Source organism: Nelumbo nucifera, chromosome 1 (genome assembly GCF_055504915.1).
Source record: "Nelumbo nucifera cultivar China Antique chromosome 1, China Antique-T2T, whole genome shotgun sequence".
Lineage (NCBI taxonomy): Eukaryota > Viridiplantae > Streptophyta > Magnoliopsida > Proteales > Nelumbonaceae > Nelumbo > Nelumbo nucifera.
In genome coordinates, this window is record NC_142649.1 from 182,029,221 (window position 1) to 182,133,398 (window position 104,178).

General features: G+C 39.3%; 1 protein-coding gene across 2 annotated transcripts; it reads right to left on the reverse strand.

Annotated features, from left to right (window-relative positions):
• Window positions 1–11,901: 11,901 nt before the first annotated feature.
• Window positions 11,902–92,273, reverse strand: LOC104600227 (exocyst complex component SEC10b-like). 2 transcript variants are annotated; one of them, XM_010263079.3, is made up of 26 exons: window positions 92,075–92,273; window positions 91,119–91,214; window positions 90,512–90,769; window positions 90,351–90,425; window positions 57,812–57,913; window positions 57,555–57,605; window positions 57,336–57,441; window positions 56,559–56,678; window positions 56,376–56,467; window positions 48,640–48,808; window positions 48,484–48,560; window positions 48,250–48,348; window positions 48,051–48,141; window positions 45,913–45,998; window positions 45,631–45,804; window positions 38,424–38,477; window positions 38,207–38,335; window positions 37,975–38,067; window positions 37,728–37,874; window positions 33,905–34,002; window positions 31,516–31,600; window positions 29,685–29,743; window positions 12,792–12,890; window positions 12,559–12,642; window positions 12,317–12,450; window positions 11,902–12,203 (listed from the first exon to the last, which is right to left on the reverse strand). In XM_010263079.3, exons 2-25 carry the CDS (start codon window positions 91,212–91,214, stop codon window positions 12,372–12,374), a joined length of 2,523 nt encoding a protein of 840 aa, XP_010261381.1. In that variant the 5' UTR covers window positions 92,075–92,273; the 3' UTR covers window positions 11,902–12,203; window positions 12,317–12,371. The 2 variants fall into 2 exon arrangements, with proteins under 2 accessions (XP_010261381.1, XP_010261379.1); XM_010263077.3 differs by having other exon boundaries at window positions 11,902–12,209.
• Window positions 92,274–104,178: the final 11,905 nt, after the last annotated feature.

Here is a 104,178-nt window from a genome sequence, read left to right on the forward strand (position 1 = left end):
TATATTCCTCCTCACACGAGCACGTTAAGTCGCACATTAGAAACATCTCCTAATGTTTTCTTTTATGGAGAAATAAATTAAAAATATAGAAGTATGAAACATTTGAATATAAAGATATTCTACTTCTACCATAAAAAGACATTTAGGCCCGCCTAAGTTTGTATCGTTGTATGAGGCCTAACTCAGCCCCAATTATAATTTGTACTAGGTTTAGATTAGCTATAAGTTAGGCTTAGGTTGACAAGTTCGGAACTTTGACCTCAGGTCGTACCAAGCCGAATCTGAAGTCTATGTTTAGGCTTTTTTTTCAGGGTCAAAATTTGTAAGTCCAAAGTACTGTTGATTAGGTGCGAGCTCGGAATTAATGCCAATTTATGGGTGAGTGTTGGTGCATAGAGTGAATTATTGACATTTTGAATGTTCATAGCTCTGTAGTGAAAATCAGAAATTTGCATTGAATATATCCGTACTTTTTCATTTTTTTTTATTTGATGCCATGCACCACTAATAAGTAATATTAATAACCACCCCCCCCCCCCCCCTCCCTCTTTTTCGTTTCAAATGTTGGAGGGAACTAACTAATATATCAACAGTCACTTCTCGATTGGTTTGATGAATTTGGGGGTTTACATCTGCGCCCCACAATGCCCTACATCACATCACGACCTTGTATTGGGAACATCTTCCAATGATAAGTATGAGAGATGATAAAACATCATTGGCAGATGTTCCAAATATAAGGTCGGGGTGTACTATGGGGCATTATGGGGCGCAGATGTGAACTTGAATTTGGGTTCAGGCCCAATTGACCTCAAACCTCACCCAACTCAGCCTATACAAGCATAATCACATTCTTCACACCTTGCCTGATTTCAATTTAGTAATGCTGAAAACGGCTTGAATATATAAGTAGTTTAAATTTGATCGGTTTATATTCTAATTTGAATCAAATCTTAATTGGATTCATATGAGATTTTAATTGAAATTCGGATTACAAAAATTACAATGGATATTGAATGGTATAAATAAATTAAACTAAAAATAATCAAATTAATAAAATGAACTAAAAATAACTTTGATTTTATATTATACTATAAACCTATTCATGGGCCAGGCCCATGAAAATTTTTGCAAAATCTAAGCCTGAGCCTGGCCCAATTTAAAGTAAGGATAGAGATAATAAACATTATATAATCAATTTTAATTTCTCCAACCTGCACTGAAATTAAAGCAAGTATCCGTTTTATAATAGTAAAAACAATCAAAATTAACAAAAAAAAAATTAAAAAGACAACACTCATATCAACTTTACTAATAGATAAATGAAATAAAATTATATGAGATTGGATAAAGGTGGATCCATAATATATGCATGTGAAATCAAATACACAATACTATAGGCCTGAGCCCTTTACCTTAGCATACTGACCCCACACAGGACCCAAAAAGCGTATCATAATTGGAGCGCCAAATTTTCCAATTTCCGTTTTGATACCGCGGAACCGCTTTCAATTCATAGGGCAAGCTCCTATCAATAAACCATTGCCACCTTGTCACGATTGATTTCTTCACCACGCCATCTAACTGTCATTGTGTGTCTTGGGTACGTGGGATTATGTATACATTTTGTATGTGGGGATTAATATCAATATTGTAATTTTTAGCATGGTTTTTAAAATTGGACCAGACCGGATGGTCAGACCGGAAAAATTGGGAATCGGTCAAGTGACAGGTTTCGGTTTTCCCCAAAACTGAATTATTTTTAAACCGTTGATTTTGGTCAGCAAACCGTTGACTCGGGCAATTAATCGTTCAAACGGTTTTGACCATTCTTTATTTTTTTTATTAGAATGAGCCAACCGCTCGGTTCGAATGATCGAACCATTTGACCCGGTAACCAGACCCCTGATCGGTTCGGTCTCTGGGTCGGTTTTGAAAACCATGATTATTAGTATGACTTTTCACCATTTTAATTTATTCTTTTGTCAAACCTTCAAAAATTTATTAGTAGGCGGGAAGTAGGTAGTTAGAAGAGAACTGAGGTTAAAGGTTAAGCATGGGGACCCCTTGACACATAAACTATATACTTGTACTTACCTTGCTATGCGATATAAAGTGTCCTTTTAGTACTCTGCGTATCTTCTTTATTGCTTTTTGTATGTTGTTGCGTGCTAGTAGGCTTACTTAACCCCTTTTGAGTACCGCATGAGACCTCAACAATTATCCTCAGGTTAAGCATGGGGACCCCTTAACACATAAATTGTGTACTTGTGCTTACCTTGTTATACGATATAAAGTGTCTTTTTACTATTCTGTGTATCTTCTTTATTGCCTTTTGTATGTTGTTGCTTGCTTCTGTAGGCTTACTTAACCCCTTTTGAGTATCGCATGAGGCCTCGACAATTATCCTCATGACAATTGGTATGAGAGTAGGTTCATTGACACATTACGTCCCTCAAGTAGCGACACTAGTGGTGGTACACACAATCAATACGTTGTATATGAGATATTGCATGGGATTTTCCAAGCCCATGAGACCAATGAGGCATCAAACGATGAAACCATCAAAGATAAAGGCCTGAAGGGTCACACATCCAAATTGAGCAAGAACAAAAAGTTAATTGACAAGCTTGCCACCTTTGATACACACATCCTCCGATGTTGGGGAGATACATGATCGAGTGGAAGAGATCCACCTCAATGTTGAAGCCATTGAGAGTTCTGAAGTGGAAATGGAAGCCCGCTTAAATGACATCCTGAATGAGGTTCGAGACATCTTGAATGGCACCCTTAAAGAATCTCTTGGCACCTCCCAATCCATCATACAAGACTAGGTTGACGAGATAAGAGCCGAATAATGTGGAAGAGAGCCATGCCCACCCCCACTTCTATTCGAGGGTAACTAGAAGAAATCAGGAGAGAATGGATGGCCATGAAAGCTACCATGGCCGCTCCCACCAACATCCAAGTATTAATTCGACAAGATGAAAAGGAAAATGTCAATCCTAAAGAAAGCAATGGTTAGCACTCCTAGCCCCTCGACAATGCTAGCCCTTACCTACATAAAGATTTGGGAATCTACACCTTATATCGACAATCAAGATGCTCAAGAGCTTGACAACTTCCTATGGCAAATGGAACAATACTACACTATTGTTGGCATTGACAATGATAGAACTCAAGTTCGCACTACAACTACATATTTAACCAACATTGCTATGTTATTGTGGCGTAGGCGATGCCAAGACATTTATTAAGGCACTTATAACATCAACACAAAGGTTAATTGCAAGTGAGAGCTAAAGCGGCAATTCTATCCAAAGAACATGGAGTATTGAGCTAGAACTTTAATGCCACAACGTACAAGACCTTGCCACAACAATGACAGTGAGAAAAAACAACTTACTAAGACAAGACTATCAAATGATGAAACCCATAAGCCACTCAACCCACATGCCTCGAACTTGAGTGGGGGTGAGAACCAATCATGCTCATCTCAAGACAACTCTAACTTCAACAAGCCAATAAAACATTATGTTGGGAAGAAACCACCAAGAGAACAAGGCTCTTAGTACAAGTGCAAGCTGAAATCCACTAGTCCTCCACATTCTTACTTTATATTATGGTGACAGGCATTTGGTTCATGATTTCCCAATGAAGAAGAATTAATGCCCTTGTTACCAAGCCTAATGATGACAAGCAAAGTAACGAGGTGAAGTAGTGTAGGCACCAAGAGCAATGTTTTGAAAACCGACCCAGAGGCTGAACCTTTTTTGCCTCTGGGTCACAGGTCAGACCATGCCATGTTAGTAATACCTAAATTCATATATATATATATATATATATATATATATATATATATATATATATATATATATATATATATATATATATATATACACTAAGTTGCCCATCATAGGACCAGGTCGACCATCACAGGACCAAGTTGCCCATCGTAGGACCAAGTTGCTTATCGGAGGACCAGGTCGGCCATCACAAGACCAAATTGCCCATCGTAGGACCAGGTTGCCTATCGCAGGACCAAGCCAGCCATCACAAGACTAGGTCGCTCATTGTGGGACTAGGTCAACCATTTCAGGACCAGGTCGTCCATTTTAGCATCGAGCTAGGGACCTCAGCATGAGGGGCAACCTCTCTCCATCAACTTGGCCGGAGCATAGTTGGTGACCTGTAGGACGTGGTGGCTGACTCCCATCATGAGTGGGCTATTGTCTCCGAATCCTTCAGAATCACGCCTTGTCGATACATGCCCCGTCGATAAAGCTAACTACCGCCCTGCCCACTTTGGGTAGGACCGGATAAGCACTTCCCACTTAGGCGGAGTCCATCTATGGACGTGAAACTGCCTCCAAATTAGACAAGTTGTAGATATCGGATGCACTTCGTGGAGCTCACGGCAGTTGACCTATATAAAGTCACCCCCTTCCTTAGAAAAGGTACACACAATTTAACCCTCTAAGCACTCTATCTCTCTCACTTTTAAACTTACAAACTCTACTTGCTAACTTAAGCATCTGAGTGCCCACCTTGAGTAAAGCAACCCAAACACTCTGATCACTTCTCTCTTGCAATTAGGTCATGCGACCTACCCAGCCCGATGTCTGAGTTGTCTGATAGCAAGGAGTGTCAGATCCTGCTACATCTAAAAGTAAGTATCAACGTTGCAACTCTCCAATGAGTAAGCCTACTAAGCCATGTTCAAAGCCATCGGTGAGTATATAATAGAGAAGATCTTTGTTCGCATTGTCACAGTTGACAACTTCAAGCTAGATCAAAACACCAACATGAAGTAGCTATCCAACAAGCAGTTGAGACCTAAAACCATCTCCAACAATAACCACATCTATTGCCACACTTATCAGGGAAAATGAGTGTAGCCTAGACCAAGTAGGGATCACTTCCACACATTGCCTCGAACCAACCAACTTAGTAGCCTTGTGAGGAGCCATTCTTGGGAAAATTCTCATGAGAACTAATACCCAAATAATTCAAAATACCCTTTTGATCCAAACCTGGCCTTAATTTACTTACCTACAAAATAAAAGTTCCAATGTCATACCTTGATAACCAAAAAAAGGACTTAAACTAAGACCTAGGCTTTCTCTCTCTCTCTCTCTCTCTCTCTCTCTCTCTCTCTCTCTCTCTTATAGTTAGACCATGTTTGGGAGTGCTTAAAAATAAATGCTTATTGGTTGAGACCACACCATTTAAGCATTGGTGTTTGAGAAATAAGCCCGAAATAAGTGCTTATTTTTTAAGCCCAAATTTTCAGCTTTTTTAAGTGCTCATTCAATTTTTTCTCACAGAATTGTCCTTGATAAATTTTTAGAATACCAATTATACCCTTTCAATATTGTTACTCTTAGCAACATTGTTACTTTTGCGAAAACAAAATACTTTTACAAAAGCACTTTTATAAAAGTAAAAGCAATTTTATGAAAGTACTTTTACATGAAACCACTTATACGAAAGTACTTTTTGTAAAGCACTTTTATAAATTACTTTTATGAAAGCACTTCTACAAAAGTATCTTTATGAAAGCACTTTTATGACAGTACTTCTATAAAATTACTTTTCGTTAAAGTACTTTTATGAAATCACTTTTACAAAGGTACTTCTATAAAAATACTTTCACTTTTCTGAAAGTATTTTTATAAAGCACTTCTATGAAAGTACTTTTACAAAAATACTTTTACGAAAGTACTTTTACAAAAACACTTTTACGAAAGTACTTTTATGAAAACACTTTTACGAAAGCACTTTAACGAAAGCAACTCTATCTAAGTGTTTTTATTCATTCACTTTGGATTGGATATTTTAAAAATGTGAAAGAAAATCAATGTCAAAAGAATCACAAGTGCTTATTGGAGAAAAAGACCACAAAACGTCCACTATAATATAAGTGCTTATTTTTTACAATAAACAATTAAAAAAACTGGATGCCAAATGTAAATAAGTGGTTATTCAAATAAGCACTTGTTTTTAAGCTCTTATTCAATAAACACTTATTTTTAACATAAACACTCCCAAACATGGCCTTAATCAATATTTGTAATTGCAAGTTTTACGCAAAACGGAGCTACAAGGGAAAGGGTTTTTGCGAGGTGACGATGGTTTATTGAGTAGTTGTGGGCACCACATCTGGACCAACAGGTGTTGCTAGGTTGTTAAATGATCCGGACCAACAAACTTTTGTACGTTATTTCTTGTTTTCATAGGCTTACTCGATCCTTTTTCAAGCGTTGCGCGTGGCCTTGATGATTTTTTTTTATTGGAAACATCGACTTTCATTAAGGATATCAAATTACATCTTGTACTGTCAACCACTCAAAACAAAGAGTGTTGACCCTAAACATGACATAAAAAATTACAGTACAACCCAAAAAAAGTTTTCCCTAAAGGTCCCCTATTTTGCCCAGCTATCTGCCACAGAATTTGCTGATCTCCTTGCCCATTTGAAAGTCACTCCAACTTCTCTTGACAAGAAGATTATTTCCCTTATTTGTTGTCTGAACTTCCATACACCCAAACTCTTTGTTTGCAGCCACCCTATTATCAATTTAGAGTCCCCTTCCACCTCCAAGTTCTGGAATTCCCATTGTTTTGCAAATCTCAGACCTTGTAGTAGAGCCAAAGTTTCAGCTCTCATAGTCCCCCACTCCTATGGGACCAGAATATAGTGCCACCATTCTGCCCTCCCCATCCCTAAAGACTCCCCCAACTCCTGAAGGTCCAGGGTTACCCATGGAGCTTCCATCAAAATTTAATTTAACCCTTTGTTGTGATGCAGGTGTCCAAGAAGGCTGAGGGACAGGCTGTTTGGTTGAAGAGTTTGCCACTCCTTACCATCCCCTTTGTAAAACATCCACTAAAAAGTCTTTAAATAAGTCACTTACTTTCAGCCAGTGTATGACTTTAATGGCTATGCAGTCAATAATTTGTTTTGTTGATCTTTGTGCCCCTTGGAATATTATATTATTCCTTTCTTCCCACAAAGAACAGAGAATGGATACTCTTGTTGCCCTCCACATCACTCTCCCCCTTTTCTTTGATAGGAGGAAGAAGCTTGGGTTGAAAAGACTTGTCACATCTAGAGGAGAGGTCCACTTGCAACTAAATAAGGAAGAGAACCAATTTCACACACAAGAAGCAAAAGGATAAGAAAGTAACAGATGTGTAACTGTCTCACCATTCCCAAACAAAGGCAACCAACATGAGGGGTGAAGCAATGATTTGGCCTTCTTTATTGTAAATTATCTAGAGTATTGATTTTCTGGAGTACCACCTGTTAGACAGTATGTCCTTAGCTCCAATCAACATGATGTACATTATGACATTATTATAAATGAACAAAATACATATTTGATTCATGTTATTGTGGTGTGTTTTTGCGTAATACCCTTAAATTGGACACATATGAGACTCGTGTTAGTTTAGAATCTTCACAGTCGTTGGATAGATCTGGGGAGATTTATCCTGCCAAGGCCAACACTGATGTGCCACCAAGTTGGTTGGGGTGGCTTGTCTCAGTTAACAGGGTGAGACCTGAGGCACATGTAGTGTGGGTTTTTCTTGAAACCCTGAATCAGACCAAATTCCAGTATTGCCCTGGACCTTGGAGACAGATGGGCAAAACTGGAATGTTACACCTGACCCCTAGACTCGACTATGATACTGCACTAAGTGTCGGATTGGGCTGTCTTTGATGTGCCAATCAATGAGATCCTCAAATGGGGGTCAAAACCTGGGTATGTTGGGACAGTCCGAGAATTCACCTAGTGGGTGATCATAGTGATAGGATCAGCCCCTTTGTCAGACAAAGTGAATGACTGGGGAAGTGCATTCTCTCTTATCGAAACCTAAACTATCGGTAGTGGATTTCAAATGTGTTTGAAATTTGGTTTTGCAAAATATATTTATATAGAGATATACTTATATATTATGGTTTCAAATTGTTTGCAAAAGGTTTTAATTCCCGGGATCCATGTGAGTAGAGAGTGCAGCACTGTACCTTGCAGCCGAGAGAGAGGTCCTCTCTTGTCGGGCAGTGTTTGATCATTAAGGGCTGAGAGGTTAAGTGTAAGACCATTGAGGATTATACCTAATGGGCTAATCTTGCATCTGCCCACAGTCCTTGGGCCTTCGTAAGACGGATGGACCCAATGACCATTTAGTGTAAATGTTGGGCCCATTAAGAGCCCATAGTGATGGACTCAAGGGTTCACTGTATTCAATAGTGAATTCGGCTAGGCCTTATAACAGAGGCTAGGCTGAACCCATGTGGCTGATGTGTAGATCAATGATAGGGTCCCACGCCATACAAAGAGAGCCAAGCTAGCCAGCATTAGAAGGAAGTGAGCCTGAAAGCTTAGTGGGCCTAAAGCCCATTTCGAACTGGGTTAATTGAATTAATTAAAAAAGGGAAAATCTAGGTTTGGATCAACAGATAAGGATAAGAAGATAATTCTTATCCACTTGAAGAGTCCAGATCCAAATAGAGATTTGGATTAGGGAATTCCTAATTTGATTAGGAAAAGTTGATCTTGATCTACAGATAGGATAAAGGATTATCCATATCACTTAAAGAGTCCAGATCCAAATAAAGATTTGGATCAGGAGACTCGTAATCAAATTAGGAGGTTGTCACTTTAAGGCTATTTCTGCCTTCAGTTCTTTTTCTCCCTGCTCTTGCTGCCCTACCCTATTCGATCTCCAATTTTTGGAACTGATCAAGATTTGATCTTGATATTGTTTCTTACTAGAAGAAACAATTCTAAAGTTGTGCTCACTACCCCATTCAAATCTTGCTAAAGAATCAGAGGTTCTTGGTGAAGAACTACCTGTTGATCCTGCCTCATCCTAAGTTGTGTCATCTTCAGTGGAGGGAGGATTTGGTACACTCTTTGAGCGTGAACACCTGCGTTGGGAGGAACTTTTTGCGTGGATTCGTTATCAGGTATATCCCTTCCTAATCTTGATTTTAGATTTGGTCCGGTTTGGTTACAAGAATGAACATTGAAAATACAGTTTTCTAAATTGGGAATACGATTCCCGGATGGGAGTAAAGAAATTTTTGAAAATTTGCCCAGCCTTCCTACAGGGTTCGGCCATCCATATGATGGATCTCCCATCCCTTCAGCTCCAAACAAAAGGCTCTTATTTTTGGGGGTACAGGACTACACTAGACTTCCTTTGTAGGAAAGGAGCCTCCCGGGTGCAAGGAATGAAGAAGGGCAGAGAAAAAAGAGGCACAGGTATAGGATCCAGAAGGGGACTCTGACCAAATTCTACTGTCCTAGCAAGAGGGGTCCAGGAATGCAATGTTGAGAAGGGAAATCAGTTCATCTACTAAGCCCATTTCATGTTCCCTTAAGCCTCTCCTTAATCCTAGATCCCAAGAGTTTTCATTAACAAGCAATGAAGAAATCACTTTCCCTTTATTGAGAGACAAAGAAAAAGCAGGTGGAAATCTGTCTTTGAGAGGAATGTCCCCAAGCCAGATATCCTCCCAGAACCGAACTTTGTTACCATAACCTAACCAGCTGAAGCAAAGACGGTAGCAAATTGTGAATTCCTTTCCAAGGAGAAGCCCTTGTTGCCCTAGGATCAAGGCCAACATCCCATCCGTTGTCTGCCATGCCATGGATGCTTACAATGACCTTATGCCATAAGTTGTCTTGTTCCAAGGGAAACCTCTACAACCATTTACCCAGCAGTGCCAAATTCCTTAGTTTAATGTTTCCTATCCCTAGGTTTCCATTATCCCTACTCCTTGAAACCACCTCCCATTTTACCAAATGATCCTTTTTTGTATCCCCTGGCTCCCACAAGAAGTCTCTCATCAGTTTCTCCAGTTTATTGGCCACTTTTAAGGGGATCCTAAAGTTTGAGAGGTAATGGACTGGCAAATTAGTCAATGTTGACTTTATTAGGGTTATTCTACCTCCTAGAGAAATGTAGTTTCTCTTCCAACCAGCAAACCTTTTTGTGAATCTTTCCACTACCGGATCCCAAAAGCTAACAGAAGTCGGGTTCCCTCCCAAAGGTAGACCAAGGTACTGTAGAGGCCATTCACCTACTTCACAACACAACAAGCTAGTTAATCTTTCAACCTCTCCTCTCTCCTGACTTAACCCTACTACACAACTTTTGCTCCAGTTTACTTTGAGGTTAGAGACCTTTTCAAATAGGGATACCACCCTTTGTAAATTTGTCAATTCCTCCCTTTCTCCTTTGCAAAAACTTAGGATATCATCTGCAAATTGTAAATGGGTAATCACCACATTATTTCTTCCAACTCTCCAACCTCGTATCAAATTGTTGGTATCAACCCTTGAGATCAAATCACTAAATAAATCTGCTATTAGGGTGAAGAGGAAGGGGGACAAGGGATCAACTTGTCGAAGGCCCCTTTTGGCTGGAAAGAAATCTCTGGCAACTCCATTAACCAAAATGGAATAATAACAGGAGGAAATACAACCCCTTATCCATTTGCACCATCTCTCTCCAAAACCTCTCAACCTTAACACTTCTAGAAAGAATTTTCAATCCACCAAATCATAGGCTTTCTCCAAGTCCAATTTGCAAATTAGCCATTTTTCCTTTCTCCGTTTTTTAAACTCCACATTCATTTAAAATAAGGATTTGTCTATGATTTGTCTTCAAAACACAAAAGCCCCTTAATTTGGAGAGATTAAAGATGGAAGCACTTTTTTAATCCTCTCAACTAACACCTTGGAAATAATTTTATACATGCTACCCACAAGGTTTATGGGTCTAAAATCTTTTGGGTGGGAGGCATCTAGGGTTTTAGGGATCAAAGTGATAAAAGTGACATTTGCCCCTGAGTTAAATTTTTCCCTCTCATAGAATTCCAAAAAAACTTCCACTAAGTCAACACCCACAATTTCCCAACAATCTTGAAAAAAAACCATTGTAAAACCATCCGAGCTTGGGGCTTTGGATCTTTCCATAAAGAATATAACTTCTTTTATTTATTGGACTTCAAAAGCCTTATCTAGGGATTCCATCAATACCTTAAGACCTCTTCTTCAATCAAAATTTTCTAGGGGCTCCCCGAAGCCTCCCTGACTATTGAAAATACCTTTGAAGTGATCCACAAAAGCCTGCACTATATCCTCCTCCCTAGTTAGGGTTTGCCCATTCCACACTAGCTGAACAATAGAATTTCTTCTATTTCTCCCATTTGGTACTAAGTGGAAAAAACTTATATTTCCATCACCTTCCTTTAGCCACCTACATCTAGACTTCTGCCTCCAATTAATCTCCTCTTTCCTCAAAATCTCTTCCAATTCATGCTTTAGTCTCCACCTCTCAGATTTCTCTTCCTCTCTTATTGTCCTTTCCCCTTCCAACTCATCTAATTCCTATATTCTATGTGAGATGAGTGTCTTTCTTTCCTCCAAAGATCCAAAAACTTCCTTGTTCCACTCTTTGATCCTACCCTTCAACCTTTGTAGTTTTTTATAAAATCTAAAACCCTTCCATCTAAATTCCACGTGGCCTTGATGATTTAACAACCTAGCAACACTTATTAGAAGATGTGCTGCCCATAACTACCCAATAAACCATTGCCACCTGGTTAAAACCTTTCCCTTGCAACTCCGTTTTGCGTAAAACATGCAATTTCAAACATTGATTAACTATAAGAAAAAAAAGAGAAAGGGCATTGCTCGTGAACAGAAGCATCTGATCAAAGATAAATATCGCTTGTATGTTGAACGGTCTGAAATAGTTATTACGATTCCCCTGAGGCTGAAAAATCGAGGAGAAATCCAAGAAACAAATCTCTCTCTCTCTTATCTAGAAGCAAAGATCTCATATAGTCATATACACGTTGTGTGATACAGCTCAGCTCTGTTATATACACACACACGAAGCCTCCAACTTTCACATTAAATAAAGATATAGAACTGCTAGATGTTTGTCCAGTAACAGTTTATTACAGAATAGATACATGATCATTCATCCTTTGATCTGTCAGTCTGTGGTATAAGCAATAAAATCGCACCAAACGGCATACACGTCAGACCCAATAAGGTACACATCTTTTGGTCTTTCCATCAAAACTAATCAAGATACAAACATCGATAAACAACCAGAAAATGTATAAGATCATCCACGCGAGATGGCCCATTTGCAAGCGACTCCTCAGCACGGTCCTGCCACTACCAGAATCCGTTTATTGCTTGAAAGCAACCAATGAATCTCTACAATTGCTTAAGTACTGTAATACTTTTGAAGACACCTCAAAAAATTTATTGGTCTCATGTACCTGATTCAGCTTGCATTTGCTCTTGTTCTAACTAATCGCCCAAACGAATTGCAAATTAACTAGAACTTGGCCACAATGAACTAAGTCTAGATGCAAGTTTTGCAGTCTTATAATCCTCCCTAAGCTGAATGAATCTGGAATAACAGCAAAGCCATTAACAGTTAATTATTGCACATAAAAACCTGCCCAGCAGAGGATGAAAAAAAAAGGCAATAAATAGCTATTGAAAGAGTAATTTATACCTTTGCGCATCTTTCCGGATGCTTGGGGTTCCCTCGAACAATGTGGAAAGGCTCTCAGGTGCAACAATAAAGACATTCGCCATGCTGAAAACATTAAAAGAAATGTTTCCAAGTTGAGATTCCACAAACTAGATATTTGATTTTGCTTTCTCTTTGGGATTGAAGTGGAGGGATAAGATCAGAGATTAAGATTAGAAACAGAAACAAGTTCTGACAGGAATTCTTCTACTTACATGCCCAACAATTCAAATTTCTCATCGACTGTGGGAGCATTAAAGCTGCGCACAAACTCCCCATACTCTGTTATATCACGCTTCAGACGCAGACCACCACTGTAAGGATAATGTAGGCAAGTAAATCATATAGAACATGAGAGATGTTGCACCTATGGTTGTTACCATATATACAAGGAAGAAAGTTTTTAAAAAAAACACCTGCACTTAAAAAATATGAGAAACAAAGAATTACTCCTGATTGCTAGTATCATAATAGGAAAAGGATGACAGTGGGAACCAAAAAAAAGTGGTCAGATTGTTTGGTTTAGTCCTTTTTTTAAAGTATAGGAAAACACTACTCAATATACCAATGCCGTCAGACCTGGATCAGTTTGAATGGTTGGACCATGCTATTAATCCAGACAGTTCATAGAAAATTGGACTATATTCCTAACAAATTGTGCAATTTTCAGCAAATCACCCAAGTCAACTGCTAATCTTTATTATCAAAATGACAATAGGAAGTTTCAAACTCATGCAAAGATTTTAGAAGGCAAGATACAAACCACCAAGTCATAAACCTGTTTCAAAAATATCTTACATATCATACCACTACAGTTGGATTCTCCGTAATTGCAATCAATCTGATGCTGTAGTAGATAAGAAAGAGAAGAGAGAAAGAAGTGTTTGCCCATGGACATAGTGATGATGGTCTGATCCCCAAAGATATGAGAGATGGCAGTGAAGATGTTAGGCCCAGTGGAGGAGAAGAGCCACACGGTGCAGACCAGGCCCATCAGGCCCAGGGGCCTGTCCATAACAGTCCAAGGATCATGCAAGCGACACCGCCCATCACCCTTGTGTATAACCAACGACCACGTTTGTTAAATTGATTATATACTGAGAGCATGCACTGAGAGTGTCAAAGTCGGTTAGAGGGCAGCTGGCCATTTGCTATATAGGCCATTTTCTGAAATACATGAAGCGAAGAATCATTGAGATATTCCTTACTTTCTTCCTCTCTCTTTTCTCTCTCTCTCTCTCTCTCGTCTCCTACCTCTCATCCATTTCAGGAGGGCGAGCTCCCTCGAAACAGCTCACTAACCTTCACACAGCAGCAGGGTTTATCAGAAGAGAAGGGGGGAATCAATGGAGGAGGTAGAGGATGACCAGATCCCTGGAGGGGCTGCGCTACATACCCTTGAGAGAGGTATCAAGCCACCATAGTTCCCTTGGCAAAGGATCAGTTTTCAGAGAGAGAAGAGAGAGAGAGGATTCGAGTCAGAGAGGGGAAGAAAATCGAGAGAGAATATTCAGATCCCCCCTTAAATTTGGATCCTCTTTTCTCAAGTGAAAAAAGGTTTTTGGAATCTTCTATGCCATGTCAGCCAAGGTGACTTATCTGTCAGACTAGTTTATTCTTACATTACTCCTATAATTAGTTCTGAATTACTGCTTCGGTAACCCAGGTTGGTCGTTGGACTAGGCTGACATGGTTCGATTTAATTCAGGTCTGTCAGTTCACATGTCTATGCTCTTACAAGAAGATTCTGAGAGACAGAGAATAGATTAGAAGTTGGTCTGTCCATGATCCTTATTAATTTGAGAAGAGTACAATGACCACAATACCTTTATTAATAATGTATGCCAGAAGCAAATTATTACTATACTTCTAATACATATAGATCAAATTGGTATATAGATATCATGCATACCAAGCTTGGCAAGAATATGAAAAGTCATGACTTCTTAACCGCCTTGGTCAGCACACTGGCTAATTAATCATCTGCTATGATTCCTAGATAGGGACAGATATGGGAAATGGGGATACGACTCTATTTCCTAAAATCATGGACACAGTAAGGGTACAAGTACCCCACGTGATATCCATATGTCATGCAATATCTGGTTCTTTAATCGGGTAGTAAGGTGCATTTGAATTGGGTAAAAGCTTCAAACCGTTGGAAAGGTATTTCTTCAACTTTCTCCTCTTTCATTTCTTTCACCAGATATAAAGTGGGTAATGGGCTTAAAATCAAAATTTGGACTGACCTTTGGTGGGGGTCAGACACCTTGGCCAACACTTCTCCTCGCCTTTTCAAGCCATCTCTTTCCAAAGATGCTACTGTTGCTTCCTGTATCCAATTCTTGCCTCTGGAATTAACTGGAATCTAAATTTCAGAAGACCTTTAAGAAGTATAGAGATTGATGAGATTGCAAATCCCTTAAGTTCTCTAAGTGAGGTTTACATTTCCTTAGCAACCTCAGACCAACGCATTTGGAAGCTTCAACCTGATGGCAATTTCTCAACCAAGTCTTTCGGAGCCTTGGTTTTTTGGAATCTCCAACTCTAGTTTTCCTCACAAGAGGGTCTGGTGCTCCAATATTCCCCCTAGAGTCTCTTTCTTTGTGTGGGAGGCGTGCCTCAACAAAATCAACACATGCGACTTGGTTCAGAAGAAGAACAAGGGCAGATTGTTTATCTACCCCCATGCTTGCCCATTATGTCTGAAGGAAAGCGAATCCACTGATCACCTCCTTCACTGCCCAGAAACAAGGAAGATATGATTCTACTTCTTTAGGGACTGTTCGTTTCCTCTTAACTCTTATCTCTTAAAAGGAATCTTACAATTTTAAGAGGAAAATGGGTGTTTGTTTCCTCTCATCTCTTATCTCTTAAGGAGGAATCTTACAAGTTTTTGTTTTCCAATGATAACCCCCAAAACGCAAACAAAAATTCTCATATATGGGGTTAAAATAGATATTTAACGATTTTCAAAATTCAGAATTCAGAACAACATTCTCTACATTCAGAGTTTAGAGGAAAGAAAAGTTCACCAATACCAATATACCTCTTAATGTAATTATTGCACTTTCAGACCTCAGACGCCAGAGCAAACGAACAGGCCCTTAATCTTGTAGGGTACAGCTGGGTTTTTCCTGAAAACATAATTGACTTCATCCAGCAGTGGAGGGGTAATGATCTTGGAAGTAAGGGGGAAATTTATTGGTGCACAATTATCCAAGTAGTGATATGGTGTGTTTGGGAAGAAAGAAACAATCGTCTCTTTGAAAAGAGAACTAGATCCTTTGAAGATTTGCTTTCCCACATTATTTTCTTGGGCAATCTGTGGGCTTCTGTTTCCGCAGAGTTCAAAGGCTTACCTCTGAATGAATTGAAAAGAAATTTGGGGAAATCCTTCTCTTAACCTAGACATTCTTGCATGTCAATTGCTGTTCCTGTCAATTTGGTATCAGAGCTGACTCTAAATTCCGATGGCAGTGCTTTGGGCAACCCCGGAGTTACGGGGATTGGTGGAGTTTTTAGAGGAAGGGGCGAAAGCATTAAGTGGGCTTTTAGTGGCCCAATTGGGGCTGCTGATTCTTCAAAAGTAGAAGCCATGGCTGCACTTAAAGGTCTTCAAATTGCTAAAGAAAAGAGCTGGTCTGTTCTATAAAAAGAGACTGAGACTCTGCAAACACAATAAGATGGTTAGGGGAGGAGGGAGGCCCTTGGAGACTATCTCATTAACTGTCCGAGGCTAGATACATTTTCAACACCTTGGATGTAAATCTAATCTGGATTCCCAGCTAACTAAATACTACAGCTGATGGTTTGTACATCCTCTCATGTACCTTTCCTTTTATTAATACAATCAGTTAACTCTCCTAAAAAAAATCAGTTTTTTAAGCTAAATGTCATTTCTCAAGACATGTTTCGTTCCAATTTTAATTAAATTTCTAGTGTATGCATATTTTTTATAGAATAATTTCTCCAAATATAATATTTTACATATTTTAGAGGTGTTTATGCTATTATGCTATATAGTCGATGCAGAAACTTGACACAAGGAAAGAATTCATGGGGAAACAAACTGATTTTTCAATTCCTAGACCAATTTCAGAATTTTTGGATTATAGGGTCTCGTACTGTTTCTGTTTTTTATTTTCTAGTTGTGGGTATCTTAAGAATAGGGTTCTATTTTTTAAAATTTTTATTGCTGTTTTGAAATTACTATTTCCGGTAACTCTCGGACTTACTATTGATAGTAATTCCCGTAATTACTATTTTTAGTAAACTCACAGTTTGCTATTTTTAGTAATTACTATTTAGTTGGATTAGGAAAGTATTATTAGAGTTGTTTAGGAGCTGAAGTCCTTGTTTAAGGTGGTGTTTGATAAATCTGAAATCTGAAAAGAAAGTTGATTTTCAAGTCTAGTTGTCAAGGCAACGCCTAGGCGGGCGCCTATATGTCACCTAGGCGACTAGGCAGTTTTTCATGGTCGCCTCGCCCAAACGCCCCAGGTTTTGCATACTAGGCGTCTGCCCAGAGACTTAAGCGGGCGTTTACATACAAGGCGGGGGCACCTACATACATATATAAAACTATTTTTTTTTTTAATTTACTGTTTTGATATTTTATTGATTGTTGTATTCTTTTAAAATAAATCTGCTACATGGAATCATTTTAATATTAAGACAAGTAGAACTGAGCACTTCTTCTTCTTCTTCTTCTTCTTCTTCTTCTTCTTCTTCTTCTTCAGATTTCAGACATTTTTTCCATTTTTTTTCAAAAATACAGTCGCCAGTCCTCTCTTTCTGTAGTCTCTTGTTCTTCTTTCTCTTTTCCAAATTTCACTCGAAAAAACAGGGGCTCTGCCCCTATACTCCTCAGTCCTCCCTTTCTCCACTCATCATCATCATCTCCTTAGTTTTCCAAATTTCCATCGCCTAGGCACCCCATGGTCGCCTAGCCTCGCCTAGTCGCCTTGACAACTATGTTTTCAACTTTTTAGAGGCTTTGAATAAAGAAGGTTGTTTGTGCTGGATCAAACCTTGAGCATCTGAAAATCATTGATTGTACTATTTTACCCATAAAATAGACTATTTGGTAATTTTGAGTTCAGTTTGCACTATTTCATAAAAATAATTTATTAAATTCAAAATAATATTGAAAAATATGAGTAAATTATAAAAAAATAAAAAATAATTTATTAAAGTAAGAATAAAATTGAAAAATACATATCAATTTATAAATTACAAAATAAATTATTAAGAGTTAAAATAATAATGGAAATAGTAATAAAGACCATGAAGCAATAAAAAAATTAATAATTATCAAATTGATATATTAAAACTATTAAAATATTTAATAATTAATTGTTGTGAGGATTATTTAATTGTTATATTATAGTTGCTATTAGTGGGTTGTCAGCTTAAGATGCTGTCAGTTAGTTATTTTCTTTCTTCCTTATTAGTTTGTTTCTAGGAAGTGCCGCCAGGGGCATACTTGTAATCTCCATTCTTTTTATATTAAGTTAATATAAATAATGAACTGGTGGCAGCCAGAAGTAGTTTTCTTTTTCTCTCAATCATATCTTCCTCTTCTTCTCTTTCTCTTTCTCTTTCTCTCTCTCGTCTCTCTCTCTCTCCATGAATGATTACATGGTATCAGAGCAAGGTTCTGGGCTATAAAAGAATTTCGGTCTCTCCTATTTGAACCTACTTCATCCTCTTTTCCTTCTTTGATTTCTTGGACGTGGAAGACAGAGAAACCCTAGCAGACTACTTGCGGCTCTTCCTTGGTCGTAATATCAAGGTAACCCTAATCAAAGAAGGGCGATGCAGAAAGAGACTCCCTTTCTTCTTTGTTCGATGCTGTGAAGTCAGTTTCTGGTTGGCACCTTCGTACAGGTGCTGGACAGGGTATGTGTTCTTTTTTTTTGTTTTTGGCCAATGGTGTGAAGGCCTTATTCCTTGGTTCTATACATTCGTTTGGATGCTGGATTGTTAGACTGTATGGGCTGTAGTCGGATTGATAGTATACTATTCTACCGTCTGCCTTGGCTGGTGTTGGACTGATTACTGGGCTGCTTTAATGACTGAACCATCACTGAGTTGATTTCAGCAGTTTTTTGTTTTCTTTTCCACATCCCAGAAGTAAATTTCTTGAGGTATTCTGTTTGTGGCTATTGTGTAGTTGTGTGGGATTTGGTCTGAGTTCAGCAGTACTCTATGGCAAACTATGATTCAACTTCATCGGGGGTTACACTGACCCGCAGCACAGCTGGTATGGGAGGTGAAAACATGATATTTCCCATGCCCATTACCCCTTTAAATGGTCTAAACTACCTGGAGTGGGCTAAAAGTGTAAAACTTTATGTAACGACAAGGGGAAAAACTGGTTACATAAATGGAAGGGTGAAAGAACCCAAGAGTGAGACAACTGAACATGATAGGTGGGACCAAGAAAACAGTATGGTGATGTCTTGGCTCCTTGCAGCCATGGAACCTGATGTGAAGAACTTTATGTGGGCAGACACCGCTAGTGAGATCTAGGAACAAGCCAAAACTACCTATTCTGAGCAAAGGCATTATGCCAAGGTTTACCAGTTGCAAGCTGAATCCTCAACCTGTAAACAGGGTAATCGTAGTTTGTCTTCCTATTATTCAGCCCTTACTTCCATATGGAAAGAATTGGATCATTATCAGGCTATAGAGTGGAAACATGATGACGATGCTAAGGCCTACAGGAAGCTGGTTTCTCAGCAGCGTGTGTTTGCCTTCTTGTTGGGACTGAACCCTGCCTATGAACCCTTGAGAGTTCAGATCTTAGGAAGCAAAGAGTTGTCGTCGGTTCACGAGGTATACTCCCTTGTTCAATCGGAAGAAAGTAGGTAGAATATGATGGTTACAACCGAGGGGGAGCAACAAGTTGCTTTGGCTGCAATGAGTAATAACAACATGGGGAAGAAAAGTGACACCAAGAAGGCTGATGATAAAGACAAGTTGTTTTGTACCCATTGTCGGTGCTCATGGCATACACGTGACACATGTTGGGACATTCACAGGAAACCCAAGTGGGCAGTGAAGAACCAAGAACAAGGTAAAGGGCAAGGTCAAAAGAAGATGAACACGGCACATAATGCAGCACATGTGGCAACCCAAGATACTCAGGTTGCCAGTATTACCCGGGACCACCTTAATAATTCTGACCCCAAGGAAGATATAAGGAATTCCTTTAGAGACCACTTGGAGTCATATGGTAGGGCTTTGCGACAGATGGATAACTCAGTCACTGGTACTCCTACTTCATTTGCATCTACATCAGGTAATACGGCTTCTGCATTCCATGTCACTCCCACTGGTTCCCCTTGGATCATTGACTCAAGGGCCTCTAACCACATGACCGGTAAGCCGAACTTATTTCAGACTTATAGCCTTTTGTTAGGAAGGGATAAAGTGAGGCTTGCAAATGGCTCATTCTCCTCCATTGCAGGCCAAGGATCAATATCTCTTCCCCATGGCCTTAACCTGAATTGTGTATTGCATGTCCCTCAACTTCCTATAAATTTGCTTTCAATTAGTAGTATCACAAGCTCTTTAAACTATAGTGTAACCTTTTTTCCTGGTTCATGTGTTTTTTAGGACCTAACTTCTGGGAGGACGATTGATAGAGGGAGCCTAGTGGATGGTCTCTACATTCTCGACAACAAAGCTGGTCTCTCGGTGTCATCCTCAAAGTCACATAGTCAGTCAAATAAGAGTCATTTTTTTTTTGTGGCATAGTCGGTTAGGTCATGTTTCTTTTGAAATTGTTAAAATGCTCGAATCAGGGGTATTTTGGTCATTCTGGTGTATCTTATTGAAAGTGAAATTGTCTTTCTTGTAACTCAAGTTTTCATGAATAAAAATCAAGTGGGTCGGCTAGGAGAGGTACTTTTGTACATCCTCTCTTCTAGTCTGGCTGAATACTTTTCTCCTCTCCTTTTTCTTTCTCTTTTCTTTCTTCTTTCTTCTTCTCTACTTTGACCTAGAAACAACTAGGGTTTATTCACATGGTATCAGAGCATTAAGGTCTGGTGTTTGTTTTTTTTCTTGCTGCTGTCTTCTTCCTGGGTTCGCCTCCAGCTTCACAGTAGGTTTCTTCATCCTACAGCTGATCTGATTGAAGACTCGATAAAGGGCTGAAAAGGAGTTGTCGTTTTGAGGGCCTGGAGGTGAGAATGCCTCTGGCCGGTGCTGTGGTGGTCGTTGAAGTGGTATACTAGACCCTCTATTCAGTGTACGAAGAGGGCTAGTTGTATACAGGTATGGACACAGCTGTCGTGTGTTCAGAAATGGACTGTGAATGCTGATTTTTTTTTGTGTGCATCGAAAGTTAGTTGTTGTGGTGCTGGGTGAAACTGATACACATATCAGTCATGTTTTTTTTGTGTTTTCTTGCTCACATGTGTGCTGAAAGAAGAGTGGTAGACTGCTGATGTCCACGACAGCAATGGTGTGGTGTTGATTGTGTTGTGGTGGCTGGCATATCTATGTTTTTTTTATGCTTAAAAGTGAACCCCTAGACCTTGTGTGTAATCAGTTCTGCAGTTTGCAGAACAAGTGTTCGATGAAATGACTGAGTAATTTCAGTAGTGGTGTGTTGGTGGTAAATGGTCCTGCAGTGTGCAGTCCAAGTGTTTGATGTGTTGACTGAATGATTTCAGCTTTAGAGTGTAGTGTGTAATGTGCAGTTGAAGAAAGTGGGTTAGTGGTATTGTAAGTGAGATAAGTCTTGTGACAAGTGTGAGATTGTGGTGTATATTCAGAGGAGACATAATTGAGATGGCTTCAAATGTAGTTGGGAATGACAACAAAACAGGCATCATGCTCTCTTCAGATTATCTAAATGTTCAAATGACATCCATCAAGTTGAATGGTGAGAACTATATACCATGGGCAAAATCTGTGGAGGTGTTCTTGAAGGCCAAGAGGAAAGTAAAATATGTGAGGGAAGAGAAACCTTACTCTAATTCTCCTGGGTTCAGTGATTGGGAACAAGATGATGCACAGATAATGACATGGCTTTGGAACAGCATGGAACCAAAGATTAGTGTGAACTTCATGTTCCTAGATACAGCCAAAGAGATCTGGGATCATGCTAAAAAGTTGTACTCTGGACAAGACAACACAACTAGGGTATATCAGTTATACCAAGAGTACTTCAATTTGAAGCAAGAAAGTCAAAGCTTAGAAGAGTATTATGCAAGTTTGAGAAACATCCGCAATGAGCTAAATGTGTATCACCCTCTCACATCAGATGTCCAGATCCAACAGCAGCAACGTGAACAACTTGATGTGACTAGGTTTCTTGTGGGCTTGAAGGTTGAGTATGAGCCTGTCAGAGCACAGATATTGGGGGGATCAGCTCTCCCCTCACTTGAAGAAGTTTTTGCTCGTCTTAAGAGGACATCCATTGAGCCAGTGGAACATTCTTCCTTCTCTGATAGATCTGGTTTGGTAGTGACTAAAGGGAGTAGTCGTGGAAGTAGAAATGGTGGTGGCAGCAGTGGCCCTCCAAGCAACCGTGGTGGACACATGTTTAACCGGGCCAGTGGCCAGGCTGGAGGCCGTGAGTCAGGGGGAGGTCATGGAAAAGGAAGGGGTAATGCTCAGAGAAAATGTACACATTGTGGCTTAGAGGGGCACACAGTTAATTTCTGCTATGATTTGCATGGTCCACCTAACACTTGGGCTAACCATGTTACATCTAAAAGTAGTAGCACAATTACTGAAAGCCAGCAAACTGCACCAACCCCCTCCACACCGACTTGTGCTTCCGGGCAGGAAATGGTGAGTGTACCACGGGCAATATATGAGCAGTTCCTTCAAACATCTCAGCAGAACACAGCTACACTTGCCCATTCAGGTATGACTTGTTTAGCTTCCAAAGCCTCACCCTGGATCATTGATTCTGGCGCCTCGGACCATATGTCTAGGACTCCTGATGTATTTTCTTCCCTTTCTCGCACCTCCACATCTCAGACAGTTACACTTGCTAATGGTTCTACATCTCCTATTTGTGGTGTTGGTGATGTTGATCTCTCCTCATTGTCTTTAGCATCTGTTTTATATGTTCCTAAGTTCCCTTTTAACCTTATGTCTGTTAGTAGATTAACCAAGTCCCTTAATTGTTCTGTAACCTTCTATCCTTCTTCTTGTGTGTTTCAGGATCTCAAGACGGGGACGAAGATTGGTGGAGGGCATGAAGCCGGTGGTTTGTATTATCTTGATGGTGGTGGCCCTCCAGTGGCTTTTCAATCGTCTCTTACTCCTCTCCAATGGCACTGCAGACTTGGTCATCCCTCTCTCAAGGCTTTGAAGCTGCTAGTTCCTTCCTTGAGTCATCTTTCATCATTAGATTGTGAGTCATGTCAGTTGGGAAAACATCATCGAATCTATGGACTGAAACAATCTCCAAGTGCATGGTTCGGCAGGTTCAGTGAAGTGGTGAAGGCCTTTGGGATGAAACAGTGTCAGGTTGATCATTCCGTGTTTAGCTATAACTCGAAAGATGGAAAAATCTTGCTAGTCGTGTATGTGGATGATATTGTCATAACTGGAAGTGACAGCAATGGAATTGACAGGCTGAAAAAATTCTTACAGGACCACTTCAATACGAAAGATCTGGGGAAGCTAAAGTATTTCTTAGGAATAGAAGTTGCGAGGTCAAAACAGGGGATCAACCTATGCCAGAGAAAATATGTTCTTGATCTAATTGAAGAAACAGGGTTGTTAGGTGCTAAACCAGCAGAGACTCCTATGGAACTCAATGCCAAGTTAAGTGTGAATGCAGGTGATGAGTTTGATGATCCTGGAAGATACAGAAGGTTGGTGGGAAAGTTGAACTACCTGACCATTACCCGACCAGATATATCATTTGCTGTGAGTGTGGTGAGTCAGTTTATGCAACATCCCCGGGTTCCTCACTGGGAAGCTGTTCTGAGAATTGTTAGGTACCTAAAGGGTGCTCCAGGTCGTGGTCTGTTATACCAAAAAGAAGGACCTCTTGAGATAGTAGGGTACACAGATGCTGATTGGGCTGGCTCTATATCAGACAGGAGGTCAACCACAGGGTATTGTACCTTCCTGGGTGGCAATCTTGTAACTTGGAAGAGCAAGAAGCAAACAGTGGTGGCAAGAAGTAGTGCGGAAGCAGAGTACAGGGCCATGGCCCATACCACATGTGAACTAGTATGGCTGAAGAACCTACTACAGGAGATGGGTTTCTCAATTGACAAACCCATGAAACTATATTGTGATAACCAAGCTGCTGTTCACATCTCATCCAATCCGGTCTTCCATGAAATAACTAAACATATTGAGGTGGATTGTCACTTTGTGAGAGAGAAAGTGATAAGTGGGGTAATAACTACATCTCATGTGAGCTTAGGAAATCAGTGGGCAGATATCTTCACAAAAGGATTGTCTCGGGGAAGAATAGATTACATTTGTAACAAGCTGGGACTATATGATATATACTCTCCAGCTTGAGGGGGAGTGTTAGAATGCTCGAGTCAGGGGTATTTTGGTCATTCTGGTGTATCTTATTGAAAGTGAAATGTCTATTGTATCTGAGTTGAAGTTATGTGTCCCATCTTCTATGAGGGACAAAATTGTCTTTCTTGTAACTCAAGTTTTCATGAATAAAAGTCAAGTGGGTCAGCTAGGAGAGGTACTTTTGTACATCCTCTCTTCTAGTTTGGCTGAATACTTTTCTCCTCTCCTTTTTCTTTCTCTTTTCTTTCTTCTTTCTTCTTCTCTACTTTGACCTAGAAACAACTAGGGTTTATTCACAGAAATAGAAAAGTCTTTGTTTCCGTTTTTATTTAAGTCATGTTCAGTGTCAAACGTGTCAGTTGAGCAAACAATGTAGAACAACTTTTCACTCAAATAATAAAAGATCAAGTGTTCCTTTTCATGTTGTGTATTCTGATGTATGGGGGCCTACCACTGTAATCTCTGAGGGCGGATATAAGTACTTTATCACATTGATCGATGACTACTCTCGCTATACATGGGTATTCCCTATGCGTAATAGAGATGAAGTTCCAAAGATTGTGAAAGACTTCCAGAGGATGGTATTTACGCAATTCCACGTTGAAATACAAATCTTCCAATCCGACAATGCAAAAGAATACTTTCATGGTGAGCGCAAAGAGTTCTTTGCCTCCCACGGATCTATTCATAGAAGCTCATACGCCAGAACACCACAACAAAATGGTGTTGCAGAAAGAAAAAACAGACACCTCCTTGAGGTAGCTCGTGGGATGATGTTACACATGAATATTCCAAAAAGGTTTTGGATGGATGCTATACTTGCAGCTGCTTATGTTATCAATCGCATGCCCTCCAAAGTGCTGAACTACATGGCCCCTCATCAGTTGTTGTTCCCTCAGTCCCTTTTATTTTTCATTCCCATGAGAGTTTTTTGTTGTCGTGCCTTTGTCCATGATTTGTCTCCGTCTCGAGGTAAGTTAGACCCCTGGTCCATTCCTTGTATCTTTCTGGGGTATCCCTCCTCCCAAAAAGGGTATCGGTGCTTTGATCCCATTAGTCATAAGTTTTTTGTGTCTATGGATGTGTCCTTTTGAGTCTGAGCCATTCTTCCCTGCTTCTCCTCAGGGGGGAGAGTAGTAGTGTGGAAGAGGAGAAGCAGGTTCAGGTGCGCCAAGTCTCTCTTCCTTCTATTCCGGACCTTGCTCCCTTTCGTGTCTTCCAACATACACGTCGTAGAGATCAGCAATGTGATAGAGATGTGGAGCAACCAAACATTGAGCAACCGACACCGTTAGACTCCTATGAGGTAAGTCCAATCCCTGTTGCATCTACTAATACCCCTACTCCTACTGTGAATGACCTTGACATTCCTATTGCTCAAAGAAAGGGAGTCAGGTCATGCACTACCAAACACCCCATTACCCAGTTTGTCTCCTATGATCACATTTCCCCCTCATACCGAGCCTTTCTATCCGTAGTTGATTGCATCCTTGTTCCCAGAAATGTTGCAGAAGCCTTAAAATACCCCGAACGAACAGATGCCATGAAGGAGGAGAATAATGCTCTTCATAAAAATCAAACTTGGGAATTGGTGGATCTTCCAAAGGGGAAAGACCCAATGGGGTGTAAGTGGGTGTTTACAGTTAAACACAAGGCAGACGAAACAGTTGAAAGGTACAAAGCAAGATTAGTAGCCAAAGGGTACACTCAAGTGTACGGGGTTGACTATGATGAGACTTTTGCTCCATTAGCTAAGATGAACTCAATTAGGGTTCTCCTGTCATTAGCTGCTAACTTTGACTGGGAATTGCATCAACTGGATATAAAGAATGCTTTTTTGAATGGTGACTTAGAGGAGGAAGTATACATGGTTCAACCCCGTGGATTCTGTGCCAAGGGAAGTGAAAATAAGGTATGCAAGTTGAGAAAGTCTCTTTATGGTTTAAAACAATCTCCCAGAGCTTGGTTCAGTAAGTTTCACATGGCAGTTCAGCAGGTGGGCTTCAAACAATGTCAGTCTGATCATACACTCTTTGTAAAGAGATGTTAGGAATAGGTTGTTGTATTAGTAGTGTATGTGGATGATATCAACATTATAGGAAATTGGAGTTCAGAAATATAAAAATTGAAACAATTCCTTGCATCTAAATTTGATGTGAAAGATTTAGATCCCCTGAAGTATTTCCTTGGAATTGAAGTCGCCCGCTCAGAAAAGGGTATCTTCATTTCTCAAAGGAAATACACCCTTGATCTATTACAGGAAACAGGAAAATTAGGTGCAAGGCCAGCAGATACTCCCATGGATGTTGACCACAAGTTGGGTGACTATGATGGTGAACCTCTGAAAGATGTGAAACAGTTCCAAAGGTTAGTGGGAAAGCTGATTTATTTGTCCCTACTCAGTTAGGGTTCTAAGCCAATTCATGCACTCTCCTAAGAAACCACACATGGAGGCAGCAAAGAGAGTTCTTAGATACTTGAAAAAGTATCCCGGAACAGGTCTACTATTCAGTAAACATAATCACCTAAAGGTGGAAGTTTTTACAGATGTTGATCGGGCAGGTGCTGTGGATGACAGAAAGTCCACGAGTGGGTATTGCACATTTGTGGGAGGAAACCTAGTGACCTGGAAAAGCAAGAAACAAAGTGTGGTAGCAAGGTCAAGTGCTGAAGCTGAATATAGAGCTATGGCACATGGAGTGGCTGAAGTCCTTTGGCTAAAAAATCTTCTAGGGGAGCTTGGAGTTGTTGTTCATAATCCTGTCTCTTTACTGTGACAACAAGGCAGCCATAAACATCGCCAGCAACCCTATCCTACATCAGAGGACCAAACACATTGAGGTGGACAAACACTTCATAAGGGAAAAAATGGAAAAAAGGGAAACTTGCATCCCTTATGTCAACTCCAAGGAACAACTCGCTGATGTCCTCACAAAAGGGCTTCCATACTCGCGGCACAATGAGTTATGTGACAAGCTGGGCATGATAGACATATTCAGCCCAACTTGAGGGGGAGTGTTGTGAGGATTATTTAATTGTTATTTTATAGTTGTTGTTAGTGGGTTGTCAGCTTAAGATGTTGTCAGTTAGTTATTTTCTTTCTTTCTTATTAGTTTGTTTTTAGGAAGTACTGCCAGGGGCATACTTGTAATCTCCATTCTTTTTATATTAAGTTAATATAAATAATGAACTGGCGGCAGCCAGAAGTAGTTTTCTTTTTCTCTCAATCATATCTTCCTCTTCTTCTCTTTCTCTCTCTCGTCTCTCTCTCTCCATGAATGATTACATTAATAATTAATACAAATATAATTTATCAAAATAAGAGTAAAATTGGAAAGAACTGTCGCTGCTACTGAGAGTTGCAACGGCAGTGGCTAGAAGACAGGGAGGGAGGGAGAGAGAGAGAGAGGAATCGAAGACACACTGCTGCTGGTGGGAAAGAAGAAGAAGAATCAGATCTGAAATGTAGAAGCTTGCGCCACACCGTCGAATGGAGAAGAACTTCCCAGCGGAAAATCTGCTTTCTCAAATTAGGGGAGGAGTCAAATGACCTAAATTTTTGGCTTATATGAAGGGCATTAGGGGTCTTTCAAATTTCAATGGGAACTATTTTGTCTTTCGCCCACGTTTGTAGACTCAACTTACTAACTCGTATGTTCCCCCCCTTTAGACTCCAATTTGGAATAGGAAATTGACCCAATTAGCAGATGCACTTAATTTATTAGCATATAAACAATTACTATTTTATTATTATTTTTATTAAGGTCATATTATCAAAAATGAAGTTTTAAGTTGTTATTAGCATATATAATTATAGATCTCAGTATAATCAGGTCAGACCCGATTATCCCGATTAATAATCGGGACAGTTCTGGGTCTATGATTTTGTCCCAATTAATAATCGGTTTAGGACTGATACGCCCTGTCCCAAACCAAACCTGGCCATATGTCAACCACCTCCCAAATGCCATTCTAAAGAGCACTCATCTCTCCAACCATTTATTCTTTCCACTCTTAAAGCGTCTAGTACATCAGAAGGGACAATAACACTAGAAAGGGCAGAAGAGAAGGCACAAAAATCTGGGGAAAAGGTGTAATATGAAATGAAATTGGAAAGAGAATAATTTAGTATAACTATGTTTGGTTTTATAAATAACAAAAGGAAGATGTAAGTTTACTAGGCTTGAGTGTCTGACAACAATGGAATATATCATGAACTGTTCATGAGAGCAAATATGATGAGATTATGGCAGGGTAATAGAATAAGTAATTTCTACTGGCCTTTGATCATTACTAAGATTCACCAAGTTTTTATTCGAGTTATCTTGGTAGAAATGTATGCCCTCAGTTCTTCTTAGCAAATCATTTAGATCATGCCTGCAGATCTGTACATTAGCTCCTACCTGTGATGGAAAATTTCATGGAATGTAGGTAATTGCTACGCTTTACTTTCATATAGGAAAGAGAGTCAAGTGTATATACTAGGTATCATTCACATTTCCACACTATTATTTGATTCATCATTCACCTACCAGTATTTATATGTGCATTTGATCTCAGGAACCACAAGGTCAGGTTCTTACTCTATCTGTTCCTGCATACAGGTCCTAGGATACAAGGACAGATACTTTTTTCCATTTGGAAACAATGCTATTAGTATTTTATGTCAGTTATGTAGTTCTTTCCCTTGAAATCCTGTCCCTTGCTTCTTCAAGTTTCGATGATCTATATAGAAAAGCTCAGTCTTGGAATCAAGGGCTGGAATAAGCAAAGACATAAAGCAAGAGGGAAGAAGAGCAAAAGTTCAACATAACCGGCACAGGAGAAGAAAAATGAGGTAAAAGATTGATACAAGCACAACCAAGCATCCTTACACCTTGGCACTTCATGCAAAATAAAATACCAACAAGCAACCATGAAGAAGACTTTTTTCTATCCATTGTTTCAGTAGTTAATTTCTCCTGTACTTTTTTCTTGAAATCCTTTTAACTTTATAAATTTAACTTACAAGCAAAATTTACTGCATAATGTAATACGAAGGCTGCCTATTTGGGGTCATCTGCTTGGTAACTTGCACCTGAGTTAGTTGTTTCCTAATACTGTTCTTGACTTTCTCAATAGCTGGTATGTGGAGCAGTTATCTAGTAAAGACAAATTGGTGGTACATGCTTCATGTTACTGTCTTTTGGACTATTTGGATGGAGAGGAATAGCAGAATTTTTTAAGATATATCCTCTCAAACTGATGAAATGATTCATAATATGAATATGTCAGCAAAATCCATTCGTGGGCACAAGGAACTAACATTTCAACAGAAGCCCTCTATTTGTTATTATTTCCAATTCTGAAATACTGTGTATTCTCTCTCTGTACAGTCTCTAACCGTACTTACTGTAATAGGCTTTACTCTTTACACATATAATACAACTATACTTTACTTTTCCTCCAAAGAAAAATGTAATATAAAGGCTACTCTTACAAACAGAATTTGGTACTTTTTTTTTTGGGTGAATTTGGTATTATCATACTAATGTTGCTTGTGTAACTTTAGACAAAAATGAACAAGTCAGAGAAAGGAGTACCACCTGGGGTTGAAAGTATACTTCTGCCAATGATTAAGCAGCCCTTTATGTAAGCGGTTTCCCTAAAATGATAAAATTCAAATCATTATAATTTCAAAAATAAACAACAGAGTTCCTACAGCAGAAACAGAAAGAGAGAATAAACATAATATTTCAATATAGCACGGGTTAGGAGCATAACCAGGTCATAAGGATCAGATGCAAATGAATGAAGGGTGTTACTTTAAGTGGATATGATCCATGGTGAATATTATCCATAGTTTATCTCATGAAAGAGGTATTTTGAAAATGAATAAAAGGATCAGAGCACAGTAGTGTTATCAAGGTTCTAGACTTCAGTTTCAATATGAACATCTGTCAAATGGGATGGATTTAAAAAGAAAGGATGAGGAACTTAAAAATAATGGAGTAATAAGTTAAGTTTCTGTAACTGATGAAAATCTATGAATAAACTTGGAAAATCATTAAATCAGGATTAATACATACTTGGGACTGACCATATGATCTGAAACTAGCATTTAGATAGTAAATGTGAGGTCCATAACAAATGAGGTATATTATGCTTCTAAAAATTAAGGTGTCAAATTTTCACACAAACTAGTGGTTGGTATAATCATTAGTAGCAGAACTCCAATTGTTGCCATATAAGTAAGATATATCTAGAAAATTAATATGTATACAAGAAAGTTGGCAGAAACATTAACGATCAAAAAAATAAGATATATATGCATAAACATTTATTTTTAGATGAAATTCCTAATTTATTATTTATTTTTCTTATATTTTAACATATCAATAAGATTAGTACTTAATATTTAAATTAAACCTTGATATTAAAAAAATATGGTATTTTTATGAGATAAAAGAAAGAGTTGTTCTATCGGCCAAAGTACAGCAAGTGCAATATGTCAGAAGACATAATGGGATGCATAAGAGCTATTCTAGCTGGCAATATGGACTACTTTTCTGGAAAGAATAATGAACTTTTGACAAGAAATCTTCTTAATACCCAAAAAAAAAAAAAAAACAAGAAGGAATCTCCTTAAGACTAATTTCTTAATAGAGCAACAGGTGCTCATAGATCTTGGCTCTAAGTGTGGCAGCATTTCAGGGATGTCCCTCACTCTTCCAACTTTGATTTTGAATATCTATTTAGACCGCACTAAACTCCATATTCATTCTTTAGTATAACAAAAAGCATAACCTCCTGATATAGTGTATTATAAATAAATAAAAAAAAAGTAGGTCATGAGTTACTGACTTAAATCCAGGAATATTATTGGTATATGATAATTCTTTACAGGTGAATAATCACCTCAATGTTCAAGCTTCATCATTTGGCAAATAAGTAGGTCATGAGTTACTGAAATTATGAATAGGGCATTTTCAAATTTGAAAACCTTAGTGCACATGGGCTCTGGTGTACAAAGATTTTGGCATATAGAGTACAATTATACCTTAATTTTCTTCAGAAGGAAAAAACTGTTCACATCAAAAACAAATTGTTGATAAATGTTCCATTTCATTGGTTATATTAATAAGTCAATCAAAATTATGGCTGAATTACCAAAACAGTTAATTAAATCTTGTGAAGTCAAACATGAAAACAGTTTTGATTAGGTAAAATTTAAAATTATCCATCCAGTGAACAACATATTCACACATGCATCCTTGTTCTACTATATTCATAGTATACACACCTATATCGATTATGCATGTGCTCATTTGCATACATGAATGTGGTAAAGCAACAACCAAGAGAGAGTTCAATAAACAGCAGTCGCACAAACACTAAAGGTCAAGAAAGACTACAATGGGAAATAAATTGCTATACCAGTTCTGTGAGGAAAGCTTGTTTGTTTAGACCTTCTAATGCAGTGAATGCAGCCTCAAGTACGCGAGATAGGTATGCAACAACTCTGTTCATAAGATATCATTGAGAAGAATGATATCAATACAAAATGTACCATTTGCAATCAAAAAAATAATGATACCAATATAAAATGCAAGTTCTCTTATGATACAACTGGATGTAGTGCTGTAATGGATTGAACTTTGATTTGATCCAATCCAATCCAATTCATTTCAATATTTGGGTATCCATTAAGTGTTGAATCCAATTCAATCTAAGATAGTGGGAATCAGTTTATTACCAAGCTGATGCCAACATGTCAGGTAATCATTAGTGGAATAGAGTGAACAAAACAAGTTTAATTCATTTTCAATTATAATCATAATACAAGAGCAATAGTGAGTAATGTCATCTCTGTACATGTAGGTCCAACATGTCAGGCTGATGTGACACATCATGATTAGCTTAGGCCATGTTTGGGAGTGCTTAAACGAAATAAGTGCCTATTTGGGCCAGGACCACACCATTAAGCACTTATTGGTGTTTGGGATATAAGCCCAAAATAAGTGCTTATTTTAAAAATAAGGGCTTACTTTTTAAGCCCAAATATTCAGCTTTTTTTAAGTGCTTAAACAATAAGCGCTTATTCAATTTTTTTCTACCAAAATTGTCCCCATTTAATTTTTACAATTCCATTCATGCCCTTCAAATGTAAAAACACAGGGTTTCTTCTCCATCGAGTATTTCTTCTCCATTGCTCTCTGCAACCAGTGGTGGAACGCTTCTCAACTGCGCCCAGTGGCGGGAACCTATACACTCAACCGGCATCCCTGCGTCCGGTGGCAGTGGAAACTTTCCGATGCCCAGATCTCTCTCCATCGAGTATTGATCTGGATCTGTCACATTCTGCTCTCGCTCGTTCAGTGGTGGAAACTTTCCAACGCCCAGATCTCAGTTTTTCGGTTTTTGGTTCTTTGTTCCGGCACTACCTCCACAGCTTCCCTACATGCCTACTTTGTTTTCTTTCAAGATTTTCTTTCTCTGGTTCAGTTCTCTTATTGCCAGTAAAATTAGCGCATTGAAGCCATTAAAGCAGCTCTCAACACAGGACTGGGAGATTCTGATCAACGACTTCCAATCTGGAGCCTCTCGTCAAGATTGCTGGTGCTTACAATGCTGATTGCTGGTGCCACGAGGTATCGCTTACTACCACTATGTCTCGATCTGTTCGAAGAAATGCTTCAAAATGACATCATTCCTGATGTATGGAGTTACAATGTTTTGATGAACTGTTTCTTTAAATCTGGACAGCCGGTGGAAGCTAACAGAATCTTCTGCGATATGATCCCATGTTTCTCCATCTCCAACTACATATAACACCATGATTGATGGCCTATGTAAAGCAGGTTATACTGTTAATATCCTTCGGTTATTTAGGAACTTACAACAGCATGGATTTCTTCCCCAGTTAGTAACATCCAATATACTTATTAATGGACTTCGCAAATCGGGTAAGTTAGGGGAAACGAGAATGATCCTGAAGGACATTGGTGAATCAGGTCATATCCCAAATGCTACAACTTACACTATTGTTATGAGCCGTTGCTATAGACATGGGAAATTCGAACAGGGGTTTGAGATTTTCTCAGAGATGAAGAGTGAAGGTTATTCTTTGATTCTTTTGCATATTGTACAGTAATCAGTGCTTTGGCTAATGATTACATAGAAGAAATGGTGAGGATTGGCATTGGGCTTGATAATACTCTGATTAATTTGTACTGTAAAGAGAAACTGTGCTCTGCTGGGACTACAGAGTATGTTAGTATATTTTGAAAATTTGAAAGAAAATGAAGGACAAAAGAGACACAAGTGCTTATTGGAGAAAAAGACCACCAAACGCCAATATGAAATAAGTGCTTATTTTTTAAAATAAGCACTTGAAAAAGCTGGGTGTCAAAAGCAAATAAGTGCTTATTCAAATAAGCACTTATTTTTACCATAAGCACTCCCAAACATGGCTTTAGTATTGTCACATTAATGTAGAGAATTTAGATGGAAAATAACTTCTTAGCATCTTTCATGTTAAAATTAAATTTATCTTATTATTTTTTATTATTTTATTTTAACAACAAAGAAAAGCCATCACTCAGCTACCAAAACATTCTCTTGTGCTTTCTCAAATATTGCACATGTGGGTAATATATTGTTGCATTTGAATTATCGGATTGTTATTGGATTATCCAATTCAATCTACGCTTCTAAAATTCAGTCAAATCTGATGAATCTTAATGGATGTCTAAATCTGACTTAATTGGATTGGACTAAAACAAAATCCAATCAACTAACAGTCTTAACCGGATATTTCATCTACCTTATACAGGCATTTGTTGGCCGATGATCTGGTGCATTTCCATCATCTGGGGACCTATAATCTGTTGCTTTTTGTTCAGCAGACAGCAACCGTTCAACCTGCATAAACATTTCACAAGAAAAGTTTTTATATCAGGAAGAGATCTAACCAAATGGTTCCCACAAAAATACAAAAGAAATAACACTATTACAAACCATTTTGCAATGCCACAGTCCTACCCATAAGCAACAATAAACTTAAAGGAACAAAGTATACTATGGTACTGGAAACCATGACTTATGGAAGTGTGATGCAGACAAGGAAACAAAGAATGAGGGAGAGAATGTTCTGGGCAGCTTTGTAAGAAAGATAACTGGGGCCTCAACACCTGTTTAGGGGTTGACAGTTGTACTTAACTCTAGGAAGTTATACTTAAGTTTGTATTAATGAAGTTACCGTTTCCAATCAAAAAAACAAGGAAACAAGGAATCCACGGAGAAAAACTTTAGTTCTCTTCCAACTCCTGCACTAATGGCAATTTCATGACTTTCAGTTGATCAAAAATTGAGGTTCCTCGTTAAATTTATTTTCTAGTTCATTAGGGAGTTTTTAGAATTTTGAAACGTTAAAGTTAGAATCACGTCACTTTTCTTCCAGCCTAATTTCCAAGGACCAAAACTTGTTTGTTTTGCATGATTTTGGTGTCACTAGATAGGTTATTGAATTATAAATTCAATTGGACCAATATTTTATAAGCCTTATCTGTTTTGAGTGTGTTATGGCTAATTGACTGATAGGATGTTAGTCTTTGACAGGATTTGAACGTCTAGTTTTTAGGTCCATCTTGGAGTTGTTTATGGTTACTTTAGTTGTAGCAGAACTAGTAATGGGTTATTGCTGTTGTCTTAGGAGATTAAATAGTTAGGGAAAAAACTCAGAAAACAAAAATGATGATGCTGGTACTAGTTAGTACATCTCTGCGACTGATTCCCATTGCCTCCCCTACTGGTACTGGTATTAGGATATGCTGCAAGTCCACTACCATTTACATATAGATTCTATGGTAATATGGCCAAAGTTAAGGTACCTTAGCAAGTCTAAGTCATCCCAGTGTTTTAAAAGCAAAGGGCACAAAAAAAGCACAAGGGCCATTTTGCACCCGAGGTGCAAGGCGAGGCACGTGCCTTTTGAAGCAAGGCGCAAAAATGCAAAAATAAAAATAAAAATAAAAATAAACTAAAAATTCAAAAATATGCCAAAATGCAAATGATTAAAAAATTAAACACATTATAAAACATATTTAAAATAAAATCAATCATAACATATAAAACATATTCAAGCATGTAAACTCAATCTCTTTATTTTTTTTCCCAATTGCATTACTTCAAATAGCTAATGTGATATTAAGTATTATGCATTCTTGATTCTACAAACCACCCTTGAATCAAGCCCCTCAAGGCAAGCCCAAGTAAGTCCATATTAAGGTCTAAAATTCTTAATCCCTATAAAAAAGAAAGGTTTCATAACTTTAAGTGTCTTTTAAAAATATCTTTTATTAGGATGAACAAATGAGCAACATTAGAAAATATGGGATTCTCTCCACTCCGTCCGCCCCCAGCCCAACTGCTAAACACAAAAAATAATGCACAGATTTTCAAAACACACACACCTAGGCTGAAGCACAAGGCACACCAGGCATGTGCCTTTTGAAAATACTCTGCTGGAACCTAGGCGAGGCGCATACCCTAAAATGTGCCTCACCTATGTGCCTAGGCGCACCTGAAATCACTGAGTCATCCTGCTTTAGTCCAAAACATGTTCAAGGAAATTATACTTGGGAGTAAAATTATGCAGGAAATGCCTGAACTTTATGTGGTAATGCCCCATGAGATCTAGTTTTTGATGTTGTAATTTGTACTTTTAGCGATGCAAGGATACTATGGTCTTTTTACCTTGCACTATGTTCAGTCTAATAAAATAAGGAGTAGGCACTGCTGCTCTACACTTTTAGCTCATCATTCTTTTGTCTTCTTTTCTCTATTTTCTCCTATTCCAAGCCTGTCATCACTTAACATTACTAGTCATAAATGACATGTTAAGCATAAAAGATTGATGAACTTCTCTCATATGCACGACCATCTTATTCTACCTTCACTCATTTTGCCATCCTATTACAGCTACTCCTAGATTCCAATGAATGCACTCATTTCTAATTCTACCCTTTCTCATCTTGCTTTTTTTTATCAGCAAAAAATGTTTTATTGGTTTAGATATATGAAATCAGTGCACTTTTATGACAAAAATGTCATCCCAATTAACAGTAGCTTGATTACAAAGAAGCCCAGTACAGTTGCTGCCTTGCAGCCCCTTGCTTAGCTAGAGAGTCAGCTAACCCAGTTGCACTCCTTATCCATTTAAATTCCGCATTTAAATCCAATGCAATCCTTTCAATTTCTTTAAAGGCATGCTTAAGAGTCCAAGGTATGTCTGTTACACTTCATCCATGATATAATAACTTTGGAATCCCCTTCCACCTCCACCTGTCTATAGCCCAGCTGCTTTGCCAGCCAAAGACCCTGCAGCAATGCCAACATTTCAGCCTTCAAAGAGTTTGCAACCCCAATTGGCCCTGAATATAATGCCAAAATCCTGCTCTTAATCTCTGATTGCTCCACCTATTCTTGCCATGCCCAGGTTACCCAAGGATCTTCCATCAAAGTTCAGTTTCACTTCATTACCTTCTAGGGGTTTCCATTCCACTCTTATTTTTTTTTTCTTTTTCTCTAGTAGACTGTGCTACCTCCTTCCATGCTATTAGAATGTCAGTAATTGAGTAATTCTGAAAGCAGTCAATGTCTTAACCCATAATGCAACCTTCACTTTTATACTGTCTATTACCTCCTCACAAGTCCTATTATTTCCAATGAATATTCCGTTATTCCTCTCTTCCCACACCACCCAATGCCACCTCATTAGCTCTCCACATTATTCTCCCTCTTTTCTTTTGTTGCCTCAAGAAGTTTGGGTTGAAGATGTCCACCACCTCTTGAGAGGGGACCCACCTGCAGCCAAAAAGACAACAAAAAAAAAGCCCAAATACGTTGTACAAAGGAACAAGATATTAGTAAATGGGAGAGGACCTCTCCATTACCCCTACATAAGGAACACACATGAGGAGAAACGCAAGAAGGTTTGAATTTTTGGTGGGATTGGCTAATCAGCTAGTCCAAATTTCTTTCACCAGGAAATCAACCCCTTGAGAACCAGGTGAGGCTAGATGCTTGAAAGAAGAACAAGTGATAAGTCCATCTGGAGAGGAAACCCAAATTCTATAGTCTTCCAAGTTTGGGTCTAGGAATGCTGTCTCCAAAATGGTAAGTAGGTCAATTAAAGATGAACACTCGCTTTCCCTTAGGCCTCTTCTGAAAACAAGGTTCCAATTGAAGTCTGAAGGAGAGGGTGTTCCCAAACTAGACAAAGGTCTTTAGGTTAGATAGGGCAAAGAGTTCAGGAAACTGGTCTTTAGGTGGTGTTTCCCCTATCCAAAGGTCTTCCCAGAACTAGATCTCATCTTGCTATTCATCCACCTCAAAATAAATGGCAATGGTAAATATTTAATAAAAGATAAAAACAATACAGGGATCCTTTACAGATTATGAGCTCAGAATAATAGGTGGCAGTGACAAAATTGCTTCATAGTTTTTTAAAGGAAAATTGATTTGTAATTTCCCACTACATGATCTTTTATGATGCAGATAGAAGGGCTATTTGACAAAGTGTACATGCTCTGATTTCTGTGATATTAAATATAATCATAAGATGAAAACTTTGCATTTTTACAGACCTCTGCCATCACAGTTTCAATACATTGTTGAAGCCCTTTATAAGCAGCACCCTCAGCACTAGACATAGCTGTTGCCATTTCTTCACAAGAAGCAGCATGTGCACCATCCACAGGTAGTAAGAGCCGAGAAATAGAGTTTGCAAAATACTGCAGAAGACAAGACCCTTGTTCACTACTAAGGTTTCAATGTAAATACCAGCCACTCTGGCCAAAATAACAATACAAGTAATGCCCAAAGGAAACATACTTGCTGGATTATAGCCACACTGCTTGTACAACGCTGTACAGCCACCATAAAAGATCTGAAACTGCTTTCACCAGCAGCAGCAGCAGCTTCTGCCTAAACATCATCATCAATCAATTTGTCTTATGCTTGACTCAATAATAGAAGTGTAAAGAACTGTGTTGACCATTGCTGAATGCAATCTTTATGTATAAAGAAATTAGGATTTATTAAAGGGATATGGTTAAGTAATTACAGCAGAAGCAGCTGCAGCAGCCACCCTTCTACTAACAATTGTACCCAGCACAAACCTTTCCCTCAAAGCCGCAGCTTCATTTAGGCTCTCTCTGGCCCGTTCTAGCCCATCTGTGATATATTGGCTAACCTGCAAAACATAAATTGAGTATGGCATAGATGGGTAGACTTGAGTTCAATTGAAAGCCAGTTGTAGAAGTAAAATTAAGCATACTTACTTGATCTAGTAAGCAAGTAAATACTGCTTTTACATTGGTTGCAAGAGGTGCAGGCTGTACAATGAAACCTTGAGAATCAATTCTAATGAAATCACCAAAAGAATAATTAAAGATTTCAATTCTTAATATGTTTATTGCAAGAATAAGCATGTGAGAATCCAAATACATCAAATGTAGAAGCATATTGTAAGGAAAGGATATAAAGATCTAAGAGATAACTATAGTGCAAGAGGCATGACTTTGGAATTTGGAATTGATGGCAACCAAAAATAAAGAAAAATATTGTAGAACCAACAAACACAAACATAATGTGGTTTGGCTATTGGCGATATGCGTACACCCATTCATAAAAAAGATCAGAAAAGACTTCAATAGAATAAGCACGACTATGGCAATCACAAATCAAAGGAAGCAATATAAGTGACTCTTCTTCCCAGAAAAAAATTCCCAGGTCCAAATAAGTATGTAGATCTTAAAGCCACCAAAAGAAGTACCCTAGAGAATAAAGGGTACTTCCACAGTTGCACCATATAGACCATTTATAGTCTTCTAAGCTCATAAAACTTCCCTCTCAAGAAAACCTGAAATTAGTGATTACCCATTATTTATCTTTCTTTTGCATAACAAACACTCCAGAGTCCATATATATGAGAAAGATGCATGTTTTCAATTAGGAAACTGTCAAACAAGACACAACCACCCAACATGTGGCCTTTTATGTTTTATTAAAGAAAACAAATGGCTAATTCACGACATGTAAGCACAGATCTTTGCCATGTATGCAGCCAATTGTGTGAATATTGAACATTGTCTCATGCATTAGACCCTTGATGCATGTTATATTGTGTATTTGTGTAGTTAAGAAGGCATAAAGAAAATGGAAAATGGGAAATGCTATATTGTGTATTTGTGTATTTGCAGTTCCAGCTGTTGAAACGTCACCGGTGGCAGATAATGACCCATGTGCAATAGAAAAAGGAGGGGGTAGAGGAAAAGACAATGATGAGAAATTGTTTAATGTGATGGTTTTGGAAAAGGATGAGGGGGGAAATGAAGTTATTGCAAGTACCCAAGAGAAAGAAAAGGAAGACTGTCGTTTGGATGAGGGAGAAGAAGGCTGTAGAGAGATACCCAAAGTAAAAGGAGAGGAACAAAAAGAAGCCAAAAGGAAGTTCGCCAAAGGAAAGGTCTATCTTAGAAAGGGGGTAGAAGATGATAAAAAAAAGAATGAGAAGAATGAAGGAGGTGGAAAGGCTAGCCTATGGTGTGTCCTATGAGAAGATTGTAAATAGGAAAAGGGAGAAGACAAGAGGAGAATAGGATTTGGGATTGAATTAGGGTCGAGGAAAAAAGAGTGAAATGAAAGTGCTTTGCTGAAATGTAAGAGGTTTAGGAAGTGCAAAGAAAAGGAAAATCATCAGGAAGGTGATAAGAAAGGAGAGACCGGTTATAGTCATGTTACAAGAGACAAAGCTTTCGGACTTGGACAAAAGGTGGATAAGAAGTATCTGGAGTTGCAGGGGTCTAAGTTGGTCTTTTGCCCTGTCGAGGGGTGCCTCGAGTGGAATCCTTACAATGTGGAAGAATGAGGAAGTTGACTGTCAGGAGGAACTAATAGGTCAGTACTCAGTATCAATAAAAGCTAAGAGGATGAATGATGGAAGGGAGTGGGTATTGACTAATGTGTATGGGCCGAATTCATATAGAGAGAGGAACTCATTCTGGGAAGCGCTAGCTGCAATCAAAGGCACATGGGAGGGTCCGTGGTGTTTGGGTGGGGATTTCAATGTAATAAGATATACAAATGAGACAAACAATCCCAACCAACCCTTAACATCTAGCATGAAACACTTCAATTCCCTGATTGAGTCCCTAGAACTAAAAGAGCCTACCTTGTTACAAGCCTCTTTCACCTAGTAAAATCTCCAAGAAAATCAAGTGTGCTCAAAACTGGATAGATTCTTGTTCTCCATTGATTGGGAAGAGTTGTGGGGCACTTTGACACTAAAAGCCCTACCTAGAGTGACTTCTGATCATTACCCTTTAAGCCTTTACCAAGAAAATCTTATTGGTGGCCCCACACCTTTTAGATTTAAAAACATGTGGCTAGAAGTTCCAAACTTTTTGCAAAGGGTAAAAGAATGGTGGTCAGAAGATGGGATTAGGGCTAGAAATAAAGTGGTGAGATTCTCTAAGAAACTGAAAAGATTGAAGGAAATGGTCAAGGAGTGGAACAAAGAGGAATTTGGAAAACTTGAGGTCATAAAGGAGGAATTAGCCAGGAAAATAGAGGAAGTGGACCAAAAGAAGGCCAGGAAAGAGTGTGGGGCGGAGGATAGAATAGAAAGATGGAACTTAAAAGTGCAACTGGAAGAGATTCTGAGAAAAGAAGAGATTTCTTGGAGGCAAAAATCTAGATGTAAATGGATTCTAGAAGGGGATGGAAATACCAGTTTTTTCCACTCTCTAGCAAATGGGAGAAGACGGAAAAACCAAATTTCCAATGTAGAGGTGGATGGAAGAGTGATAACTGCAAAAGAGGAAATTGAAAGATGCTTTGTGGATCACTTTAAGTCAATCCGAGCATCCTCTGATGAAAACATGGCAGAATTGGGAGATTTACAGTGGGACAAAGTGCCAGAATCCAAAGTTAACCTCCTAGAAAGAGCTTTCACTATTGAGGAGATACATGAAGCAATATTCTCGATGGATAGATCTAAAGCACTAGGGCCGGATGGATCTTCAATGGCTTTCTATCAAGATTGTTGGGAAATTTTGAAAGATGAATTAATGGATGCATTTGTGGAGTTCTATCAAGAAGGAAAATTATCGCCTGGAGCAAATGCAACTTTTGTTGCTTTAGTGCCAAAAAAAAGGAGGCCAAAACCCCTAAGGATTATAGACCGATAAGTCTTGTGGGTAGCTTGTCTAAAATCATTGCTAAAGTCCTGGTTGGTAGATTGAAGACTATACTGCCCTATATTATCTCTCAGAACCAAGGAGCTTTTGTAGAGGGGAGACAAATTGTGGATCAAATTTTAGTGGCAAATGAGTGTGTGGCAGCTAAGAGAAAACAAGGTGATAAAGGTTTGATTTGTAAATTGGACCTTGAAAAAGCTTATGATATGGTGGATTGGTCCTTCCTGTTGAATTTAATGGAAAAGATGGGGCTAGGTGAAAGATGGAGGATATGGATTAAAGAATGTATTAGCTCAACACATTTTTCTATTCTGATGAATGGGGTAGCAAAAGATTTCTTCCAGGCTAAAAGATGACTAAGACAGGGTGACCCCTTATCTCCATTCTTATTCACCTTTGTGGCTGAGGTTTTGAGTAGACAACTCACCAAAGTTGATCAAAAAAACCAGTTTAAAGGTTGGAGGATGGGTAGATCAGAAGTGGTGGTGTCTCAATTGCAATTTGTTGATGACATAATTATTTTCTGTGAAAGCTGTGATGAAGCTAGTTTAAGGAATCTGAAAAGATTGGTGAATGAATTTCAGCAGGCATCCAAATTGAAAGTCAATTGGGGAAAAAGTTGTGTAGCCGGAATCAACATTGAAGGGGGGGGGGGTATCCAAGCCATGGCAAATCTGCTAGGTTGTGAAGTGAAAAATTGGCCTCTGGAATACCTAGGAATGCCCTTGGGTGGGAATCCGAAATCTGAAAGCTTCTGGAAACCGGCGGTACAGAGGTTCATGTCTTCATGAAGAAGTTGGCAATGTGGAAGAGAAATTATATTTCCTTAGGGGAAGAATCACCTTGATAAAATCAACCCTTGCAAACCTTCCCACTTACTTCCTTTCCACCTTTAAGATCTCGGTGAAAATAGCTAGGAAATTAGAGAAGATTATGAGGGACTTTTTGTGGGAGCCAGGTGAAGAAAAGAAAGATCAATTAGTGAAATGGGAGCAAGTTTGTTACCCTAAGGACCAGGGTGGATTAGGTATAGGGAACCTAATAAAGAGAAACAAAGCCCTCCTAGGGAAATGGCTATGGAGATTCCCTTGTGAGGAAGAAAGGTTGTGGCACAGGGTCATTAAAAGCTTACATAGTGATGCAGATAACGGCTGGAATGCAAAATTAGCCCCCAATGCAGCTCCATCGTCTCCTTGGAAGGCAATCTTTGAGGTATATCCAACTTTTCTTCAATTTATCAAGTTTGATGTTGGTTGTGGCAACAAAATTTTATTCCGGGAAGACCTTTGGGTTGGGGATGTGCCTCTTATGTTCAATTTCCCAGACCTTTACTCTTTATCAAACTATAAAAACAAACCTGTTGCTAGGTTTGGTGTGCTTTCAGTCAGAATCAGGGATCTCTTGGGATTTTGGCTTTAGAAGAGGGTTAAGGAAAAATGAGTGTGAGTCTCTAGTGCTGTTGATTTCAACACTTGAGAGGGTCTACTTGGACCAATCTATAGCTGATTGTAGAGTGTGGTCCCCAACTTCTGATGGTTTATTTTCCTGTGCATCTTTCTTTGGTTTGCTCACTCATATTAACCCTATGGGGGTGATCTTCCCAGTGAGAGAAATTTGGACTAAACTGATCCCTCCAAAAGTACAAGCTTTCTATTGGGAAGTGTTCCTAGGGAAGGTAAACACTTGTGATGTGCTACAGAAAAGGAGGCCAAACAATTGTCTCTCTCCTCGTGTGTGTCCTTTGTTTGGGATGTGGTGAAACTCTAACCCACTTACTATTATCCTACTCTTTTGCTTCTGGTATTTGGAATGTTGTTTGTTCTCTCTTTGGATGCAGATGGGCTCCTCCACAGGATGTGGTAAGTCTATTCAACCCCTCTTTCCTGTGTCAACGGAAGAAAAGGGGAAAATGTATATGGAAGGCAGTGAGAACAGCTACAATATGGACTATTTGGGAGGAAAGAAACCTAAGAATCTTTTCAGGAAAAAGCAATGGAGGAAGTTATTGAAGCCATAAAAATCAGAACTGCACATTGGGTGAAGACCATGGAGATATTTAGAAACTACTCCACGAATGAGATACTAAGGAATTGGGCTGAAATAGCACAAATAGATTTACCCAAAGTTCTTGTAAGCATGGAATGGAAGCCACCAGCACAGAACAAACTAAAACTGAATTTTGATGGGAGCTCTCTTGGCAACCCTGGAAGGGCAGGCATAGGGGGTGTGTTTAGAAATTATCTGGGTGTGGTGGTGGCACTCTACTCTGGACCAATAGGTTATGGTGACTCAATACGGGCTGAGTCTCTAGCCCTACTTCAAGGTCTAAAGATGGCTGAGCAGATAGGAACAACAGACTTAGAAATTGAAGGAGACTCTCTATTGGTCATCTCTTGGGCCAAAAACATCACATCAGCACCTTGGAAGCTCAAGTTTATTTTCAGAGAAATTAACACACTTGCGAGGAAGTTCAACTCTCAGTTTCGTTGGGTTAAAAGGGATGCAAATGGAATCGCGGATACCCAAGCAAAACAAGGGGCAAATAGATCTTCATTGTATTGGGCAGAATTGTAACTGATTGCTGGAGATTGCAATTTCCTATGCAATCTTTAGCTATTGTATCTTAACCTCTCTGTTATTAATGAAAGATTTTTACTGATCAAAAAAAAAAAAATGGGACTGCAGATCTTCTGGCAAAACAAGGGATGGATGGGCAGATCTGTAATAGGGACTGTAAAATTGAAAGGTTCTTTTAATTTTCTTTTGTATCAGAAACATATTGTAATGCTTCCCTCTTTAAGTTAATGAATTGATTTACACTTGTGGATCAAAAAAAAAAGAAGGCATAAAGCACTGTTAACCCAAAAAAGAAGGGACAAAGCATTCCTTTACTTAGCAAATACAGAAAGAATGAATTCAGTCGAATTAATGATGAACTTGTACACGAAAAATGCTTTGGCAACTAGGAAGAACAGATTTTTTATTATTCAAGAAAAAAAATATTATTCCCTTTAATAGAAAAATATTCAAGAAATAGCATTAAGCTATCAGAACACAAAACTAAACCAAAAACAAAAATATCAATATACTTTTTGAGTAAGGACAACAAAATTTCATTCAAAAAGGGAAGGATGTACATGAAAGATGTACAAAAGGCCTTGATAAACAAAAAGCAAAGCCCACTTCAGTATAAGGCACTGTACTTGCACTGTACAAGAAAATCCCTTCCTAACCCAGATTTAGCGGAAACATCTGCCACCTGATTCATTTCTCTGGGGATTCATCTGAAGCAATAATTCATACTAGATGATATCTCTTGGATTTCTAGAAAAAAGTGGAAGAGTTTCCAGGGGCTAGAATCATAGGTTGTGGCCCACTTAATGGCACTCTTAGAGTCCCCTTCAACTTCTAGGAATCTTATCGGCAGAGATTTGGCACTCTTAGAGATTTCACATCAGCTGCTGAAATAGGACCACAATAAGCCCATAAGACGTCACCATCAGATCTGCACCAAAAGGCCCCTAAGAGCCCGTTTGGTATGGCTTCTGCGTTAGAGGTGAGTTGTGATGCCAGAGCCATGGTTGTTGAGCACTTGCGTTCTGGAGAAGCTACTTAGAGTAGCTTCGCAATACAGTCACATTTCTTGTGTCCGGAAGGCAGTGGCACACTTTCCAGATATTCACCAAACGTATCTGGCATTCCCATGTGGGGCCCAACTCAGAATGCCAGAAGGTGCATCCCGAAAGCCCTCCCAAACGGGCACTAATTCCATCTGCAGAAGGAGCCTCTTGGGCTTTTCTAAAGCCACTATAATCAGTTTAAAATATCAATATATTCACTAGAGACAACTCAGCCTAAAACTGAAGACATTTTCAACCAGTGATTTAAAAGTTATCTAGTATCAAATTTTAGCTTTAAGGAAACAATATTTTGTCCTTACAATTAGAAAGAACATTCTTGTTGGGGTATCTTCATCTTGGATTTCAAGAAGAATCTGATGTATAGAAACAAATATGAAGACCAGAACAACTGAAGCACAACATAAGTGAAGATTTCACATATACAGACTGCTCTTTCTTGATCCATGACATGATATTGTATACATTGGCAAATCATATTGGAGATTACTTTGTAATGTACAAGTTAAAGACTATGTAGGATCATACATCCTCTTTTGTAATGTACAAATGGTCACGCAACCCATTTTTCCCATTAGTTAAATAAATTATAACTTATAATACCCAAAGTTCTACCAGGACTGCAATCAGAAACAAAGGACCAAATTTACCTGAGAAGAAAACAAAGAACATCTAGAAATTGCCTCTTCATTCCACCGCACAAACTCTGTTACTACAGCAACCGATATCTGCTGATGTGAAGATAACATTGAAGCTCCTTTTGAGCGTCCAATTGTCCCAGTTGACTCTGATTGCTGCTGACTTTCAGCACGTAGTTCTTCCATCTGCCAAGACAAATGTTGATTCAGGCTGAAGCGAGAAAAAAATTTAGATCCAAATCTTTTAAGCCAAACTGAAGTTGAAGCTCAACAAAATAAAAATTGGCTCAAAACCTTCGCCTGGTAGAGCTGCCTAAGGGAAGCCTGCTCGTATTCAGGATACTCATCTTTGTGTGCAGGAAATAGAGACTCTGTTAGTGCTGAAAGAACAAAGCCAGCTATTGTTAGCACATAAAATGAGAAACCCATGAGAGTTCCATAAACTGATAACAACAATCAAAGCTTTGATCAACATTAATCATTTAAAAGATAGCATCTGCAATAAATTCCATCCAATGGTGAATCAAGTCTGTCGGTGCCCAAGTAACAGATACTTTGCTGTTCAATAGTATAAACTTGAAAATTTAGCAGTAGAGTTTTTGTTATTAAATGAACTACAACAATTCACTTAAAAATTATGCATTAAACAATTCATTGGATTTTTTTCATCAGCAACAAAGAAAGTGATTTCATTCATTAATCAAAACAAATACAACAAGAGGTTGTAATTACAATCAATGAGAAAGATGTTTGCAGCCCTTTCTATCTCAGCCTACAATAAACATTTTACATAATAGCCCAAAATAAATGTTGCTTATTAACCCTCTGTTTAACCAAACTAGTGGGTGTTGGCTGATCTCTGTTCCCATTGAACTTCAATTTGCATATCTCTTGAAAACCATTTAAAATGTCTGATTTCATTTCTGAAGCTCCAAAGTCCAAACAGCCTTCCTGTCCTTCATTAGCCAGCCCAGCTGATAATCACTTTGAGGTCACCTTCAATGATCAACCTTTTAGATCCCAATTCCTCAGCTTTCTGCACCCAAAAAACTGCTGCCATAATTTCTACCCTTACTGAATCTCCTCTTGTTGAACCTGAATACATCGCAAGTATGCTCCCATTCTCATCCCTTGTTTCACCCCCAATCCTAGATGCCCCAGGATTACCCACACTACTTCCATCAAAATCCAACTTCAACCACCCTCTACATAGAGATGTCCAATCCCTTTTTACTTTTGGTTTTTAGAGGATGAAACCACAACTGCAACCAATTACTAAGTAAACCACGAAACCATCCATTGTAAAGTATGAAAACACTTCCATTGTCTTCACCCAATCTGCTACTCTTAGAGAAATGGTTTCAGTTATTGCCTCCCTGCTTCTTTCTTTCTCCTCAAACATTCTGACATTCCTTTCTTCCCACAATGTCTACACAACTGCAGCTCTTGTACATTTCCACCTAATTTTTTTTAACGGCATTGTACATTTCCACCTAATTCTACCTCTTTTCTTTGGGCATCTAACCAAAGATGCATCAAACAACTTATCCAAGTTAACAGGGGAATTCCACCTACACCTAAAAAGAGCAAGAAACCATTCCCAAATAGCAAACAAATGAACAGGACATTAGTAGGTGGTATGCAGTCTCACCATTCAATTTACATATGATACACAAATTAGGAGATAAAAGCCAATTGGGTCTCTTTTTTTGCAACAAGTCACAGGTATTAAATTATTAATGCTTCCATGGAAGACTTCCCAACAAAAGGCACCAACTTTAGGAGGATATATAGACTTTTAGGACACATTAATCTAGATCTATTTAAAAAAAAAAAAAAACTCTAGTAAAAAAAGCTCATAGATGCTTGGCACAACATTGTTGTGTTTCTATTTCATTCTTTCAAACAATTAAAAAAATCACCATTACAGATAAATAGATGCCAAGATACAATTAACATACACGGTTGAAGCACTTTAATTACTGAACTCACTCGTTGAGTAGAAGTAGAGCACCATTTTTTGGGTATTTATTAGAAATTCCAACTTTTAAGCTAATGAGGGAAGATTATATAGAGATGTAAAGTTAACCAGGGGTATTACACTGATCTGGAACAATATTACTACATGAGATCTGACATATCATCCTAGGGCATGCTTGTGTTGTAGTTATTTACACGAATCCCGATATCAAAGTCCTAACCACTTTTATGTATACTACAAGAAATGACTTGGTGTTTCTCAAATCTCAATAACATCCTTCATTGGCAATATGTAGAATTGTAGATTACTTCTAGGCTCAACAGACATAGTGCTTAATTGTTTATCTTGTACTTGTTTCATCCGTGGTTTAAAAATAGGAAACCTTTTTTGTTTAATAAGTTCAACTCTCAAAATATAAAAGGGATCAAGTAACACATGTTTATAACATTACCCTCAACATCCAGGTCACCACATCCTACAGCTCGCAAATCTCTAGCAAGTTCCTGTGTCTTCTCATATGCAACAGCTAGCATTCTAAGATACTGCAACCTCACCAAAATTCATAACAATAATAATGGTCAATGTCTGATGGGAACTTCAAAATGACATCAGATTTAGGAGACAAACATGGCAAGATTAACTCAACTTACTAATAAAAGACCACCCTGTTCAACAGGAGGCAAGTTCACAAGGGATGGTTTCACCAGAAGCTTGTCCAAAACAGCTGTTACTCGCTGCTCCAAAACTCTCTGTATGCAACCATAGGATGTTCGATACAATAGAGAAAATAACTAATATAGTTATATGTGCATAAAAATATATTCTAACTGGATGCATTGGTAATGAAAGTCATGGACAAAGCATAGAATGGTTTCCCTGTATACCTGCACCAGGATTGACATGACCTCATTAGGAGATGGGAATACAGCCATTATCGTGGCAGCTTCTTTTCTTACAGTATCTGCAAAGCACATAACCATGATATATCAAATCCATCAAAGGAAACTCCCTGCTTGAAGATAATGAAAGATCATATAAACCTGTGATTTCTTTGTACAATGAAGAAAGCCCACGAGCAACATTACTAGGACTAACTTGTGAGCCCTGGTCACCAAGAACCAACCTAGTGTCCTCATTCATTATCTCTACATCAATAAACATCGGTCTGGTTGCCACATAGTGTTGCATAGCACTTGTACCCCTATTGAACTGCAACACAAAACAGCAAAAGAGAAATTGTGAGAAACTACAACATTGGTCACATCAATTAAATTCCTTTCTCAATTTAAAATTTATTCATGAAATTCCCTTCTCCTGATTATCTATAAGCATAATACTTTTACATTTAGGGAGTGTACTGTAAAAAATCCATCCAATACAGGGATGTTTCCAAGTCAAACAACATGTTACAGATATTAAGACAGCAGTCATATTACATGTTTCATCTCCTTTTAGGTAGATGGAGTTTTTCTATCATCAAAAAAGAAAGAAGGCAAAGCCCCGAAAGTTGAGAACTACATAACAGAAAGGTATTAGCATAACATTTTCATTCTTTTACTTTATTTTGCCATTCTTTCTAGCACTTGTAAATGGAGAATGATCTATCCACCATACGGATGGCAACCAAGTCAAATGACAAGCAATGTAGTTAAGACATCCACATGTCACCTAGGTGTTTTGGCCTGTTAAGGCAAGGTGATAACCAAGCAAAATTTTTAGAAAAGGTTCTGTCAAGTATACACAACTATACATAAACATCAGTAGTTTCGTAATATTTCCACAATGTCTCTAATTTTTACAATATTTCCCCTCGACATTTCCGACATATGTCCTATATTTTGGTAAGCGACATTTCCATCGACATTGACATTTTAAACCTTGCTTTCATTTCCCCTGTTTCTAACTATTTTTACTGTTTTACAGAGCTCCTTTTTTTTACATTCTTTAATTTCTTTCTGTTAAAACCGCTGCAAGTGGACGGCCAGTTAGCTGAGCTGTTGTGCTGGCATGGCCTTCTCTTGTAAAACTGACTAACAGTCCTATGTTGTTCTGTTTCAGCAGTCTTAACAATCCCTCCTTCCTTTAGAGAGACCTTGCCCTCAAGGTCTAATGTGGGAATTGCAGATCCAAGTAAGATTCCCAGGTTGCATCCTCTTCTAGAAGTTTAGACCAAACAACTAGTGCTTCTGGAATGACTCTTCCGCCACGTCGCACCCATCTGAAATCAATGATGCGGGCTGGCTCAGTCTGCACTTCATCTGAAAATGTGGGAAGAGTAGCACTTGTAATGACTCCTGGCTTCTGCCCTTTCTTCAGTAAAGAGATATGAAATACAGGGTGTAACCTTGATGTTGCAGGGAGGTCCAGTTTGTATGCCACAAACCCTATCCTCTCAAGGATTTTAAATGGTCCAAAATAGCATGGACTGAGTTTGTTCCACTGTTGGCTTGCTACTGAAATCTGTCTGAAGGGATGTAATTTGAGAAACACCCAATCACCGACTTCATATTGGACATTCCTATGATGTTTATCATAAGTGCGCTTCATCCATTGTTGTGCTTGCAAGAGATGATTCCTCAGCTCCTTCAACACCTCATCTCACTGTATCAATTGTTCTTCTAAGGCTGCTACTGTAGTGGTCCCTTTTTCATAAGGAAGTAGAGAGGGAGGGTCCCGATCATATAGAACTTTGAAGGGCGTCATCCCAGCAGCGCTATGGAAAGTGGTGTTGTACCACCACTCAGCCCAGTGGATCCACTTCACCCATTGTCTTGGTCGATCTCCCGCGAAGCATCTCAGATATGTTTCAAGACTCTTGTTAACCCGCCTCTGTCTGTCCATCAGATTGGGGGTGGTAGCTGGTTGATTTGAAGAGTTTAACCCCATGCAGACGAAAAAATTCAGCCCAGAAATGGCTCATAAAAATAGGGTCCCTGTCGGATACAATTGAGTTGGGGAGCCCATGAAGGCACACAATTTCCCAGAAGAACAATTCAGCAACTGTGACTGCTGTAAATGGGTGTGATAGAGGTAGAAAGTGACTGTATTTTGTCAATCTATCAACCACCACAAGAATAACCGTTTTACCGGCAGAGACGGGCAATCCCGTGATGAAATCCATTGATATATCATCCCAAACTTGGGTTGGGATTGGGAGTCGTTGACAGAGGCCTGCTGGTGTTGTAGTAGCTGTCTTATTTTGTTGACATACTGTACACTTGGCTATGAAGTTTTGAATGGAGATATGCATGCCTTTCCAATGGAATTGTGTGGCGATGCGTTTTTGCGTCCGTAGAATGCCAGAGTGACCACCTGTGGGTGAGGCATGGAATAACTCAAGGAGCTTCCTGAGATGTGCAGAATCTGCTGGGATTTCCAGGCGTCCCTTGAAGAAGAGTAGATCATCCTTGACGGTACACCCGGGGTGCTGTGATGGATTTGCCACTACTTAGGCCTTTAATTGCTGTAGCTCTATATGGGAGTGGGCTTCCTTTCAAAGCTGATCCATGAGTGGAGATGTTGGGGATGATACGAGTAGCTGAAATGATTGTGGGTGCCGTGAGAGGGTGTCAGCCACCCAGTTAGCAGCCCCCGCTTTGTACTCAATTGTGTAGTCATACCCCAATAATTTGGACATCCACCGTTGTTGTTCCAGTGATAGGACTGCTTGTTCTAACAAGAATTTCAAAGTTTGATGATCGGTCCGAATTATGAATCGTCCACCGAGCAAGTAGGATCGCCAATGCTGCACTGCTATTAATTCTTATTCATAAACTGATTTGGTCCACTTTTGTGATGTCAAGGCCTTGCTGAAAAAGGCTAGTGGTCGGCCTTCTTGATGAGGAGAGCTCCAACACCTTGACCGGAGGCATCACATTCAATGGTGAAGTCTTTTGTGAAATTGGGCAGTGCTAATGTTGGAGGTGTCAAAACAGTATGTCTCAACTTCTCAAAAGCTTGTTGGGCCTAGGCTGACCAGTGAAAGGCATCTCGTTTCAGTAATTGGGTCAAAGGGGCAGCTATTAGGCCGTAGCCTTTGGTGAAGCAGCAATAATAACCTGTCAGTCCCAAGAAGGTCCTCAATTCTTTCACATTTTTGGGTTGTGGCCAGCCCAATATACTAGAGATTTTATCCAGGTCTGCTGCTACAGTTCCATTTTCTACAACATGTCCCAGGTAATATACTTGGGTTTGTCCAAAGGAGCACTTGGACCCTTTAGTGAACAACTAATGGGCCTTAAGTGTTGTGAGGGTGACCTGTAGATGGTTCAAAGTTCCTCCCAGTTCGGGCTATAAACCAATATGTCGTCAAAGAAAACAATAATGAACTTACGTAAATAAGGCTAGAATATGTCGTTCATTAGGGCTTGAAATGTTGTTGGAGTGTTGGTCAACCCAAATGGCATGACCAAGAACTCGTAGTGGCCATCATGTGTCCTGAAAGTTGTTTTGTGAGCATCCTCCCTATGTATCCTTATCTAGTGATACTCAGCTTGTAAATCTAATTTTGAGAATATGGTGGCCCGACTAAGTTCATCAAGCAATTCATCAATGACCGGTATTGGGAATCAGTCCTTAATGGTGATATTGTTAAGGACCCTATAATCAATACAGAATCGCCAAGTCCCATCCTTCTTTTTGACTAATAATACCGGCAAGGAGAATGGGCTATGGGTGGGCTGTATTATTCCCTTCTCAAGCATATCTTGAACTTGCTTCTCGATTTCAAATTTTTGAAAATAAGGGTATCGGTAAGGTCTTACATTGGTTGGGGCGGCTCCTGGCATTAGAGGAATGCAATGGTTATGCTCTCGGGGTGGTGGAAGCTCTTGGGGTTCTTTGAACATGCTGCCATATTGCTGGAGGAGTTGTTGTAGGCGGTTGTGGTAGTCTCCAAGCCCATTTGAGCTGTTGTTAGCTAAGGATGGGCTGGTCGAATTTGAGTCCATGTGCAGGAATATGGGTTGATCTGGATCTCCCATTTGCTTTGTTAATGTTGCAAGACTGGTGGGCCTTGGACCCTTGCATGTTTGCCCTTGTAGATGGACTGTAGAGTTCCACGACGTGAAGTCCATGGTGAGACGAGCCCAGTCACAGATCACGGGAGCTAATTGTCTTAACCACTAAATGCCTAGCACCATGGCCGCTCCACTAAGATGAAGGGGATATAGGTCCACCGAAAACTGGTGACCCTAAACCTTTAGTGGTAAGCCCACACATATACTATTGCAAGATAGGCTATTACCGTTGGCCACATGTACGTAAAAGCCGTTGTTGGTTGAACCGGAAATCCCATTTTATCCACCAAAACTTGAGTTATGAAGTTAAGGGAACTACCACTGTCTATGAGGATTGACATGTGGCGCCCTTAGATTAACCCAGCTACTCTCATTGTTTGCGGGGCCACAAGTCCCGTAAGGGCTTGTAGAGATATGCTTGTTGTTTCTTGCACCAATGGCCCGGCCCAAATTTTTCTTCATAGTTGTAGCAGAGGCCTTTGTCTCTGTGGGCTTGCATTTCGGCCCAGGTCAGTCGTTTGAAGGGACCAAATGGGCCTGAACCCAGTATTCCTTCCTCCTTGTCCAGTGTTGCCGATCTGGTTACAGAACCCCATGGCCGATGTACCCTTCTTACTCGAGCGAACTTGTCTTCATACAGCCTTGCTAGTGTTGTCACGTTTATGACCGAAGGAGGTCGCGTCACCTTTACTTCTAGCCGTAGTTCTTCCTTCAAGCTACCAACGAAGCTTCCCACTAGCACCTTTGTCGTCCACCCTTAGACTCACACGGCTAGTTTTTCAAACTCCATATGGTAATCCTTAACCGATCCCACCTGCCGCAATTTTGCAAGATTCTCATTGTGATCTTGCAATGGACCACCAAACCAATCTGTCTCTTCTTTCAAATGAAGATCGTCTCTTGGAATATCAAAGGTCTGAACTCAGGCAAGAGAACGGTGGTGGCAGGGGCACATATAAGCAAGTGGAAAGCGGACATCCTTTGTCTCCAAGAAACCAAAATGGAGACTTTGGATGCCCAGAAAATAAGAAGTGTTTGGGGGGAACGTGATTGTGATTGGGAAGCTTTGCCAGCAGTGGGGACTGCATGTGGGATAGTAGTTATCTAGGATTCAAATGTGGTAGAAGTGAAGGGTAGGAAGGTGGGTCTTTTTCTATTTCGATTTGGTTCCAGTTGCTCGAAGATGGTTGGGATTTTGTTTTAACTACAGTATATGATCCAAATGTGAACTCCCTGAGGGATTTTTTTCTGGCAGGAACTTGATGAAGTAAGAGAAGAGTGGAATATGCCTTGGGTGGTAGGAGGGGATTTTAACACTACTCGTTTTGAGCATGAGAAAAAAGGGGAAGTGAGGTCCAGGAGAGGCATGAGGGGTTTTGCCAGATTCATGGAGAGATGGGAGTTAGTGGATCTTCCTTTGATTGGAGCCAAATTCACTTGGACAAACAATCAGGAGGATGCAACCCTTGTGAAGTTAGACCGCTTTGTGGTGTCTACTGAATGGGAGGAGAAGTTCCCTAATCTGTCCCAAGAGGCCCTTCCTAGACCGTTATCGGATCATATTCCCATTTGACTGGATTGCGGTGGCATTCAATTCAAGCCAGTGCTTTTCAGATTTGAAAACTTGTGGCTTAAATAGGAAGGTTTTGTGGAGCAGCTGAGAAGTTGGTGGGAAGGTGTTTCTGTGGAATGAACAGCTAGTCATGTGTTTGGCAAGAAGTTGAAGGCCTTAAAGGAGCAAATTAAAATCTGGAAGAAGGACTCTTTCAAAGGGGTGGAACAGAAACTGAAAATTTGTCTAGATACAATAGTTGAAATCAACAGAGCTGAAGAGGAGAGGCAGTTAACTCAGGAAGAAAAAAGGAAGAGACAAGGAGCCAAGCTGGATTTCGACAGAACAGTCTATCAAGAGGAAACAAAATGGAGGCAGCATTCGAAATGTTTCTGGTTAAAAAAGGGTGATAACAACACAAGTTTTTTCACAAATTAGCTAGTGCTAGGAGAAGAGAAAGTATGCTGAAAAAGTTGGTTGTGAATGGTGTGTTGGTGGAGGAGGTAGACAGAATGAAAAGCCATATTGTGGAGTTTTATGAGAACCTTTACAAGGAAGAATGGGTTAACAGGACAAAACTTGATGGCCTGGAGTTTGATGGCCTCTCAGAGGAGCAAGCTGCAGATCTGGATAGAGAGTTTGGAAGTGGAGTCTCTAGTGGAATTGCTGCATTTGTTGTATAGCATCCAGTGGAATTAGCGAGAGAGGATAGAAGAGTTTGGAAGTGAGAGAAGTCAGGGAATTCTCAGTTAGGTCCTTTTACAACTATTTTTCCAGATCAGAGGATGAGCCAATCCCAGTTAAGTCTGTATGGTGTAAGGGTGTGCCCACAAAGGTGGCATTTTTTGTATGGACAGCCTACTTGAACAGGATTTTAACTAGGGACAATCTGGAGAAGAAGGGTATGCTGTTAAACACAACTGTCTGTGTGCTTTGTCAGAATCAGACCGAGTCAGTAAACCACCTGCTACTCCACTGTGTTTTCTCCTGTGAGGTCTGGAACAAAGTCAAGAATTTATATGAGGTGAACAGTTGCTGACCTGAATCAGTGGCAGATTTTGTGAAGAGTTGGAGAGTCAAAGATCTAACTAAATAGGGCAAATTGGCTTGGAATCTGACTCCTGCTGCGGTGTTCTGGTGTATATGGCAGGAGAGGAACACAAGGATTTTCAAGAACCAACACAGCTCCTCAGATACAGTATTTCAGAAAGTTAGAAAAAATGTTTTCCTGGTTAGCAGTAAACAATGTTTTCAAGGACAGAAATTTTAATTCCTTTTTTGCAGTTGGGAATCTTTTTGTAAATCAGGGTTTGGGGGTCTAGCTCTGCTGGTGCAGTTTTTGTAAATCCCTGCGTACAGCTCCTTGTTGTACATGTTTTGTCTTAATGAAATTCTTACTTTACCTGTTTCAAAAAAAACAATGAGTTACAGATTTCATAGCCCTATTCCTATCACATGTTTCATACATGGATCTCCTTTTTAACCAGATGCAACATCTTTTACCCTCAAAATATTTATAATATGCAGCTTGCCTAGATGATCACCTAGGCAATGGGAACCCATAACATCTAGCCAGTCACCTTGGTAACACTCAAGTGCACTAACAAGTTATAGATATTAATTCATTAGTCCTATATGTGATTCATACAGGGATATCTTTGGAAACTCTATGAGATCAGAGTTTGTAGTAATCCCACAAGGAATTAAATTGTAAAGGCAATTAAATATGACAACATTGATAGTGGAGGGAGACTTGGAAGTGGCAGTCAGGTGGATGAAATTGACAGTATGGGAACTTGGCAGTTGGCACTATAGAAGCGCAGGGAGATAAAAGCTAATTCAAGGGAACCAAGTATAACACATTCTTGGACTTAAAGATCAGCAGTAAGCTTTGCTGATACCTTGGCAAAGGATGGGGTTAACAGAAACCAGCTATTCAAGAGGGGAGGGGCACCGGGTGGTTCTTATCCGATGTTTGTAGATACAGGGCGGAGGGGATTTATGCATTCTTAACTGAGTAATAAGTATTTGGGATTAGGATCTGGTTACTGTCAGACACATTTTGGGGTTGTTGGCAGTTCATATACCTATACTCTTTCTAATCCAATCAAAAAAAAAAGGCAATGATTCAAAAGTTGAAGGTTGACCTAAATATATATAAAAAAAGAAGATAAAATCATCATTTAACCTTCAACCTCTGAATTACCTGAGATAAAATTTTAGCACATTCTGCCATTGTTGATAATTCTCTCCTATGTGAAGCTGCATCAAATCGAGCCAACAATCTATTCTCCAGCTCTGAAGGAACCAAGACATAAAGACAACTCATTTATGTCACTAATTAAAGAACAATAACACAAAAGAAATACCAGATAAGTAACAAGCCCACCATTGCAGTAGTCTTGAAGATTTGCAACCGCAACTTCTAAACCTCTGCTTGCAGTTGCATTTCCCATCACTGATGGTACAGCAATGCCATGTCTTCCAATATCTTCCTCAGCAAATGCCCCTAAAATGGTATAACACAACAGGATAATTCATCATTACTCCTCATTCTTTGACAAACAAGGGGAAAATGGCACCTACCAAGGAAATCCATAGAAACAAATTTACTTTTTTGGATCAATAAAACATATAAAGTATTTAGAAACCATCGTAGCCTGCTCTATTTTGTTGAATAACTCGAAATGTTTCTTTTTACTGAAAACCACATCAATTTTATTAAATGAAGCAAAACAAGGGGACCTAAACTTCAATGACATCACAAAATCAATTCATTCATTATAGCATAAAAAATTACTACAAGTCTACAATCTTAGCATTGCTAGCATGATTCACTACTTTAAGTAAAATTAATACTATTGCAATCTAAAGGAAATAGAAAACGATATTCTATGGCTCTTCTTTTATTTTTCTCTCGTAATAAACTGTCAATATTATCTGCCAATCTGAGAAAACAAGGTAAACTTATCCATAACTTTCAAATGCTATGTAATTTATCAAAAAAAAGAAAACTTTCAAATACTATGTGCATTATCCATTGCTTCAAAGGAGGGGTGGACACACACACACACAACAAGTCTACATCATAGAAGCATCAACCATCAGGTTTTGCAAAACAACCGAAAGACAAAAGTTGGCATTTTGAAAATCAACAATGACTTACTCAATTTTTGTGCAACTGAAGCAGCTTCAGCAACACGACTATCATCAGAAAAAAGAGCTGAAAGTTCCATCAGATCTCCTGGGCTGCTATTGAACTCCATCATGTACTGCAAGAATTTAAATAGCAGCTTGGTGTTAATAAATTAATTATGCAATGGACAAAAAAAAGTCAAAAATTACTGCAATAGGGAAAATTTTGGCAATGCTTATGAAGGTTTACCTTTATGAGCTCTATTGTTTGACTAGCAGTTTCTCTCTGAGAATCCGCACTCTGACAAACAAGAATTGCATTTATCAAAAAAAACAGATGTCATACAAATCCTATTTCAATCATATAACTAGATTTTTTTATCAATAACATGTAACTAGAAATATTATTTTTTGCAAGTAAAACATTGACCCTTAAATGTAAGCAAAGAAATGGAACAAGAAGAGATTGGTAATAAAGCATATTAAAGAAACGGGCAGATACTCTACCTGAAGATGATCTCCGATTTTTGCAGCAGTCTGTCCAACACTTGAGATGCGAGAATCCAGCCTTGCAAAGCTATCAAATAGGCCATCCACACCTTTCTCCAGCTAAATGAAAAACAAATGAAAATAAAACTTTTAAATCCAAATAGACATTGTATCCAAAAACCACTTTGAAGGACATATTTTATAGTAACTGTCAAACTTTATTTATTAATGAAAATGAGGTGATACATGCATCAGGGATCTTACACTCACTAATAAACACCTTTGAGAATGCCTCCAATTTGAAAATCAATTTTGAAAAAAGTTGTCTGGTTGGAATCAACTTGGAGGCTCGGGAGATAGAGGCTATTGCAGTTTGTTTAGATTGTTCCACTTCCTCTTGACCCTTGACTTATTTGGGTCTTCCCTTGGGTGCTAACCCTAAGGAGAGCCGCTTCTAATATCTAGTTGTGGAAAATTTTGAAAAGAGATTGGGGGCTTGGAAAAAGAATTACATCTCCTTAGAGGTAAGTGACTTTGATTAGGGCTACACTTGCCAACCTTCCAATATTTCCTTTCAGTCTTCAGGATTCCCCCTAGGGAGGCTAAGAAGTTAGAAAAGGTGATGAGGGACTTTCTGTGGGAAATGAGGGAAGCAAAAAAGGATCATTTGATTAGGTGGGAGGTAGTCAGCAAAAGTAAGGAAGATGTCAAGATGGGGGCTTGGGGTTAGGGAACCTAGCTCATAAGAATGAAGTTGTACTAGGGAAGTGGTTGTGGAAATAACCTTTGGAGAGAGAGAGAGAGAGGTTGTGGCACGAGGTGGTGGCTAGCATTCGTGGCTGTTCGGAGAATGGTTGGGATGTTGGGGTATCTCAACAAGCGATTCTTACAACACCTTGGAAGGCTGTACTTTTTTTTGAGAAAAGGTAAAGTATAAGTTCACTAACAAGAACAAAAAACATCTACAACAAGCCATTGTGCATATACATAGACGATGCCCAAACAATCCTATAACCCCACATTCTGCTTTACAAACAGATTTTAATATACAAAAAAGGAAATGAAATTTTTATCCCTAAATAGTTTGTTCATAGCCAGCCAAGAAATCAATTTCCCCAAGATTTTCTAGCAAACTGTGTCTGCCGAGCTGCTTTTGTTTTTGAAAATCCTTGTGTTTCTCCCCTGCCACACACACCAAAAAACTGCTGCAAGAGCAATATTCCTCACCACCTTCTCCCTCTTAGTTAGGTCTTCAACTCTCCAACTTTGTATAAAATCCACCACCAATTCTGGAATGCAATTATTCACCTCGAATAATTCCCATATCCTTTTTTGATACCTTTTGGAGAGCTACACAACGGGGGGGTAGCCAATCCCCCAACCCAGGCACAGGCGGGAGAGGGATTTGATCCCATGTCTCCGCTAAGACCAGCAGAAGACCTTACCAACCAGCTGGTTGGCACCTTGCAAATAATTTCCATATCCTTGACCAAACCTCATGGGAAAATTTACAATGTAACATCAGATGGTTGACTGATTCAACACATCCATTACATAAGACACAATTACTGGACTCCAGATGCATGACCCTCCTGGTCAAGTTATCCCTGGTTAAAATTCTGTTTAAATAGGTGGTCCACACAAAGAAAGCTACTCTTTTTTTATCAATAAAGGAATATTTTATTAGAGCCAATTAAGAAGATTACAACAGCGTGGGAAGGTTCTTCCCCCCGATCACAACTTTACAGCTTTGCCCAAAACATTTGATGTCTCACAGCCCCTTGTTTAGCTAGACTATTTTCCATCCCATTTGCTGCTCTTCTCATCCATTTAAAGGTAACATTCAACTCTCTTGCAATGCTCTCAATCTACCTAATTGTATGCCTATAGATCCAAGGGATTTGGGTGCTACATCTTGTCCAAGAGATGACCACCCGAGAGTCCCCTTCCACTTCCAAATTAAGGAACCCAAAACGCTTGGCAAATTTTAGTCCATATAGAAGTCCAAATAATTCGGCTGTCAGTACATCACCATTTTATGGAGGCCCTGAATACAAAGCTAGCACCTTTCCTTCTGAATCTCTAAAGACACCTCCTAACCCAGCCACATCCTGGTTACCAAGCAAACTTCCATCCAAATTAAGCTTCACAAAGTTAGTTGCTGGGGGTCTCCAATCCATAAATATTCTTTTCTTTCCTTGGGCTGATAATGATAAGGCCACTTCCTTCCAAGATCTCAGAATCTCATTCAGTGAGAATACTTGGAAGTGTTCCAAAGTTTTCACCCAGTAGTAGCTTTTAACTTTACTGCTTCTATGATTTCCACCTCTGTTCCACTTTTTTCATTGAAGATCCTTCCATTTCTTTCTTCCCAAATAGTCCATAACATGGCTACCGTTGAAGGGACATTCTTACACCAAATAATGTTTACTGGAATGGCCTGATCCTCTGATCTGGAAAAGTAATTATACAAAGACATGACAGTAAAAATTCCAAAATTATCCCACTCCAACATCCTTTTGTCATTGCTCCCTATCTCCATCCACCTGAGTGCTATATAAGAAGCATTTCCACCCTTAATTTAGATTTCTTCTGAATTAAGGGTATTCCAAACCACATTCCCATTCTGTACCTGTAGGTAGTCCCCATCAAAGCTTCTTTGTCCAGCACCAACTCAAAGTCTCAAACAGGATAGGGGAAGATTGTTTCAAAGGTTGGCCGTCACACCAAGAGTCCCTCCAGAATTTTACCCGGTGGCCATCTCCATCTTGAACCTTACTCCCTTAAAGAAAGGATCAAAGGCTTTCCTTATGCCCCTCCAAACAGAGCACCTGTAAGACTGATTAGATACCCATGGCTACCATCCCGCAAGGCTCTGTCCATATTTAGCAATTACCACTCTTTTCCATAAGCCACCTTGGCTCTCACCAAACCTCCAAAACCACTTTCCCAAAAGGGCTGTGTTAACATCCTTCACTCTCTGTACACCCAATCCCCCTTGAAATTTAGAATTTCATACTTTTTTTCCAACTTACCAAGTTGTATTTCTTCTCATCCTTCCGACCTCCCCATAAAAAAAAAAAAAATGATTTTCTTTTATAATACCTTTGCGACTCCCGCTAGAATTGGGTATAGCAGTAGCAAATAAATAGGTAGAGAAGACAGTACACTCTGCAATAAAGTAACTTTTCCTCCAAAAGAAAGATGGCTTTCCAGGAGGTCATACATAGTATCCTCCCCGATTCCTCAGATTGGTACGATATGATGTCAGCTCTGGAAATAATGCTCTCTTTTGGGAAGATATTTAGGCGGGCAACCAACCTCTTAAAGGTCTCTTTCCCTCTCTTTACTCAATTTCCTGTTATAAAAAGAGCTGATCTCTAAGTTTCTTTCTTCTCCGGTTCTTCCATTGTCGTTAAATTAGGATTTTGGTTTTCGTAGAGGGTTACAGGATGATGAGTTTGCTTGTGTTTCTGATTTTTTACTATCATTTGAGTCTGTTTTCTTAGATCCCCTCAAACCTGACATAAGAATTTGGACCCCCTGTCCCGACAGGTACCTTTACTAGTGCATCTTTCTTCAAATCCCTCTCTTCTATCTCTATTCCCCGGGTGTTCCTAGTTTAAAAAGTCTGGACTAGACCTATTCCCCCTCCCCCCACAAAATTGCTGTTTTTTGCTGGGAAGCTTACTATTTTTTTTTCTTGAAAGGTAAAGTAATAAATTTATTGAATCAGAAAGAACTCAGTACAATAGAAGAGCAAGCCACAAGCAGCTGCTCAGATTACAAGACATGCTACAAATCCCAAATGGATATAGACCTAAATAATTCAGGAATATTCAGCTCTTTAAAATCAGGTGTACCAGACACCCACGAAATCAGCTTGCTGACCGCCTGCTGCACTATCTCCTCAGTGCTCTTAGCTTTGTTGCTGAAGATTCTTCTATTCCTTGGAGATTCCAGCAAAGCGGCAGGTCTTTCACTGAATTTGGCATGACCAAATTAGGACCAGCCGCACCTATGAAATGGTACCAGACTCTCGAAGAAATAGGACAATGTAAGCACAGATAGTCTGTGGACTCAGGCAATAAGCCACACAACCCACACATCAGAGAAGGGAGCTGAATACCCCTTCTGTCCAGGTTGAGTCTTGAGAGATATTTGTTCAGCACCATAGTCCATACAAGGAATATAGACTTCGAGGGAGCACAAGACTTCCATACTTGCTGGTAGGGGAACTCAGTAACCCCCGTATTACTAAGCTTCAAAGTAAGGGATTTGACTGAGAAACAGCCATCCTTACTCCAGGACCAGCTCCACTCATCTTCACCTGCAATGTCTATCGTCTGCTCCTGTAAAATCTGCAGAAGTTGCATCACACCTTCTATTTCCCAATCAAATAACTCTCTTCTGAACTGAGGATTCCAGATCACTGAGTTGTTAGAAATCACATAAGACTCTGCCACTGATATTTCTTGATTAACTGTACATTGAAACAGAAGGGGAAATGCCTCAGCTAAAGATCTGTCCATGCACCAAGGATCTTTCCAGAAATTCAGCCTATTCCCACTTCCCAACTTAAACCCCACTCCCTCATACATCACAGGAAGAGATTTTAGAATCCCTTTCCAAACCGAACAACCCCATGTTGGGTATGGATCCTGAGACTTCCAATTACCCCCATCCACACCAAATTTTGTTGCAATTAGGGACCTCCACCAAGAAGATCTTTCTGCAGCAAATCTCCAACACCATTTACTCAATAAAGCCGAATTAACCACCTTTAATCTTCTAAGACCTAAACCACCCTCTGCCTTAGAAAGACAAACTTGATCCCAATTCACAAGGTGCATCTTCTTCTCTTCTTCCCACCCTCTCCAGAGAAAATCTCTCTGCATCTTCTCAAGTTTCTTTGCAATTTTAGATGGCATAGGAAACATAGACATGAAGTAGGTAGGGAGGTTGGCAAGGGTACTCTTGATAAGGGTCACTCTCCCTCCTATAGACAGATATTTTACCTTCGAGGAGGCCAATTTTTTCCCAACTCTTTCAATTACTGGATCCCATAAAGCAGAAGAATAACATTTGGCACCTAGTGGGAGACCAAGGTACTTACCCGGAAGATAATCCACCTGGCAGGCCATTAACCTAGCAAAAGAATCCAGATTAGGAACGGGGCCTACTGGGACTATCTTACTTTTATGAAGATTAACTTTAAGGCCTAATACAACTACGAACCAGCAAAGTATACCAAGTAGAACATCCACCTGGTCAAAAGAGGCATCAAGGAAACAGAGAGTATCGTCAACAAACTGCAATAGATTGACTTTTTCCGCTTCCGGAGTAATTGCAAAACCATCCCACAAACCATTAGCTGCTGCCTTTAAGGAGAATTGAGTCAGGAGTTCTGATATACAGATAAAGAGCAGAGGAGAGAGTGGGTCCCCCTGTCTAAGACCCCTCGAACTATCAAAAAACCCCACTGATTGGCCATTGATCAGCACAGAGAACTTGGGAGAAGAAACACATACTTTTATCCAATTTCTCCATTTCTGTCCAAAGTCCATTTTCTCCAGCACCTAATACAGACACCTCCAGTTTACATGGTCATATGTTTTTTCTATATCCAGCTTTACAACCAGTCCCAGAGAACCCTCCCTTAATCTTGAGTCTATAAGCTCATTTGCAATCAAGACAGAATCAAGCATTTGTTTCCCCGGAACAAAGGCAAACTGATTTTTAGAAATAACACTACTTAGCACTTGTTTCATTCTCACTGCTAACACCTTTCCAAGAATCTTGCCGAAGCTATTTAAAAGGCTGATGGGCCTAAAGTCCCTAATATTTGTGGTCCCTTCCACTTTAGGGATCAAGGAGATGAAGGTAGCGTTAAGACTTCTATGTAAAGATGCATTTCTGTGAAAGTCCTGGAACACCTTTAACAGATCTGACTTAATGAAATCCCAACATTTAATATAAAACAAGTTAGACAAACCATCCGGTCCAGGAGATCTGTACCCTTCTAAACTCCAGATTGCCGATTTGATTTCTTCTTCTGAAAAAGGTCTCTCAAGGAACATCTTCTGATCTGAACTCAGCTTCTTGAAGGGTAATTCTAGAGGGAAAGGTCTCTTGTCCCATTTTTCTTTATATAAATTTTTGTAGAAAGAGGTAGCAACTGACTTGATTTCAGCTACTGATTCCCCTACTTTATCCTCCCATTCCAGCTTTCTGATGGAAGAAACTCTCATACGGGCATTTGCCATTTTGTGAAAGAAATGAGAGTTTCTATCACCTAGCCTTAACCAGGTTACCTTGGATCTTTGTCTCCATTTAATCTCTTCTTTCAGTCACCTTATCAAATTTGGTTTTGGCCTGAATTCTCCTCATTCTCAACTCTTCTGATATTGGACCTCCCTCTTCTTCCTTATCAATTTCTGAAATTGTTTTTGTAGTGATACAGTGGACCAGACATGATATTTCTTGTTTATGTGGTCCCATATGCTCAGTCTTATTTCTTCTTTCTTGTTCTTTTGTTTACTTATGTTAAAGTGAGCCGAATAGGGGTAGTTTAGTCATCTTATGTTTGTTAAGTGGTTTGCTTATGTGGCAGTTTTATTAGAGACACTCTGCCCCACACTTAAATAAGGGCAGTTTAGACTTTGTAAAGGTCATTAGAATCTAATAACTATTAAGGGGGTCGACTGAATGGTATGACCATCAGATTTTGACAGACCCTTCTTTTCCTTCTTCTTCTTCTCTTCTTCTTCCTCTTCTTCTTCCTTCTCTTCCTGGTTCGGGTTACTGTAGCAGCATTCGAAACATGGTATCAGAGCCATGTTCCTAACATACTTCAGTTCGTAAAGCATCTCAGCAGTGTTCGTGACCCTTCTTCCGTTGTTTCTGGTCAGTCAATGGAGAGAACTGGTTCGCCCTAGGTCTGAAACATCACAGCTCGTCTCTCTCTGCTGCGCATAATCTTCTTCATCAAGAAAAGTGACTTCAGCAGCGAATGGTTGGTTGAGACTCTCAAAGGAAGGTCGGTTATCTCTTCTTCTTGTGTTGCTGGTATTTCTGGGTAGAAACCCTTCAAGAATCTGTTAGTACTGATCAAAACCTAGAGAACTAGGTTCATTGTTGCCCTAGAAAGGGCTGTGTACAGTAGCCGAATGGTGTAGGGGCTGCTGTAAGTTGTTGAGTGGTGTTAGGGTTGCTGTAAGTGGCCGAGTAGTGTAAGGTGTAATGCAGTGACCTAGCCGAGCTCTTTGTGGTTGTGTAATGCCCTCTTAAAAGGGTTAAACTAGTCTGAACTGGGTGTAACAGGTTTGACTATGTTGTGGTGCTTGTGGTGCACAATCTTTATTGAGTGGTTGTAAGAGGGCTTACATGTGATTAGTGAGTGTTAAATTGATGCTTATGTGGTTCGTGGTGTTGTGAAATCAGCAGTAGTGTGAATAAGAACAAGGCGTGTGTACCCACTGTTGTGTTTAGAGGCTGCTATAGGTGCTGGAACATCAAACTTTGAATAACAGCAGTCAGCTTGTAGCTGAGAATTCAAGTTAGAGGCAACTGTGAAAGAGTACAATGGCAGCAATAGGAGATGGGTATAATGATCAGAAACCTAATCTGGTGGTTTCCCCTAACTACCTAAGTGTACAAATGACCTCAATTAAACTGAATGGGGAGAACTATGTTCCATGGGGTAAATCAGTGGAAGTTTTTCTTAAGGCAAAGAGGAAAGCGAAGCACGTAAAAGATGATAAACCATCGGCTGACTCTCTAGGGTTTGATGATTGGGAACAAAAAGATGCTCAAATCATGACTTGGCTATGGAACAGTATGGAACCCAAAATTAGTGCTAACTTCATGTTTCTTGATACGGCTAAGGATATATGGGAACATGCTAAGAAGTTGTATTCTGGACAAGATAATACAACAAGAGTATATCAACTTTATCAAGAGTATTTTGATTTGCAACAAGGAAACAAAACACTAGAAGAGTACTATGCCTGCATGAAGAATATAAGGAATGAACTCAATGTCTATCATCCCCTCACTCCAGATATTAAAGTTCAGCAACAACAAAGGGAACAACTAGATGTTACAAGATTCTTGGTGGGGATGAAATCGAAGTATGAACCAGTTAAAGCCCAAATATTAGAGAGCTCTACCCTTCCTACACTTGAGGAAGTATTCTCACGGCTTCATAGAATTTCTTTGGGACAAACGGAGAATCCCACACAGTCTGATAGATCAGCACTTGTGACAACTAGAGGAGGTGGACACAGTACAAGAAGGGGAGGGCATGCCTCCCGAGGAGGTCGGGGTAGTTGTGACTCAGGGGGAGGCCGTGGCAGAGGGAAGAATAACTCTGCAAGGAAGTGTACTCATTGTGGCAGGGAATGACACAGTGTGAATTTCTGTTATGACCTACATGGCCCTCCCTCTAAATGGGCTAATCATGCTGTAGCAGGTGAGGTTGATATCAGTGACAGTAAACAGGCAGACCGAACTCCTCCCACATCTACATCTACTTCTGGGAGGGAGATGGTGAGTGTACCGCGTGATGAGTATGAACGGTTCCTTCAAACCACTTCACAGCATACCACTGCCACACTTGCCCACTCAGGTATTGCTTGCATGTCATCTAAAACCTCTCCCTGGATTATTGACTCTGGAGCCTCTGATCACAAGACTGAGACTCTAGGTGTGTTATCTTCTCTTTCTGAAACCTCCACATCACAAACTGTTACACTCGCCAATGGGTCCTCATCTCCCATCTGTGGTGTTGGTAATGTTGACATGGCTTCTCTGTCCTTATCATTTGTTTTATATGTACCTAAGTTTCCATTCAATCTTATGTCTGTTAGTAAAATAACCAAAGCTCTTAACTGTTTTGTTACCTTTTTTCCTTTCACTTGTGTTTTTCAGGATCTCACGACAGGGAAGAAGATTGGTGGGGGGCATGAAGTAGGTGGATTGTATTATCTTGACGACAGTGGATCTTCAATTGCTCTTCAGACTTCACTTACTCCTCTACAATGGCATTGTCGAATGGGACATCCATCTCTCAAGGCTCTCATGATATTGGTTCCGTCTTTGAGTCATTTGTCAGTTTTGCAATGTGAGTCATGTCAGTTTGGGAAACATCGTCGTGTGTCCTTCAGTCCAAGAATTGAGTGTCATATGTTGAGTCCTTTTTCTTTGGTTCATTCAGATGTTTGGGGTCTAATCAAAATAGAGTCTTATAATGGGTACAAGTATTTTGTCTCCTTTATTGATGATTGTTCAAGAATGACATGGATTTACTTAATGAAAGAAAGAAGTGAATTATTTTCCATTTTTCAAAAATTCCATGCTGAAATACGCACACAATTTGGTGTTCCAATCAAAGTTCTCCGTTCAGATAATGGTCGTGAATACTTTCTTACTTCATTTCAACAATATTTAGAACAGCATGGCATTATTCATCAGACCTCATGTGCATTCACTCCTCAACAAAATGGGGTAGCTGAACGAAAGAACCGTCAACTTCTTGAAACGGTTTTGGAGTGATGTTGTACTCACTGCATGTTTTCTCATTAATCGAATGCCCTTTCATTCTTCATGGTCGGTCCCCCTTCTCTATCTTGTTTCCCACTTTATCTCCATTTCCATTAACTCCTCGTGTCTTTGGTTGTGTGTGCTTTGTCCACAATCTGAGTCCTGGAATAGACAAGCTAGATGCACGCTCAATTAAATGTGTCTTCCTTGGCTACTCTCGGACTCAAAAAGGGTACAAGTGTTATAATCCCATTACCCGAAAGTGCTATGTCTGCCCTGATGTCACCTTTTTTGAGTCTGCCCCCTTCTTCTCAAGACCTGAAGCACCTTCGTATCCACCCTTACTTCCTCTTCCTCTTCCTGTCAGTGATCCAGTTCCAGATGTTGTTGTTGGAGTAGACTCATTACCTCATCCAGTGCAGATCACCACCGAACGACCACCGATCCGGCAAGTGTATACACGTCGACACCGGCCCCTCCTCCAGCTTCTACCTCATCTGCGGATCCTCTCATGGCTCCTATTGCTGAACCTTCAGACCTTGACCTACCCATTGCCTTACAGAAAGGTAAACGTAGTTCTACCCTCCATCCCATTTCCAATTTTGTTTCATTATCTCGTCTTTCTACCTCATATCGCCAGTTTGTTTCACTTTTGTCCTCTATTTCCATACCTAAATGTCCAAGAAGCTCTTAGTTCACCTGGATGGCGGCAGGCAATGGAGGAGGAACTTTCTGCTCTTCAACGTACTCAAACGTGGGAACTTACTACTCTCCCACCTGGTAAGCATGTTGTGGGCTGTAAATGGGTGTATACTGTGAAATACTTGCCAGATGGTATGTGGAGCGTCTGAAGGCCAGACTTGTTGCTAAAGGTTATTCGCAGTTGTATGGAGTGGACTACATGGAGACATTCTCTCCGGTGGCTAAGATTGGTTCTGTTCGTGTACTAATTTCCCTGGCAGTTATGTATGATTGGCCTCTGTTTCAGCTTGATATAAAGAATGCCTTTCTCCATTGTGATCTTGTGGAGGAGGTATATATGGAGCAACCACCTGGGTTTGTTGCTCAGGGGGAGGATGGTAAGGTGTGCAAACTGAAGAAGGCAATTTATGGGTTGAAACAATTGCCACGTGCTTGGTTCAGGAAGTTCAGCGAAGTGGTGAAGAGTATTGGAATGAAGCAATGTCAGGTTGATGACTCAGTGTTCAGCTATGACTCAGAAGCTGGAAGATCTTATTAGTGGTCTATGTGGATGATATTGTCATTACTGGCAGTGATAAATTGGGGATTGGCAAACTAAAGGTATTTCTGCAAAATCGTTTTCAAACAAAAGACCTTGGAACATTAAAGTATTTCTTGGGAATAGAAGTTGCCAGGTCGAAACAAGGTGTAAATCTGTGCCAAAGAAAATATGTTCTTGATCTATTGGAGGAAACAGGACTGTTAGGTGCAAAACTAGCTGAGACCCCTATGGAACCAAATGTTAAGTTGAGCAGTGATACAGGAGAAGTATTTGAAGATCCCAGAAGGTATAGACGACTAGTGGAGAAGCTGAACTATCTGACTATCACGAGACCCGACATCTCCTTTACAGTCAGTGTGGTGAGCCAATTCATGCAAAACCCTCGTATACCTCACTGGGATGGAGTTCTTAGAATTGTAAGATATCTGAAAGGAGCTCCAGGTCGTGGACTATTGTATAAACCAGGAGGAAAACTTGAAGTAGTTGGGTATACAGATGCAGACTGGGCAGGCTGAGTGAACGACAGAAGATCTACTACAGGCTATTGCACATTTCTTGGAGGAAATCTTGTGACGTGGAAGAGTAAAAAGCAGACGGTTGTAGCCAGAAGCAGTGCTAAAGCCGAGTATAGGGCCATGGCACACACTACCTGTGAATTAGTGTGGTTGAGGAATCTCCTACAAGAAATTGGGTTTCACATGGATAAACCCATGAGATTGTACTGTGACAATCGAGCTGCACTTCATATCTCATCCAACCCTGTCTTTCATGAGAGAACAAAGCACATAGAGGTTGATTGCCACTTTGTGAGGGAGAAGGCTCTTGCTGGAGAGATAAACACAGAACATGTGGGCTCAAATGATCAGTGGGCAGATTTGTTTACAAAAGCTCTAAGCTCAGGGAAAGTGAACTATCTATGTAACAAGCTGGGATTATATGACATATATTCTCCAGCTTGAGGGGGAGTGTTAAAGTGAGCCGAATAGGGGTAGTTTAGTCATCTTATGTTTGTTAAGTGGTTTGCTTATGTGGCAGTTTTATTAGAGACACTCTGCCCCACACTTAAATAAGGGCAGTTTAGTCTTTGTAAAGGTCATTAGAATCTAATAACTATTAAGAGGGTCGACTGAATGGTATGACCATCAGATTTTGACAGACCCTTCTTTTCCTTCTTCTTCTCCTCTTCTTCTTCCTCTTCTTCTTCCTTCTCTTCCTGGTTCGGGTTACTGTAGCAGCATTCAAAACAACTTACTTGTACTAGTATATGTAGCAGGGCATTTTTGTCCTTTTACCTAAAGTTATATTGAGAATATAAATAATACTGCCTTGGGCGGCACTAAGTGATTTTAGCCCATCATTCTTTTGCTCCTCTCTTCTTCTCTCCTCTCCTTCTTTCTTCTCTTCTCTTCTTCTCTTCTTCTCTTTTCTTCCTCTTCGATTTCTGGTTTTATTTTTGTACCCAGAAGTTCTGCTAACAGCAGTAACTTCAAGTTGGTATCAGAGCAGGTTTAGGTCTGCTCCTCTTCTCATGTAGGCTCATCCCAGCCAGCTACATGAGAGTTTAATAGGGCTGGAGTTCTAGTTCTGTTCGTGGCCCGATTCTTGGAGATTGGTGGAATTCGAAGCCTTGCCCAGGATGCCTATGTTCTTGGAGTTTGCCCAGCAGTCAGGAAGAATCAGAGAAAATTTCTGAGGTGAGATTTAGGGTTTAAATCTCAGTTTGGAGGTGCCGCCCAGAAATTTCTGGGTTGTTTTATTTCCCCTTAACCCTTCAAAGAACTGTTACTGAAGGGTGTTCTTTTCTGAAATCTCTGAGAGGTGTGGCTACCTCTTTGAAGTTTACTGGACTGATTAGGGTTCTGAAGTTTCTCCTTCTGAAACCTTTGAAAGGTGCGGCAGCTTTGGGGAGTGTACTGGACTGATTAGGGTTTCTGTTTTCTCTGAGCAGTGTACTCATCTTTTCTGAAGTTTTTTCTAGACCGAACAGTTGTTATTCCTCTATTCTATCTGTTTTTGTCTCAGAAGGAAAGCCGTGGTTTCAGCATGGAGTTCTTTGGGGGTGAACAGAAACCTACTGGAGAGGGTGCTGAAAGGGCTGTTAGTATGACTGATAACAACCCTTTACAGGTTACCACAATCAGATTTGATGGTTCTAACTATTTGGAGTGGTCTCAATCTGCCATGATGGCAATTGGAGGAAGAGGAAAGTTAGGGTATGTGACTAGAGATACTAAGGAACCAGCCAAGGATGACTCTTCCCATTCCAAATGGGTTCAATTATCTTGTGATGACATGGCTGTGCAATTCGATGCAGCCCCATATTAGCAGAAATTATCTTTGGGCAAAGACTGCCAAAGATATTTGGGACAATGTGAAAGAAACTTACTCCCAGCCACTTGATGTGGCTAGGGCCTTTGAGTTGAAAATGGAAGTTAACAATCGGAAACAGGGGGAGCAATTATCAAAAAAAAAAAAAATCTGAAACTGGGGGAGAAACCCGTATCAATTTATTACTCCACTCTGAAATCCCTATGGCATGAGATAGATTACCTTGAAACAATCGAGTGGGAGAATAATAAAGATGCAGCAACCTATAACAAGTTGGTTGAAAGGAATAGAGTTTTTGAATTTCTTGCGGGTCTGAATTCTGATTTGACATTGTCAGACAGCAGCTTTTCACTAGAGAAAATGTTACCTTGTCTCAAGCCTACTCTCTGATACATAGTAAAGAGAGTAGAAGGAAGGTTATGCTTCAAAATTCTCAGACGGAAGTGGCATTAGCAGCTGCAAGACAAAAGTATAGTGGTCAGAGGGAGAAAGAGATGAAGAATGAAGGAAAGAATGGTGTGTTCTGTGAGTATTGCAAGAAACCTAGGCACACAAAAGACACTTGTTGGAAGCTTCACCCGAATCTTATGCCGGAAAGACTCAAGAATAAGAAAGTGAATGCAAATGCTATTGTTACTTCTGATGGTTCTTCTCTTCAGGGGCCTCGATCCACTTCTTTAGAGGCCATTGCTGCATTCAGGGCAGCATTGACTCAGTTGGAGAATGAAGCCGAGCTTGCAGGATCATCTCAGTCTGTCTCTACTACTACTCCACCTCCTTCCTCCACATCAGCATTTGCCCACTCAGGTACAAGAGCCACTGCTTTTCATGCCACTACTCCAGGTAACACTAACCCTACTTGGATTATTGACTCTAGTGAATCAGATCATATGACAAGTTTGTCTTCATTATTTTCTTCTTAGAACTTGTCTTCAGGTAGGGATAAAGTATCCATAGTTGATGGATCCCTTGTTCCCATTTCTAGCAAGGGAAACATCAGAATCTCTGAAGCCATTACTTTATCCTCAACTTTGCATGTACCCAAGCTTAGCACTACTCTACTATCAATTAGTAGCCTTACAAAAAGCCAAAATTGCTCAGTAACCGTTTTTCCTGACCATTGTATTTTCCAAGATCTGGTGACAAGGAAGGTGATTGGGACTGGACATGAGATGAATGGAATCTACCTGCTCGAGCACCCCCTGGAAGTGATAAAGGAGTTGCAAACTATGAGTCAGATTATGCTTTGGCATAATCGTTTAGGTCATTTGTCTTTTGGATCTTTAAAAAACTTGTTTCTTACTTTGTTTAAGTCAGTTCAGATGTCCTTTTTGAAGTGTGAAAGCTGTGAACTTGCAAAACATTGTAAATCTTCATATTTTTTGAGTAATAAAAGAAGCAATTCTCCTTTTGAAATTGTGCATACTGATGTATAGGGGCCATATCATATTTCTACTATGGGGGGGGGGGGGGGGGGGGTACAAGTATTTCTTATCATATGTTGATGATTACTCCCACTTCTCTTGGGTTTATCTTATGCATTCACAAGATGAGGTTCCAACCTTAACCGTGCCTTCCATCAAATGGTTCTCACTCAATTTGAAGTTAGAATCAAAATTTTCAGATCTGATAATGCCAAAGAGTATTTCACTAAGCATCTGAATTCATATTTTCTCGAATATGGGGTTGTTCATCAGAGTATTTGTCCTCGAACACCTCAGCAAAATGGGGTTGCCGAGAGGAAAAATAGGCATATCTTGGAAGTTGCAAGAAATATTATGCTGAATTCTCATGTTCTCATTCGTTTTTGGGGGGATGCTATTAATACAGCTATGTACCTCGTCAACAGAATCCCTTCTCATGTTCTAGATATGAAAACTCCTTTTTCATTGTTGTATCCTGAGAAAGATTTGTACTCCATCCCTCTTAGAGTTTTTGGGTGCACTTGTTTTGTTCAAATTCTTGGACCCCATCGTTCTAAGTTTGTTCCTAAAGCTGCTAAATGTATATTCCTTGGCTATGCACAAAATCAAAAGGGATATTGCTGCTATGATCCTAGTTCTGGTTCTCGTTTTGTATCCATGGATGTTACCTTTTTTTAGGATGTCCCCTATTACCCAGGTGTTTCTTCTCAAGGGAAGAATAATGAGAAGGATCGTCCTTGTCTTGGAGTTCCTCTACCTATCCCTATTCTTGAAGGAGAGTTGTGTTATGAAGGTATGTGTCGGAGGTGTGGGGAGTTGAGAGTTTACCACAAGAGGTGGAGGCAAATTGATTTCGGTGCTCATAACCAATCCAGGCCAGTTCCTCTCTCCTTTGCAGTTCCAGATTCAAGTACTTCTCCCTCCTTGCCTGTTGATGCATTACCCTCATCTTCTGATACTCTACCCCCTCCAGATGATCTTGACCTTCTCATTGTTGTCGGCAAGGGAAAGCGTCGGTGCACTTCATCCACTGCTCATTGTATATCTCAGTTTATCACATATGATCATCTTTCACCATCCTATAGGTCCCTTCTTGGCATCTATCTTTGCCATACCTATTCCTAGATCTCCACAGGAAGCTCCTGCAGTACCTGAGTGGAAGAATGCAATGGAAGAAGAGATGGGTGCTCTCATTAAAAATAAGACTTGGGAGCTAATTGACAAGCCAGAAGGAAAAAAAACCAGTTGGGTGCAGATGGGTCTTCACTGTGAAGTATAATGCAGATGGCTCGATTGAGAGGTATAAGGCTCGGCTGGTAGCAAAGGGGTATACTCAGACCTATGGCATTGACTACCTTGAAACCTTTGCCCTTGTTTCCAAGATGAATACCATTAGAGTTCTACTATCCCTTGCAGCAAATTTCTCCTAGCCTTTGTTCCAACTTGATGTCAAGAATGCTTTCCTTAATGGAGACTTGCAGGAAGAAGTGTATATGGAACTACCTCCTGGTTTTTATGAAGCTGCTATAGGAAAGAAAGTTTGCAAATTGCAAAAAGCTTTATATGGTTTAAAGCAATCTCCAAGAGCCTGGTTTAACATATTTAAATTTGGCTCTTGAAAGGTTTGGCTATGTACAGGCCCACTCTGATCATACTCTTTTCATTAAGAGAAATGGTACTTCCCCTCACCCTTCTTGCAGTGTATGTTGATGACATTGTTATGACTGGTTGTGATGCTGATGAGATTGATTCTCTCAAACAATTCCTTCATGAGGAATTTGAAGTGAAAGACCTTGGTGATCTACACTATTTCTTGGGAATTGAACTGGCCCGCTTTAGACATGGTATCTTTATTTCCTAGAGGAAATATGTTCTTGATCTTCTTGAGGACACTGGGAAACTAGGGGTTAAACCCGCAGACACGCCCATTGAGCTGAATCATAAGATAAGTGTTGAAGGGGGTGAACCTCTTAAAGACGAAGCAATGTACCAACGACTAGTTGGAAAGCTCCTTTATCTATGCCTCACTCGCCCTGACATCTCTTATGTTGTTAGTGTGTTCAGCCAATACATGCATTCTTCTAAAACCACTCATCTATTAGTTGTGGAAAGAATCCTTGCTTACTTGAAGAAATGTCCAGGTCGGGGAATACTCTTCAAAAATCATAATCATATGAAAAGTTAGGTGTATACTGATGCTGATTGGGTCGGATGTGTTGATGATAGAAAATCAACTTCAGGATATCGTGCTTTTGTTAGAGGTAACCTTGTATCATGGCGTAGTAAGAAGCAAAATGTTGTTGCCCGTTCAAGTGTTGAGGCAGAATACAGGTCTATGGCCAATGGTGTGGCTGAAGTGTTATGGCTGAGATCTCTTCTCGAGGAAAAACCGTTGAGGTTGTACTGTGACAATCAAGCTGCCATCAATATTGCTCATAATCCCATCCAGCATGACAGAACTAAACATATTGAGGTTGACCGTCATTTCATCCGCGAGAAAGTTGCTCCTCAAGATGTTTGTTTGCCCTATGTTGCCTCTATTATGCAGCTTGCTGATCTCTTCACCAAAGCAATCACCAGAGTCAAATTGGAATCAGATTTGTGCAAGTTGGGAATGATAAATATCTATTCCCAACTTGAGGGGGAGTGTTGTGATACAGTGGACCAGACAAGATATTTCTTGTTTATGTGGTCCCATATGCTCAGTCTTATTTCTTCTTTCTTGTTCTTTTGTTTACTTACTTGTACTAGTATAGGTAAAGGGCATTTTTGTCCTTTTACCTAAAGTTATATTGAGCATATAAATAATACTGCCTTGGGCGGCAGTAAGTGATTTCAGCCCATCATTCTTTTGCTCCTCTCTTCTTCTCTCTTCTCCTTCTTTCTTCTCTTCTCTTCTCTTCTTCTCTTTTCTTCCTCTTCGATTTCTGGCTTTATTTTTGTACCCAGAAGTTCTGCTAACAGCAGTAATTTCAAGTGTTTTCAAGTAATTATTTTTCTCACCTTCAAAATCTGATCCTTTTTCTGCCTTCCAATTCTTGACCCTTTCCTTAACAGCTCCCAACTTCTTCGCAAGGATAAAAGAGCTAGTACCCTCAACCCAGAGATCATTCCACACTGATTTCAATAGAGATAAAAAACCATCTTCTTCAAACCAAGAGTTCTCAAATTTGAAAGGAGTCTTTACCTTCTCCCTATTCCCACAAACAAGCTGAATTGGAGAATGATCTAAAACTGGCCTAGGGAGGCCAGCTGTTTAAAATCTGGGTAGATTTCCTCCCAATTTAAGGAAACGAAAAAAATCCGTCCAGCTGTTTAAAATCTGGGAAGTTTACTATGGTAAGATTAATACTTTGGAAAAGTTGCAAAAGAAGAAACCTCTTGGGTGTTTATACCCTAATTGGTGTGTTCTTTCTTCTTTGTAATGCTCAGAATGAGGACTGCTACCATCTACTAATATGTTGTTCCTTTGCTGCAGCTTGATGGAATTGGATCTTTCTGTTGTTTGGATGTAGGTGGAACTTGCCGTCTGATGTTAGTTTGTTGTTTAATCTGTCTACCTTTGGGTGGCACACAAAGAGAGGGAGAATCATGTGGAAATGCACCAGAGCATCTCTTTTGTGGATTGTTCGGGAAGAAAGGAATGCCAGAATCTTCTTAGGAAAGGAAAGAAGCTTTTCTGAACTTAAGGGTTGTATTTTGACAAGGCAACTCAATGGCTGAAAACCTTGAATCTTTTTGACAATTACTCTTTTGATGATCTTTGGAGGAGTACGTTAGCATAGACATCTACCAGGAAGAATAGCATTTTGCAAGGTTCAAAATTTTGATACAATACGCCCTGTATCGGGCGTATCATGTCGTACCGGTGGCTTAACAATATGCCCCTACAGGGGTCGTATTGGGGTCTGACCTGGTTCAGGGGGCATACCAGCCTTAAACCCCTCTGAACCAGTTTCAAAGAAAAAAAAAGAGAGCAAGCTTCTTTAAACCTTGGCATTATGGTAGAGTGGATCCCACCTCAGGAGGATGTTATTAAGCTGAACTTTGATGGGAGTAGACAGGATAATCAAGGACCTTTGGACATAAGAGGGGTTCTGATAAATAAGGACAGCAAGATCATATTCTTATTTTCAGGCCTGAAGGGAATAGGGGACTCTAAAAGGGCTGACATACTAGCTGATGTACAAGGCATCCAGCTTGCAAACCAGCTACGGTAGAGCATTTACAAATAGGAAGGTTACTCTTAAGTAGTTGTGGGGTGGCTGGCTGTTGAACCCAAGTTCAGTAGTTTGGGGCTAACAGACCTCCTCAAAAAAGTAAGCAAAATCAAGGCACCCAAAGCCCAAAAACAAAAGTCCCCCAAACACCCCAAAAAGAAAACAAAAAGAAGCGAGAACTCATGTCTTGAAAGAACCTCTTGGAAAAACAGGCTGAGCCCGAGCACCACCACAAAACTGTCCAAGGAAACCAAACCTCTCCCTTTCACCTGCGACATTACCAAACAACTCCACTCTTCATCACCGAGATCTAATGCCTCCCCTTCATCTTCCTTCCATATCTCACCCCCTTCCCCAACTGCTTTCCTCTTGTTATTTTCCTGTTGTCTTTTTTGTTGAAATTATTCAATTGCCTTCCTCACCACCGCTTCTCCCCCCAAAAAGAAAAGGTCAAGAGATTTCCCAACTGCCACCTATCTATCTACTAGTTGATCAATGCCCCTTCTTCCCTTCTCAAACCTATTACCTAAGGGATTCCTTCAGCTTTATTCCCCTCTACCTCCCTTTCCCCCTCTCTTCTTTCCTCTCCAGCCTCATCCTGAACTTTGGCTTCCAACAAATTTTTTGACGTTTCTTTTCTCTCATCCTTCCCCCCCCCCCTCTATCAGCAATCTTCTCCTTCATATCCTTCTTCCATCATCTCTCTCTTCCTCCAAATTCCTTCCAGAAGACTTTATCCTGTTCCTTTTGTCTCTCACCCCATGGATGCTTTGTCGTTTTGAATACTTGAATTGATGCCCTGAGCTTTCCTGCCTGAATCAACTTCTAAACAGCTTGCATCTCTTCTGTCTTTCAAACAGTTCGGAACTTTAGATTTGGCTTTAGCTCCCTTCCTCTTGTAGATTCTCTTAAATCTACAGCAAAGACCATCCCCAACCAGTCCTTCCTTGCGACGATGAAAAACCTTGGTAACATGAACAAGCTGCCCATTACTGGATCCTCTTGTTTTTTTCAACTCCAATGCATTGGGGTTCTCGGAATTAGACAGCATCAAAACGCCTTTAACTCTCCTCCTTCCTAATTCCATCCCCAACTTTCCTATAAAGACCGATGTTCTCAAGCCTTCTTGTTTGCACTCTTTAGAATTCGCATCACTTGTAACACCAAATATAGGTAAACTTTGTGGTTACAGCTTAGGAAATCCTGGAAGGTCAGGCATTGGCAGTCTATAGTGATAGTAATGATGAAGCTATGGAATTATACTCCATATCTATATGCCAAAGCAACTCGATGACGACCGAACAACTAATACTGCAACAAGACTGAAGTTAGGAAATCACTAAACCACAAAGAATTCAGTGGAAGGAAATTCCTGAATAGTAGTTGGATAGAATTGTCAGAATTGTTAGAAGTAGTTAACAGGGGCAGTATTGTCTTTTTCATGTTATTCTTTCTCTCTTATATCTGCTGTAATTTTCCTAAGGGTATTGTAGTCATTTCAGCCTTAGTAGTATGTTAAGATAACCTGGGTCGACAGTAAGGGGAGGGTGAATGGATTTCTCCTTTCTAGTCTTCCCTCTTTTCTTCTCTTTCCCTTCCTTTCTCTTCCTATCTTCTTCTCTTTCTTTCTTCTATCCTTTTCTTCACTTTTTCTTACTTTATTAAAGTTGGAAAATGGTATCAGAGCCTTGAGGTCGACAGCACTGTTCACGTCCAAACTTTTTGTGCCCTATGAATAGAGAATATTCTCTATTCTTTGTTGGAAAGGAAAAGGGCTTGAGAGGACTGATCGCCCACTTGGAAAAGAGGCTTTAATGCCTCAAATTGCAGTGTTGTGTGAGTTGGTGGTGCTTTTCTAAAAGCCCTCTATTCGGCAGTTCGAAGAGGGCAGCTTTGTGATGTTTCGAGTAGTGAGGTAGGGGCTCCTCAATGTGTGGTGATTTTGTAGTGGTTTGTGTTGTGGTGACACCTTGTGGTTTGTATGCAATCTTTCCAAAATGTTTCTAAAGTAGAGGGCTGATGATTCTTGGTGTTTTTCCTAAAGAAAAATGTATGTTACAGTAGTTGCATACCAACTGTTTGACAATTTGCCTAGGTGACAAATCAGTGATCTCTCACTCATAGCTTCGTCAAATGGTAGCAAAACCTACAGTAGTTGTGCAATTAATTTCATGACTTCTCAATTAACTACGGTGAAACTCAATGGTACTAATTATATCTCATGGGCCAAGTTGATTGAGGTATCTCTATTGCAAGAGGCAAGTTGAAGTACATCAAGGAGGGTCCATTGAAAAGTGACTTAGAAGGGTACGATGAATGGGTACAAGAGAATGCCCAAATTATGACATCACTTTGGAATAGTATGGAGAATCACATTAGTGTAAACCTTATGTTTCTAGACGTGGCCAAGGAGATTTAGGACCATGCCAAGCAATTGTACTCTAGACAAGAGAACGTCACAAGAATTTACCAACATATTTGTCAAGGCGACGCCTAGGCGGGCGCCTAGGTGACAAGGCGCCCTTGGAGGCTCGCTTTGCCCAGTTGCCTAGCAGTTTTGTATAGTGCCTTATAAAATACTTTTATATTGTTACTTTTTTGAGATTATAATTATAAAATTGACATTATTAAACAAAAGTATTCATTTTTTGTGTTTATAAACTAATTTCTTTTTATTATTTTCTTATTTATTAGGGTTTAATCAACACAAACATTGCTAACTGCGGTATTGAACCCTCAAAGACTTCAGAATTTGAACCAATAAGTAAGGGAAAAACTTAAAGTTTTGTCTAATCAGCACATTTCTTCCTCCACATCTGACCTCTTGGTTCTGACCTTAGTTTACGCTCGGTTTTTTATGTTCCTAAGTTTCCCTTTAGTCTCTTGCCTGTAAGTAAGCTTACTCAAACCCGTCATTGTTCAATAACATTTTATCCTTCATATTGTGTCTTTCAAGATTTCAAGACGGGGAAGACGATTAGTGGCGGTCGTGAAGTTGGAGGACTGTACTACTTGGATGATCATGGACCTCAGAAGGCTCTTCATTCCTCTCTTACACCACATAAGTGGCATTGTCGTCTTGGTCATCCTTCTCTGCGTATTTTGAAAAAGCAAATCCCAACCTTGGAATCTGTAACTCAGCTAGATTGTGAGCCATGTCAGTTGAGTAAACATCACAGAGTGTCTTTTGTTCCTAGGGATGACAAGAGAGTCCTGAGTCCTTTTGCTTTAGTCCACTCAAATGTTTGGGATCCTAGTCGTGTGTCATCTTATAATGGATTCAAATATTTTGTAACATTTATTGATGACTATTCAAGAATGGCATGGATTAACTTAATGAAAGATCATTTTTTTTTATAAATGTACTTAATGAAAGATTGTTCAGAATTGTTCTCTATGTTTCTATCTTTTCACGTTGAAATAAGAAATCAGTTTGGTGTATGCATTAAACTGTTTCGTTGAAATAATGCCAAGGAATACTTTCATAATAATTTTCAGTCTTATTTCAACTCTCATGGTATTATACATCAGTCCTCATGTTCACACACTCCTCAGCAAAATGGTGTGCCTGAGAGAAAAAATCGCCATGTGATTGAAACTGCTCGGGCCTTGTTGATTCAAATGTCAATTCCTAAAATCTATTGGAGTGACGTAGTTCTCACCTCTTGTTTTCTCATAAACCGTATGCCTTCTTCAATCATAGATGGCGAGTCACCTTTCTCTATCTTGTTTCTTTCCACCTCACCTATTCTCTCTTCCTCCTCGTGCGTTTGGTTGTGTGTTTTGTTCACAAATTGGGTTCAGGCCATGATAAACTTCACTCCATAACTATTAGATGTGTTTTTCTTGGTTACTCTCGTACTCAAAAAGGTTACAAATGTTATGATCTTGTTTTACAGAAAGCTTTTGTTGCTCCGGATGTTACCTTCTTTGAGAGTTTACCCTATTTCTCTGGACATGAACCTTCTCCTCCTATTCCTCTTCCCTCTGAATCTGGTGATGTCTTTATTCCCTTGCCTACTATGGAGGAGCCTATTCGACCATCTATTCACAAAGTGTACTCTAAATGTGATAGACAACCAAAATTGTCGCCAATAGTTGATCCAGCTCCAGCTCCAGCTTCTAACATTCCACCAGAGTCTTTGTCGCTGACAAATCCACCATCCTCAGATCTTGATCTTCCTATTGCCCTTCGCAAAGGTAAGCGTACTTGCACAAATCACCCCCTTTCTCGGTATGTCTCATTTGCTCACTTGTCTCCTTCACATCAACGTTTCATTTCCCTTCTATCCTTTGTTTCTCTACCATGTTCTCTACAAGAAGCCCTTTCATCTCCTAACTGGAAGAAGGCGATGGATGAAGAATTTCATGCTCTTCAGTCCAATAATACTTGGGATCTCACTTCCTTACCACCTAGGAAGCAAGTTGTTGGTTGTCGATGGGCATATATAGTTAAACACCGCCAAGATGGCAGTATTGAGCGGTTCAAAGCTCGACTTGTTGCAAAGGGGTATCCTCAAACCTATGGTATGGACTATTCAGAAACCTTCTCTCCTGTGGCTAAAAAAAAATTATCAATAACAACATTTCATTACTTAATCACAAAAGTAATTACAGAGAGGAAGATAAACTTTATTATCTTCCAAAAGGAGATTAACACTCCCAAGAACAAAAAAGAAAAATTACACTTGTGCCCAAAACATTGACTCCCTCTCAACTCCTTGCTTAGCTAACCCATCCACAAAGGAGTTAGCTAATCTATTCACTCTCCTGTGGCTAAAATAGGTTTTGTACGAGTGCTCATTTCTTTAGCTACCCACTTTGGTTGGCCCCTATTTCAGCTTGATGTCAAAAATGTGTTTTCTCCATGGTGATCTTCAAAAGGAGGTATATATGGAGCAACCTCCTGGGTCTGTTGCTCAGGGGGAGTCAGGAAAGGTGTGTCGATTGAAGAAGGCTATCTATGGGCTGAAGCAATTACCGTGGGCATGGTTCAGTTGTTTTAGTAGTGTGGTGCAAGATTTTGGCTTGAAACAATGCAGTTTGATCACTCTGTGCTTAGTAGAGACTCATCATCTGGGAAGATCATTCTAGCAGTGTATGTTGATGATATTGTTCTCACTAGCAATGATACACATGGAATTGATGAGTTGAAACAATTCCTACAGCAGCAACACTTTCAAACTAAAGATCTAGGAACCATGAAGTACTTTCTTGGAATTGAGGTAGTTCGATCAAAGTGGGGAATCTCTCTATCCCAAAGAAAGTATGTTCTAGATATGTTGGATGAAACTAGGTTGTTTGGATCCAAGCCAATTGAAACTCCCATGGATCCCAATGTGAGGATGACTGATAGTCAAGGGGAGCCATTAGAAGACCCTACAAGATATCGGAGACTAGTAGGCAAGTTGATCTATCTTACCATCACTAGGCTTGACATCTCCTTTAGTGTTGGAGTCCTTAGTCAATTCATGCAAAATCCAACAACTACTCATTGGGATGGTGTTATGAGGGTGCTCCTGGTCAAGGGCTTTTGTATAAGAAAGGGGGAGATATGTCTCTGGTAGGGTACTCAGATGCAGATTGGGCAAGGTCTCCGATGGACAGGAAGTCTACTACAGGTTATTGTACTTTCTTCTGTGGAAATCTCATTACTTGGAAGAGCATGAAGCAGAATGTAGTTGCTAGGAGTAGCATTGAAGCTGAATGCAGGGCAATGGCCCATGCTACCTGTGAGCTAGTCTTTTTTTTTTATCAATAACAGTGGATTTTATTAATAGTTTGAAAAACCAAAATTACAAGGAAATGAGCTAAAGAATCTTAACTCCCAAATACCCTATAAACCCCAAATCATGGAGCAATTACAAAACAGCCCAAAACATAGAATTTCTGTTCACCCCTTGCCTAGCTAGACCATCTGCCAGTGCATTAGCACTTCTCACCATCCATGTATAACGAATTTCCATATCCTTGGTGAGCCACTTGAACGTCCTCTTTTCACTGTTGTATTTCCAGAGCATAGAATTGTCCTCTTTTAGCCAATTCACTACAATTTCATAATCACCTTCTATGATCAACTTTTTAAAGTTCATTTCCTTGGCCCTTTATATCCCTTCAAGAGCTCCTAGGATCTCAGCCCTCAAGGAATCTCCCACCCAAATTGGGCCGGAATACATAACTAACAGGTTCCCTTTTTCATCTCTTATCACTCCCCCCACTCCGGAGGGCCCTAGATTACCCATGTTGCTGCCATCAAAATTCAGTTTGGTAAACCCATGAGGTGGAGGTGTCTAGCAGGAATTTGAAGTCTTCTTGATTGAGCCAAACTCTGCAATCTCCTTCCACTTTCTGATCATCTCATCAACTAAGAACACTGCAAACAATTCCAAGGTTTTTAACCAGTGAATCACCCTAATGTGGATAGTCTCCAACATTGCTTCCAAGCTTCTTCCTTATTTGAAAATACCCTTGAATTTCTCTCCTCCCAAATAGTCCAACACACTGCAGCCCTACCACATCTCCACATGATCTTGGCCCTTTTGGTTGACCAATTAGGCATGGAAGTAAATAAACTTTACACATTCGAAGGGGGAGTCCACCTGACCCATGGATAGAACAAGAGTCTGGTTGAAGCATCTTCTTCGGGAGATGAATATCACAATTTGTCAACCCATTAAATTGTTTTGTGACAACCAAGTCGCAATACATATTGCCTCTAATCCAGTGTTTCATTAAAGGACTAAACACATTGAAGTTGATTGCCATTTCGTGAGAGAGAAAGTCACAAGTGGAGAGGTTGTTACTTCCTATGTTAAATAGGAAGACCAAGTAGTTGATATTTTTACTAAAAGTGTGGGTCGCTCAAGGATGGACTATATTTGTAACAAGCTGGAACTTTATGATATATATGCTCCAGCTTGAGAGGGAGTGTCAAACTTGTTAGAGGTAGTTAACAGGGGCAGTATTGTCTTTTTCATGTTATTCTTTCTCTCTTATATCTGCTGTAATTTTCCTAAGGGTATTGTAGTCATTTCAGCCTTAGTAGAATGTTAATACAACCTGGATTGACAGTAAGGGGAGGGTGAACAGATTTCTCCTTTCTAGTCTTCCCTTTTTTCTTCTCCTTTTCTTCTCTTTCCCTTCCTTTCTCTTCCTATCTTCTTCTCTTTCTTTCTTCTATCCTTTCCTTCACTTTTTCTTACTTTATTAAAGTTGGAACAGGAATAAACATGAAACCCCAAGACCATGACAGTACAGACATGTAGTGAGAGAAGATGGCTAGTAAGAGAATTAAGTTGAAACCAGATGGACACATTACACATAGGTTGGCTAATAGCACAAAAGATGCTTTAACCAAGCAAGAGGAAAACATAAATTGACCAGATTGTGGGTGACTACTGGGAATATCATCGTAGGAATGTACATAATAGCACATGGATAATGATGACTGAGGTAGCATAGCCCTAGACAAGCCTTAGTACAATTTACATAATTTTATTAGCTATCAATAAAATGTGAATAACTCCCAAGGTTGAAGACGAAGATGAGTTGGTAGGTTGGTGGACACGTGGGGGGAGGATAATGGGTAGTGCAGGTGACTTGCAGGGGAAAACTAAAATAGAAATTAGTCAGTTGGTAGGGGTAAACCAAACAACAAGTCAGCCTTTAAAGGAAGCTAATTCAAATTTTTTGAATTAAGTAAAAATAAAACGAGCAAATTATCCTATGCTGACATGGCAAAGAAACTAAGTGGACTAAGTCTTGTACACCGAAATGCGAGATCTGCACCGGCTGGGGTTATGGGTGATTCAACCATTAAGCCGGGGTACACTCTTAAAGACCCACGTGATGACTTAAAAGCTCACGTGGGTCGAGGCAAGGCGAGGAAAGTAAGGTCGACAACAGACAAACCTTACGGTCTATCTTCGTCTAGAATGGCGATGATCAATGGGGACGAGTTGCAGCAGCGGAAAACAGACAAACAAATTGATCTACAGTGGGTTCCCCGCCAAGATCAAGCTGACCCTAGCTCCTTGTGACGTTCCTCAGAGAGACCAAACCCTAGATATGCACGAGAGAGAATTGAAGAAAGAGAGGAGATGGACGAAGGATGGGTGGACTGTAGAGTGAATGAAGAAGACTCTAACGATAGCTCAGATGATGGTACCAGCATTGGAAGTGTGAATGATGACGGTGGTTATGACGATGGTGATATGGAAGTGTTAGGCATTGCAAGTCTATTTCAGGGGGACATAGAGGAGAAATGGAGGATCAGTCCAGATGACCAAAAAGGTTTGACAGGTGAAGGAATTAGTCCTGAGACACATAAAGTAGGTGGGGCTGAAGACACTCGCAGAAATAACCCGTCCCCAAGGCTTCAGACTGCGCAAGGCGCAAATGCAAGGGTAAACCAAGAGAAACTGAAGCAGAGCAGGAATACACCAACAAGGGGTAAACCACGGGGAGAGAGGAAAGATTGCCAGGTTGTCCAAGGGACAAAACTGCTTTCCAACCAACTAAGGGAGACAGATAGTAACCAAGTGTCGGAACAAGAAAGGGAGTCTGATAACATTAGCCCGAGTCCACTTCCAGCCCTTCAGTCAAACTTAGGTAACCAAGTGAATTCAGTTTTTGTTACTGATGCGTGTTCTGTGTCCTATGTTCCAGATTCCGATCCCATCCCAAGTCCAGCAGCCCTAGCATGTGAAGCCAACCAAGTTGGTGGTTGCTCTAAGCTAAAGGAGAGGGTGATGAAGGATAGTGGGGAGGTGTTGGAAGAAAGGAACAAGAATGAGAAGGTGTAGGAAATCATTGAAAAAAATACTCAGTAAAGTTGAACAAAATGTGATGTGGAGGAAAGATATAAATGAGATAAGAGGGGAGGGATCAAATGAGAGGAGAGAAGGGAATGAGAGGAGATATAGATTGGACGAGTTGGGGAGGACAGTGGCGGAGGTATCTAATAGAAAGGATTCAATAGCAGAATTTGTGGGGAAGCTAGGGTGTAGAATGAAAAACTTGAATGTCTTGAAAGGTGGCCTACAAAAGGAGGAGCAAAATAAAGAAAAGAAAACTGAGTGAAATTGAGAGACTGAAAAGGGATGTGGAAGGTGACAAGAAGTTCAGGGTAAAAGGAGATAGAAGGAAAGGGGGGAAGTAGTGGTTAGGTGAAGAAGGGAACTAAGGAAGAAGTGATTATGAAGATGCTTAGTTGGAATGTGAGGGGTATAGGAAGTGCAAGGAAAAGAGCAACAATTAAAGAAGTGATCAAGAGGTTTGACCCAGACATTGTACTAATACAGGAGTCCAAAAGAATTGAGTTTGACAATAGATGGGCAAAGAGTGTTTGAAGAGCTAGGGGGGTTAGTTGGGTGGCTGCTCCCTCATGGGGAGCTTCAAGGTGGATAGTGACAATGTGGAAGAGGGATGTGGTTGAAGGATTGGAGGAATTGAATGGAAAATACTCAGTCTCCCTAAAGTTTAAGCAGCAAGAGGATGGTTATGTGTGGGTGCTAACAAATGTTTATGGACCAAATGATTACAGAGAGAGAGAGAAATTGTAGGAAGAACTGGCTGATGTCAAAGGTCTATGGGATGGGCTTTGGTGTGTGGGAGGGGACTTTAATGTGATTAGGTTCACAGAGGAAACTAATAATACTAATCAGAGGGTGACAACTAGTATAAGGAAGTTTAATCGGTTTGTGGATGCCTTTGAAATCAAAGAGATACCTTTAGCCTACAAGGCATTCTCTTGGTCCAATCTCCACTTGAGTCCCATCTGATCTAAGCTGGATAGGTTTATATTCTCTTTAGAGTGGGAATAACACTAAGGGAACTTAGCCTCTAGAGCTCTTCCTAGATTGACCTTTGACCATTGGCCCATAGCAATCTGCAAGGAGGAGTGGAGGACATGCCCCTTTTAGGTTTGAAAATATGTGGTTACTTCATCCTGGGTTTACTAAGAGAGTATCGGAGTGATGGAATGAGTGTAACCCATTAGTGGAATGGGAAGGTATGAGATTCCATAAGAAACTCCAATTTTTAAAAGTAAAGATCAGGGAGTGGAATCAATTGGAGTTTGGTATGTTAGAAGAAAGAAAGAGAACTTTGATGGACCAAATTGAGCTCCTTGACATGAAAGAATGGGAGAATTTGAAGAGGCAGACAAGGAACAAAGAAGGGGTCTGAGAAGACAACTAGAGGATTGCCTACACAAGGAGGAAATAAATTGGAGGCAAAAATCTTGGTGCAAATGGCTGCAAAAGGAAGATAGAAATACCAAGTTTTTTCATTCTATGGTAAATGGGAGGAGAAGGAGGAACTTTATATCCATACTAGAAGTTGATGGAGTTGCTCTGACACAACAGGATGAGATAGCAAGGACCTTTGTAGAACACTTTAAGTCCATCTTAAGAAGGCCTTTAAGTGGGGGGGTGTGGCTGGAAGGACTGGACTAACCGAATGTAGGGGTAGAAAATAGGCAAAGGTTGGAAAGAAGGTTTGAGCTGGAAGAGATTAAGGAGGTTGTATTTTCTATGGACAGAATAAAAGCTCCAAGTCCGGATGGTTTTACGATGGCTTTTTACCAAGATTGCTGGGATATTTTGGAAAGTGACCTTTTTACCAAGACTGATGGTTTTACGATGGCTTTTTACCAAGATTGAGGAATTTCACAGGAGAGGAGTTGTTAACCTTGGAGTGAATTCCACCTTCTTAGCTTTGGTCCCAAAAAAGAAAGATGCATCCCATCCAAAGGATTTTAGGCCAATCAGTTTGATAAATAACTTGTATAAGATATTAGCAAAGGTGTTGTCTTTGAGATTGAAGGAAGTACTGCTAGTAATCATTGCACCAAATCAATGAGCTTTTGTGAGTGGAAGACAAATTACTAATCAGATTCTAATTGCCAATGAGAGTGTAGAGAACTTCATAAAGGAAAGAAAGAAGGGAGTGGTATATAAGTTGGACCTGGAAAAGGCTTATGACTTGGTGGACTGGTCTTTCTTGAAGAAAGTTATGACCAATTTAGGGTAAGATGGTGCAAATGGATTATGGAGTGTATTTGGAATTGTCATTATTCTGTGCTAGTGAATGGGACAGTAGTAGATTTCTTTCTATCCATTAGGGGCATAAGACAAGGGAACCCTCTCTCTCCATTCTTGTTCACACTGATTGCTGATGTTTTGGGGAGATTGATTCACAGAGCGAATTCTAGGGTCCTTTTAAGAGGATGGGGATTTGGAAGGGAGGAGACCCCCCTTACCCACTTACAGTTTGCAGATGACACGATTTTGTTCTGTGAAAGAGGAAATCTGAGGTGGATCAGGAACATGAAATTGGTGATACAACTCTTTGAACAAATGTCCAACCTAAAGGTGGATTTTGAGAAAAGTTGTGTAGTTTGTGTGAATATGGAGGGAGAGGTCAGGGAGTGTGCAGAATTATTGGGATGTGAAGTTTTAGGTTGGCCCTTGAATTATTTAGGATTGCCATTGGGTGATAAACCAAAGAAAGAGAGTTTCTGGAATCCGGTGGTGGAAAGATTTGAAAGGAGACTTGTCTCTTGGAAAAAGAACTACCTTTCCCTTGGAGGGAGGATTACACTGATTAGGGCTACTCTAGCCAATTTACCCATTTATTTCTTGTCAGTGTTCAACCCAGCAAAAGTGTCTAATAGATTGGAGAAGATGATGAAAGACTTTCTTTGGGAACCAGGAGAGGAGAAGAGGGACCATAGGGTGAGCTGGGAGGTGGTGACTAGGAGCAAAAACCTAGGTGGAGTGGGGCTTGGGAATATGAGGAAAAGGAATATGGCCCTTCTAGGGAAATGGTTATGGAGGTTCCCTTTAGAGAAGGAGAAATTATGGGCTAAAGTAGTGGTAAGCATCCATGGGTTGGAGCAAAATGGACGGGATGCTGGAATTTGAGCTAGGACAACAAGCGCCTCACCTTGGAAAGCCATTCATGACTTGTTACCAATTTGCTCCCCTCTTATCAGGTATGATTTGAATTTAGGTAACTCTAAAAATTTCTGGGAACAAACCTGGGTGGAGAATGCCCCTCTAAAGGACCAATTTCCTTCCTTGTATGCCCTGTCTAATTTGAAAAATGAGCCAATTTCTTCTTTCATTACCCATTCCTCTTCCAATTCTAGGTTCGGGTGGAATTTGGGTTTGAGGAGGCTGTGAGAGATTCAGACATTGATAGTATTTTGAGTCTCCTTGGACTTCTTGATAGTGTTTTTTTAGACCCTTTAAGGTGGACTCTAGAATTTGGACCCCCACCCCCACTGGCTCATTCTCTTGTGCCTCTTTCTTCAAAGTGTTAACCCAGTCTACTAGTGTTGTAGCCCTCCCTTTCCTGTTAAAGAAGTTTGGTGCAGACCAATTCCTCCTAGGGTTGGTAGTTTTTGCTAGGAAACTTTTCTGGAATGAATCAACACTGGTGATCTATTCCAAAAGAACAAACCCAAGACATGTTTATCCCCTCACAGGTGTGTTCTTTGTAAAGTTGATGAAGAGACTGGTTTTCACCTATTGGTGTCATGCCAGTCTGCAAAGTCTATTTGGGAGTGAGTTTTCTCCCTCTTTGGGTGTACTTGGAACCATCCATCAAACTTGCAAAGTCTTTTTTCCTCTTCTTTCTTCAGGTGGCGTCTGAAAAGGGGTAGGACCATGTGGAGATGCCTGAGGGCTGCAATATGTTGGTCTTTATGGGAAGAAAGAAACTCCAGCATCTTCTCTGTAGTAGAGAGAAGTGTTGAAGAGCTAAGAGAAATGATCCATATAAGGGTTCTATAGTGGCTGAATCTTTAGAGTTGTTCACAAATTACACAGCGGATGACATGTTGAGGAAGTGAGGTGAGATTGCTAGTTGCACCCAGACCAAAACAGGAATGACTTTGTCTTGGACCCTTCCACCAGCTGGTTTCTTAAAACTAAACTTTGATGGGAGTAGTAAAGGGAATCCTAGACACTCGGGGATTGGGGGTGTATTTAGGGATGAGAATGGGATTGTTTCAGCCTTGTTCTCAAGCCCAATTGGAGTGGGTGATTCTCTCAAAGCCGAGATCTATGCAGTTATGGAAGGAGTTCAGAGAGCTAAGGAGATGAATATAAGAAAACTTATAATTGAAGGGGACTCGGAGGTGTTGGTAGGGTGGCTGAATAAAGACAACAATGGGTTATGGAATTACAGCAATGAGATGAGGAAATTTAGGTGGTTGGTTCAAGAGATGGAAGTCAAGATCAGTTGGGTGAAAAGATCAGCTAACTCTTTTGCTGATGGGTTAGCTAAACAAGGGGTGGAGAGGGATTTTATGCTTTGGGCTCAGTTGTAACTCTTTTCCTTTCTTGGGGGCTCAAGCCTCAGCTAGAAGATAAGAAAGTTTATATCTCCCTTTGTAATTATTTTTCTGATTAATTAATGAAATGTGTTATTGATCAAAAAAATCAATAAAATGTGAATATTACTAATCAAAAAGAAAAGAAAGGAGAGAAAAGGTGTATTTGTCCAGTTTAGGATAGTAACGGAATAAGAACCTATTGAAGCCAACAATAGGCAGTCCACTGAAAACTCTTCTACAAATAGAGACTGATGAAAACCTATAGGTATGAATTACAATTCCCATCAAAGATTTTCCCTTGGAAATCAGGTTGCTGAAATTCGAACTATATAAATTCATCTGTTGTTCTGAAAGATAAGTTAATCTCTTACTCTCAGACTTTTGTTCATCAAGAAAGAGGTGGCATTGACAATCGAACTCTTTAACTTGTTATTCAATACACTAAGTTACTAACCTCAGCAAGAGTCTTGCGGTGCTTGGAGTCTTGGACAGAAACCTCCTTCTTGAAATTGTTCAGTCTAGCATCAACCTTCAACCCAAAATGGATAAGGAAAGCATCAGTTAACAATCTGGATAATCTTATAGAGGTTATTGGATGAATTCCTAATAAAATACCTGCTGTCTCAGATCAACCAACTCCCTGCAAGAATCTTTGAACAGGGATAAGAGAGTATCTACTTCTGGAAATAGAGGAGCAGAGAGCCCCTGAGCTGATTTTGCTGCATCAGATGGAGCTCGCAGATGCCCATTGGGTAAAACATCACTTCCTCCAGCACTGCTATGGACATCTGATGAATCATTTTGATCTTCTTGAAACAAGGGAAGGAGTTCATTTACCAGGTTCCCAAACAATGTATCAAAAGAGAAATCACCCTAAAAGGAAAGGAACTTGTAAGTTCATTTCAGTTCCATAATATCAATAATCAATCCAAATGGACCATTAGATATAGGAAAGTCATTAGACAATCCTGAAAAACCTTCATTTTTCAGCACAAGTTCCTAACATCTAACCCATCCAATTGTGCCTTCAACGTATCTTCTGCAATACAGCAATCTCTAGGCATATTTTGGACAGTTTAGACACTAGAAACTGGCCAAAATGACAGCCCTCGTCACCATCCTGGCATCACCCTTAGCAGCATTGAAATAATCTAATTACTAATAAAAAGCAACGTTACAAATCTTTGAATGGGATGAACTGTTTTTAATGTTTTACTTTTACCTTAAAGTCTTCTATATCCAAAATAAGTGGAAGTTGGCTAATAGATGATGTCTTTGAAACTCTACCTCCCTTGGTTCCATCCCTGTCCTCTTTCATCTGATACAAAGAAGACTAAATCAAGATTCCAAGCAATACAGCATTCAATTAAATGTGCAACAACAGGACAGGTATTTGGTTAAGCAGAAAAGCATGCAAAAAAATATGAATCTAGAACAAAGCAAAATTCCATAAGGGTCGACTGTTTTCCCTGATGCTTCTAACTGCTCAAAAATTGTCAATGTTGTAAGAGATTGATCATGTAATGTGGCGTCAGCAAAAGGTTGACAAACAAATCACGAAAGCATCCAAATTTGCACTCAAACTTGCCTCAAGATTAATATCTAACAACGAGATTCAGCAGGCTTGACTTACAAGATAAATTATTAATCCCTACATTCTCAACGAATGGCCTAGCACAACTAACAGGCCCAAGAATACTTCTCAAAAGGGGGCATTCGTAGCATCATGGTATAATTCCGGGATCGGCTTATATTGCTTTGCTTGATTTCAAACTGAGCAATTTCATCATTTGAACTCTAAAAATAGTAAAATAACCACTTCAAGACACGTATTCTCCAAATTGCGGGCAGTGCTCTCTCTCTAGTTAGTGATTAAACAATAAATAAGCCCCAATCATCAATGTCACTGCTGGTTGAAGCTAAGTTGCAGGACTTATGGTAAGTTACAGTTCAAATTACAAATCAACACAGAAAGACATTGAAATTTAAACATTTTACTTTATCGTGCACCAGGGAAAATTGCTAAGAGAAAACAGCAAAAGGCATTCAATTCATACCCATTGAAAACAATTTGCAGAAAAAATCAACAAGTCTATCCCCTAACTAAATTGTTAGAAATCAAGGAGTTCTCAGTCTGATCTAATGCAACCAAAATCAGCGAGATATAAAATTGGTTACCTCTTCGTTGGGCCGGTTGAACGAGAAGGACTGAAGACCTGATTATCTCTTCGTTTGTGTCTTTTCTCTCTTTTTCAACCTTTGCTTCTTTGTTCGTTGTGGCAATCGATCGATCGAAATCGAACAATGAAGACAGAGAAGACTAGACAGTTTTAGGGTGTATACCTGAAAGCATTACATTACTTTCTAAAAAAAACATATAAATTATTTTATTACTTTCCAGAAATATGCCAGTGTTGAGATCACATCTCCGCCCCACAACGCCTTACAACACATCTTTGCCGTATATTGGAATCATCTTTCGATGATATCATTCCCAGACGTTGATGCTTTAGACGTCAAATCCGGCTTAGATTTTGACACGTCGAATCATGAACATACTACTCACACTTGGATAATCTATGATTCAACAGCCAAAATTCTCACCAAGCTATACCTAAGGGGTAAGGAGGCTGTCGACGGTCCGAAGTCCGACATCCAACCCGCATGCGAACCGATTATCTTTAGAGGTGATTGGATCGGATTTTCTGTTTAAGTATCGGATCGGAATTGGATTTTATGATCTTGGCTTGGCCATTCAATTTAATAATTACCCATTAAAATGAAAATGCACATTTTAGAGGTGTTGTGAAAAGAAATGTAGATTTTTTTTTTTACATTTGTTTTACCGAATTTCAAGTGTGGGGATTGCATCTTAGGCTGTGTTTGGTTGCAATGCAGTTGAAAAAAATGCAAATTTTCATTTAACTTTGTTTTGGATTTTATTTTATTCTACATCATGTATTAATTTACTTCATTTGTACTGCAATCAAACAAAATAAGCTCAATTTTTGAAACAAAAATAAATCAAAATTTACATTTAAGTCATTTGCATTGCCATGGTTTTCCCTCTACGCATATAAAAAATGATATATAATACCATAACAATTTGTATTAAGAAATATACACATTATATTATATATCAATTATTTATAGTACAAAAACAATGTAGTTAATGTAATGAATCATTTTAAGTCAACAATATATTGTCCATGTAAAAAAATAATGTTTTATGTAATCCAATTTTTTGAACGTCGTCAAAATATCTATACAATTATTAATAAAAAAAGAGTAAATATTAATGAAATCTGTTTACCTTAAAATGAACATCCATTCAAAATCTTATTAAAAAATAATACAAAATTATCAAACAATAAAGAAATTAAAATTTCAAGAAAATAATTATAGAATGAAATATATAATATGCATGTACATCATTTGCAAGCATAGAATGAAATACGTAACATGGAAAGTAGCATTCAATATAAAAAAATGAATATTAGCATAAAATAAATATAAATTGCACGGTAAAATAAATGTACAACAAGAAGATAAAGCATTATTCTGGAAATGAACCTAGTGGCCGATCCGTTTTTGCCACTGAAACACGAGTTAGTGGTTCAACAATTCACGTGGGTGTTTAAATACTCTTGGTGTTTGTTTTACTCAATTTGAAGAACGGAGATTGCATCTTATAGGAATTTTATTTAGACACCTGCATTATATCAAGAGGACAATGAAGAATTCCTTAGAGATCATCAAGCCTTGCCCAAGTGATTGCTTCTTTTCAACCTAGTAGTAGTGAAAGTTTTCTTGCTCTCTAGCTTTCTTGCGGTTATTAGAGATTGTTTAGGAAATCTTTTCTTTTTTTTTGTTTTTTTTTTTGGGGGGGGGGAGGGTTACATAGAGAGAAAGACAAAGAGCTACACAAGCCGAGGGGTAGATCACCATAGACAATTAGACAAACAAATTAAAACTAAACCTCATGGATACAACAGGATGAACAATGAAAACATTACATGCTAACCAGTCCACCGCCTGATTCACTTCTCTAAACGAGTGTTGGAAGGCAATCCCTAAACCCAACAAGCCATACAGACGAGAGCAATCATCAACAATATTCCTTAATCTTTATAGGGATCCACTACATTCTTTAAGCAAACAATGACAAGCTTTGAGTCACCTTCCAAAATGATCAAACAATTTTTGAAGTTGATGGCAATGTTGATAGCGTCCCACGCAACCCAAGCTTCTGCTAGATTAATAATTGAAAAATCCAATACCATAAGCTTTAAGGTCAACAATCTTGCCACGATATTCACTAGCAATGCATGCAATGGCACAAAGACCATCCAGGTCACATGATGCATCAAAGTTGATTTTGATATAACCCTCTCTAGGGCAGTTCTAGATAATTGATTTCCAAAATTTACAATTTTTAACACCCCATTCATCAATGGTACCAAAATTAGTTTCCTCCTCATAGCTTTTGGCTTTCATAGTAAGAATAAGAGGGTTGGTAGTCCTATTATTGAAAAGTTTGTCGCTTTTGCTTTTCCAAATGAATCATAGTAATATGGCAATATTTTCTTTGACCAAACAGTCCCCACTTACAACCTTAACGTTCATAAGCTTATCTCACCATCTTCAGGCAGTCATATCGTTTCCATTAAGCCCACTAAGGTTGAATCCCATTAACTGCCAAACTTTCTTGGCATATATGCACCTAATGAACAAGTGATTGGTATTTTCCACTTCCCTGCAATGACAACATCCACTATCTATGTTAAATCCTCTAACAGGAAACTTGTTTTTAGTGTGGATTTTACCACTTAGAACTAAAAATGTGAAAACTTTCAGCTAGGGGGGATTGAGATTCCATATATTCTTCAATTGGTTATCACAAGTCTCATTAACCCCATTAGTTTTACCTTCCTCATTGTAAGCGGAGCTGACAGAGAACTTACCCATTGGAGTAAGTCTCCAAGCAAGTTGATAACCCAAGTGGTTTGGTGGTATTAAATTAGGCTTTATAACATGCCAAACACAATAATGAACTCATGTTATAATAAGCTATCATCTCCAAATCTTTATATATTGATCAATAACATTGCTCACAATTAAGTCCAAATCTTCGATACTATCCTTAGTTACTTCATTAATCAGAGGCCCATTTCCTGCCTAAGTGTCAGCCCAAAATCTAATATTATTGCCATCACCTACATTCCACCCCATGCCTCTCTTAATAAGATGCCATGTTGAAAGAATCCCCCACTAAGCCCACAAAACACCATTTTTTTGGGAGGCCTCCCATAGAGAAATATTTTCTTCAATATTTACTAATAACCACCTTAACCTAAATATGTTCACTATCAGTAATAACTTTCCATCCAAGATTGGCTAAGAGAGCTCTATTAGATTTTTAATCCCCATTCCACCCAAATTCCTAAAGGTGCCCATCCTCCTCCAATTTACTATATGGAGAGGCTTCTCGTAGTTTCACTTTGACCAAAATAAAGTTTCTTTACATTTCTTTGAAGTCATTTATAGTGTTGATAGAGCTTTTGAAGGATATCATGATAATCTAGGGGATCATACAAGTAACTAAGTTAACTAGAGTGATTTTACTGGCAAGAGAAAGGTGTTCTTCCAACCAGCTAGCCTTTTTTTTTCCATCTTTACGCTAAGAAGTTTGAACAAAGTCTTTTGAGACTCTCCCCTCAATATTTGGGCCTCTTGAGTTTTTTGTTTTTTTTTACTTTTTTGATTTACAAGGGATTTTAAGGATTCTAGACATGATCCTCTAGAGTGTTTTAGGAATATTTATTGAGAAGTTGATAACCGATTTGGCATAATTTGGGGCTTGGCTAGAGGCTAATGCAAACTTGTCAAATATTTCTTAAATTTTTAGATAGACATTAATAGAGGTATTAGAAAAAATAATGCAGTCATCATCAAAATTGCAGAATAGGGACTTTAGGACATCCTCTTGAAATTGCACACCCAACAAGCTTCTCCCCTGAGATTGGCTATTTTTCAAGATTTATAGTAAGAGCCTCAGCACACAACACAAAAATGTACGGTGGTAGTTTGGGTAATCTTGTTGCAACTTGCTAAGTCGCATACTCGCCGAGTATAAGAGAGATAACAATTGTTTCAAGAGCCAATTTTTAACATACTTTTTGTAGTTGGAGATTTTAACCAGTCTTGCTCACAAACTAGTGCCTCCACAATCTCTGGAAATAACAAAGTCCGATACTAATCAACTATTCTACCTTCAGTACTGAATGTTCCCTCTAATGCTACGGTGGATATTGGAATTGCCAAAATATCATGTGCCAATCTAGAGAGTTTTGGAAATTTGGGACCATTAGCTCGTCAGGATCACAAAATATCAAATTGTTCACTTCTAGGAAATAGTTTTTCTTTAGGATAAATATCCAACTATGACTTTTGAGTCCCTATACAACATTCCAGACGCTCTTCAGTTAACCACCGATCAAAACCGCAAAAAAAATCCACAACACCATGAATCTTCAATGGGTGAGATGCAATACAAGAGCCTAAACGTGGCATATCCTCTATATCAAAACACATATACATTGCATATAGGTCATTTACATTCCGTTTGGTTGCTGAGAAATGATGAGAAGAGATGGAATGGGATGAGAAAGGATGAGATGAGAAGGGGATTTTTTTTCTCTACCCTGTCACATGTGTTTGGTTGCTAAGACTTATTTGCTCAAGGGAAAAGAAATGAAAGTTATTAAAAGTTGTTTTGTGGAAGATAAAGTTGTCGGTGGAAGAACGATGCTAGATCTGGAAGAGGTAAACGCCAGAAGCATTTTCTGGCAATGAAAATCGTTGGACGCCAAAAGCCATAAACTGTTTTTTGGAAGAGGCAGACGTCGGTGGAAGAACAACACCAGATCTAGAAGAGGTAGACGTCGAGAGCCATTTTCTGACAATGAAAACCATTGGACGCCATAAGCCATTTTCTGGAAGAGGCAATCGTTGGTGGAAGAACGATGCCAGATCTGGAGGAGGCAAACACCGATGGAAGAACAATGCTAGATATGGAAGAGGCAGACACCGGTGGAAGAACGACGCCATATCTGGAAGAACTATGCTCAGTTGCCTCCCTTCTCACTCAGGTTCCTATCTCATTTGGGTTAAACTTATTTGGTGAGACCCCGCATCCAATAAATTGAGACGTATGTTCTCATCGCATCTTACCCTTTTGCCTAAAATAAACATGGAGAAATAGGAATCTTTGAAGAATATTCTTATTTTTCCATCCCAGTCGCACAAACCAAACAGATCGTTAGTGTCTCTCTAACTCTTGTAACATGCCTATCAGCAGTCTCTCCATAAATGAGATTGTAGCAATATGTTACAATCTCCATCTTAAACTTATAATCAAAGACAACGGCAATCACAAGCACCAAAGAACATTCATCACAATATTTATCAAATTATTGCTTCATTCTATTTGTCATTGAATGAACATACTCATATTCACTATCTAGGCACCGAATCAATAAAATATTGATTATGCAAATATCGGGAAAATACATTTAAGGATTGGGAAGTAATACTTGATAAATTTTTTGTGCAGATATAAAAAAACTTGCAAACAATCCCGTACCACTACTCTCATATCCTATTCCTCAACATATGGTAGATTCTTATAGTCACAATCTAGTTCAACTAGTTGGCAAAATGCTTTTTCAGCTCGAAAGGTGTGTCCAACATGTCATATGTAGAGTTTCATCGCGTTGGACAATCAACAACCATCCCTATCTTATGTTGTAATTTTGATTGGCTTATTGCATTATCAAAATTGTGCTTCTTATGCGATGTCAGCCTTGCATATTTAGCACTTTCTCGAATCTTATGTAACAACAGTGATACTTCTCTCAATCCATTATGCACAATAAGATTTAAGATGTGAACAACACATCTCACATGAAATAGGTCACCATGTAATTGGAGCAAACCCTTAACATTAAGTTAATTCCTGAGCTCCCTAATCATAACATCATTATTAGAGGTATTGTCAATTATTATAGAATATATATTTCTTATCAATGTTCCAAATCAATAACTTCTCCATAACGACTTCATATAGGGTGTTTCCATCACAAGGACACTCAACTCCCACAAATGCAATAATTTTCTTCTTCAGCTCCCACGCATCAAATATAAAGTGTGTTGTTAAACAACAATACCCCAAATTTTGTTATAAAGTACAAATGTTGGTGATTAAGCTAATCTGACAATCCAAACCATGAAAGTATTTATATAACTTCTCATTTTCATCTAAGTAAATATTCATGACACCATTCTTTATTGTATTTCTAAAAATAAACCTAAATGAGCCAGATAAACTGACCATCCCCTATCCCCTTAACCCCCAACCCTGGTGGCAGCGGGATTTGATCCTAGGTATCTACTACAATGAGCCAGATAAACTAAGCCACAATCAATTGTTAATTAAGACACAAAGGTTATGACACCCTAAACATCTCCCATGCTTTTTCTCGTATATCAAGCACTCTATGAACAAAGATGTTCATGTCCTAACTCGGTTGGGTTCCAAGAACCATGGAATTCATGTTGGTGTTTGCCCATATTGGTTAATCTCTATTATTCAAGCCAATTAATCTTGTTCATTAAATGGTGGTTTGTTGCTCCACAAGCTATTAGTTTTCTGCTAACAAAAAAAAACTTAGTTTTCTTGATATGTTGTGTATGATTTTTTTAGCTAGAAGAGAGATAGAGAGAGAGAGATTAGATCCTTTGGGTCTACAAGGTGACGAGATGGGGTATTGTTCCCTTACATCCCCACTTTCCTCGGGTGTCTTTGATTGCCATCAATATATGTTGATAACAAGCAACTAGATTATAGAAGAATCCTGACAATTACTTTAATAAAGGCCAAACAGTTGATAAAAATCTTTGCACACAGACTCTGTGAATCCAACCTATGTTTAGGATAAATAATGCGGGTCTATACCTTATAAAATTGGGTCAATTTAGCTCAAGTATGTTGGGTTTATCTAATCCATTGTTAACATTTATGTTGATTGGTTTTAAATACTACTAAAACCGCTTAAAAAAGTGGTTCAAAATTTATGGGATAAATAGTGAAAACATGGCTAGAATTTACGTGACTTATCAAATTATACAATGCCTATACACAAAGTCCAACTTAAACAACTAAATTTTAAGCTATTAAATAGGAGAACAAGATAGCCAAAACTCTAATTCATTGAATCAAAGCTTAAAGTACAATGAACAAATAAGGAAAACATTCTTAGTACGTTGTGAGTTTCTAAAACAAGTTTGAAGCCTCCAACATTGACTATTTTGTAATTATTTTGGAACTCAAAACAATGTAGTAATTAGCTAGGCAGACATTCAGATAAAATTTAAAAAAAAGGATGTCCTTAAAAAATCTGATCACATAAAAAAAAATCAAACCAATAATTCTAAAATGTCAATCTCATATGTAGCATTTAGCTTTATTCAATTTAAGATCTATAACACAAAATTGGTTTGTTATAAGCAACAATTAATTAAAAAAAATGTTAATGTGACAAATAGGGATCTTAATATTGCTATAAAACAATAAATAATGGAATAATCACACCTGAATTTTTGAAATAAATAGTTAATTCAACAATTTTGAGAAGATTTAAGACTTCAACATGCAACTCCCTTTTGTTCCAACGTGTTAATGTCTTTGTTAAGTAGTGCTTTGCTGCTACTGCAAAACTCTTATGGTGTTGGTGATATACAAGGAATGTGTTCCAAATTTCTTGAAGATCCCGAGTGGAGGAAATGTTATACCACGACCAAATTTGCTAATAATCAATGTAAGGTGGAGAGATTTAGTGATAGTCATGCTAAGAGAGTAGTATGTTCTCAATAATTGATCAAGTTCTCTCTTCATCACTTTGGGTTATGTTTATAGATGCTTTTTATGACTGTTGGGTTTGCTCCAATGGATAGGAACTACCCACAAATCTCTCTAACTAGTTGGGATTGATCTTCACCCATGCATAAGACACTTGTTGTTATTGTTGAGATTTTTTCTCAATTAATAACTGCTCTAGTGGACTGGGTTTAAAAAGAGACAAGCCAAAGCATGGTTTTTGAACCATTGTTTTGACCTTGATGGTTGGACAATTCAACCTATAAACTCTATAGGCAACCGTCCAGGTCGTTGGTTGGTGAACAACCCACTAACCTAGGTGGTTGAACCATCGATCCATTTGACCCAAACAACGGTTTTTGGCCATTTTTTACTTTAATTGATTTATTATTTTTTTAATTGCAACAATCTACTTGAATTGGACAATCCAACCGCTAACCCAATAAATTGGTGGGTAAGGTGGTTATGGTTTTATAAGATATTAACAATAACAACAACAATTAAGAAGAAGAAGAAGAATAGTCCATATAGAGCAAATACTCATCGACTTTGTAGTAATTTCTCTTGGCATACAGATGGTTCTACATGCAAAAGATGATATCAATGGCAAGTCAGTTGGCTTGGTAAAAACCCAACCATTGCTTTAATATGATTTTTTTTTTGTAGTAATAAAAGTTAAACAATTTATGCTAACAATGTATTGGAACACACAAAGTCTGCAAATCAAAACGTTGCACACAAAGCACGAAAATCCAGCCATACATTAAGAAGGTCTCCCATGATGATTATAATAGGGCTTTCAAACAGTTGGGTCAAGTTAAGGTCTAGGGAGAACCGGTCCTGAACTGATTATTAATTGAGATAAAGTCATAGACCCATAACTTTATCGATTAATATTTGGGTCTATTGGGTCTAGACCTAATAGACCTGATTACGCAGAAAATTATATTTTTATTAAAATAATAACTTAAACACTTAAAATTTGATAAATACAACCTTAATAAAATTGATATAAGATTACTAAACTATTTATGTGTTAATAAATTAGACATTTCTAACTAATATTGTCGATCAGTTAGAGACAAAATCATTACTTTGGATAAAATAGAAATCGGGACCGACCCAATTATTACTTTGGATAAAATCATAAAACCATAACTATTATAATTGGTTTGGGTCCATTGGATATGCCCGACCCATTCTTCCAGTATCATGTTTTTCCGGTATGATAATCGAATAATGTAGGTCCAAACCTTATAAAATTGGGTTGATTTAGTTTTGGTGTGTAAGATTTTCCCAACATTTTTCTTAATAAGCAACAGCTTTCCATTGTTTGATGTAATAAAAGCGCATTTAGGAGGGCTTCTATATTTGGGGTTAGTATTAATTGAGGTTCAATGGTTGAGATTCAATCTTCCAGATAAGCTACCATAGCTTTGTATTTAAACAATGGTTTCAAGCGTTGAAAAGCATGTATTGGTTTTTTTAATTCTTATCCCACTTTAGGATGCAAGAAGCTATGTCCCAAAATCCCTCTCAAAAAGGCATTTAGGCCAACTTTGGGACTGCTTAAAACTAAGCACTTATTTGAATAAACAATTATTTTGGGCCAAAACCACACCATTAAGCACATATTGATGTTTGGAAAATAAGCCCAAAATAAGTACTTATTTTAAAAATAAACACTTAAATAATGAGTCCAAATTTTCAACTTTTTTTATTAAGTGTTTAAACAATAAGCAATTGTTCAAAATTTCCCTACCAAAACTGTCCCCTTTTTTGTTTCAAATTTCCAATCATTCCCTTCAAAGTTAAAAATGTAGGATTAGAGATATCATGCTTTCTTCTCACTTGCCTTCTACAACCAGCGGCGAGAGTGCTTGGCCAATCAATGCTCTTCTCCAAGACTTGCAAGTCTGGATTTAGTGGACCCTTAGGTTCACGGGGCGCATGAACCCTCCAATAGAAGGCGTGCACATTGCCTCTTCGACTATATCTATTATGTTACTCTAAGTAACGTTAAATAGTTTGTTTTCCTTGTTAGCTTGTTTCAACCAAATGGGAAAAAATAAAATAAATCAAAAACCCAACACTCCCATTCTTTCCCCCCTTTATTTGAACTCCCTTTCCCCATTTTCAACCGAGCCCTAGCTCAAGAACACAAGACCACTAGCGGCGTCCTCACTATTTCACCGAGCTCTGATGGCTTGCATTCAACTAGCAACAAGATTCGACCTTCGATAAGCGTCCCTTCTTCCTCTCAACAGATCACCAAACAGCGTTCTTCACTATTTCACCGAGCTTCGATGGCGTGCACTCAACCAGCGACAAGATACAACACCTGAGAGTAGAAGAAACCCTACACCACACAAAACAACTCATTAGCTCCTTCAAACTCCAACCCACTTAAAACCCTGTCATTAACACCCAAAACACCAATCAAACAAAACCTCCCAATACATGAAAAACTCTTAAAGAAGAATGGTACAAAGTGATGAGAAATCCACAAACCCAAACAACCATAGCAACAACAACCACCATCTACCATTTCTAAATCATTTCGTTAATCAATGATTATGGTGGCAATTAATAGAGCCTCATTCAGATCCACCGTTAAACATGCATGATACCAATATGATGGCCCGATTGACCATCACTAACACCTCAAACCTCAGATCAAACACAATCACCAGACCCAAGATCTCCCAAAATACCTACCCATGAAATTTGAACTCAAAATTCTTCCGTTCACACATTCATCAAGCGAAGATTCCTTGATCCTACTCATTAGCCTAAACACTCGAAACCCAAATTCCTTTGATCTTGACACATCCGAACCGATCAAACCACACAATTAAACTCCGAGTGCACCAAAACACCTACCCATAAAATTTTAACCCTAGATTCCCCCATTTGCCCATTCACCAAATCAAGATTGCATTCCAAAATATCCCATTAACTCAAATTCTTATGATCTTGACTTCCCAAGACAAATCATACATCACCATCATGTCCCGGACACCTTCAAACACCCACCTATAAAATTTATGCCCAAAACACCTTTGTTTACCCCTTCATCGCCTTAGATTTCATTTCAAGGCTCCAAACTGATCGGATTCCAAATCCATTATATCCAAACCCAGTTATCCCAATAAGAGTAAACCAATCATCTCAGACTACCCAAAAACCCCATCTCGTGAAATTTCATCCAAAACAAACCTTGTTTATCCCTCGATCATGCAAAGATTATATTTTAAGCCCCCAAATTAATTGAAGTAAACCCATTTCATACATGCTCGATCTGGGCCCACTTGGGCCAGTCTACCCTCACCAATCAACTCGAAATGTCCGAAAACCCTTCCCTATAAAACTTCAGCAAAAAATACCCTCATTTACCCTTCTATGTAAAAAGATTCACTTTCAGTAAAAACCTTCCTTATAAAACTTCAGCAAAAAATACCCTCATTTACACAGAACCAGCAGCGGCGGTGAATCCATTCCGATCTCCACCTCCAATCTTCCATATATCTTTTTTCTCTCACACCCTCTCTATTCTTCTCTTTTTTATTGTTCTTCTCCTAATCCATCATCGTTAGTTCCAAGTGAAACTCGCGCCAGGATCGTTGAACATCTTCTAGTTTTCGGTTAAAGCTACCAATCACTATTGCCGACAAAAGAAACGAACTCAGGAGCGCATCTCACACTCATCCAATACCCGATACTCTGCCATTTTTGTTGCCTCAATCTAACGAGCTCTTTCCACGAAAGCAATCTCTATTTATAGCCCGAGGTTCGGAGAAATAGATCAACAACATCACGAACCTGGTATCTGTGCTCCTTCAAACGATTTCAAGCCACAACATAATTTAGGCAAGCTTCGTTCTCACCATTCACTTGTATTTCTTTTATTATTATTACTTTTATTTTGTGGTAGAATATTGAATACTATCGATTTCATTGCCTTTTGATTGGTTAGGTTTGTTTCATCGTTGTTGTTTTAATTAATTGAACATGATTATTTGAATCAAATTCATATGGGTAATGGGGGGAGGTGTTGGGTTTATTTCAGTTATGTTGTTAACGGTGAACTGGGTTTCCATATTTCTTTGTCTCCGAGGTTTTTATCTCTTTCTTTTTTTTTATTTTAGTATTGCTATCGTACCTTGAGTCTTCATGTTCTCTCTTTTGTTTTGATGACTGATTGCTTTGTTGTTGGTTGCCTATCATGGCTACTACATCTGGATCTGTTTAAATGTACTATTTCATTATTATGTCAAATCATTTGAGTGAGCTGTTTAGTAGTAAAATTGTCTTTCGGTAGAAAATCTTGAGATGGCAGGGATGA

Excerpts from the sequence above, each read along its gene's own strand:
- LOC104600227 (XM_010263079.3), bottom strand. The coding sequence starts at position 91,214 with ATGAAAGAGGACAGGGATGGAACCAAGGGAGGTAGAGTTTCAAAGACA. Across the intron at positions 38,478-45,630 it reads GTTCTTTGTTTTCTTCTCAG|CCTGCACCTCTTGCAACCAA; the intron begins GTAAATTTGGTC and ends TTCATTGTACAG. Across the intron at positions 34,003-37,727 it reads TTGAAACTGTGATGGCAGAG|GTTGAACGGTTGCTGTCTGC; the intron begins GTCTGTAAAAAT and ends ATGTTTATGCAG.